Source organism: Lactuca serriola, chromosome 1 (assembly GCF_051521515.1).
Source record: "Lactuca serriola cultivar US96UC23 chromosome 1, Lser_US96UC23_V15, whole genome shotgun sequence".
NCBI classification, from domain to species: Eukaryota; Viridiplantae; Streptophyta; class Magnoliopsida; order Asterales; family Asteraceae; genus Lactuca; species Lactuca serriola.
In genome coordinates, this window is record NC_136408.1 from 7,649,682 (window position 1) to 7,793,860 (window position 144,179).

A 144,179-nucleotide genomic window follows, 5' to 3' on the forward strand; every position below is an offset into this window, starting at 1 on the left:
ATTAGTTATTTTATGCAAATAGTTTACTACATATAAACAAAATATTGATAATTTTTCGGTTCTTAGAATCCTCAAATGTTGATAAACCCATTTATGTGTCATTTCGTTGCAACTTGCAATTAATCACTCGTAATATTAACTCCAAATAACCGGAACCTCTTAACTCGTTATGAAACATTGGCCGGTTTGATGAGCTATGAGTTTGTAATATTCTACCCGTATTCTTATTTTCGGTCTATATAGAGTTGCTTTTTTGTGGTTTGTAACTCTCCTTTTCCGAGTGTTTTTGTTTACAATCTATATTGAACAAAAGGAAGACTCAAACTTTTTTTTTCAATTTTGAAGCTCACGTTACCATATGTGTAGGAGATAAAATAACTAACACACACACACACACACACACACACACACATATATATATATATATATATATATATATATATATATATATATATATGTTAAAAATTACAACATAAGACTTAGGAATCAAATGGTGAATCTTTTTCCAGTGAGTAGTGTCCTTCATTGATTAGTTATATTGTCGCCAAGGGAGTGAGGGGTAAACCACTAACAATGGATGAGTTCAAGAACTCCACAGGTAGAAGTTATTTTCATCATATTCTGTTTCATCAAAACTATTATAATTCTTTTTTCTCTATCGAATTGGTTGATCTAATAATCATTAATTTCATCAATTGTCTCAATTTTGGTGGATAATATTGTCCACAAAATTATAAAATCTAAATTAAATCTATTGAATTGTAAAGATGAAATTATTAAATCAATCAAATCTTATCAGTAGTAGTTTTTGTTTGGTGACCGTTTTTTATTGTACCGCTTTTAAGTTGATAGTTATAAATTGTAACATTAATTTAATATATTTAAAATACATACTTTACAGTTAACCACAATATTACTTTTTTACTTAAAGAGGTCTTTTAAGATTTATGATAATTTGTTTTAATGTGAAATTACATGTAATATATATGTCGAATTACTTTGTTCCTTAATGATTAGATTTCCTAATCATTACTTTTAAGTCAATTTATAATAATAATTTGTATTTTCAATTTGTATGAAAACGTTTATCCACATAAATGAAACTGAAATAGTAAAATAAAAACACTTTTTTTAATGAATTAACCCAATAATACAAAATTTGATGTTAATTAAATTGCACAACAAAATTAAACCTATCAGTTAGAAATATTAGTCGCATATTATAAGCACCATTTTGTTTAAATTGTTGTCATGATCATTCTTTTCAATAATTCCAATTTACAACTTCAAAAAGCTGTCAATATGAGCAATGTGTAACAAAAATTAAACTGAACACATTTGATTGGATTCAACGATTATTGAAGAAAAACAATGTTTAGGAATGTTATCAGTCCTCTCCTCTTAATAGGTGCAATATATGAGCAAGAGAAGAGTTTAATGAAGCTTCAATCCCCTTCTCTTTGGTAATTAGCAATATGATCACTCTCCATTTCGATGAGCATATGTTGACCAAAAATTCCATCATGAGTTTGCTACGAGTTGATAAAATCCTTAGTTGCTGACAAAGAGTCACAAACAATGCCCGAAACTAATTATCAAGAGGTCAAACAAACAAATTAAATGAGAAAATATCTTTGATTAGAAAGATTTGTTCTACAGAACATTAGGTAAATCTCATGATTATGCCACCTTAATATAATAGTAAACACAATATATTTAGTCATTTAAAGACCGAAATACCTTTATTATATATATTGAGATAAAAAAAATGATTATAATTGATAATTTCAAGCTTATACAGTACATATTTAAAACTCACATTGAAGTTATCATCCCAAGGAATAATACACTAAAAGATTAATGTCTTCAATCTATCGATATCTTCTACTAAATGCACCTCCAAGACTCGTTTAGGAGCTTCATCAACTCATCCCTTCCATTGAAACTCGTTGAAGCATAGACCAAACATACTTTATTAGAAAATAACACTAAATTATGTTTTTTTATAAAACACGTCCATCTAGTGGTTTTCTTTAGAACCGATAACTTAGTGGTTCTAGCTTAATGGATCGTGATATTCAACCATGAAAATGTTTCAAGGTTGATAAAGACAGCCACACTTGTTAGTGCAAATCTCGTCATCCATCCATCTAAATTAAAATTAAAATTAAAATTATCACCATATATGTGATAATGGATGAGAATGTTTTCTAATATATACTATATGTTATTGTGCATGTACATATGCAAATGAAAGTAATCATAAGCCTTACCAAAGAAATAGCATCAGACAAAGATTTAAAAGTTTGCAAAACTGAACTATATCCTTCCTGTCATATATGGTGGATCTATAGTTTCAATGGAATGTAAATTCCAAATTAGGCCTAACGTTTCTGTCTTTTTTTGTCTGAAGTGACATGTTGCTGATATCTCCTTGAAACTCCTTACGATGGTGTATTGTATGCGGTCGAGATAGTGGGTGTGGACCCCATATTTCTTAATCGATCCCTTCTACCCTGTAAATTTAATTATGCCATGTTTATTTCCTTGTCAATAATTGTTGTATGATATGTAAAAACTTATATAATTCACATAATAATGAGAAGGGATTCTGAACTATGATGCGTACGAACAAAAAAAAATCACAAAGAGATGGGGTAGGTAGGTCTATTACCTGAAGGAGAAAACGAAGATGATGGTGTGATTCCCAAATTTGCTCACAACATCTGGTCAACCAACAAAAACCCTAAAAAATGCCCGAACTCCGACATAATCAAAATCCCCTAAAACGGAAATATCAAACATCATATTTGTCAAGAAGCTTAGAGAATTGATTCAACAAAAACTTCTGACCATTACTTCATCTTTCAAAAATGGATCTATCAATGAAACTACTTCTTATAACTAACGAATATCATTTAGACAATGAAACTACTTCTTATAACTAAAACCGATAGATGGAGGTGGTTGTTGGGGGATACCACATACAGTAAGCAGATACAACCATCATAACCTTGATTATCATCTTCCCAATTTGCTAAGTCTCCCTAATCGATTTCTTAATTGTGTGATTTGGATCGTGCCTAAATATAAAAAAAAATAGATTAAAAAATTGAAAATGAATGTAAGAACAAAAAATACACACCAAAATAAACTGTAAAATTTGATTGATTATTCTTCATGTTTCCTATTTCATGGCCACAAATCTGGAATAGATCATTAGAAACAATACTTAGCGCCTTTGTGTGAGGTTGAAGGCAAAAGGGGGCGGAAGGAATAAGGTTTCCGAGAAGGGTGAAAAGAAGGGCGGCCTTAATGGCGGCGAATGCAGAGCATGGGTGCAACCATGTATAAAGGAGAAAATTTTAATATTTGTGTCGACAAAGAGGAAAGTAAGTGTAATAGGAGCGAGATAATGGGTAATATACGAGTTACCATTTAAATAATTCTGTGTTTTCTGAATGCATTTTATGATGGTATTTGATGCATTATTAGTTGTACCTCTTAAAATTTTCAAGAAACATTCAATATCATATATATATATATATATATATATATATATATATATATATATATATATATATAGGTTCATGTGAGACGGCCTAATTTTGTGAAACCGTGAGACGTATTTTTTTATTTTTTTAAAAATTTTTTTTTAGTTAATTCAAGTTCCGAAAATAATATTTAAAAAAAAATTTGGACTTTTCCATTTATTTTGCATTTTAAAAATATTTTTTAGAATATGTACAGTGTAATATTCTATAAGAATATTCACGTATTTTTCAAAAAAAATGGATTTTTTTTTATTTTCTTAGTTAATTAAAAGTTCCGAAAATAATATTTAAAAAAAGAATTTTTAGATTTTTCCATTTATTTTGCATTTTAAAATTATTTTTTTAGAATATATCAGTGTAATATTCTATTAGAATATTTCACGTATTTTTCAAAAAAAACGAATTTTTTTTTATTTTTTTTATTTTTTTAGTTAATTCAAGTTCCGAAAATAATATTTAAAAAGAGAATTTTTGGATTTTTCCATTTCACGATCTCACAAAATTAGAATGGTCTCAAATGAAACTGAATATATATATATATATATATATATATATATATATATATATATATATATATATATATATATATATATATAAAATCAACGTTTCTATATTTATTGGTGATTCCATGTATTCATTTGTGGAGAAATAATAAATTTTACGTCTTTAATTTCAATTGAAGAGGAAAAAACATATTCATGTTGATTGTGCGTAAAAAATTATCATTTCTCCACAAATGAATAAATGGAATCACAAATGAATATACTTGTTCTTGCGTTCTCAATCTTTTAAGTGTTCTCATTTGATTCTTTCCCTATATATATATATATATATATATATATATATATATATATATATATATATATATATATATATATATATATATATATATATATATATAATCAACGTTAGTGTTTGCCATCGCTCATCTAAACAATTAGGTTTTTTTAGTAGAATTCCAATCTAGATCAATTTCTCCCGTTTTTATTATTTTCCATTGACGCTAATCTTTTCTCATATGGTTATCGTATCATATTTGTTTTTTTTTAAGATTTGAATTGACATTATCTTTAGCAAATTGATATTCTATCTCACATCATCTCAATACTTAGGGCACATCCATTCTTGGCAATGAAGTTGATACACATGGCAAAAATAGTGGAGTAGTGTCTAATGTCATAACAAAATTGGTAAGACTATCCCTTAATAGCATGGTCTTTTTTAGGTCGCGCTCAATGAACCAAATGATATTTAAATGTTGTAATATCTAGGGAGATACAAATGGTGTATTAATTATTCATTTGATGATTAATTAATTAGAAACTAGTTCATAATTATTTGGACTTAATTGGAATTAAATTAGAATTAAATTATGTTAATTAAAAATGCATGGGCTAAATGTTAATTATTCACTAGTTGAAATGGTTGGAACATTCTGGAACCCTAGGGATAAGGTGGACGAAATTGCTAAAGTTCATCCCTAGAGATTTCGCACAATGCTAGATAAATTGAAAGATTTGAATTTGAATTAATCATGATTAATTAATTATTCAAATATGTTTTATCTGTAAGCAACTGGAATCTATAAATACCTCGGAAAAACTACAATAAAGTCTCTACATATTGGCCTAATAATTAATTTAATTCATATATTTTTTTTATTCAATTAAGTTCCAAATACCGGTAATTGTATTCAATTTAACACTTTGACCCGGTCAACATGTCAGTCAACTTTCAAAATTTACATTTTTGGCCCAGATTTCAAATTTTATTATAGATTTGGTCCAAATTTTACACTTTTGGCCCATATTTTAAATTTTCTTACAAATTTGGTCCAAACTTTACCCTTTTTGCCCAAATTTTAGAATTTTATTATGATTTCATCATAACTTTAGTTTTCTTTACAACCTTTTTTCTCAAAGAATTGTTTATAATATGTTTTTTCTTTATAAAATCATATTTATATAAAAAAAAACGTATTTTCACTTAAGAATCTTATATTTTCTATATAAAAACTTTTTTTTTAAGTTTTTTGTATATGAAATATCTAACTATAAAAACAAATATTTATTAAGTGTATAAATATATAAAAATCATTTTTTCTAAAAAATGTATAAAAAAATATATTTTACAAATATATATATATATATATATATATATATATATATATATATATATATATATATAAACACCTATTTTATCTATATTTTTTTTATAAAATCGTGTTTATTTATATATTTTTTATAAAAACATGTTTGAATAATTTTTTATATAATACGTGTTTGTATACATTTTATAAAATGTATACAAACACGATTTCATAAAATATATACAAACACGTATTATATAAAAAATTATTCAAACACGTTTTTATAAGATGTATACAAACAAGATTTTATAAAATGTATACAAACACGTATTATATAAAAAAATTATTCAAACACGTTTTTAAAATATATATATAAACAAACACGATTTTATAAAAAAAATATAGATACACACCTATTTGTGTGCATATATATATATATATATATATATATAATGGTGATAGGCGTTTGTATACTTTTTTTTTGTAAAATACATTTTTGTATACATTTTTTTATAAAACGGATTTGTATATATTTATATACTTAATAAATATATATATTTTTATAACTAGATATTTCATATACAAAAAGATTTTATATAGAAAATATAAGACTTTTAAGTGAAAATATGTTTTTTTTGTATAAATATGATTTTATAAAGAAAAAACATATTAGGAACAATTCTTTGAGAAAAAAAGTTGTAAAGAAAACTAAAGTTAGGATGAATTCATAATAAAATTCTAAAATTTGGGCAAAAAGGGTAAAGTTTGGACCAAATTTGTAACAAAATTTAAAATCTGTGCCAAAAGTGTAAAATTTGGACCAAATTTGTAATAAATTTTGAAATTTGGGCCAAAAATGTAATTTTTGAAAGTTGGATGACCTGTTGACCGAGTCAAGTGGTTAAATTGAATACGATTACCGGTATTTGAGACTTAATTGAATAAAAAAAATATAGGGACTAAATCGATTATGAGGCCAATATGTAGGGACTTTATTGCAGTTTTCCCTAAATACCCCTCCCTAGCCCTAATTATTTTCGTCCCACTCTAAGCTATCATTAGAGTTTCTCTTACCTCTTTAACTCCCTAGTCTATTGTTCCAAGGGTTATTTTATAACATCAAATAGTTTGACATTGTTGGGTGTGAAGCATTACAGGTAACTACTTTGGTTATTCTTCCTTGGCTTGTTGAACTCGATGTACATCAAAGGTCTACACGTAAATTGGTTTTGCTAAAGGTTAGTAAACTTCTATCCCTTTTATAGTTGTTAATGTTATTAATTTAAGATCCTTGTATGTTTTATAATTTGTTTGTCTTAGATTAAAATTGTTTGTTTCTGCTACCACATAATTAATCTATGAAGTATATAGAAAACCTATCAAAAAAATCAGTGATCCAAGTAGTAACTTCCCCATCAACCATATTATTTAGCATGTAGCAAACTGGATTTTTGAATTGGAATGAAATTAGTTAACATATATAAAATACCCTTATAACACAAAATACATATCATTCAATCTATATAATTAACTACTCGTAGGTTCAAGTCTCATCGTAGACATAAGTGGAATTAAGTGTTAGTTTAGGTGTAAATTATATATTTATATTTGACAGTTAAAAAACTACTCAAAATTTGTTTTTAACCATCTAACAAAAAAAAAACATATCAATTCTGTAATTGATTCATCACAGATTCCATAAATTTTAATCTACTTATAACTAAATGGGGTGTTATATCCTTATAAAACAAAAATAAAAATATAGAAACTTATTACGTTGCATCTCAAATTTGTTGTTTTAATTTATAATGAAAATCAAAGACACAAATCGTACAGAATGGATCATTATAGGATTGCTTTTGATTTTATAATTCATCATCACTCCAATAATTTTACTTGTAAATCATTATTGGTATCAGATATACACTACGTTATACATGTAGATATTAATATTACTATATTATGATTTTTCGAGGGTTAAAAGAGAACATGTGTCTATGTAAATAGGGTGTTAATGATGGCAAACCACCATGGATAAGAAAGATTTGAAGTTGAGCTAGCCTCGTATTTTGGATACACGAGTATGAATTCAAGATGATGGGTGTTAGGGTGCAAACGAGCCGAGTCGAACCCGAGCCTGGCCAGGCTCGGCTCGGGCTCGTTTAAGTACTAAGAGGCTCGAGCTCGAGCTCGGCTCAATTCAAGCTTTTTGTACTGAGCTCGGCTCGAGCTCGTAAATAATTATACAAGCTCGGTTCGGGCTCGGGCTCAGCTCGTTTTTTATCTGACTTGCCTAAATAAGCTTAAGCTCGGCTCGAGCTCGTTAAGAAGCTCGTTTACTAATACCCTAAATTCCTAATCCACAAATATGTTTTTATTTTAATATATATAAAAATAAGAAATTATATTATATAAAGGCTCGTTTAGGCTCGCGAGCATAATCGAGCTTAGTGACATAGACTCGAGCTCGAGCTCGTTTAATAAACAAGCTTAATATTAAGCTCGAGCTCAGCTCGGGCTCGTCTAAAATCGGTTTCAAGTTGAGCTTTTAGCGATCTGATCCCGAGTAGCTCATGAGTAGCTTGGATCGTTTGCACCCCTAATGGGTGTGGTTATCAGTGTTTGTGGCAACTTTTGCATGAAAACATAGTTACGAGTTGGTATTAGACATAATAAGTTTGCAAGGAATCCATATGTGTATGTATATGTGTGATCATGGAATGAAAAAAAAAGATGTTTGTGTATATATTTTTATGATCATGGAATGAAAAAGAAGATCAAGAATAAACTATGTAAGGGTTCTTGTGGGTAATGTAATTTAGATCTTACAACATTTAAATATCATTTGGCCCGAAGATCGGTTATCATCAGGCTTAGGGCCTTTGGGGAAAGAGAGATTTAGACCCATTTGGGTGTGGGTAATGTAATTTAGATGATCCAGGATTTCGGTTTGTGTTTTGGAGCCAAGGGGTATACCGGTGAAGTGTCGGTTCGGGCTTTTATGGAAATTGGTTTTAGTTTGGGAAGTTTTAAGGCAAGTATGGATTGATAGAAGCGTACAGATTCTCTTTACCTTTCCGTGTTTATAAAGATTGTCATAAATGGACTTTTAACGACGAAGTTATGGCCTTCAGAAGTTGGTAGGGTTTAAGGTTAATCCTAGTATGCGGGGCATACATAAGGAGTACACGGGGCGTACTATGGAAGAGGAACACGACACACTTGAAGAGTATGTTGAGCATAATGGGAGTACGTAAGGCATACTCTAGATTCATGCAAATCCTAATTTAGGGTCTTGGACCCTATTTAAGATCCTTATCTCATCACCAAACCCTAATATCTTCAGCCTTCATCCATTTTGAACCCTAGATTTGAACCCTAAGTGCTTTTGGTGATTATTTAAGTTTGAAATGTGATTTGTGGGTGTTTGTGGTGAAGAAGAAAAAGAAGAGGAACGCTTAGAGGAGTGGCTTGAGCTTGTAGATCCATGAGTATCTTCCCATTTGCAAGCTTTCTAAGGTAAAAAGCTTATACCTTGATGATCATTTTTGGTTGGGTCTACTTTATGGTGTTTCTTTGGTAATTTTGAGTCCTTTGAAATAAAGTTGAGCTTTTGACCTACTCCAGAAGTAGTGGATGTTAGATCTAAGCTCCAATAAGGTCCCTTTGTTCATAAAAATGGAAAGTTTATGGAAGATATTGGTATATGCAAGTATTAAGACTCTTATTAAATTCCTTTTTAAGTTTTGAGTCCCATTAAGGAATGTATGTGAGTAAAGTCGGCAACTTTATTAGTTAAGAGCTTGCCTAGGGATCAGATCTATGTTTTGGACATCTTGGCTTAACCCATTAAGGACTTAAAAGTTGGTTTTTGGCTCATAACGAGTACGATGGGTGTACGTAGAGGTACACTCAGCATAATGTTGGATCATGCATCGTCCGTTTGTACATCATGGTTCAAGGTCGAGTACCAGGGGCGTACGTCTTGAGTACGCAAGGAGTACTGTCCAGTTCAGCGGTTTTGGGCCTTTTGATTTTGGGCCATAAAGCTTTTGATTTTAGGTCATGGTTAGGCCGTGGGCTTTTTGGCTTTGGTCCCATTAGAGTTTTAGGCCCAATTAGGAAGTTTGGGCCATAATAGGCTTTGGGTTGTTATTTGGGATTCTTGTGCAATTAGGTTGGGCCAAGTAAGAAAAGGGTAAAATGGTCTTTTACCCGTTAGGAAGTTGGTTTATGAATGGGCCTCGGATTTTGGATTTCAGGATAATTATTGATTAAGTTTTGTATATATTGTTAGTTGGCGCGAGGTTATCCAATTCAGCTACCCGAGCTGTTATTTGATTATCAGTGGATTAAGGAGAGTCACCTCACTATACTCGTGGGTCGAAGGAACCAATGACGACCCACTAGGTTTTGTTATGTTAGATGTCTTTGTGACTCTTGCATGGTTAGGCTAGGCCAATTTGTATGATGACTAGGCCTATTTTATAACGGGCTAGGCCCATTTGTATGTTGGGCTAGGCCCATTGTATGTTATGTAGGTGCTAACAGTCTTTGTGACTTTTGCATTTGTATAATCGAGCTAGGCCCAATGGTTTGGCAAGGTTAAGCCTATTATGGTGGGTTGGGCATAATATTCGGGTTGGGCCCAATGTGAGGGATAGGCCCAATGATATGTGATATTTTGGGGAACTCACTAAGCTTTGTGCTTACAGTTTTTATGGTTATAGTTTCAGGAGCTTCCTGTTTGAAAGGGAAGGGTCCGACTTGATCACAACACATCCACCCATGTTTATGCATTATGATGATTTTGGGATTGTGCTCTGATAACTGTTTTCTTATAAAGTACATTTGAATATTTGGAAAAGGGATATTGAATGTTTACTTAAATATAATTAATGTTTTGTTTGAATTAAAAATGAAAATTTTACCTCATAATTTTCAGGTCGTTACAAGTTGGTATCAGAGCCTTGGTTTAGGGATTCAGACACACTCTCGGGTATGTTTGAACTCAAACTGAGGAATTGATAATCTTTTGAAAGAAAATGAGTTTCTAAAAAGATTTGTAAAAAATGAGTAAATTTCTAAAAGGATTTTATAAAGACAAAAAGGGGCGGTGTGTGCAATCGACCGAGCTCAAGTAAGTGATTCCCATAATACCCATACATGTTTTTTATGATTATATGTTATGAGAATTGCATGATAGGTTGAGGTTAGGGATACTTTCAGGAATTGCATGATAGATTGACCTGATATGTGATGCCTTGTAGCCTAGGAAGCATTGAATGCTATGCTAGATTAGGAATATATATTGGTATCAGTAATTATTAAGTGTATGTTATACAGTTAGGATCATATAGTCTTAGAATGATTGAATTAGGCGTATTTCATGTTCCTCATTTGGTTGTGGTCCTACGGTAGAGTCTTTTGTTCGACAGTCTATTTGATCATGTATTGCGTAAAATTTGCATGCATAAGGCAACCAGTAGTGAGTGTGGAAGTTCCTAACATGAGTTGTAGTATGTGAGTTTTAATATCCTTTGGTTATTCTATGTATTAGAGTGTTATTGCATAAATGTTGCTTGCTTTGTGCTTTGTGGAACTCTTAAGTGATGTGAGTTAGCTATTAAGTGAATATATTAAGTCACATGTGAAGAAGGTTGAATAATCTTAGAGTGATGGATTTGACCCTATTGTGCACTCTCGTTTGAGTTTAACTGTTGTAGGGATGAGTTTTTACTCGAAGTATTATCTAAGATTTGTTTCATTTGAATGTATCCATGAGGTGATTAACCGACATCATGTGGAGTTCTTCAGCAACCGATGGCATGGTGAGGTCGGAAACCTAGGAAAGCCTATGAAGTGCTTCAGTAGGTTTAGTCGCGTTGTTTATCAAGCATTTGGAGTATCAGTTGAAAAGGTGAGATAGAGGATTCAGGATGATTCTTGAGGGAAAGTATGGACAGGTGTGAAATGCAGTATTGTGCTCGTACTACTAAAAGCACAGGATCCATACTCGAATCGGGGAGAGAATTGGAGAATCTAGGAAGCCTGTGGAATGAGGATTCTTAGGTATGTTCTGATCTTTTGAATGTTGTTTTTCGGTATGGAGACGAGCACTCAGAAAGGAGGTCATAGTTTGGTTTCACGCTCAGGGGTAGGTATTGAGCCGATTGATGAGCGGATGGGGGAGTTCATCTCGTCGAAGATTACCCACGGTATTTTGGAGTAGACTCCTGTGATCTTTTGGTACGATTAAGGAGGATATTTTAGAGACTTTGGATGAGTGTCTGGGAACATTCCGTACCGAGGTTATGGTTATTGTTGGATCCCACACACTTTCTTTCCATGAGTTTCGTGCTTGTGGAGCTCCCAAGTTCTTTGGGGAGAAGGAACCCATTTCCAGTAGGAGATGGTTAGCGAATATGGCTAACGCTTTCAGGACGACTTTCTGCCCCAATGGGTCGAAGGTCATATTTTCCTCTTGCCTTCTGAAGGGCAGAGTTCGAGATTGGTGGGAGGAGATAGGCTTCGTTTTCGGAGGCAAATCCCTATAGACGATGACTTGGGATGAGTTTGTGACCCGATTTAGGACTGAGTTTGCACCCGCCATTGGGGTGAAACAGTTGGCGAAAGAGTTTTAGGACCTCCTCCAAAAGATTGAGACTGTGGCAAAGATCATTGCCAAGTTTCGGGAGAGAGCTTTGTTGGTTTTGCAATATGCAACAGACGAGGAGATGAAGAAAGTAAGATATCATGACATGCTAGGGGATGACATCAGGGAGTTTATGAGTCTGTCAGGGTACGAGACCCTTAATGATATGATTGCTAGATCCCAAGAGCATGAGATTGATTTGGAACACCTTTGGAAGAAGAAGCCAGAGCAGACTTGGATTTTAGTGGGCCAAGAGAAGAGGCCCAGGACTCAGGATTCACGTTCAAGAGGCCATCAGGGTTGGGGCCGTTGTGCCAAATACGAGAGGATCCATAATGGAGGATGTTGGGAGACAGGTCTAGGATATTTAATTTGTGGTCAGATGGATCATTTTAGTAGGGATTTCCCCAGTAGGTTGTCTCCGATGTGTTTTCACTACAACCAGGTGGACCATAAGAAGGCTGACTGTCCGATGTTGCGGGGTGGAGCAGTAAGTACACCTACTCTAGTTACTTTGAGGATCACTGATGGTCACGAGGGTAGGGTAGGAGCCCCAACAGCAAAGATCCGAGCATTACAGTGTCAGTTAGGGGAGGTCAGGGTTTCATCAGATACTATTGTGGATATGTTACCTTTTGCTTTCTTCTTGATTCTTATCAGTATTTATAATGCTTTGGAATCTTGTTTGCGTATAAGTAAGCATTATCTTTGGTTTAGTTCCTTGTTATTGCATGGGTTGTATCATCAGGAACTGTTATATGTCATTTTACATGCCAAGATTCATTAGTGGTTTGTATCTTGTTGAGCGGGATTCAGTTTGTTCGATTGTTGTTTTGGATCTTTGATGGGGTCAATTCAGGGGTATCGTTTGGAAGGTCTATGTTCGAATTAGTTGGCTAGTTATCCAATGAATTCAGAGTTTTGCCGTGTTAGCTTTTGTTCCGGTGGGATCAGAAGTCGTCTATGGAAGGACCTTTGGGTCCAATCACTGTCGTTTCTAGGGAAGGAGCGGTAGCAAGAAGATGGTGATGACAGTCACATGAGCTTATTTGGTCATTGGAAGTGTCAGGGGAATTTCATAATTGCAAGGGTTGAAGATGGTTAGAATTCAGAGATCCTTCTGAGCATGGGAAGTTGGAGTGAAGATTCGCTAGTTCGGAGCAAGGGTTATGGTATTTGTCACCAACATAAAGGACTTAAGGATTTGGTGTTGTATCATGGGAAGCGATTGGGGTTATCGGGCTTGCTGAGATTTCGGGGAGTATTCATCTGGATTTCAAGAGTTGTGCGATCATCGAGATTGGCTAGTAATGGAATGTTAGTATTGGTAAGCGCAGGTAGATGGAGGTTCGAGCTATAAGGAGGTAATATGGGTTGGGAATCCATCAAAATTTATGGGTTGGAAGAGCTTCGATGAATCCAAGTGGAGGAGAATCGTTCAGATTTCCGCAAGTCGAATCAGGTGTGAAACTAGGGTGAGTTTCACATCTCATTCGGGAGGGAAGACGACTCAAGTGACCGTCCAAATTGAAGTTGTGTAAGTTGGGAATTCATGAAACTTCCAACAGCTAGTTGGCGTCTTCTTTGTGATGTATATTAGGCATGTGGATGGATCAAGGTTGAGGGTTGTGTTGCAGCCTTGTTGCCTATTCTTGTTTGATGAAGGCTTTGGGGTTCGAAGCATGACTCGAACACTTGATTGGGATTCAGTTGGATGTGGGTTCAACTTGGGATGATTTGGGGTTGATATGGTAAAGGTGTGTTAAGACCATGGGCGATAACCATGGCAGGATAGATTTTTCGTAAGACTGCGGGATGGTCGTAGCATTCACTATATTGGCAGATAGTGTATAAGTGTTGTAAGACTGCGATGGGATCATAGCATTCACCATATTGAGGTAGACCATTGGTGGGGTCCGAGGCAAGGGTGGCTCTATGTAGCTCTCGATGGGGACCATCAGTGGGGTCCGAGGCGAGAGTGGCTTTGTGTAGCTCTTGATGGGGTGAGACCCGTGGGCATGGCCCGTTCGTTGGTATATACTGGGTGAGACCCATGAGCGAGGCCTGTGTGATTATGGCAATACATGCGAGGCCTGGTAGAGACCGGTTGGGTCAAGGAATTGAATTATGATTTCAGTAGGATGATTATGTGGCTAGGGAGTAGCGTAGTGTGGTGCAAAGGATAAGGTAGCCTTATCAGTTGCTTGTGAAGTTGAGACAAAGTAGTCTCATTGTTGTTCAAATGATAAGTCAAGATGAACTGATCATAACAACTTGGCAAGGAGTTCAATAGTATGTCGACAACCAACTCCTCATCAAAATTCACATTTAGATTGACAAGCTGGTCCATGTAGCATTCCATTCTTTGCATGTGGCTGCTAACAGATTCTCCCTCTTTCATCTTGCTTGCTATGAGGTACTTTACCACTTCATACTTTTTCTAACGATCTCGCTTATGGTACTTCTCCATAAGGTCCTTGTGATGGGCTGTGAGCATAACTACAACCTATGTGTTCATGCAACCTTAATTGCTTTGGATATAAGTTTTTCACTAGTTGAACATGAAATTTTAATACCAAAGCAAAACCCTAGATCTAGCATATATAAATCGAAATCTTCATATAATTAGGGTTTAGAAGTTTACCTTACTTGTTATGTAGCAATAACAAGAAACCATGTAGATCCTTGACTCTTGAAAGCTTAGTGCCTCAAATATGAAACCTCTAATGACTTACAGACACCACTAGCAAGAGGATGAGAGGAGAGATGAGGGAATACTTTAGAAATTCGGCTAGGGTTTACAAAAGCAATCATTGGTCAAAAATCATAGGTGGTGGGGTTCTTTATATAGTTGTGGGTCGCTAGGGTTTTCTAGAGGAAACCTTAATTTCCTACTTAAGGCTTAAGCAACCCATTGACTCCTCATCTAGAGGCCTTGGACGAAACCTATAGGACCTCCCTATAGTTTTCATCCACTCCCATCTAAGGAGTCCAATAGCCTAGTTTCACAACTATCAATGATTTGCAAAACAACCCTTGTTCCTTTAATCAGTTCCTTTAATCTAAAAATTGATTTCAAATTAATTTCTGATTAAATACTAATTAAATAACATGATTTCTAATTAATATATTATTTTCATAATACATTAATAAATCAACTTATTATTCCAAATAATAAATTCAACCTCCCTCTCCAAAACTCATCCCGTCAAGTTTCTAAAGTGAAGGCAACCCAAAAGGACCATGCTACTATCAAATCAACTACATACCAATTATAGCTATGGGCTTAGACACCTAATCCAACACCTTGTTTATCTCGTACGAGCAATAATCCTTGTAGTATTTCTGCAATTCAGGAGTCATCGGGGCCACCATGATGCAAACAATTTTTGTTGCATCATTGTAGTGTTTCTTGTAGACGACAATTTCTTTATGATTGACCTTATCTTCGTTAATCTCATCTAATGGTTTCTCAAGGATACACTCCCTGTCCTAAAAAAGAAGGACCATTTTTATGTTGCGCATCCGTCAGTGTAGTTGGTGCCATCCAATGTCACCTTGGAGTAGATGTTCAACAAGGAAAAGTTATGGTTGGAGGAGGAGTAAGAATCATAAGCATCAGTTGGAGTATACATTTTAAAAGAAAAGTAGTTTTAGTTAGATAAAAACAATCCTTAATATAACAACCCAAACAATGAAATATTAAAGCTGAGATCCAACTAAAAAATTCACAACTTAGAAAATGGATGTCGTAATCTAATTGTAAATTTTATAAAGGTAGGTAAATGATGATTTACCAATTTCACCATTGAAAAACGAAATTTCTAGGTCTTTTGAGACTCATTGAAACTATTCAATGACATGTTTAATCTCATATTATGCTCTTCCATTTGTGAGTGGGATACCAAGGATCACAAACAAAATGTGAATAACCATGCAAATTAGCTTGGCACTCTCGATGTCATTTATCATCACATTTTAATGTGTCGGTTAACCACACACGCTTCATTAATCAACGCCAATTTTCAAGATGCCCATTATTACTCTTTATAGTCACTAATAGTGTGTCGTTTAATCATACACGCTCCAATAACTACTATAAAGTATGATGTACAATTTCATGGGTTAGCATACAAATTCACATTTTTCCTAAAGTAACTAAGATTGGGATTTGAATAAAAATAGTTTAGTTCTTTTTAAATGCATTATACTTATTAATGAGAATTAATTGTCTTATCAAACTCGTTCAGCTAACGACCTTCCAGTAATCGAGGAAGCGGTGGGTTAGAGTGGACACTCATTCAGCTACCATTTTATAGATACTTTCCTTATACCCCTTTATAGATTAGCTTCATGAATGAGGCGTATCAGCGGTTCGAATGACTAATTCTTATATATATACATATATATATATACATATATATATATATATATATATATATATATATATACATATATATATATATATAGTAATAATTAAACTTTTAATTTTACATATAATATAAGGTGTATTTTAAAACCTTTTTCAAAATACTATGTTTATATTTAAATTTCTAAAATTAAATAATTAATTTAAATTTAAAAATAAACCAAATAACTATCTATTAATTAAAAATTTAATTAATCATGTAAGGATTATCAATTAAATTAATAAAATAATTTAATTTAATCCTCACCCCTAATTTTCGAAAAAAAATGAGTGTAGGATTTATCTAATTTTAATTAAGATAATTACTGAAATTAGGAAACCCTAACTATATCTACCATTTTAGAAAATGGCTTGCTTGGGGAGGAAGGTAAGGGTTTCAATCCTCACCTTAAAATCGAAAACTTAGGGATCAAGAAACCTTGCCCTAAAACCGATTACTTGGGAGGCAAGGTAAGGGTTACAGCCCTTACATAGTTTTCGAAACTTAGGGTCCAAGAAATCTTAATTTCAAAATTATTGGACTATAGGATTAATTGCCATAAACCCTAATTTGATCAATTCAACATTATAGCAAGTTCAATGGAAAAAAATCAATATTTGGTACCACTGATGGGTTTTATGCAAAATAAACAAACTTAAAATCTTAACTGTGCATGCAACCCTAATAAAGATATATGTTTTCACTATTGAATCTATAACTATGAACATCAAAAGGAAACCCTAAGAAACCTAGGCTATTTTTGAAAAATATCAAATTAGGGTTAATGATTACATGCCTTGATTGTTATTGTAGCAAATAACAACGAACAACTTCTTGTTGATCTATTGGACGCAAGTACCCCAATTGTCGTGCCCCTAATGGGATCACACCCAAGCTAGTAAGATGGTGAATATAGCGATAGGAGAAGGGATAGACAAGTTTTCGTCTAAGGATTATTAAAGGAATGAATGCATGAAAATGTGAAGGGATATGACCTTTATATAACTGAGGTGGCTTGGTGCCAAAGCTAGGGTTTAAGGAGGAAACCCTACATTCCCTTGCTTGAAAACCAAACCGCCCGTTCCCCTCATATAAGGGGTTTAGACGAAATCGCTTGGGCTTGCCCAAGTGATTTTCGTCCACCTCATCCAATGAGGTGCTTGGGCCTTTTTCCTTCAACTTTCAATAAATAACGAAACAATCCATGCACTTTTAATTAATCCAATTAATTTATGATTAATTTTTAATCAAACAATATGATTTCTAATTAATATATTATTTTCACAATATATTAATAAATCAATTATTTTTATTTATTATTCAAATAATAAATCAACATCTCTTTCTCCAAAATCATCCTATCTAGTTGCTAGGTTTAAAGGCAACCCAAAAGGACTATGCTACTATCATTTCAAGTATATACCAATTATAGTGATGGTCTTAGAAACCTAATCCAACAAAAAGTACATATTGATGTATCCTTACATGTACCAACATCATTATCACCAGCATACTTATATGTTTATGGAGAAACAAAACTCTAGAACCAAAAATACGAAAGAATTTTACGTTAGGCTTTCTATTTTCAAAATTTCATAAGGAGTAATCAAAAAACATTTATTGATATATGAATGATTTTGAGTAAAGCAAGCAGTTGTGATGACATCAACCCAAAAATATAACAACAATTTTTGTGAAAGATAACATGGTTCTCGCAACTTCATATAAAAACGATTTCATCTTTCAGCTACACCATTTTGTTGTGGAGTGTGCGGAGAAGAAAAGTTGCGAGTGATTCATTTGTTTGTTAAGAATTCATCAAAAACATGATTCTTGAACTCCGTTCCATTGCCACTTCGTATCTTTCAAACATGCTTTCGCAATTGAAGTTCAATTTGCTTGATAAAATCAATCATCTTCTTTATGGTTTCTGATTTCTATTTAAGAAATAATACCCAATTGAAATAAGAAAATCATCAATAATAACTGAAATGTATTTGTTTCCACCAATGCTTTCAATTGAAGATGGACCACAAAGATCTATATTTATTAATTCCAGTTGTTCGATTATCTTGGTATTCATGATCGAAGAATGACTTTTTTCTGCTTTGCTTTCCTAGTTCGCAATCAACGCACACATGTTCTTTGTCTCCTCTAAGAAGAGGCATGCCTCTAACCAAATCTCTAAAAACGAGTTTATTAATATCTTTGAAGTTGAGATGTGAAAGTCTCCTATGCCACAACCAACTATCATTTGATGATGCTTTCGCAAGCATACACAAAAGGTTTTCCTTGATTAGGATTCAAGTTGAGTGGATACATTTCACCTTTTCTTTTTTACTTTAAAATTGTTCTATTTGATTCTTTATCTATGAGTTATGTGATGGGTTTTAGTCCTAAGAACATCCTATGTGCTCATACATACCCTAATGCTTGGATCTAGGTTTCTCTATTGTACATGCAAGTTATCCAAGACTATAAACCCTAATTCTAGCATACAAGTAATCATATTAACATAAGAATGGGTTTAAGATATTACCTTGATTGTTATGTAGCAATAACAATCCCGATTCCTCCTTGTATTGACTTTAGAAAGCTTAAAGTCACAGATGTCACTCCTCTAATGGTTCACAAGCACCATAAGCAAGAGGATGAAGAGGAGAGAGGATGGAGGCTGCCCAAAACGTGTTCTAACCCTAGAAGAGAAGTTCCCCACGTTTTTGAGCCTTAAGGGTTCTATATATAGTGAGGCTATTAGGGTTATATAACAAGGAAACCCTAATTTGGATGCTTAAGCCCTAAGCAACCCATGGATCCCTTTCCTTAAGGCCTTGGACGATTTCCTTATGGGCTTCCCCACAGAATTCGTCCATTCCTTAATATAAGGCAATCCATAGCCCAAATTGCAATTATCTTATAATTACAATTCCAGTCCCTTAAGTTTAATTAATCTCTTTTAGTCACAAAACTAATTACCAATTAATTATGGACTAATATTAATTAAACAATATGATTTCTCCTTTAATATATTATTCTCATAATATATTAATAAATCATATTTAATCCTTTCTCTCCATAATTCATCGTAACAAGTTGTTTTGGTGAAGGTAACCCAAAAGGACCATGCACCATCGGGTCAAGTACATACCAAAACAGTTATGGACTTAGACACTAATCCAACAGTCTCCCACTTGGATAAGTCTAATAACTATTATGTGTATGACTTCAGATCCTGATCTGCAATCGTAGCTTTCTAAAGCCGCTATCAACTCTGATCCTATCAGATACGTGTGTCCTTAAGATAAGGGATCATATATTCCTCCATTCTAGATATCGTATGAGACATGATTTCTAATCATTCTCTTTGTACTATTTCTCGATTTCTGATTCATGACGACTGACTAATTGAACAAATTAAATTAGCCCTAGCCCGGCCGAGCATTTACGTTTGTCATCACTAAATCATCGAGGGGCCCAAAGATATTGTTTTTATCCTACTTTGGATAAAAGGAACGGATAAACTTTGATACAATGCTTGCTTGCACTCACTCACCGAATCACACACGACAATATGTTTTATAACACCAAGTTACTAGTGCGTTTACATATTATCAATGTGCAACCGATTTGGAAGATACAACTCACACATCTCGGTTTCAAGAATATAAGATGTTATCGTCTCACTAATCACTCGTGACACAATCCATGGAGTGATTCAAGTGAGCATGGGTTTAATCCAATGCTCAAATTCATATTCATAAGCACTCATGAACGTTACAACAAACATTTGCTTATGTCTAATACTCTTTTAGACATTCCACACACCAATTCATGACAGTCTTCATTCATACCTACTTCCAACATATGAACGACTGTGGCCCGTTCGAATAATTTGACTGTTCTTAACCAATTAAATTATTCAGGAAGTCAAAACATGCAAAGTGAAACACAAGAATAATCTTAATCCCATATGGCCTCAACCCTTTGAGCATAAATAAAACTCCTTTTATTTATCACCATATCGATTACTCATTATTTGTCGTTTCGGGTAATCAACTTCTTACTTGAATTACAACACTTGTCCCATGCTTCTTAGCATGCACACAATGTTTACCTATGGTTCTTACTTTTGTGAAATAGATCAAATTGAACACATTTCCAACCATTCTCATTTCACAACTCCAAACCCTTTTTCATAAGTGTAAGAATATCAAATACTTGCCACTTATAGAATATGCTAGATTCTAACACTTTATGCAATGATCCTTTTGTAATGTCACTGCACCAACGTAAAAAAGACTATTGCCATTGATATTACAATGTTCTCTATTGGAGATTGTTACAAGACAACTCCTTAGATATGATGTCTCTCACTCAAAGTACATTCCTTTGAATATCCTTTTGCATAAAAGTTTCTAATCTAGACATAGATTTTTCAATATTCAATTCCCAATATGGACACATTTCCATATTTTCCATATGACAACTCATTCTTAATAGAATCTTATCTATAATAAGTCGATATGGTCCATTCAATACCATGCTTCCAACTACTCACAAGCAACCAATCCTCGTCGAACTTTGGATTGTTCTTTGATAGTTGTTTAATTATTTTAGTCAAAACCGATTCTAGTCCCTTTTCCCTCTAAATGTGCTAGACATTTGGAAAATTTTAGAATGGTCAAATATTAAAGCATTTGCAATCGATCCTATACCCGAAGCGTATGAGACAAGATGCATAATGTTTTATTTGCTATGTTCTCAAAAATCGAATTGTGAAGAGGAATGTCGTAATCATAATCGAAATTTTAAGAACACACTATGTACCTTTGACTAAATTTATTAACATTTCTCAACCTAAGCCTTTAGATTTGAAATGAAGCATAATATTCTCTCTCTTAATTATATCAAAACAACTTTACAACCCTTACGACTTTGCAAGGTATAACTCTTGTTTTCTATAATTAATATTGCCAACTTGCAATATGTGCCTTAATAATCATACAATCATAACATTTATGCTCCCACTATCATGATGATTATTATAAAACATAACACTTATTCTCCCACTAGCTTCGACGTGTATTCATAAACATCTTAACTTCCAGAAAGACAATACCTATTGAATTTCTTAAGTCCATGTTTCTAATACTTAATGCTTTGATAATCTTTTATCAAGGCCTCTTAAACTTATACACCTTTGCCTTAGATAGTTCATATGTATGTCTAAACAATTAAGACTAATTGCCAAACCTCACAATTCAAATCATGGAAAGGGATACCGTAACCATAATCGAATTCGAGAATGCAATTTTACAATCACTATCTTCTTAAAATCTTTCTTAGTGAAAGCATTTCCTCACAATCATTTTCATGAAAGAGGAAATCTCATGACACTTAGATTTAAACGGTGTATGTGTTCCTATCCATGTGAATTTGTCAAAACCAAGGTTTACGACAAATTCAAACTCATATGGACCGAACTTCCTTAATCTTGATTTCTTGCCTTATGGTAGCACAGCTGCCCACCATGTCTTCCAAGTAGTTAAGCAGCTCACCTTTTCCTATCAATGTACTTTTCATTGATCAAGGTACCTGCCTTTTATGCGTTCAAATGAGAACTCATAGGACTCACACGCATAATTAACTCAATTGGAATAGCACGGAAACAAAATAATGTCAACACGATAGGTTGTAAACCTCAACTCGTGTGCTAGTGATGATTGATAAGGTTTATTTGATTTGTTCTTGAAACCTTTCAAGACCATTAAGACTCCCACTGATTCCTTGACATATAAGATTCTCTTGTCAAAACATTTCTTGACAAACAAATATTCAAGAGTTAGTGTAGCTTTTATCAAAACTCTTCATAAATTGGTCCTAGTTGGTCTTTGTCTTATCCAAGACATCACAACTTTCCACATTTGATGAATGTTACAAACCTTCTTAATACTTTTCACTCAATGTCACAATCTTAACTTTAAGACTTGTTTTGGAACGAAGTATGATTGACTTCTTGATTTAACCATTTCTTCAATTCTTGATTCCTCGTCTTAGACATACAATTGTACTAAGACTCACTTAGAGGATCAATTGAGATATGGTTCTTAATCATTAAGACCTATCATAAAGCATAAAAGGTACTCTCCCTTCTTCTTAGAATGGAGAAACTTTTATCTTTCTGCCTACTTGATTCTTCTTATTCGTTCTGCTATTGATTTAAACTTTTTCAATCAATTCATAATTACACTTAATCTTGTAAGTATAATCATATTTACTAAACCTTTAGTAAATCATGACAAATATCTTTGTTACTCTTATGGTGGACTTGATCAACACACAACTTTGTGTATTCGATCTCCTAGTCCTTCACTTGACACTTTGTCAATGAATTAGTCTAATTTCCAAATATGAAATTTCTCATTCATCGTGCAACCAAGTTGCATGATTCCAAGTTTCTGTCCAATTGAAACTTGGGCGATGAGAAACTCTCCTTATTTGGTAAATTCTCGACTTTCCATAAATAACATAATAAGAACCAAATCCATTATTTCTAATATTCAAACATCAATTTTTCATATACGCCATTGCAAGGATAAATAAATCAAAATTTATTTAGTGCGGAAATTTTTTTCCTTACAATGCAATTCATTGAAAAACTATGCTAATACATCTTTCTTAGCAATCTAATTCTAACTCTAAGTAGTAGCTCAAATCTAATCTTCGATAAATGCGATCGAAATCCATTCCTTCACGGTTAGATTCTGCTCACTTCTTCCTTTAAGCTTCCTTTCTTTTCTTCGATCTTACAAAACATCAATTGTAATCTTATCACATTATGTATTAAGAATCTAGAATAGAACCTTAAAAGAGTTAGTTAGTGGATTTTACCTATATTAGAGCCATACGTTTCGACTCTCCCATCTCTTAGATCTCTTAGGTAAATGGGGCAGCTTCGTCTCCAATGCCCTTTCTCTTGGCAATAAAAGCAAATTGACTATTTTGGAACATGACATGGAACTACTTCAGACATTGCCTTTCTCTTATGATCAAACTTTTCGATCATAGCATGTCTTTCGTTGCCATTGTCTATATCCATAGGGGTCTCGAAGGCAGATTCACCAATCAACTTTGCTTTTCTATTACGCCAAACCATTGCTGATTCAGCAGCAATAAGCATATAGGTGAGATCTATAAGGGGCACGTCGCGGTTCATCATATAGTACTCTCTTACGAACTCACTATATGAGTTAGGAAGTGACTGAAGAACCCAATCAACAACCATTTCCTCACAGACAACGGATCCCGACATTCTTAACCTATCAATGTGTGACTTCATCCCTAGGACGTGTGCACACACCGACTTTCCTTCTTTATGTTTACTTGCCAAAAGGGCTTGAGCGACCTTGAACTTTTCAAGCCTTCGAACTTGTGGGTCAGGGAGAATAATTGGAGGAGGTGGAGGAAGTGAAGCATGATTTCTTGTTCCTCGATCGAATCGTGGAATATCATCTTCGTGTGGAAAGCTTGTTCCACGGGATTTGGGAAGACCATAGTTGTCGAACTTTGACATCAACAAAACAGGAGAAAACGAATTCAAGTTAGTTGATTGATTGAGTCCTTAGTAAATCACCCAAATAAGATACTAAGGCTAGGACCCAACACAATATTCTACAACTCGGGAGAGGGATGCCGTAACCCAAATTGCAGAACATTTGAAGGTAAGTGAATGACGATTCACTAATTTCCACCATGAAAAACGAAAAAGAAATTTAAGTTTTAAATCTATGAAAACTCCTAGATCCTTTGAGATTCATTGAACATTTCAATGGCATGTTTAAATCTCGATATGCCCCTCTAGTTTGTGACTGCGATGCCGAGGATCACAAAGCAGGTGTGAATAACCATGCAAACTTACATGATGCCCTCACATGTTACAGTCACCTATTCGATGTGCCGGTAAACCACACATGCTCCACCGAACTATGAAAAACATCGAGTCACCCTTTGCTACCTTTGCTTAGAACCATTTAGTGTGCCGGTAAACCACACACGCTCCACTAATGTCTTCGCAAGGGCACAAAGTGTAATTTCATGGAATTGCATCAATTCACTTTTGCCTAAGTAACTAAGATTGAGAATTTGAAAAATATTTAGTTACTTTAATAATTCATTATACTTATAATGGAAGGTTTTGTCCTATCCTATCCGTTTGGCTAACGACCCTCCACTAGTCAAGAGTGCGGTGGGTAAGAGTGGATACCCATTCAATCGCCATTTTATAGGCAATTTCCTTAAACACCCCTTATAGATCAGCTTCGTGAATGAGGCCTACTAACGGTAAGACTAACTTTTACTCATACATATATATAATGTTAGACTTTTAATGTTATATATAGTATAGGGTATATTTTACTCTTTTAAAATACTAGGTGCTCAAATTTAATAATTATACTTTTAATTCAATTAAATTTTAAACCTAAACTTTTATGGATTTAGTAAACCTCTTTTAATTATACACCTTAATTAATTAATAAAACCATAAGGGTGTGATTTGAACTTTTCAAAACAATACTAAGGTTTTAGAATTTAACATTCCTAATTAAACTTTTAATCAACTTTTAAATTCCAAAACTTGAGGGCAAGTTTTGAAACATTCCAAAACATTAGGGTTTAGAATTTAAATATACATCAAAATTAAACAATTAATCAAAATTTAAATTCCAAAACTTGAGGGCAAGTTTTGAAACCTTTTTCAAAACATTAGGGTTTTAACTATTTAAATTTCAAAACAACAAAACTTTTGGGTTTAAATTTGAACTATAAAACCTAAAGGGGAAAAATATGAAACTTTTCATAACACAAGGATCAAATAACAAATAATCTAAATTAACAAGTAATCACATAATTATCCATATTTGATTTATTTAATGATTTCTTGCAAGACAATTTACCAATTTAATCAAAATAATTAATCAATTATCACATAAGGAAACAAATATTTTATTAATTGATAAATATGTTCAATTAGATCAAGAATATAGTCAAATATATCATAAAATCGGATTTATATTGATCTAATATGATAAGGCAATTATCCTTAAGCAAAAATAGCAAGAAATCCCGAAGTTTGTTCCATCTGACGAGTTGACTCGTCGAGTCAAGCATGGACTCGTCGAGACTCGTCGAGTCAGCATGGACTCGGTGAGTTCAGCTATGGACTCGGCGAGTCCAGCCTCCAGAAACCAAAAAAATTGAATTTTTTAAACATATAATGCATCAATACAATAGAAACCAGTATAGGCTCTGATACCACTGATGGGTTTTAGTCCTAAGAACATCCTATGTGCTCATACATACCCTAATGCTTGGATCTAGGTTTCTCTATTGTACATGCAAGTTATCCAAGACTATAAACCCTAATTCTAGCATACAAGTAATCATATTAACATAAGAATGGGTTTAAGATATTACCTTGATTGTTATGTAGCAATAACAATCCCGATTCCTCCTTGTATTGACTTTAGAAAGCTTAAAGTCACAGATGTCACTCCTCTAATGGTTCACAAGCACCATAAGCAAGAGGATGAAGAGGAGAGAGGATGGAGGCTGCCCAAAACGTGTTCTAACCCTAGAAGAGAAGTTCCCCACGTTTTTGAGCCTTAAGGGTTCTATATATAGTGAGGCTATTAGGGTTATATAACAAGGAAACCCTAATTTGGATGCTTAAGCCCTAAGCAACCCATGGATCCCTTTCCTTAAGGCCTTGGACGATTTCCTTATGGGCTTCCCCACAGAATTCGTCCATTCCTTAATATAAGGCAATCCATAGCCCAAATTGCAATTATCTTATAATTACAATTCCAGTCCCTTAAGTTTAATTAATCTCTTTTAGTCACAAAACTAATTACCAATTAATTATGGACTAATATTAATTAAACAATATGATTTCTCCTTTAATATATTATTCTCATAATATACTAATAAATCATATTTAATCCTTTCTCTCCATATTTCATCGTAACAAGTTGTTTTGGTGAAGACAACCCAAAAGGACCATGCACCATCGGGTCAAGTACATACCAAAACAGTTATGGACTTAGACACTAGTCCAACATTATGAACCTTCTTCATCAAAAGAAACTATAAGACATTTACCTACAAGAGGTTGTGAAAACACTAATTAGATTATTCTATAAACCTTCTACATAAGCTACCATACGAATTGTGAATTCGCCATTTGTTATCATTATGTATCCTTTGATTTCTCCAGTTGCATTATTCCCATATTTCACTCTTCCACCATCTTTCAAAGTACGATACTCTCTCATTTTGTGATTTCCTTCCATTTATATGACGAGAACAACCATTATCAGTGTACCATTTGGAATCGAATTGCTCGTCACGGATCACTTACAAAATTAAAAAGATTTAGGAACCTAGGCCATATTGGGCCCTGATGAGAACTTTGATTTAGAAGAAAAAGCAGGAAAAATCTTTATTTTATCAATCCAAAATGATTTTTCGATCAAAGTATTATTCACCCCTTTTTCAATTTTAAAAACTTGAGTATCTGTATCACAAAGATTTATTTCAACAAAATATGTTTTTCAATTATAATTTGTTTTTTTTACTATATTTTCCAAAAAAATCATTGTTTTCTTTTAATTTTGCTTGTATGCTTTAACATTAGCATCATGTTTGTTCAAATCTTTCATTTGAATGTTCTTTGTTTTTGTTAATGACTTTGTTTTATATTTCTAAAAAGTGGATGAACAGACATTTTGATTAGAAGATCTTTTCGTACCAACAAACTTTTGATTTTTGATTTTAGAATGAGAATCATTATTATCAAATTCCATTTTCTTCGACAATTGTTTTCTTTTAATCATTTCATTTTATATCTTGCATTCATTGCTCATCTTCTTGCTTTTAGTTCCTCAACAGATTTTTTGAGATTTCACATTTTTGCAATTGCTTTTCATTCCATTCTCCTTTTGAATCTCAGTCGGAACATCTTTTGTTCCACTTGGTCCAACTTCATTTTGTGAAAATTTCACATTATTCACTTGTTCTGAAACATATTTCCCTTTGACTTTCCATAAAGTCAATTTAGAGAAGTCTTTTGTTTCAGCATCGTTGTTGATTGGTTTGGACCAAAATAATTCTTCACAACCTTTTGCATTGTCAAGGTTAACTACTGATGTTAAATATGATGTTTGGTTTTTGTCTAGACCCACTTTCACAAAAACTTGATTTGGGGTTTTCTGAATTTTTGGAAAAAACAATTGCTTGGACTTTTAAAATTTTCATTCTATCATTTTGAACAAACTGTTCGAACTCAATTGAGTATTCAAGAATCAAATTTCATTTTAATTGCTCATTGTTATTTGCAAAATATGAGCAATCAACTTCATATTCAACTGATATTTCACTCATACCTCTTTCCTCAAATTCATACATATTCTCAAAATTTAGATTTTCTTCTTAATTCAATTTATTGCACAATAAGTAAAATTTCTCAATTGAATTGATTTTGATTTGCTGCTTGTCATTTTCACTTAAAATATCATTTAACATCTTTTTATCTTCTTTGGACTTAATGTATTCTTCAATTTTCTTAGGTCCAACCTTGTAATAATCACTAACAGATTCATTTGATGATACCATCGATTCACACCTATAACATTCAACATCAATATCATCTTTATTTAATTCTAAGAAATGTAGAATCATTTTATGCAAACCTTTTCATATTTCACAATCAAGATGTAACTGTGTGATGTTAGTGTAAAGATTTTTCGCAATAAGACAAAAAATATTTCTCTATTTTAGTACAATTCTATTGTCATTCTTAAGATTTATTACATCATCTTTAGACCTAACAATATCTAATTCCAAGGCTTTTATTCACATATGTCTTTCTTCATTCTTATATGATATACTGCTAAGAGTGTCATCAAGATTAGAATTTCTTATTCGATTTCTCTTTAAAATATCACTAAGATCATAAACAATATCACTTAAATCGGTTAATTCATAATCAAAACGATAAACAAGAATATCAAGATTTTTAAGAATCGAGTGTACCTTATCGATTACCTTTTCTCACTCAGTGACATGCTCCTTCACCGTCTTCGCAAAAAAAAAAAAAACATGCATCTGAAACAACTCATTCGTATGTGAAGTAGCCTTGATTTTTTGAACTAACGCTTTTGACCATGAAACATCTGTTTCCTTTCTTCTTCTTATCCTCCACCATCAACCAATCTCAATGAGTTGGTTTACAAACTTCTTTGTCATGCGAATCAGTTGACCAAACTTCCACATTACCATCATCACTGTTGTCTTCAATCACCACCAGAGTGGGTTTGTTAGAATTCTTGCGAAGTTCTTCGATTTTCTTCCTGTAATAGGCTTCATCCTTATCTTTCTCTTTCTTCTTATTTTGCTTTTGCAACATGCATTCCTTTGCGAAATGATTCTTTCCATGACAAGTATTGCAATCAAAGCATGAGTCACCAAAAAGCTTATTCTCCTTTTCACTATCTCTTTTAAAGTTTTTGAAACTTTCATTCTTGGATTTTTCTGAATTTGAACTTTCTTGCTTGTGATTGTTTCCAACATATTCGTTTTTGTTCTTTCTAAAGCGAGAAAAATTATTTATGAAGAATTTCTTTGGATTTGTCACCATCATAACTTTGTCTTCTTTTGTAAGTTCCTCATATGAGATATCAGATTCAAAATCTTCCACGACAATCTTTGTCTTCTTTTGCTTTGAACTTTCACTTTTTGTCACTAATACCAATGAATCAACACTTGTAACCAGATTTGCGTCCTTCATTACTTCATCTTAATGAGACTTCAATATATCAACAGTTTGTGCAAGAGAGTAATTATTGAATTGTTCATGTGCTTTGACAATAGAAACAACTGATTTCCATTACGACCTCAAACTAATCATGAATCTGACATTTTGTTCAATGACTTATCTACTCAAATTATAATTTAGCATACGACTTAAAAAGATGATTAAATCGATTGACAGTTTGTTCGATAATTTCATTAGACTTTTGCTCAAAAGATCTGGGTTTAGACAAAAGTGACATTTGCAAAAAATGAGTGAGATCAACATCTCCATAATATAATTCTTTCAATCTATCCCATATTTCTTTTGAGTTTGATAAGAACTAAGGGCATCCACAATCCATTGAACTTTATCGAGTTCAACAGATTGCCACATCATCCATTAGACATCTATACAACACCACCCACAACCCATTAAACACATATTCAATCCTAATCACTATTTTGTTCCTTATATTGAACCACTCAATGATTATTCAACTCAACTCCATGTCATCACCCACATTCCATTCAACTCCTATTCAATCATAGTCATCACACTATTCAACTCTTATACTTCTTGTATTGTGGATGCTCTAACCAAATGAAAAGTGACAGGAGGAAGAACAAACTTTATGATTTTGAAAGCTTTCAGGTTGCTCATCAAATTGTCTTTATCCACAAAATCAGTTTGAGTATCATCAACAATGATAAATTCAAAATATTCCTGAGTTTTGACTTCCTTCTTCGTATTGGAATACTTGTACATTCCTTTTTGTGATTGTTTTCCAGATGATAGATCCATAAGTTTCAATCCCTGTGACATAATTTTCAAAGTGAAGAACCCAAACTTCATAGTCTTCAGGAAACAAAATAGGATGTGATTGAGTGTGAATCCTCTCTTGACACATTGAATGAAATAAAATGTGAATCATATCAATGAACTTGAAAAAGAGTAAATCAAACGATCCAAACAATGAATTAAAGATCAATTTGCAAAATGCGAAATAGATCTAGAATTCAATGAACAAATCTGGAAAAACACGATGAACACGACATAATCAAAATATGAAAAAGCTCAAATGATCAACCGCTCTGATACCAATTGAAGGAATATTTAGATTCACAATTCAAACAAAGATAAGACTCATAAGAACACACGAAGTAAATAAGATTTGTCTTTGATTGATGAAAAAGTCAGAACAATTCGATACAACAGTAAAGAACTATTATATGCGTAAAACTCTTACCTGTTTTTCTAACGAATATTCCTTTATATATGTTTCACATGAATATAAAAAAGACATCTCAAGTTAACAGCTAAGCTGCGAACTTAAGGTAACAAAAAGTGCGAGATCACAACATGGCTCACACTAAATAAAAACATTACATAATACGAACAAGTACATTACAAGTCGACATAACAAAAATTATGAACATTACATTACCACCTAACCTCAAGATTTGTCAAATATCCAGATTTAACTATTCTATGATCATGAACAACTAAATATCAAGTTCATGCCATTGGAATAGTCATCTAACCACACATAACTTGTAGATAAATGATAAAAATCATAACTTTAATATGCCAGGTAGTTGATCTATCAAACACGAGTAAAAACCAACATAAATAAATCCATATAAATCGAAATTAATGCATAATATAAATGTACATCTATGCTAAACGGAAGCACAAGGTATTAGCCCATAACCAAGTCAGAAAAATGAAATAGCATTGAGAAAACTAGAGTAAACATGTTAAAATCAAGCAAACTAAATGAATCATCATCTATTTTCTTTGGATCTATTTGAATCTTGTTCTTCAATCAATCTTTGGCCTTTTTAGGGTTACTAAGAGGTTTTTGGTCGTCTAAAGTTGCAGACAATAGCAACTCTCCTTTGGATTTTGACATAATGATTAAATATATAAGTTTCCAAAATCACGTCACCACGTCGTGGTAAATGGTTCACCATGTCGTGGTGAACAATCCTTCACGTAGCCGCCAAGTTTTCAAACAAGCACCCGAAAATCTTATATGTCTGACACGTCACCACGTCGTGGCAAGATGTTGACCACAACGTGACAACCATTGTTTGCACATTTTCTTCTTCTTGATGAATGCTTCCAATGCCTCTACCTCTAGCTTAGCAATTTGCTCTTTTTTCCAGCTTCAAAATCAAAATATAAACAAATTAAATATCATTTATAGTAAATAATGATTGAATGCAACTAAAAATACTTAAATATTGCATAAAATATGTGATTATATATATATATATATATATATATATATATATATATATATATAATGATTTTGGTCAGGATCGGTCTATTATTTTCAATGTCCTGGGCAAAATGATAAAATAATGCCCTATTTTTTACCGGACGAGACACATTTATAAAAACTTAAATAACAATAGCGCAATAAACTTTACAATTAATAAAAAAATTATTAATACAACAAAAAAACCTAAAAAAACTTCCTAAAATATTGTTTGATTTGTGATCCTAATAGTTTCTTGAAGGATTTGAAAAAAATTCGATTAATTATTGAAAACTTCCCAACATCTTTGGTTTACAACTATTGTGGAAGAAGCTCTTGTGCAAGAAGCTCGTAAAAAGTCATGATAAGAAAAATTTCGATTAGTTAGTGAAAAAAGACCTAACTAATATACAAATTATAGTTTAGTGACCATATATTTACTATATACATGTCATTGTGAGTTGTGACTATATATTTACCAGATACATGTATTGTGACCATATATTATATTTGAGAGATACATGTATTGTGACCATATATTATATTTGAGAGATACATGCCATTTCAATAATGTTTATCCATTTATGTTTATAAAAACATGTTAATGATTTTATCAGTAATTTAAAAAAAAAAAAAAAATCTGTTTGTAGTAATGATTTAGAAAAAAATAAGAGTAATGTATTATTATTATTATTATTTTAATTTCTTTTATTTAAAAAAAGGATATATATATTTTTTTATATTTGTCATAATCTATTTTATGATTTGATTTCGACTTGTAGAAATACGTTCCATACTTCCATCTATTTTTAATTTGCCGTAATCAACACTCAATTACTTGAGCCAAAATGGATAACACCGTTTGAAAATAGAAAAAGCTTACAGCCCGGTCAACAAACAGCGCGTGTCCGTTACCATGACGGTAGAAATACCCCACGCGCTCCTCTCTGGTTAAAAAACCGATGAACGCATACAACAATCACTACCAACACATCTGAAAATAAATTCTCCCCCCTTTCCTTTCTCAAGAGCGGGAACCCTAAATTTAGTTTTTTCAAAATTTCAATTTACAGATCTATTTTTTTCTATCGTCTAAATCTATGCGTCTTCCGGGTTTAGAGTTAATTAATTGAAACAATACTCAATCTCCAACTCAGGTACTATTTGTTGTTTGTTATATAGATTCGTTTACCGCAATAAGTCGCTTTTTTGTGTTTTTGGTTTGATTTGATGCATTTTTGTGGTTAATTGTTTTGTTTTTTGCACTTGAACTTGTTTTTGTTGGATACCGACTTAGTTATTATTATTTTTTTTACAGAGATGGATTTTCATAATATGAAAAGGACGGAACTTCAAGCGCTATGCAAGGAACACAAAATTCCTGCGAATTCTGCCAACTCCGTGTTGATTGATAAGCTTTCTCAGCTTCTCAATGTAAATTTTCATTTCCTTGTGCTATCTTTTTTCATGTTTTGGTGGGTGTTCACACGGTTTACGTAACGAGATTTAAACTTGAATTTGTGCCCTAAAATATTGGCTCTTCAATTTGGTTTCTTCACTAAATTAATCTTCAAAGTAGAGGTTAATAACTACGTTGAACTTTGAGATCAATTCTAAAAGATGTTTATTTTTTTACACTACAAATTCCTTGGCTTTATGACGATTGGGAAGGTGAGTATTCCATCATTTCTCCAAACATTGCTATTTCTAAAATAAATGCTAATAATAGAAGTTTATAGCATGTAGTTGGCACTTTGAGGAAAGAGTAGGGCTACAATTATATGAGAATGATAAGTATTGTGAGAATGTGATAAAGATTATGGAACATAAATTAAAGGGATATTTATATATATATATATATATATATATATATATATATATATATATATATAAGGTTTGATTGGAGTATTCTTGTCAAAACTTTTGATTATTTTTGTCTGATGTTCCAACATCGTTTTCACATTATCACAATACTTATCATTTAGTATGGTCCTAGCTCAGAAAGAGTATTTTGCTAAGTTTGCTCAGGAGAGTAATTAAACATAGAAAATAAAGGTGTCATATTATTAAATGGATGTAGGTAATAATAGTTGCCATCTAGGTGGCCTAGTGGTGATCATTTGGTATGAAACTTTCCAAATTGGAGTTGATCCAAGTTGGAATCTCACAGGCTTCAACCTTGGGATTGCTGTTTATATGTGTATATTCAAGCTTATGTTACTGTGTACCAAATTGTCATTGTTACATGTTAATAGTTACTCTTTCTGATATTTCACTCAACAATATTGTATTCAGGTAAAGCAGGAAAAACAGAAACCCGGAACACGACAACGTGCTTGTATAAAGAGTTCAGTTGAAGCCATAGATGAGAGTGAATCTGCAGTGTCAAGAAGGCAAGCAAAGAAAGTTAGGTTTAGTCAAGAAGTTGAGTATGAACAATCTGGCAAAAAACAGAAGGCTATAGAGCCTGTGGTTACTGGGATCAAAGGTAGAACTAGATCTGTGGCGAAGAAGGTCGATGAACCTGCTGTTGATGATGTACAAATTCCTGTTAAGGTTACTAGGTCTAGGGCTCATATATTGGAAAAGGTTGATGTCGTATCAGCTGATGGAAGGAAGCAAGGTAGAAGGGCTGTAAAAGATGTACAAAAGGAAAGTGAGGAAGTTAAAGAAACTGAAGGCAATCTTGGCAAAGTCACCAGATCAAAGGCGAACACAGTGGGAAAAGGCAATGCTCAACCTGAAAAAAGTAAGCCAAGCAAAAAAGAAGCTAAAGATGTTGAAAAGGAAAGTGAACCAGTTAAAGAAACCGTTGTTGTTCGTGCTAGAGTTACACGGTCAAAGGCACAAACTGTGACAGAAGACATTAAGGAACCTGAATTGAGTCCTCAATTTAAGAAAAAACATGGTAGACAAACAGAAAAAGATGAGGCAGAAGTTGAGCTCTCTAAGGAGGTTAAGGATGTTCCAGTTAGAGCTACAAGGTCTAGAGGACAAACTTTAAACACTGATAGTGTGGTTGCTAATCCTCCAGCTGAAAAGAAAAGAACTAGAAGGGATGATAGTGAGGCTGCTAATCCTCCAGTAGAGAAGAAAAGAACTAGAAGGGATGATAGTGAGGCTGCTAATCCTCCAGTAGAGAAGAAAAGAACTAGAAGGGACACCATTGTTGTTGATCTGAGCCATAACACAGGCAATGAAGATAAAGGTGAGAAATTGGGGCGTGGGAGATCAAAGAAAATAAGTGAAGAGAGAATTGCTGAAGTTCCTGAAACTCAAAATAATGCTGATAAGGGCACAAGGCAGTCAAGGAGAAACAAGGCAACAGTTGAAGCGCCCACAGTTGTGGATCAAGATGTAAGCAAAGTGGAATCTATTAATGAAAAGAAAGTTACAAGGTCCAAAGCTCCTCTTGCAAAGAAATCTTCTGGAAGCAAAGCTGAGGTTCAACAGCTTGAGGAACCATCAGAGCCTGCAGGTAGAAGGAATGTAAATCGAAGAAAATCTGTCATGCAGCCTAAAGTAACTGAAGTGGTTCTTCCTCTTAAAGAACCTGTGAACATTCCTAAAAAGGACACCAGGCGAAAATCTGTTGTGCAAAAAGCTCAGGGGAAAGGAAACAAGAAACCTCCTGTTGGAAAGAAAGAAATAGTAAAAGAAACCGAGAAGCGTGAATCTCCTATTTGTAAGACTGTTGCAAAAAAGCAATCAAAAGATGCTTCTGAAAAAGGAATGAAAGCAGTTGCTAGTGGTTATGAGAGTAAAAATTCTAGGAAACGAAGTGGAGACCCTATTGTTGAAGATCAGATTGTTAAGCCTGAGCCTGCGTCTACACGTAAAGAATCTGTTGCAAAAAAAGAGCAAGAGAGTGTTGAAAAGACACCTGCATCTAAAAAAGTTGCAATGAGCGAAGGTAATAGGTCTAAAAAGAAGGCAAAATTGAGTGAAATAAAACAAAGCGATTCAGAGGACCATGTTGAAAAATCCATTTCAATGGAGACACCAATTTTAAAGATGGCGAATCTTGGATTAGATGATAAAGTTATGGAGACGGAGCAAACTCCCGCTATTGTTGAATCTGGTAGGCGGTTTACACGTGGTGTAATAAGAAGTGATAGAAAGGAGCCAAGTCAGTCAGCCATTATAGAGCAAAATACTGGAGTAGCTCGTTTCTCCTCGCGTAACACTCCAGGACGATTTACACGCAGTGGAATCAAGGTTGATGAAAAGGAGCAGCCAAGTGAGTCGGCTCATCAGAGTCTAACTTTTGATGATGCTCTTAATGCCTCACCTGAAGATGCAGTAGCTGAGCCTAGTCCAGAGGATTCTATAGCAGTTCCAACTGAAGTTTCTAACGAAACTCATGCTCATATAGTAGACAGAACAAGCAATTTATCAGCTTTAGAATCGTTGGAGTTGCCAACCATTGATGTACTTTCAGATGGATCTCATGTATTTAATCAGAATCAGGAAGTTCATGTCAGTTCAGAGATAGTTGTGGAAGCTGAAGTTCAGGTAGCAGTAAATTCAGAAAACTCTGTGGTTCCAGAAGTTTCTGAAAAAGAAACGGAATTGACAATATCAGAATCCACATCAGAGGGGCTGGAAAATGATGCGAGGGTTGAAGAACCATCTGTTTCTGCTGTGAAGACTGTTGAAGTACAAGAGAGTGATAATATTTCCCTAGAAGAGTCTGACTTTAATGGTAAACAAATACCGTTGTCTTTGTTTTATTAGTCTGTAATGTGAGTGATTTGAATATAATTTTATTTTATTAACTTGCATGCAATTCAAAAGAGGTTGAAGCTTTGGCAGAGCCATCAATGGTCGAAGGTGTGAATCAGTTTATTGCAGATGATCAAGCTTGTGCTAAAAAAGATGAGGATGACCCTGATAATGAAGAAGGTGAGAAGGCTAGCAATCAGAAACATGAAGATGTTGAAAATATAGTTGATGCCCAGGAGATGGATCTTGTAGTGGAAGGAGATGTTCTTGAACCTAACAGAGATTCTATTCAGGAATCAACATTGGGTGAGGATAAGCTTCAGGGTCTTGGCATGGATGAAAATGATCCTAAAGATGAAAAAGCTACTGTTCCAGAAAGTTTGACCACACACAGTGAGCCTGAAAAGGAGTTTGATGTGGTCGAAGCTGAATACGAGCCTACAACTGCAACTGCAACTGTTACAGAAAGTGTAATTGCACACAATGAGCCTGCAAAGGAGTTGGAATCTGATATAGTGTCATCTGCTGGTAATGATGTTCAAGGGATCCCTATTTTGGGCCAATCTGATGATGAAGATGAAGGTGTTGACAATGTCAGGAAACATGAATCAAACACAAATGACCAGGATGGAGAATCTGAACAATCTGAACAGGAACAACTAACAAGTCATTATAGTTTTGGCATGGAAGACCAGGGAATTGGGAAAGATGAACCAGAGCCTGCTCTGAATGAAAAAGAGCCCATTCTGCATGAAGTTTTTACCAGTTCATCTGACCAAGGACCAAGGCCATCTCATAATGAAGATGTGCCCGAGTTGCTCGAAGACTTAACCAAGTCTCCTGACCAAAAACCAGAGCCATCCTTGAGTCTTGCTGTTGATGAAATTACATGTGATACTGTTGATGCGTCAACAAGCAAAGAGGCACCAGAAAACCCCACATTAGTTGATGAAGAAAAACAGATGGATGGTCACAAGTTGAGGGAAGATTTTTCAGCTCAAGAGAACCCAGCCATTGAAGAAAGCTTGCCAGCTGTGTATACAAAAGAAGAATGTGCGACCATAAAACATTTCATGTGTTCTTTACATGATTTTAATCCTTTATTGATTTCATTTTTAATTATTCTTTTTGCAGCTACTATTGATGGGTTGGCCACAAATCAACTTCCTGGAGATATTGGATCTTATAAAAGTCCGATTACAGAAGAAGAATGTAAGACCTTTCACACGTTGATGGTTTGTCAACCTTTTGTTCTTTATGCTATCATTGACTCGGTTAACATTTTTTTTTTTTTTGTCAGCTCCTGTTGATGATATGGTATCGTATCCAGTAACTTCCTCTAAGGAAGAAGAAAGAAACGAGCAAGGTAGTTTGTTTATATTGTTTTTCAATTATGATAGATTTAGAATCCTTCAATGTTTTCTTAGCAAATGAAGTAAAAACTTTTGCAGAAGATTTGGGGAATTATAGTCATGGAACAGATGACTTTCAGAAACCAGCTTCAACAAACCAAAGTGATGATGTAGCAGGTCAAAGCATGAAAGGTGGATTCTTGTGATTTTACTCTTGTTGTGATATCAGATATTTGTATAAAATATTAATTTGTTTCTTTATGATCACTTTATGCTTGTTGATCCACAGATGACCAAGTTCCAGAATTCCAAACTTCTGCCATAGACGAAGCTTCTACTCCTGCAATTGGAGGTGCAACTGTTGGGTTTTTCAACTGGTCCGGTTAGTTCAGTTACTAAACTGTCAGCCAAGATTGTTATGTGCCTATTTTTCAAAATCTTCAGAAAAGAAAGCTGATTGCTGTATTTTGTGCAAGTGTAGATTCGTCCCTAAAAGAGTTATTAAAAACACCAGTCACAACTCAAGTCAGTCATGCAGAAGAGTGTCAGCAAAGTGTGGTCAGATCTGCCCTTCCTGCTGAAGGTGGTGCAAATTCATCTATTGATCCAATTTTGAAGTTTAAAGATTTTTGACTCATTCTTTTCTTTGACAATTTTATAGATGGCATAGAAGGCAAAGCAACACCATATCCAGATCTTTCTCTGAAATCTTTATTTACAACACCAGCCACATTGCGAGAAAACCGTCAGCAGAGTACAGTTAGATTTGACCTCACTGAGGAAGGTAGTGCAGTGCCAAGTTCTTCAACTATTGATTAAATAATTTTATGCCAAAAGATTCTTGACACTGAATTCGTTTTATACGATATCATTTAGTAGATGACACAGAAAATAATGCAACAAACATTCCATGTTCATCTCTGAAAGCATCGCTTACAACTCCAACCACAACTCGTGTCAATTATGAAAAAGAACCTGAGGAGAATACAGTCAGATTTGCTGTTCCCATTGAAGGTAGTGCAAGTTCTTCACCAGATAGTTTTACTTTTAAAGACTTTGGAGTCCCACTTTCTTATGATATCCATTTATAGATGACACGGAGCATAATGCAAATCAAAATCCTGATTCGTCTCTAAAAGCATTATTTAAAACACCAGCTACAACTAAAATCAGTCATGTACAAGGTACTTCATCTATTGATCAAATAATTGGAATTTAAAAAACCCTTTTGACTCATTCTTTCTTTTGATATCATTTACAGATGTTTCCTCTTTGAAAACGTTATTTGCAACACCTGCTACCACTCGAATCAATCGTGTGAATGACCCTCAGGAAAATTCTGTCAGTGTTGCCTTGCCTGATAAAGGTAGCGGGAGTTTTTCATTTTTTTGATTGAATAATTTGAATTTAACAGACTGTTGTTGACTTGTTTTTTAATCATGATATCATTTTATAGATGACACAGAGCACAATGCAACACAAAATCCAGATTCGACTCTGAGAGCTTTATTTAAAACACCAGCCACAACTCAAATCAGTAATGTACAAGGTGGGATGAGCACTTTATTTATTTGATAAAATAATTAGAGTTTTAAAAACCCTTTGGCTCATTCTTTCTTTTGATATAATTTGTAGATTATTCTTCGCTGAAAACGTTATTTGCAACACCAGCCACTACTGGAATCAGTCGTGTGAATGACCCTCAGGAAAATTCTGTCAGTCTTGCTGTGGCTGATAAAGGTAGTGGGAGAACTTCGTTTTTTTGATTGATTATTTGAATTCTACAGAATGTTGACTCTTTATTTTTTTATTATGATATCATTTTACAGATGAGAATGCAACACCAAATCCAGCATTGTCTCTGAATGCGTTTCTTAAAACACCTGCCACAACCCGAGTCAGTCATGTAGAAGAACATCAGGAAAGTCTTCCAGATGAAGGTAATGCAAGTTCTTCACCTATTTGATCAGATAATTTGAATATTTATGATTCTTTTTTATGTTGCTGTTTTATAGATGACACAGAAAGTAATGCAACACAAAATTCAGACCTGTCTCTGAAAGCCTTTTTTGCAACACCTGCCATAACTCGAGTCAGTCATGTTGAAGACAATCAACAGAGTGTCAATGAATACACCAATACAACACAAGGTCCAGGTTCATCTCTCAAAGTGTCAATGAATACACCTGCTACAACTCAAATCAGTCATGGCAAACATCTTCATGAGAATACAATTAAATTTTCCTTTCCTGATGATCTTCAGGAGAAAACAGTCGAATATGCCCTTCCCATTGAAGGTAGTCAAAGTTAAATTCCTATTTTGTTTGATTTTAGAATTTTTTTTTGACTCATTTCTTTCTTTTTATATATAGATGACATGGAAGGCAATGCACCACAAAATCCAGATTTGTCTGTGAAAACATTTGCAACACCAGCCACAACTTGGGCCAGTCATGTAGAAAACTATCAGCAGAGTACTTTAAAATTTACCCTTCCTTCTGAAGGTAGTGCATTTTGTTCACCTGCTGATCGAGTAAATTGCATTAAAGAAACTTTTGGCTTATTCTTTTCTTTTGATCCTGTTCTATAGATGACACAAAAGGCAATGCAACACAAAGTCAAGGTTCTTCTCTGAAATTGTCATCTGCAACAACACAAAATCAAGATTTGTCTCTGAGAACGTTGTTTGCAACACAATCCACAACCCGAGTCAGCCATGTAAAAGAGCATGAGCAGAGTACAGTCAGATTTGAGCTTCCCATTGAAGGTAGTGCAAGTTCCTCACCTTTTAGCTTGATTTTAAAAAACTTCGGGTTCCTAATTTCATGTCATCATTTTATAGATGACATGGAACACAATGCAACTGAAAATCCAGACTCGTCTCATAAAGTGTTTCCTAAAACACCAGCCACAACTCAAAGATTTACCCTTCTCGATGAAGGTAGTGCAGGTTCTTCACTTTTTGATCAATTAGTTTGGTTTTAAGAGACTTTTGGCTCATTCATTCTTTCTTGTGATATTGTTTTAAAGGGAATGCGACACAAAATCCTGATTTATCTTTGAGAACTTTGTTTGCAACGCCTTCCACAACTCAAGTCAGTTATGTACAACACAGTCACCAGACTACAATTACATTTCATGAAGGTATGATCTCTTTTGTTCAATTTGATTTTTGAAATACTTGACTCAATTCTTTCTTGCAACTTTTTAATAGATGAAAAGCAAGGCACTGCTGCAACACAGGACCAAGGTCACGATGAGGATAAAAAAAGTGATATGAACTTTCAAGATTTTGCTCATAAGTATTTTGATGATGATGAAGTAGATTATTATCATGGTGAGCATTCGAGTAACGACCAAGTGGATGAAATTAAACAACATAACCTGCCGAGTGAAGTAGCAGGAACAAGTCACCATGATGCTTCTGGCTTAAAAGATAGGTCCTTTTTTACTGGTGAAGGTATATATATATATATACACACCCTTTTTTTATGTCTTTAGTAAATAAAATGACTTTGATTATAAAAGACTTATGGAAACATTCTTTCTTATGATTGTAATGGTTGACATTATGCAAGGTACAACACAATCTCCCAGTCCTAGTGAGAATTTTGGAGGCCCAAATTTTGACATTGCACGTAAGTTTTTTGAAGATAAAGAAGTAGATTTTGGTTCCAGTGATAACTCGGGTGATGAAATGAAGCAACAAGATACAGGTACGTGATTTCTGCTATTATTATTATTATTCTTTTGTTTGGACATATACTTTGAATGATCTATATATCTGGATGGCATAGCTACATATAGGTTGATTTTTAAAAAATTTTGTAAAAGAAAAAAAGTAAGATGCTATATAATAAACAATTCAATAGTAGTAATAGTAATATAGCATATTGCTTTTTATAAAATACCATCTGCTAAGCTATATTTGATTTTGAGCGCAGGGAGAAGAGAAATGTAACAGTAAGTTACAAAGGAGCAAAGACTCAGTTTTCTAACAAGTGAGCATATAGCAAAGTCTTTGGGTAAAAATAATTTTTATGTTACATTTAGATAAAGGGGATTTGTGTGTAGTCGAACTGTTATTTTTATATTTGAATACCTCGTACTTTGGAAAGGAAAACTTAGACTAGTTACTTGTGATATAGTATTTTGTTTAAGTTTCTATAACATTGCTTGACCACCTTACTTGTAATTTTGAGTAGAGGACATTGCAAAGTTCTTAGATTACTTGTTTTGGGCCTTATTATCTCTTATACAAATATCTTACTTGTACCACTTGGATGGGATGGGGTGGGGTGGTAGTAGGGACAACATTTAATAATTATTTATTTAAATTTAGTTAAAGAAGCTAAGTACCGTTTAGTCATTTTATAAGGTTAGAGACGATTTATTTTACAAAATAGAACTTGTGGTTGTCATAGTTAAAAAAAAAGTGGGCTTGAAGTGAAATAATTATGCAAATATGAATACCATTTATGTAATTTACTTAAAAGTTTATAGCTTTTGTATGAATTAGTCAACTATTGGATCTCCCTTGCTTTGTTTTATGTATTTGTATTTAAAATGAGATAAAAACAAAGATATAATTTTATTTTATTTAAACATTTTTAATTTTATTTTCCAAATAAAATTAATTTTGAAGGAAGAAATAAAAGTAATTTTGTTAAATAAATAATCTCAAAAGATATGTAAATTTTGAATGAAAAAGACAGGAATATTTTTCATTTTTTTGGACAATAGGGACCACATTTAATAATTATTTAATTATGTTTAGTGAAAAAAACCAATGATAGTATAGTCATTTTTTATGGTTAGACAATCTATTTTACAAAAAAGAACTGCATGGTTAAAAAAAAATTAGACTGGAAGTGAATTAATCATAAAAGTATAAAAAAACTAATTATATAAATTTACTTTAAAGTATAAAGACTATTTTCGTTTGATCCATATCTTTTCTTTTGTATTCAGATCATCCCTATAGTTTCTTTTTGTTGTGATTTTCATCCCTAATAAAGATAAAAATACATTAATATCTTTACTTATTTCTTTTTGGGTAAGTTACACCAATTGTCCTTCGTGTATATGTCAAAAAACACATTTAGTTCCTATTTTCAAATGTTAACTAGGACCGTTTCTTGTTTGGTTAATAGTTGCACACTTCATCCCTTGTTAATTTAAATTTGCGCGTTTCAATCCATGCTTCATCTCTTGTTAGTTTAAATTTGCAGCTTCAATCCATTACGAGACATCATTGGAAATGAAATTTAACCATCCATTGATTAGTTATATTTGAGAGCATCACAAACATAAGAATCAACTAAACACTAAATGATCCTTAAACTTAGATTAGAGAAAGCTAGGGTTTGGAAAACCCCAAAATCTTCACCAAAACTCAAAATAAGAGGAAATAGAATGAATGAATGCAGAATCATCTAGGAAGAGAATCATTAAACAAAATTCAACAGATTACAAATTTCCTACATGGAAATCGGATTTGGAAAATCCACACCTGAACCCTAACCATCTAGGGTTTTGGAGAATCAAATCGCTGTCGAGAGTGGGAAAAGGGTTGGAACACATTCACATGAATGAGAAAAATAGGGGAACACATTAATATTAATATCTTTGGAGACGGGGACCTGCAAAAATTATGGCTATTAAAGCCATTTTTTTGATTTTCTCTATTTTGTGGAAAAAACCTTGAAAAATTGATTTTTTTTTCTTCTTTATATATTTATTTTATAATTTTTATATAAATTTATTATTTAATAAATATTTATTAAGCATAAAGAATATAATATATCAAATTCTATGTTTACATGTGGCATGGTTGGATGGTGGCTTTTTTTCCTACTACTTTTGGTTATTAATAAAATTGTGAATGTTAAATAAAATGTTAGGTCATCTACATCATTGCAATATTACTATCTTTCAATTATGTTATATTAATTTTGCATGTATCTCAGACACTAAAACAATAACAACCTTCATTTAAAAATGGTCCATAGTGACACCTCCACAATCTTCTCTAACAAATGAGGGTTTTTTTTTTTTTTTTTTTTTTTTTTTTTTTTTTTTTTTTTTTAATCACTTGTCATATTGTCATTCAATTTGTCAAATGTCACTTTTTGGTTATTTTGAATTATTTTTTTCCACGAGTCATTTATGAGTTTTTTCTATTTTTCTAAATTTCATATAATGTTTTAATGTAATAATTGCAATAAATATAATAATAAATGGATATCGATTTTATTAATGAACTTACTTTTTAATTTCAAAATTTTCAAAATTAAATCCCATTATTTTCTTTTATTTATTTAAATTATCTGTTTAAATTTAAAAGATAAAAAACACGTCGATTAGTAATAATTTATTATTTTTCTTATTTTCCTATAAATTCAAAGTTCTTACATATTTTGATCTTTATATTTAACTTTTTTTTAATTAACTGATGTAATACATGAGTTCCACAACTAATACTATTATATATAATATTAATCATTAATCATTTAAACTTATAAAAACATTATATATACTAGCAATCAACAGCAAGTTTATTTTTCAATAAAGTTTCATTTATGTTTTAATTAAAAGCTTGAAATATGTAATAATTGGATTAATATGTTATTAAATCTCTACTATTTATTTTATTACGTAAAATATGATAAAATAAAAATAATAATATATTTTGATACGTAAATATATTCACTTAATAATATTACACTCTTTGGTCAAATGCTAGCTTTCTCAAACCCACAGATCGAGATCACAGGCTCGCAGCTCCATTTTCGACCTGAACCAAAGCTTCTATACTTCACTTATCTACCCCCGCACTCACCCCATGACAAACTTTCCCCATCGCACCACCGATTGCTCCCTATCTTTCGACGCACACATACAAACCAGTAGCACTATTTAGACAATTGCTACAGACGCACCACCGCTGCTCTTCCACCTTCATATCTCTCTTACCACCATCGCTGCTCTTCCACCTTCGTATCTCTCTTACCGCTACCGCTGCTCTTTGTAACATTCGGACTCCCAAGTATATTAGTTATATATTTATTTTGGGGGTTTATTGAGTAATGTGACGATTTGGTGCCTCAACTCGTTGAGTAGTGTCGAGATTGGCCACATGGGTTTAGTGACCAACTCGACGAGTCAGAGAGCCGACTCACCGAGTTGGCGCTGTGGGATGTAACCCTAAATCCCCAAGTTTGTAACCTATTTAAGGGGCCTTAAGCCCCCACTTCCGCCTCACCAACAACCTTACAACCTTGAGAGAAACCCTAAACGCCCACTTAAGTTAGAGAGTGAAAGAGGAGTTAATCTTGAGATTTTTAGAGCATCAATTGAGGAGAGGAGAGGGACATCAAACAATCAGAACTCCAAAAACACCATCTGCTTTATATAAAATACCATCTGCTATGCTATATAATAAATTATTCAATGGTAGTAATAGTAATATAGTATATTGCTTTATATAAAATACCATCTGCTAAGCTACATTTGATTTTGAGCGTAGGGAGAAGATAAATGTAACAGTAAGGTTACAAAGGAGCAAAGACTCAATTGTCTAACAAGTGACCTGTGAGCTGCTGAGCATATAGCAAGGTCTAACAAGTGACTTGACACCGTATAGCAAGCTTTTTGGGTAAAAAGCATGTTTATGTTTGTTTTATTTAGATAAAAGGGATTTGTGTGTAGTCGAAATGTTATTTTTATATTTGACTACCTCGTACTTTGGAAAGAAAAACGTAGACTAATTACTTGTGATGTATTTTGTTTAAGTTTCTATAACATTGCTTGACCAGGTGGTTTGTATTAAAAAAATATATATCTTGTACCACTTGGATGGGATGGGGTGGTAGTAAGGACAACATTTAATAATTATTTAATTAAATTTACTTAAAAAGCTAGGTTATGTTTAGTCATTTCAGGAGGAATTACTAATTTAGTCAAATTAAGGAAGTCATTAGCAATTTATAATCAAAAATTAGTAAATGTCCAAATATAGCCCATGAAACCGTAGGTTTCGATATTCGTCTACTGTTTCGTGTTTTGTATTAAAAAAATTCATTTTTAGGATACAAAACCATAGGTTTTTTAAAACCTACGGTTTCCCAAACCGTAGCTATGATTTTGGGTGAAAAAATACGTTTTTTATTTTTATTTTTTTATTTTTTATTTTTTATTTTTTTTATTTTTATATCTACTGTTTTGGGGGTTTTAACTACACAAAAAAGGGAACCGTAGGTTTTAAAAAACCTACGGTTTTGTATCCTAAAAATGATTTTTTTTTATACAAAACACAAAACAGTGGTTTTTTTTTGGCTATTTTTGATAAGTAATTAAGGATTTTGGTTAGATTTGTATTTTCCCCATCATTTTATGTGGTTAGAGATAATTTATTTTACAAAATAGAACTCGAGGCTCTCATGATTAAAAAAAAAAAAAAAAAGTGGGCCTGATGTGAAATAGTTATACAATCATAAAGAATATTTATGTTATTTACTTTAAAGTTTATAGCTTTTGTGTGAAATAATCAACTATTGGTTCTTCCTTATTTTGTTTTATGAATGTTTATTTAAAAAGATGAGATGAAAATACATTCATTTTTTTATAAAAACTTTTTTAATGTAATTCTCCAAATAAAATAAATTTTAAGGGAAGAATTAAAAGAAATCTTGTTAAATAAATAATCTCTAAAATAATGTTTATAGAAAATGAGAAAAAAACTGAGGAATATTGTTAATTTTTTTTGGACCAAAATGATAATGAAGATTAAAACATGAACCAAATAAGTACAAAAAAATTGAGAAGGGTGGATTTTTGTTGGATCTAGGTGGACTTTTAGGTATCTAGAGATGACTCAAGTTTAAGAAAAATTACATGTAAATAAGCTTTATTTTATTATCATGATATCATATATAAATTTTATGATTTTTTAATTCAGAACAATAAATTTGCATGTAAGGATATAGACGGTAAAAAATATGCAATATAAGGAACAAATGGAGCGGAAGTCAAAGGATAAATGACTTAGTTAATGTCTGAAAAACTCTCCATAGGTATCAAACTGCACTATAGTCGTACCATGTTGAACAACATTTACTCAACATGATCTCAATCAAACCTAATTGCACAAAAGAAAGTCATAATATAGTTTTGTAACGAACTCGAATGATCTCGATTAAAACTTGAATCAAATATGTACCAAAAACCAGGATGTGCGGATTTTTGTTAGGTTTGGGGGGACTCTTACTAGTATCTAGGTGGAATTGAATCATAGATGACCATAGTTTAAAAAAATGATATAAGTAAATCAACTTTATTTTAATATATATGATCGGGCAATAAACCTAACCATGGCAATAATAATATTGTTTTTTTATCATGATTTCATATATAAAATTTATGCTTGAACAATAAATTTCCATGTGAGGAGATAGACGATCAGAAATGTGTAATAAGCAACAAACGAAATGGAAGTAAAAGGATAAACAATTGAATTTATATATGAAAAGCTCTCAATAGACTTTAAACTACACTATTAACCGTACCATATCAGACAATATTTTTTTTGAACGACAAATCTAATCTACTTCTTAATTTCATCTATGTCCACGACTTGAACCCTCAACCACAAGGAGAGAAGGTAACATCTGATACCACTAGGCTAGAAGCCCTTTAGTTGTTGGACAATACCTACTCAACAAGATCTCAATCACACCAAATCACACTAACGAAAGTTATGATTCGATTTTGTAACAAACGAGTATAACTGACTTTTGGTTTAGACTTTTATTACACAATCGAAAACACAAAACACGATTAAATAACAATCTTATAAACAATCACAACCTTTCTATTTTTAATGGGAGGGGATAAAATGTAATCGTTCAGTAAATAGATGAAATAATAAAATTATAATTTTGCAACCAAAAGACATGAAATAGCAGTATGATAAATTGTTTTCTTAAAACAAAATATATCACAACCTATCATTTACATATACAAATGAAAATAGAATCCGTTGTCACTTTAAGACTACTTTCATTCACAACCAAAACCAACCCAACTATCCATTAAAAAATAATTTTCATATCTTCCACATACACAACCCAACTAAATCTAAATTTTTACACCCATTAGCAACCCAACCCAAACTAAACATCTATATTATTTATAATTAAATTATTATATTATACAAACTAAATATTATGTTTTTTTTTTCAATTTATGACTCATTTTCTTTACTTTTTTAAGATTATATAGACAATATAAAAAAATATTAAAAAAACTCTTAAAAAATATCAAAATTGGTCTCTATTTATAGACAAAAGTATTATATGTATTTTAGTGTATTTATTTATTTTTTTAATAAAAATAAAACGAAATTAATTACAAAATGATGTTTATCTAAAAAGAATTACAAAATGATGTCATGGGTTTCGAAGACATTCTTCATTTCTTTTAGTTCAAGTATGGCAACCGACCAAAAGTTTAGTTGTCAATGGGTCAGTCTAATAAATATAAACTTTCTTTTCGGTCTGTATGAGATTTTGATCAAAATGTTAAACTCTCATAATACTTATTTATTATATAATACATTTTATCCACCATTTACATGTACAAGCAAAAATAATCATAATTTATTTTTTTCTTTAAAAGAATATTTTTCTATTATTTACATATATAATCAACCAAATTCATTTTTTTTTACTATTTATCAACAACCTATCACAACTATTGGTTGTTCGTCTTTGCTATGTGTATTTAAAAAGAGATAGAAACGAAGATATAATATTTTTTTCAATTTTTTAAAGTAATTTTCCAAATAAAATTAGTTTTAAAGGAATAATTATAAGCAATTTTGTTAAATAAATAATCACTTGGATGGGGTGGGGTGGTAGCAGGGACAACATTTAATAATTGTTTAATTAAATTTACTTAAAGAAGCTAAGTACTGTTTAATCATTTTATATGATTAGAGACAATCTATTTTAAAAAATAGAACCCGAGGTTGTCATAGGTAAAAAAAAAGCTAGGCTGGAAGTGAAATAATCATACACATATAAAGACCATTTATGTAATTTACTTTAAAGTTTATAACTTTTGTATGAAATAATCAACTATTGGTTCTCTTTTGCTTGTTTTATGTGTAATTAAAAAGAGATAAAAACAAATACATAAAATATTTGTTTTTTTGTTTTTTGTTTTTTGTTTTTTTTTTGTTTGCTTTTGTTTTCTTTTTATGTAATTTTCCAAATAAAATTAATTTTAAAGGAAGAATTATAAGCAATTTTGTTAAATAAATAATCTCTAAAAACATGTATATAGAAAATGTGAAAACGACTAAGGAATATTTTCAGTTTTTTTGGAACAAAATGGCAATGAAGATTAAAATATGAACCAAATAAGTACAAAAAACTTAGAAGGGTGGATTTTTGTTGGATTTGGATGTACTTTTATCGGTATTTGAATGGGACAAGTGACTCGAGTTTAAAAAAAAAAGGACATACACGAATCAAATTTTATTTTATTTTATGACATGACAATAAACCTAACAATGACATTAATAGTATTGTTTATTATCATTATTATATGATCGCACAATAAACCTAACGCTGATGATAATGTATTGTTTATTATCATGATTTCATATATAAAATTTATGTCTTTTTCTAATTTAGAACAATAAATTTCCATGTGAAAAGATAAAAGGTTAGAAGTATGCAATATAAGTAACAAATGGAGCAAAAGTCAAAGGATAAACAACTGAATTTATGTATGAAAACCCCTCCATATGCATCAAACTACACTATAATCCTACCATATTGAACAATATCTACTCAACATGATCTCAATCAAACCAAATCACACAAAAGAAAGTCATAATATAATTTTGTAACAAACTCGCATGACCTCAATTAAAACTTAAACCAAATATTTACAAAAAAAACTGGGATGGGCGGATTTTTGTTGGGTTTGGGGGGACTTTTATTAGTATCCGGGTAAAATAGAATCATAGATGACCGGAGTTTAAAAAAGAGATACAAGCAAATCAACTTTATTTAATATATGATTCGGCAATAAACCTAACCATGGCGATGAACGATGATGAACGATGAACAAATAATAATATTGTTTTTTTTTATCATGATTTCATATATAAAATTTATGCTTTTTGTGATTTTGAAGAATAAATTTCCATGTGAAGAGATAGATGATCAGAAATGTGTAATAAGCATCAAACGGAATGGAAGTCAAAGGATAAACAATTGAATTTATGTATGAAAAGCTCTCCATATGCTTCAAACTACACTATTAACCATACTATGTTGGACAATATCTTTTTTTTTTTGAAACAACAAGTCTAATGTACTCCTTAATTCCACCTATGTCAACGACGAGACTTGAACCCTCAACCCCAAAGAGGGAAGACAACACAAAATCAAGTTCATGATGAGTATAATATCCCGATTCCCATGTATGAATTTTTAAGCATTTTATGCATTTTGGTATAGAACCCGATGAGTTGGGAGGCTCCAACTCGTCGTGTAGAGAACAAGAGGACCGCGCATTTTCATGGACCTACTCGACGAGTTGAGGAGCCTCAACTTGACGAGTTGGTGGCAGAATGAGAAACCCTAAATTTTAGGGTTTGCACCCTATATAATCCCCTTAAGCCTTAGAGGCCGACCCTTTATCAGCCTCCAAACCCTAATTTCGACCTTGAAGACCCTAATCTTCGTTTCCTTGCATAGTGTGAGCTATTGTGGCACTGTAGAGCAAAAGAAAGAGAAGTTGGTGAGAAAGAGGCAAGGATCTAGCAAGCAAAGCAGTAATCTTCGGTTTGACACTATCGTGGACTGTGGTGAGTATCCAAAACCCGATTTTTATATAAATGTATAGTAAGATCTTGTGTTTTGTCCCTTCTTCCCTCCTTATTCTTAGTTGTGCATGCATGGACTTCATAAAGTTTGCAACTTTATGAATCTCCAGGGCAAGACGACCTCATAGTGGGTTGGATTTGACTTTTCATCGAGTTTTGAAACCATGCATGGATTTTAGGGTATATTTCTCCTCTTTGGCCATTTTGGCTTCAAGAAATGCATTGGACATGCATGTCTCTAAAGCATCCATCTTTGGGACGTTTTTGAAGTTAGAACCTCTTCTGGAAAAGGATAGGTTCCAGAACTCTAAGGTTTTGGGCTTATTGGTTAAGCCTTTAGGTTTCCAAGCTTGAATTAGGACTTTTGAACATTTGGGATGGTCCCAAAGGATAAAGTTGGAAACTTTATCCTTTTAGACACCTTTGGAGTTCAGATCTAAGCATTAGAGTCCCTGGAATCGAACGATCATCCGAATGTGTGCAACAGGGAGAAAACTCGACGAGTTGCCTTACCAACTCGGCGAGTTGGATCGAGGTTTCCTTGACCTTTTGGACACTGTGTGAACTCGACGAGTTGTTGTGATAACTCGACGAGTTAACTAGGGTTTCTCCTGGTTTTCTGAACACTGAAGGAACTCGAAGAGTTGATAGATGCACTTGATGAGTTGGGTCAACATGGACTGTTGACCTTGACTGTTTACTTTAACTTTGACTTTGGTTGACCAAGTTTGACTTCTGAGGGTATTTTGGGTATTTCAGGGTTTCGATGGATTGATCACTTGGTGAATGTAGGCATTGAGTAGAGAGCTGAGATCGGAGTCGGACCTTATTAATTCTGTTCAGCTTGTGAGGTGAGTTCTCCTCACTAAACTAACAGTGTCTAAGGCACCAAGGCCAACCTTTTGTATTGTATCCTGGTTTATCGTATGATGATATGTTTAGTGATTTGTTAGATCTATATCCTGGTATATAGGGTGGTGCTATGTTTAGTGATCTGTTAGATCTATATCCTTGTACATATGATGATTCTATAATTAGTGATCTATTAGATCTGTATAACTGTCTGTACATGCTAGCTAGTGTTGGATATGATATATGTTGGTGTTTGATGGTGGGTGGGTTGAGGCGGTCCTACTTTGTGTTGAAGGCGAACAGACCTAGGGTGTTCCGAATAGATTGAAGGCCCAGTGGGGAGTACCATCAGGTCGAAGGCCCGGAGAACGGTCCAGACAAGCTGAAGGCCCGGTAGGGCGGTCCAGACACGCTGAAGGTTCTGAGAGTGGTCCAGATAAGCTGAAGGCTCGGTGAGGCGGTCCAGTCATGCTGAGGACTCTATATGCATACGGTTTGTTATGATATTGTTCTGGTTTGTATGGTGTTGGTATTTTGGGGGAACTCGCTAAGCTTCGGGCTTACAATTGTGGATTTTATTTAAGGTGTTTCAGATGATCGCGGGAAGGCTAAGGCTTGATCGTGCACCTCCTCACATTTTATGTTATGATTTTTTTGGGACTACTCTAATGTTAAACTATTTTGAAAACAGTTTGTAATAAATGGTGGTTTTTGGATATTTGAAAAGTTTAAAATTTTCATGAATTTTTCGGTTGTTACAACAAGGATTAAAAATGAGAATTTTAGAGATATGGACTTTCAAGATTTTGGCCAAAAGTACTTTGATGATGAAGTAGATTATTATCCTGGTGACAAGTCGAGTAAGGACCAAGTGGATGAAATTAAACAACATGACTTGCTGCGTGAAGTAGCGGGAGAAGTCACCATGATGCTTCTGGCTTAAAAGACAGGTCTTTTTTTTTACCGGTGAAGGTATATGAATACCCTTTTTTATGTCCTTAGTAAATACATTTTTTGTACTATCTTTCTTATGATTGTAATCGTAGACAATATACAAGGTACTACAACACGATCTCCAGGTTCAATGAGAATCCAAAAAGTGAGATTTTTGGAGGCCCAAACACTGACTTTGTGTGTAAATTTTTTGATGATGATAAAGTAGATTTTGGTTCCAGTGTGGCTTGGGTGATGAAAAGATGCAACAAGATACACACATATGATTTATGCTTTCATTTTTTTTATTTGGACATATACTTTGAATGATCTATATCCGGTGGCACAGATGCTTTATATTTGGATGACATTGCTATAATTAGATTGATTTAGAAAAAATTGTAAAAGGAAAAAAAAGTAGGATGTTATATAATAAGCAATTTAATGGTAGTAATATTAATATAGCAAAATACCACCTGGTAAGCTATATTTGATTTTGGGCATAGGGGGAAGAGAAATGTAACAGCGATGATGTAAGGCTATAAAGGAACAAATACTTAGTTTTCTAACAAGTGACTTGAGAACGTATAACAACCTCTTTGGGTAAAAATCATGTTTATGCTAGTTTTATTTAGATAAAGGGGATTTGTGTGTAGTCGAAATGTTATTTTTATATTTGACTACCTCATACTTTGGAAATAAAAACTTAGACTAGTTACTTGTAATGTATTTTGTTTAAGTTTTTATAACACTACTTGTGTAACACTCGAAATTCAGGTTTGTTACCTTTTAACCCTTAAGTTTAAATTACTTTTGCAAAGGGGTCCCTCCGTACATTGGGTGTACATATGCGTACGCGTAGCGTACTCGGGTGTTCTGGACGCAGACATGCACCACGTACGTTGGGCGTACTAAGGCGTACGCGGCCTGAGACAAAACCCTAATCTTAGGGCATGAGCCCTATTTAAGATCTCTTTTGGCATTTGGACCTCACTGTAACGTCCGTAGATCCAGGCTAGTCAATTTAGAGGCAATAGGGGTCGAAAACGACTTTTCGACAAAAGATTATTAAGAATAAATAATCTCAACCAAGTCTTATTATATGTTACAAGGTTTCCGTACATATAAAGAGCGTCGAAATCCGAGTTATAACGAAGAAGTTATGACCCGTCGAAGTTTCGCGACGAAACCGACACGATACCGAGAAGCGTACATAGTGAATTTACGATAGAGCGAGATTTAGCCTTAGCGATCTAAATGAAAGTATGTTAAACCAATAGTGTGCATAAAAAGAACATCCAAATCTGACTTCGTATGAGGAAGTTATGATTTTTCTAAGATTTAGCATAGTAGTGCACAGCCCGAAATCTGAATTTTAGATCGGTCGATTTTTAGCCAAAATAATCTAAACGATAAATGAAGATATCGTTAATAGGAGTTAAACGATAAAAAGACAGTCGAAAACGGAGCTCGTATGCGAAAGTTATGGACGAAGCTTAGTCTCTACTTTTCGAGCGCGGCGAATTCGATACAGTTTTGTAAATCCGAGATAGAATGAGAATTAGCCAACGAGGTCTAAATGAGAGTTGAAGATCTCATTCATAGGAACTCAATGGTAAAAAGACAGACAAAAATAGAGCTCGTATGCGAAAGTTATGGACGAAGCTTAGTCTCTACTTTTCGAGCGCGGCGAATTCGATACAGTTTTGTAAATCCGAGATAGAATGAGAATTAGCCAACGAGGTCTAAATGAGAGTTGAAGATCTCATTAATAGGAACTCAACGGTAAAAAGACAGACAAAAACGGAGCTCGTATGCAAAAGTTACGGACGAAGCTTGGAGACTACTTTACTATACAATTCCTATAAATAAGAGATGAACTCTTCATAATTTCCTCACACCTTCAAATCTTTCTTTCTCTCTCTAACTTCTCTCTAACATCCCTAAACCCCTCCCAAGTCTAGGGAACCTCCCTATCACGAGAAGAAAGCCCCGGAGCGCCCGACGACTCCGAGAAGAAAAGCTTTCGGCTCGGAAACACTGCTCCAGCGAAGCCCGATTTTTAATAAAAACCCGCTGTAAGTGAGTTACGCCTATACTATATTTAATATAACTTTTATTTAATTATAATAACATTATTAGGACCTTAAAATAATTATTTGGGTTATTATTATGAGTTATATTGAGTGTTATTTAACGCTTATATAATAGTAATAATAGCTAGACTATTAATTAGTCGCGATTAACGTTAAAACTAAACTCTAGTGGTATTAATACTAGGTTTTGGTCAAGGAAAAATTGTTTTGAGATAACGAAGTGTTGTTCAAGTACCGAGTCACCACCTAATCAAGTGAGTGCATAGTTACTTTCAGCTTACACATAAATATGAAGTATTTTATATAAATTACGTGTTATGTGTGCATATTATCTGAATACTTGCTATCTATGTTGGATGAATGTTTTATACATGTTTTCAATGATTTAAACTGTATATGTATTTAATATCTACAAAATGTGTTGGGTAAAACATGGGTAGATGTAATAGTTGTTGTGTGGCAAAATAAAATAATGAGAGGCCTTGTTATAGATGTTATTGATGATCCAGTTGTGACATCCCCAAAATCTCGGCCAGAAAAGACCGATTTTCATTTATGCTTTTAAATATTTTCAGAGTAAATCCTTTTGATTTGAAAGAATTGCGGAATTTGTTCCCAAAAACAAAACATGATAAAACATTGTTTACCGAAGCATTTCATAAAAGAAATGTATTTTCATTATAATCAAAACTCGGGGTGTCATGTTCCGATACAGACCAATAAGCATAAACGAATACATTACAAGTCATATAACAAATATAAACATATGCAGACTTGTAAACAAAACAACTTGATGGTTCATCCATCTCATGCCCTTCCGCCACTACCTGTAATACAATTTAAAACTGAGTGGGTCAGGCTTGGGAGCCTGGTGAGCATATAGGGTTTTCAACCCACAATAAATATCATATTTAATTTTCACCAACCAACAATAACCCAATTACCCATTCCCGTTATTCTCACTTTAATGTCCCTAAAACAACTAACATAAGGGACCTAGTCTAAGAATATTTCATCGGGGCGACAACACATGCTTCGGGGGTACCTCAGCAATATAAGTCAAATAAGGCAACCATGAGGGGGATGGAGTACAGCGAATGAACACCCAAGTTCATTAACACCTACAGGTGGCGAACCTGCTAATGTTTCCACAAGACTGTCTAGAATAGCCAGTGGTCGTCATCTAAACTCCGCTAGATGACTCAATCAAACAACAACGAGGCCTCTCATCTGTTTATTACACACCAACTGTCTACCCATGTTCTACCCAACATATTAGTAGATAAAAATATACATTTGTATACATAGTTTAAAGAAAACCTGTATAGCATGCTTTAATCAACACATATATCACAAAACAGATGAGGCACACACACACATAACTCATATTTCATAAAGAAATAAGCAGATCTGTAAGATAGAAGAGAGTGAATACTCATTCACACATAACACAACCAAATATATATACATAGAACGTATTTTATATATAATACTTCGTATTATTGTATTTGGAAAGAAAATAACTACACACTCACACTTATAAACAACAATACACTTAATACACTTAGACCAAACTTGTATTATTATCGTGTTTATGAAAGTTAGTATACACTCACTTGATCAGAAGATGATCGGACAGCACTACGGCTTATAAAAGTAGTATTCCTCAGCAGATCTGGAAGATCTCTTCGAAAATCGAACTTCTCGCGGGCAGAGCTTCGACTCGGGAACCGCGCTTCTCGGGATCTTCGGGATCTCGGGACTTGCCTCGGGGCTAGAGTATGATACCGGGGCTTCGGGGTAGCTTCGGGGGTTTTTGCGCAGAGCTTCGACACGAAAACGAGAGGGAATTGGCAAAAATACCCGGAACCCTCGCATCCTATTTATAGGAGGCTGGAGCCTCGGAGTACGCGGGGCGTACTGCGTTACGCGGGGCGTACTGCGTTACGCGGGGCGTACTGCCCAAAACGTCATTGCTTACGTATCCGAAGTGCTCGAGTGCGAGTGTCGACATCCCTCGGAGTACGCGGGGCGTACTCGAGTACGCGGGGCGTACCTCGGATCAGATCGGTGACTCCTTCGGATAATGCTTCCGAATTTTGAATTAAAAATAAATACAAAATGATTAATAAACTTCGGAAATTCATAACTTCATCATACGAACTCCGTTTTCGACGTTCTTTATATCCACGCGAAGGTGAGACCATGCTCTACGACTTTCGTTTAGACTCCGTCGGCTAATTTTGACTTTATTTTTATTAATTATTTTTAATAGGCCGGGACAGAAACTTTCGTTATAAATTCATAACTTCTTCGTTTGACGTCCGTTCTCGCCTAACTTTTTATCGTTTCAATACCAACAATGAGATCTTCGATTCTCATTTAGATTGCTTCGGCTAACAACCGCTCGATCTCAAATCGAGTAAAACAGGCTGTATACCGCTAAGCCGGAACTTCGATAAATCATAACTTCCTCATACGAAGTCAGATTTGGGCGTTCTAAATATATTCGGAAACCTCGTTTCAACTACTACAACATTAACCAAATATATTAAGTTTATTTTACACTTAAATTTTGACGCTTATTTTTATTCTTAATTAATCAAACCACATAATTAAGCAATTAAGCACAAAACACATAATACTCAAATAATACACTTTTATTATTTCAAAACGGGTTACAAAGGTTAACCTAGACTATTACATTGCTAAAAATGGCAAGCCCGGAAACACAGGCGTTACACCAGTCATCTAGCGGAGTATAGATGACGACCACGGACTATTCTAGATAGTCCAGTGGAGCACTAGTAGGCTCACACCCTGTAGGTGTTTATTTGAACTATGTGTTTATTTGAACTGTGTGCTCACCAGATGTACTCCATCCCCCACATGGTTGCCTTAAGGCCATTTATTGTTGAGGAATCCCCTTAGCAGTAGTTTCCATCCCGATGATAGTTCTTAGACTAGGCCCCTTGTATTAGATGTTTTAGGGACGTAAAGTGAGGATAACGGGAACGGGTAATTGGGTTTGTTTGGTTTGATAAAGTTAATAACTTATTAATTGTGGGTTGAAAACCCTATGTGCTCACCAGGCTCCCAAGCCTGACCCACTCAGTTTCTTGTATTACAGGTAGTGGCGCATGAGCATAGATGTGATGTATTGGGATGAGAGATTAATGGATTTTAGGCCTGTAAATACGTAATAATGTAGTAAGGCCTATGTTGTATTGTTTATGCTTATGATCTGTATCGAACATGACATCCCGAGTCTTTTTAAATGAAATACATTTCTACGGAAATGCTTTTGATAAATCTTTATCATATTTTGTTTTGGGACAAATTCCGCAACACCTTTATTTAAAATATTACTTTGATTTTTAAACAAAGCATAAACAAAATCGGTCTTTTCTGGCCGTAAAAATGGGGATGTCACACTCACTCTTAACAGTCTCCACTGCCCCTAACAACAAAACAACGTCCACCTTTTTTTCTTTTCCTTCATAGAGATCGAGCTTTCCTCCATCATTCTCCATCTTCTTCAAGCGTTGACAGCTTCCAACTCCGACTTCGTTGTCGCCTTCGACAACACTCCTCCTTCCCCGCCACCCCCTCGCCGTTAAGTTTTCAGATTTCGTTTTGTTGCTTAAATCTAGTGCTTCAATCGTGTTCTTGCTGCTCGATTTTGTTTGAAATTGGTGTCAATTAAAAGCAAAATAGAAAAGAGAAATGATATGCAACCTAATCTCGCTGGAAACCTTTTTTGAAGAAACTCACACAAAACTTCAAATTTATATTCTAATTACATGATCCTAACATCTGATATTATACTAAACATAACACATTAGCATAAGAGTAGGAAACTACAATGGACAAACTGAACTTTCCATATAAACCATCCTTATTGCTCAAGGATTCTAGAACTTGGTCAACACACCAAGGAATCTTGGACAACACTCCAAGAAATAAATGAACTGGGACAGAACACATATTCATACCACACCTATCTAAGTAAATTCCCCAACAATCACCCCCTGGATTTATGAGTCGAGGATAATTTTGCACGCCAAGCAACGCTCTCATCTCTCCAAACCTTATTCGAGCTAAGGCCTTCTTAAGTGGATATGCTCGTTGTTTATCTCCCGAAACATGCTCAACAATCTCTTGCTCGTTTTCTACACGATCTTGAATAAAGTGGAATCGAGTGTGAATGTGTTTGCTTCTTTTATGAAAGACATAATTATTTGACAATGATATTGCTGATTTGTTATCTATGCAAATCAACACCTTTTGTTTCTTCATTCCTGTCAACTTTGCCAATAACTCCCTTAACCAAACTACCTGACACACAACTGTGGTAGCTACCATGAACTCCGCTTCACACGAGGACAAAGCTACTATATCTTGCTTCTGGGAGAAAAAGTGATAGGAGAGTTACCAAGGTAGAAGACATGCCCTTTTGTACTTCTGCCATCATTAACATCCACATTGTGACTGCCATCACTATAACCTATCAAGCTAATATTTTTACTTCGTTTATATACTATCCCAAAAGATAAAGTACCACGCAAGTAACGAAAAATTTGCTTAATAGCGCGTGCGTGAGATTTTATTGGACTTTGCATATAACGGCTAACTACTCCAACCAAATATGCTAAATCTGGACGAGTGTCTTAAAGATATCGTAAACAACCCACTAATTTTTGATAATGGGTAGCTTCAACTTTTGGTCCATCTTCAACTTTTGACAACTTTAGTCCTGGCTCCATCGGACACTGAGTTGCATTACACTCTTGCATGCCTGCCTCTTTTAGAATCTTCATAGCATAACTCTCTTGCTTCACCTTTACACAACCATTTTCTTGCAATACTTCAATACCCAAGTAGCAAGTTAGTTCACCAAGATCCGACATTTCAAACTGTAACGCCATTAGTCTTTTGAATTGGTTTATAAACTCTAAACTTGTTCCAGTCACGAACAAATCATCTACATAAACCGCAATCATGATGAATTCTCCATTTGCAGCCTTTCTATAAACTGCATTTTATTGCCTGTATCATTGGAAACCCATATTTTTCAACGTGTTATTAAGCTTCAAATTCCATGCTCTCGGAGATTGTCGAAGACCGTATAAAGCTTTTTCCAATTTCTAGACTTTTGTTTCTTCACCTTGCTTTACAAAACCTTCTGGTTGGCACATGTACACTTCTTTTTTTAAATCTCCATATAAAAATGCAATTTTTACGTCTAAGTGATAAATCTTCCATCCGTTCCCGGCCACGAGATAGATCAATAATCTTATTGTCTCGAGTTGAGCTACTGGTGCGAATACTTCATCAAAGCCAATGCCTTGCTCTTGTACATAGCCTTTTGCTACTAGACACACTTTTTACCTTGTAATCGATCCATTTGCATTTCTTTTAATTTTATACAACCATCTTAACCCGATAGGTTTAGCATCTTTACGTGGAGGAACTAATTTCCAAGTATTATTCTTCTCGATGGAGTCAATTTTGGCCTTCATTGCATCGAGCCAATTCTTGTTCACGTTGGCTTCTTTAAAATTCTTTGGTACTTCATCAAATGACAACATTAAATGGTCCACGTCTAACTCGTAGTCATTTAATCTTCTTGGCAACACTGAAGTTCGAGTGGACCGTCGAAGTAGGACAAAACTTGCATCGTTATTTTGATCATCAATAGGTTGCGATGTGCTGCTATCATCGTTATAAGTGTCATTGGTTTGGTAGTTATGGATAGGATCAGTGAATTGTTCGGTTTCTATTGCAGTTGGGATCGTACCACCATTATCTTGGGTTGCTTGAACATTACTCCATATGACCGTAAATGTACCCGATCCATTTCCATCTTGATTTTTGGGTTCATTATTACATTGCCATGTCTTATTTTCATCACAAACTGCATGGGCACTAATAATAATTTTATTTTCCTACATATTATATAATTGAAATCCTCCCGAATTGGGTTCCTTTTCAAAATATATCAATGGTCGTGACCTATCATCAAGCTTCTTCAAATGTTTTGAGACTACTCTTTCATATGCAACACAACCAAATACTTTCAAGTCTTCAAGATTTGGTTTTTCACCATAAAATTTCTCGAATGGTGTAGCACCTATTAATGCTCGAGTAGGTGTACGATTTATGATGAACGTTGCATGTCGTACCGCTTCACTCCAATAGTGGTTTGGAATATTTTTTTCTTTCATTAGGCACCATGTCATCTCGAGTAGAGTCTGATTTCTCTGTTCGACTATACCGTTCTGTTGAGGTGCATAAGGAACCGTCAACATACGTGAAATCCCTTCTTCGTCACAAAAACAATTCAACTCATTCGGTGTGAATTCTCCACCTCTATCTGTGTGGAAAGTCTTTATCTCTTTAGCGGTTCGTTTTTCAATTGATATCTTGAATTTTTTAATAATTTCGGATGCATCACTTTTGTGCTTCAAAAGAAAAGACCACATATATCTAGAATAATCATCAATAAGAACTAAAATATAAATATTACCCGCTTGGGTGGGGGGATCAACCGGTTCATAAATATCTCCATGTACCATCTCGAGAATATTTGTAGCTCTATAATTAGCTTTCTTTGCAAATGACCACTTTGTTTGTTTTCTAACCATGCAAGATTCACAAAGTTGGTATTGATGTTGGATTGTCGGTACCCCTTTAGCTAGCTTGTTCATCAAGTTTACCGCGCTAAAATTAATGTGGCCAAGTCGCGGGTGCCATAACCAAGCTTCCTCATTAAACTTGGATTGTAAGCAATGTGGTTTTCCAACTTTTAACTTTATTTTGTAGAGTCGGTTTTCACTTCTCCAGACATTCATAAGCAAATCTTCCATCTCCATCTCGTATGGTTGGAAAATCACCTCGCATTCGAATATCACAACCGGCTATTGTAGACTGGCGAAGCCTAGTAACATTGCTACGAAGTGATGGGATATAATAAATATCCTTCATTTATTTTTGCTCACCGCTTTTCCCTTTAAACAAAATTGACCATTTTCCTTTAATTTTAACACACGATCCATCTTAAAATCTCACTCTACCCGTTATGTTTTTATTTAATTCAGAAAAAATAAGAATAGTTGTCGGTCTTGTGGTTGCTCACACCGCTATCTAAGTACCAAATTCCATCTTCATCGACATTTGCTTCAACTTTTGGAGGGATGTATTTGTCTTCATTCAAGAACATCATTTCTTGAATTGTATTCATCATAAAGAACATCCTTTCTTCATGATTTGTATATCTCCTTCATGTGTCTGATTAATGTTAGCCTCATGATTTTTTCGGTTCGGGGATCTTGAAGCAAAGTGGCCATACTTGTCACACCGGTAACACTGAATATTTGAGAGATCTCTTTGTTCACGTTATTTTCCTTTTTTGCTTTTGATCTTCACGGTTTTTAGAGGATTCCGAGTGACCGTGATTTTGGGTGTTACCCCGACCATGTCCACCACTATTTCCTCTTCCGCGATTATTTGAACCCCAACCTCTAACTCTTGATGAATTAGTGTTTCTGTTGGACGATTCAGTTTTGGAATAAAGTAATTTATTTTGAGTCTCGATTACTTTGTCTTCGCCCTTGATTCTTTCTTCATAAGCTTTTAAGCGACCAACCACGTCTTCATAGCCTATCTGTAGTGGTGTTGATTATGATGACATGTGCGGACGTAGAATAGATCTAGTGAATCATCATATAAACTCAAGAACACACAAGGAGTAAATAAATATGTGTAAGCTCATATTAGATCTAGAAAGGATATACAAATGGGTTTGTACAAATTTCTCTCTCTAGTCTAACACTCCAAATATGACTCTTTACATAATGGGAGTCAATCATTTCCTATTTATAGGAAAGACTCAACCCATTTACACATACAAAGGGGTAAAACCTAAGACTCCACATCTAAGCATGACTTTGTACCCTAACATTCTCCCCCTCAAAGTTAGGATTGGATGTCCTGACTTCAGTCTCCAACGAGCCAGCGCGATCAAGACCAAACTCCCCCTCGAAGTAACACCGATCTTCAAATCCGCAAAGAATACCCGAAAAAGTCGCTTCGAATACCCATCATTCTCCCCCTTTTTATAATCAAAAAATGATTATACAACCCATTAAGGATGAGAAGCGCCCGAGGAATGAACGATACAATACTCCCCCTTGATGTGTACCAAAAATGAATCACCAAAAATCTTGCACGGAAAAACAATCACGAAAAAGCCTCAAAAAAATTCCAATTTATAGATTTTTTTGACTTTTTGGGTGAGAGTTGCAAGATTTTTCAAAATTCGGGTAAAAATCGTTAATAACAAAATTCTGCAGGGACTCGTTGCGCCAAAAACAGCTTAAGATGCGAAACACTCCCCCATTTTAATATCATTCTTCTCATTCGTCTTCTTCTCATCTCCTCCTGCTTTTGCCACAAATTTTCCTTTTCCCTCACCAATTTTCGACTTTGAACTAAAAGGTTTCTTGAAAAACTTCTTTACCTTATTATTCGAATAAAATGCAACAACTTCATCATTCGAATTAACCAAAAATCCTTCATCATCAAAATCATCCTTTTCAACTGACTCCTTCTCATTAACTTTTGACATCAAAGCTAATGGTCCTCCAATACTCATTTTCGACTCATCAACAATTTCATTAACTTCTCCTTCATGTGTTTTTAGCAATTGTACAAGTCATTGAGCATCGAAGTATCGAAACTCTGCTGAGTTTTCACCATCAATGTCACATTCCTCCATTCTTTGCGTAAACCCATGATGAATGTCATATTGAATTCCATGGTTGTTCGAGTAATTCCATGGCGATTACACTTGTAGATTAATTCGTTCAACCGATCATAGTAATCTTCAATCGATTCACTATCCTTCTGTTTGAAATCTTTCAATTCAATCAAACAGTGTTTCACAGAATTGATCTTAGTCTTTTCACTTTCATTGAAACTTTTCTTTGAGATTGTTCCAGATGTCTTTTGCAGTTGTACAACTTCTGACATGGTTGTAAACAACAGGAGGCAATGCACCACATAATTCTCTCATACATCTTTTCTCAAGCTTCTTCAGTTTATCAGATTGATCAACAACACTTGAAGTACCAGACGAAGATCCAATTGCTTGAACATTTGATGGAGGAGTACCGTTTCCAGTAATACATGACCAAAGCTCCTCATCCAGCCCATTCAAGTAGTCTTGCATGCGATTTTCCCGCTGATCATAGTATTGTGGAATGAGCATAGGAATCTTAGTTGAAGATCCTAGCAGATGAGAATAAGAAGTCATTAAGTTCAAGTCGAAATTAGCCATGAACGTACGGATGAATTTTTTAGAAACACTTAAGAGATTTTGGAAACAATTAGCTGAAACGATCAGAGATTACAAACAAAACACTCGATTCAACAAATCAGTTACAGAATCGAATCACAACTGTAGATCAATAACGATTTTCAAAACAAAAGGTGTGGAAATTTTTGAATCCAGAATTGGTGTAACACCCATAAAATTCAAGCCAATTTAACTCTTTAAACCACTTAAAACCATTAAGTTATTACAGTTTGTTTTCAAAATAGTTTAAACATTAGAGTATCCTAGAAACATAGACATAAAATATGAGGAGCTATACGATCACGCCTTTGCCTTCCCGCAATCATCAGATGCACCTGAAACAATAATCGATAAATGTAAACTCAAAGGCTTAGTTAGTTACCCCCAATATACCGGTACACGTACAGTCCACATAATAATAAAAACAATATTATAACATAACGAAACAAAACAACATGCAATGGGTCCACATCTTTACAGACTGGATTACCCCTGGGCCCACAGTGTGAGTCTGGATTGCCTTCCAGACCCACAACTCACATTTGGATTGCCACCGAGCCCATAGTACGAGTCTCCTTAGCTCGTATCTAGAATGCTCCACATAATGGATTACCCCTGGGCCCACAGTGTGAGTCTGGATTGCCTTTCGGGCCCACAGCTCACATCTGGATTGCCATCGAGCCCACAATACGAGTTCCCCTCAGCTCGTATGTGGAATGCTCCTGGGTTTGTTGGTTACCGCATGGAGCAGTGCCTCATCAACCCATCCCACATAGCATATCAACATATAACATAACCATTGAGCATGCAAATAATCATATAACAACACAGGTAGTCCTACAGATCTACCTAACTGGCATAACCACTAGCATGCAACACTAACTCATGCTCCACATTCTAACACTACTAGGATAACATATCCAATGGGCCGACCTTGGTGCCTTAGACCCCTTAGTATAGTTAGGATAACTCACCTGGCACTGCTGAAGTCCTGCGGATAAAACTCCCGCTGCTGGTTGACAAGTTCCCGAACTATCAACATCAAACAATACCCAACTAATAATTGGGTTACAAGCCCAAGGTCCAACTCACACTACACAAGGACCAATAGTCAAGTAATGGGACAAAGCCCAACATATGGCCCAAACTTCCAAATTGGCCCCAAACCTCTACATGGTATTTCCTTAAGGCCCATTCAATTATTCTAGTCCAAGCTCTTGGTATTCCCATGTCTCAATATCACATAATCATAAAGGCCCAGTTATGGCCCATCTATGGCCCAACTTTCCAAATTGGGCCCAAGTCCTTCACATGGGCCTTATCCTAAGGCCCATCCTATTATTTTAGTCCATTCAATTATTCTTTGAAAGCCCATTAATAGTCCAATCACCAAAGCCCAATAGAAAGGCCTAACTCAAGGCCCGAGTGAGATTAGGGCTTTCACATGAAATGATGATTAGGGTTAAGTGTTTCTTACTTAACCCATTAAGGACTTAATCCATTAAGTCCATTATTGCCTTAAGTTAGTTTGCCAATGATTATTAATTATTATTTTTAGGTTTAATAATTAATTCTCGTGTGTGACCCAAACAATTCCCACAATTAGGGTTAGGGTTTTCCAACCCAATACTAGCCCATTAGTCCATTGGTTAGGCTTTTATGTCACATTGGCCCTTATTGGGCCCGTTAGGGTTTCATTGGGCCCACTAGGGTTTCATTGGGCCCATTCTTGTCCAATCATCCCAAACAAGGTCCAAACGCAATCAAAGCACACCGCCACTCGACACGGCGACCGATGGCGGCAGGAGGCGGCAACCACCACCGGCACCATTTACAAGTTACAACACCATCAAACACACACACACTGATATAACCACATACATTAATAAACACACACATAAAACCGCCTTATGGCGGCAGGCGGTGGTCGGAGGTGGCAATAGGCGACGATTGGCGGTGTTCCACAACAGCAATGACACCACATTCGCTCTTCCGACAGCCTGACGTCGCATCTTTGGCTTCAACTTCGACTTCATCGGCGAGAGGAGCACTGAGGCGTATCAGACTGCAGGAGCCACGGCGGTGGCCTCTTGGCGGCGGGGTACCGACGAACAGAAGAAGGAGAATGATGAAAGGAGGCGGTTTAGAATAGCACGACCGCCGCAACATCAGTCTTACCCGTTCGTCAGAGTCACAGCAGCGAGGTAGCACCAGGATGCAAATGGAGAAGCAGGTGGGATCGCTCTTCTCTAACCACGAACAACGGAAGCAACAGTCACGCTTCGTTGGTTTCCCGACAACCCTCGAAGTCTAGTCGCAGGAAACGCCGCTAGTGGCCTTGCTGATCGGGAAAACAGAATGAGATGGAGGTGGCGATAGAGCAGCGACGGGGGAGTGGGAGTGAAGTATATGACAGCTGCACACATGGTCACTAGGCTTAGGGTTTCGAAACCCTTAAATACCCTCTTCCAATTACAAGTTTTCCATAATGGCAACTATAGTTCCTCCCCATAATATTCCTTTCAATCATAGCCCATAATTTACACTTTCAACTATAGCTGCTGAAGCTCGACAGCCGGCGCAAACTCTGCCCTGAACCTGGTCACAAAGTCCGACCAGGTCATAGCCTCGATAGCTGAGGCTCCCAATGAGTCACCCATTGACTCCCACCAATCGCGGGCTCGGTCTCGTAAGCACCCTGCTGCATACCTCACCTTCGACCCCTCGGGGCAGAAGCTAGTCAACTGTGCAGACTCGATGTCTGCGATCCATCGCCTGACAGCAATGGGGTCTTTCACCCCGTGGAAATCCGGCGCACCACTGCCCCTGAAGTCCTTAAAGGACAGTGTGCGAGATCTTGACTGGCCAGATGCCATGTCGCTCCTGAACGCCCTGAGGCGATCCTCCATCAACTCGATGATCCATTCCTTGATTGACCCGAAGATAATGGGAGTCGACTCAAGGATACCCCTGGCGATCTCTGACGCGATGAACTCGCATAGTCCCTCATCTACCGGCTCGGAACCTGATCCCGAACCTGACCCCTCTCCTGAACCGCCATCTACCGGCCTCGATCGAAGTACCACCATTCTGCAATACATAATAACACACATTAGTGATACTGATATTTCCTGAGGGATCACAACTACTTACAAGTTCCCTGGTCTTATCTTGGCCTTCCTTGGTTCGGGTACGGATCCTCTGCTTTCAGTAGTACGGGCCCATACTACCTTCCACATCTATCCGTACCTTCTTCAAGGACTGCCTCGACTCCACCAGGTCCCTTCCACTGCGGCTGATCACTACTATACTCATCCTAGGCTTGGCCTAGGGAAATCTCAGACTCCACCCTACCAGGTCCTCAGCTGCTGAAGGCCTCTTAGTAGTACTAATTAACCATTACCTAAACACCATCACATGCGGTGAGGCTCGGATAATCCTTCGAGTAATAGGTTCACCCCTACAACGGTTAGACTCAAACGAGAGCTGCGCAATAGGGCCAAATCCAACACTCTAAGATTATTCAACCCTGATCACATGTGACGTGACGTATTCACCTAATGGCTAACTCCCACCACTCAGAGTCCCACAAAGCACAAAGCAAGCAGCATTCGAACTAAGGGAACAATCTCATTCAACTCTATCGGCTTACAGGAACTGTACTAGCATATAATTCTAAGCTCATACCATCAGGCATAACCTAATCAGGCTATCCTACTTGCTGTCTACTTAATACTAGCATGCAATTCTCATACAGCTGAAACACATAAGGCAGGCACATAAGGCATCACTCCTAGATCCTTAGTCCTACTCTAGCATGCTGTTCTACAAAAGCTGATAAACATAACATAAACTTGTATGGGTACTTTGGGGAATACTTACTGGAGCTCGGCCGGTCGCGCACATCACACACTTCGTTCTTTCTCAAAACTCTTTTCTCAATTTTTGAAAACATTTTCTTTTAGAAAATCTTTTAATCCCTCGATTTGAGTTCAGACACCCCCGAAGGTGTGTCCGAATCCCTCAAACCAGGGCTCTGATACCAACTTGTAACGACCCAAAATTTCACGTCTAAAAATTTCGTTTATAAAACATTACATAGAAAACGTTAACAATTAAAACATTGTTTAGTTGAACCACTTCACATCGAAACCCAAATTGAAAACCACTACATTCGATCGATCAAAATATCAGAGTATCAATCCCAGAATAAACTCGTAACTGCGGAACCAAGAGAGTGTGTGTGACATGCTGCTACCGCGCCGGCTCCTTTCCCCTAGCTGAGGAGGTACCTGAAACCAAAACTGAAAACCGTAAGCATGAAGCTTAGTGAGTCCCCCCATAATACCTCATACCATGCAAGCATATAACAAACAACGTTCAGCTAGGAGTTACGGGCCCCGCCCACACTCGGGAAGATACGGGCCCTGCCCACACTTCGCTAGCCGGGAGATACGGGCCTCGCCTACACTTGTGAAGATACGGGCCCTACCCACACTTCGTTAGCCGGGAGATACGGGCCTCGCCCACACTCTACTATCTGGGAGATACGGGCCTAGCCCACACTCCAACCTCGGAGAGATACGGGCCCTGCCCACACTCAACCGCTAACCCATAATACACAAGTATCACACAGACAACAAGTATAAGCAACTCTATCATATTGACACATATATCATACTCGACTAAACCCAGAGATACGGGCTCGGCCCACACTCTCGTACTAACATCTCGTCTACACGGGTCGGCCTTGGTGCCTTAGACCCGTTTCTACTGAATAGGAAACTCACCTCGAAATAGTTGCTAATCTGGTCGAGAACTGACTGCCTATTGCTGCTCCGGAAATCCTCCGGCTGCAAATCCCACAACATACTTAGTCAATCACTGCTAACTGCCCATTGGGTAAAATGACCATTTTACCCCTGATCATGTCATAAGTCAAAGTCAGAGTCAACTTTCAGTTGACCCGACTCGCCGAGTTGGCTCTCCAACTCGCCGAGTCCCTAACCAAACGACTGTCCTGGATCCCGACCCTACTCGTCGAGTTAGGCGTTGCCTCGACGAGTTCTTCTTCTTAACTGAGGTTCAAGCCCTTCATCCTACTCGCCGAGTTGTATGAACAACTCGCCGAGTTCATCTTCATCCGAAGAACACTTTATGCTGTGACTCGCCGAGTTGTATGAACAACTCGCCGAGTCTGTTCTTGATCTAAGGAGATTGCCTTGAACTCGCCGAGTCAGGGCATGGACTCGCCGAGTTCCTCCATGGATGAGTTTGGCTTCCAACTCACTGAGTCACACCCCGTGACTCACTACACCCACTCGGCACAACAAAAAGGGGACAACTCGGAGACTCGCGAGCAGACTCGCCGAGTCTGATGAACGACTCACCTAGTCGTCGCCATGCATTCACTATATATGCGATTTTGCTCGATTCCAGTCCATGCCATTTACAGATCTGGGTTCCTAGAGCATGAATGACACGTAAAGTTTCCAACTCTACGTGTAGATACTCACTAATCAGGGATTTAGGGCTCAAAATGCCTCAAAAGGGTAGATCTAGGGTGCACAAGCAACATGGGTCCATAAAGGTAACAGATTTGAGCTCCTGGAGCTCAATCTTGCCTATATCTAAAGGCCAATCAACTTATTACGACTTATTTTGCACATACAAGCTTGGGGATTGGCTCAAGAATGACTTAAATGAAGTAATAAGCATAGAAACAGGGGGAAAACAGGTTATACCTCAAAGGAACTGCTGAGAGAGCACAAAGATGCTTGGATTCCTTCCCTTCCTCTTGATCTACTCCCCTTTTGCTTCAAAACCTTCAAGAACACACAACAATTTCTTCAAACTCTTAATGAACAAGCTTAGAACGAGGGTTGGGAGCTTTGAGGGTGAATGGGGGCTGGCCTGGGGCGGATAAGACGTTTAAATAGGGTGCAAACCCCTGAAACTTAGGGTTTCATCCAACAGCGGTGACTCGCCGATGACTCGCCGAGTCCAAGGCTACAAAAAAAAAAAGAATACTCAAATAAGATTTACGTACCAGGAATCAGGTGCTACATCTTCAAAAGAACCACCAACACTTTTGGGTTTTGACTTCAAATTCAATGCAACCTATGGATATTGTTGCTTTGGAACCCAAATTTGCTTCATGGATTTCGGCTTCACAACATTTGACGATTTTTGTGCGTAAACCCGCTTGTTTTTGCGATTAATCTTCTTCTTCTTTTTCTTTCTCATCTTTTTGCATATTGAAGACTTGATTTCATGAACAAACCCACTTTCCACAACTTCAATTTTGTGAGTTTGAATCAAATCTTTTGGAGTTTGACACTTGTGAATTTCTTGAATCACCGACTTTCGATAATGAATCATTCCTTCAAACGAATCACAAGAACAAAAAATATCATCGGTTTGAACTCCAATCGAGCAAAAAACCTTATCATCATGAGAATCAACTTGAATCTTCTTATCATGAATTTAAAGAACATCAAGAACATCATATTGAACTCCATAGTCTTGAACTTCAACCAATTTAAGAGCACGAAGATCATTTGAGTCTTCAATAAGAGAAACATATTTATTTTTAAACAAATCTCTTTCTTGTTCCTTCATTTTATCACAACTACGTGTTGTTATGCACAAGGTAATTTCAGCTGATCATTTAATCTCACAAAGTGGTTGAAATATCAAGCTTCCATGATCATCTTTCAATCCCCCATAAGAAACCATAGTTTCCCATTTAATCAAATTGTTTAACAACAACCCATAATATTGATCTTTATTGACTTTGTATTTGATATCTTCAACGATCACAATCCAAGAATTGTACGGTAAATTCACCATGATCACAAGAACTTGAAAATTTCTAGAGAGAGAAAGTGATTTTGAATGAGTTTTCTAGAGAGAGAAAGTGAAAATCACTTGAATTCTAGTGAAGAAAATCTGAATACAATCAAAGATGAATTCGATTTCTAGAATCGAAAAACTCTCTAAATCACAAAGATCAACAAGAACATGAAGAATCACCAGATTAGAAAGCCATCAAGGATCAATTCTTGACCCAATCAAGAACACCCGCTTTGACACCAATTGAAGACGTATTGAATATGATGACATGTGCGGAATTAGAAAATATCTAGTGAATTATTATACAAACTCAAGAACACAAGGAGTAAATAATTCTGTGTAAGCTCATATTAGATCTAGAAAAGATATACAAATGGGTTTGTACAAAATTTTCTCTCTAGTCTAACACTCCAAATGGTTCCTTACATAATGGGAGTCACTCACTTCCTATTTATAGGAAAGACTCAACCTATTTACACATACAAAGAGGTAAAACCTAAGACTCCACATCCAAGCATGATTTTGTACCATAACACTATCGTCTTAAAGTCCAAAACTTGTTTAAGGGCTGCAATTATGTGGACAAATCACTTATGGAGTCTCGTAAAAAACTTCTTTGCAAGCTTCTGTTCGGTCATGACCTCTCTTAGTGAAGCGGATTTCGAAGCAATTCCAGATAGTTTTGCAGCGAACTCATTTATTGTACTAGTATCACCCATCTTTAGATTTTCAAATTCCGTAATTAGAGTTTGGAGTCGGGCTTCCTTTACACGATCAACTCCTAGGTTACGAGTTTTAATCACTTCCCACATATATCTTCCGGTTTTCAAATTACCGATTTGAAGGATTAAATCCTCCGGAATCGATTGAAACAACAATCCTTTCACAATGTTGTTTTTCTTCACGTCATCTAGTCCGGGATCAATCACATCACAAACGCCATGAATCTCGAGTAGCACCTCCATGCGCATCCTCCAATTGTGTAGTGCGTCGATGTCAAAGTCGGATATTGGAACGTGAACGACGTGTGTTCCTTAGCCGGTGGTTGTGACAATCCTCCTCCCGACATCACGGTTGATATCCTTTGACGGTTGATTTCTTATTGCTCCACACGAGTCAACAATTTTATTGAATTGATTTAAAGCTTTTACTAATAGAGATCCAAATTTTTTTTTTTTTGAAAAACACGATTTGTGTATCTAGAAACGCAAATCATTTTTTTAGGGTCCAAACATTAAACCCACCAAGGAAACACGTTTTTGATTTGGGATTTGAACATGGGCTCAAAAAAAAAAAAACGATTACAGCAAACAAATACGTTTTCTTCTTCTATTTTTTTAGGGTTTCGATCTCCACAAGCAGTAAGAGGTAGCCGCAAATAAACGATTTCACAGCGAGAACACCGAGTAGTCGTCGATCACTCTTTCTCCTGTCACGATCGAGTTCAGATTCCGGGTTGACCAGGACCATGCGAACAGGAACCAACAATTCACTGTTCCGAACAGGTTTACTGCTTTATGTCTCCACACGGGGTCTCTCTCCACAGCAGGTATACAATAGAAGAACCAGAGTTCTAAAGGTTCTGCACACGAACTCCTTCTCTGAAATCAGATCCTCTTCTCCTGATGTTACCTTGTCTGTCACAGGCTCAGGCTCACGAAAACAGCAAAGCTTTTACACTCGTAACTCTCCACACGAACAGAACTGCTTCAAACTCAAGCAGAAAAATTCGTAGATGGTGTTCACCACAGCAGAAATTCACAACACAGGTTCCTTCTATCCCTTTGCTCCGATACCAATTAAAAGCAAAACAGAAAAGAGAAAAGATATGCAGCCTAATCTCGCTGGAAACCTTTATTGAAGAAACTCACACAAAACTTCAATCTATATTCTAATTACAGGATCCCAACATCCGATTTTATACTAAACATAAACATATTACAATAAGAGTAGGAAACTATAATGGACAAACTAAACTTTCCATATAAGCCATCCTTATTGCTCAAGGATTCAACACACCAAGGAATCTTGGACAACACTCCAAGAAATAAATGAACTGGGACAGAACACGTATTCATACCACATCTCTCAGTAATTTCCCCAACATCAATCGTGTTCTAGCTGCCGGATTTTGTATGAAATCGGTGTCAATCGTGTTCGCCTGATTTTGTATGAAATTGATTTTTGTGCTTTGCTCTTCTTGCTCTATGTGTTCAGTTGATGCTGTTTTTGACATCTGGAAATCTGATAATAACATTCTTTTGTGCTTGCTTGAAAATATGTGTCTGTGATTGCTTGGAAATCTTGAAATATTCTTTATGAAAATATGTGTTTGATCATTTTTTTCAACTTGTTTAGTTGATATGTGATCCAGCTGAAGATGAAGTTGTATGATGTTTATTTTGTATCTAGAAAATAATTTAGAGGGTTAAAATGCTCATTTTCCTCATTAAAAGGCGGATATTCAGATGCCTAACCAAATATCAATTTATCGTTCAAATACAGATTCCTAAAGAGCCTTTGCATCATCTAGGGATCTATATCATTTAGATATGATTCATTAAAATGCTACCGAACAGCCCCTTAGAGGTTCTTTTTTTGTAATGAATCCAGCGATAAGGTTGAGTAAGTCATAGCTTTAACTTTTTTTACTTTTTAAGGCTTGATAGAGATTTGTTTTAATTTTGATTTTCTGATTCTTCGAATACAAAATCATTCTGGTTTATGTATAATTATCCAACTCTTGATCTGACCAACTCATTGAATCATTAAGAGGGTGTTTGGATACTCATTTTGTTATCTAAAATAAAGGTTTTATAAACTGTATAGATCAATAATCAAGAGCTGTTATAAAAGAAAGGTTTTTCTAAGAGGGTGTTTGGAATTGGATGCTCACTTTGTACTTTTTATAAGAGTGTTTTAATGGATTCGAAGAGCTGTTATAATCTCAAAGGTTCTCTTTTGTAATGATTGCAATATGTTTTGCATAAGTGATTTTTGTACAAAATATGGAAACCTGTCAACCATTTGAACTACTAAGAGGGTGTTTGTATGCTTATTTTCTGAGTGAGTATTGTGAAAATCTTATTATTTTTATTTAGTTTTTTTAAACATATTTTTAAGTAACCAGTTTCATACAACTATATATTATGGGTATGAAAATCTTATTATTTTTGTAGCCTTAATGATACAAAATTTAAGATCAAAATCTGATTTCTGAAACATTTAAACTTTGATTGTTCTGACTTCATATCACCATAATCACTTTAGATATACTTCTGAACACCCATTAAGGAACATAAATACAAATCTCTTCAAAAATTTATTTAAAAGTAGAATGTTAGTAATTTCTTGGACAAATCAACGTGGAAAGTGTTGCATTTTAGAAGACAGAGGGAGATCTTTTGGTTTGAGGGTTAAATGTGTCAAAATGGATGCTTCCTTATTGGATCTAAATCATTAATCATAAGATTATAAGTGTGCTACTTTCTATTTTTTGCCTTTTATAGCAACATACTAATTTTACTTTTTTATAGCATTGTACTTTTAATATTGGCGAATAGGAAATTGTCTGTACACAAACACCCCCCCCCCCCCCCCCACACACACACACACACACCCACAAACACAAATGCCCACCCACCCACCTACACGCACACCAACCCACACACCTACCCACCCCCACAAACACACACCTACCCACCCTACCCCCCACCAAAACACACACGCCCACTAACCCCTATACCCACACACATACCCCCACCCCACACCCACAAAAACACCAACACAACCACCCAACACTACTACCACAATCACCAACCTACCATCACCACCACCGCCGCCATCACCAACACTGCCACAATTGCCGCCGCCACCACCACCATCTTCGTTGCCCCCACCCCTACCCTACCACCGCTACCATTTTTCTAAAAATGAAAACAGATAGAAAAAAACACGTCTAAACACGTTTTCTAATTTTCTAAAACTGAAAATGAAAAATGAATAAGTTTTAACCAAACACGTTTTCTAAATTTTCCAATAAAAACGGAAAACGAAAACTGACAAGGGAAAACGAAAAACGGAAAATGAAAACTGTTTTTCCTTACTAATGCAACCTTAGTATTCTAAGAATTAGAAAACCGGATTTAAATAAACATAAAATGTACCATGAAAAAAACATTATTATTAATCTTTTACATCTCATTTAATCATTTTATCCACATGTTTTTTTTTTTGGGAAAATTGCAAAAATGTCTTTATATACCGTCTTAATAATCGATTTAGTCACTATATATATATTTTTTATTCAATTAAGTCTAAAAAACCGGTAACCGTATTCAATCTAACCTTTTTAACCGGTCAATAGGTTATTCAACTTTCCAAAATTACACTTTTGGCATAGATTTCAATGTTTATTACAAATTCGGTCCAACATTTACACTATTGGCCCATATTTTAATTTTTATTACAAATTTGGTCTAAAGTTTACCTTTTTGGCCCAAATTTCAAAATTTTATCATGAATTCATCCTAACCTTAGTATTTTCTTACAACCTTTTTTCTCAAAAAAAAAAATGTTGAATATGTTTTTTCTTTGTAAAAACATATTTACACAAAAAAAACATATTTTCACATAAAAAATCTATATTTTCTATATGATTTTTTTAAAAAAAACTTATTTGTATACAAAATACCTATTTATAAAAATAGGTATTTATTAAGTACATAAATATATACAAATCCATTATTATTAAAAAAATATACAAACATGTATTTTACAAAAAATCTATACAAACATCTATTTTATTATAAATATATTTTGTAAAAACATATTTATACGCACCCAAATAAGTGTTTGTATACTTTTCTCTTGTAAAAACACATACACACACACACACACACATATATATATATATATATATATATATATATATATATATATATATATATAATAAACACATTTGTATTCAAAACACGTTTATATATAAAATTTATACAAACTTGTATTTTTTAAAAATATATTCAAACTCATTTTATAAACAAATGTATACAACATGCTTATATAAAAAGTATATATATAAACATGTTTTTGACAAAAAACATTACTTGAGAAGTAAATTATCGACAATTAAAATATCCTTCTAAATGTATACTCTAAATAATAGATATATAATCAATACTATAAAATAATAACTCATTCAGAATTCATTTTGAATTTTGATCATAGATAAAAAAATGTGCGTCTTCAAATAAAAAACAAAATTTATTGTCATACATTTTAAAATTTTTTTTTTACAATTGACACAACGTTATATTTTCGTTTTAAACCCAAAATAATCTATCAAAATGGGTTAGTTTCCAAGTTATAAGTTAGCATCTTCCAATGCAAATTAGATTTCACAGTTAGAGGTTTACTTTTTCATTACCTTTGTGTCAAAGTTGGGTGTCCAATTATACTTGTTATCGAATAGAAATAATACCGAAAGAAACTATTCACACCCATCGTTTAACTTGGGTAAAATGCTAGTGTGTGTGTGTGTGTGTGTATATATATATATATATATATATATATATATATATATATATATATATATATGCACACATACACACATTCGATTTTTTTTTTGAGAAAAAATGTTCTAAGAAAACTAAAGTTATGATCAATTCATAACAAAATTCTGAAATCTAGGCCAAAAGGGTTAATTTTAGACCAAATTTGTAATAAAATTTAAAATCTAGGCAAAAATGTAAAATTTGGACCAAATTTGTAGTAAAATTTGAAATTTGGATAAAAAGTGTAATTATTGAATGTTGGATAAACCTTTGACATGGTAAAAAGGTTAAATTAAATACGATTACCGATTTTCAGGACTTAATTGAATAAAAAAAGACATAAAGACTAAATCGATTATGAGACCAATATGTAAGGATTTTTTGTAGAGTTTTCATTTTTTTTAGTTTCATTAAATTGTTCATGATTTAAGCTTAATTAATCATAATTAATACATTGATGCTAGTGGTTAATTTGTTCTTGAAGGCTTAAATGCTGGCACCATGTTGAAAGTAACAACAATTTCTTAAAAGGGGATATGTTTTGTTATTTGAAATTGTATGTAAAATGGAATAATATAAAACAGAAACCGGTAGACAGTTTCATTCGTTCTTCATGATCATCTGCCTTTAAAACTTTGTTATTTACTACATTTTCAACTATAATATTATATATTCATTTTTTTTAAAGAATCATATTTTAAAAAATTGTACCCATTTACAATAACAGATTTACCTAAAGTTTTGGACCAATGTAGGCTATTATATGCTGTGCTAAGCACAATCATTGGAGAACAATAATGTAACAACTGACAATGTAACCCATAGGAATAATAATGTCACTAAGAAACATTCAAATGTAACTAACGATATAAGGTCACTAATAAGAATCGTAATGCCAATCACAATGTTGATGAGGTAACAAATGAAAATGACAATCCAACTAATGCGTATAATCTAAATTTTGGTAGTTTGTTAGAACTTTGGTAATTTAAAGGGGGCCGTTTTCTTGTTTTTGCCCCGGGCCTCTAAGTATTTTTGGATCGAATATATATATATATATATATATATATATATATATATATATATATACTGTATTAATTTAGTAATCAACCGTAATGGCAGCCTCAATCTCATCAACTGTAATGGCAACTTCAATCACTATCTATTTGTATAATTGTTTCTATTGATGTATTACCATTGTCTGCTATTTGTTTACAAATTTCTTTAATTGATTATGTAATTATGTTGTTCAACGAAAAAAAATATAAACAAATATCTCAATTAGATAGATTGTAGAGCACATGGTACTACCTTTGCAACTCCAATGCTGAATTTGTTCTCCAAATGTTTCAACTGCGTACCAATAATATAAAATAGTATAAAATAGATTGATATTTATTATTACAAGGAAATATGTACCAAATCATAGTAATATCATCCAGATAAAAAACAGATTTACACTTACTATGGTTGGATAGACTTTTCAAAGTATATTATCCTAATAAAAAAAATATAATTTGAAAATATAATCTACAGAATTCATTGATTAGAAAAAAATGTAATCCGCAAAGTAATGTAATAGAAAGAATTATCTGGTCGGATGTCGTTCCTTGAGTTCCTAATCAACCAAGTTAATAGAACACTTACAGATTCCAGTGAGACCTTTTGTTCAACAACAATTATTTGGTCGGATGTCGTTGGTCAAATTCCCTTAAATTAATTTAGAGCATAAAACATTAGTTGAAGAAGAATCGTTTGTAATTTAGACAATTTTTTCAATGATAACATGTGAAAATCACCTTAAAATGCTCTCGGTCGTTTTTGGTTTTCAAATTAGAAACATAGTTCAATTTAGCATGTCATAAATTGAAATCATTATGAGAAAGCAAGAGCAAAATTAAGATAACTTCAACTTACTTGTCGCATTGTTTCAGTAATTCTAGATATTTATGGTATAACAAGCTCTGCAGAATGATTTCAACTTGAAATATAAAATTTTGAAAATTTTAAAACTTAAGAAAAAGACTAAAACTTTCATGATAAATCTTTAAATACTTAATGTGTATTTGTTACAAAGAACATGATTCGATAGAGGACTACTCTCTAAAGCTATTTACAAAAACAAGGATGAGGAGAGCATTTCTGTCCTTTGCAAACATGACATGAAGAACAAATTTTGTCCCCACCTTTTTGTGTGGCATAAACATTTGTAATTTTTTGTTCAATTGGCATCAGTCTAATAGATACGAGGCCTTCTGTTATTTCTTACATGTCTTACATAACAAATCACAAATCTGACCCAAAAGAACTAAACATGTATGTCATACCCGCATCTCATAAACTTTTGTTTGATATATAGTTGGTTGGATTTCTCTCGTTTGACCCAAAATTGAGAGCTCAACTATCCTTTTAGAAATATTGGTGGTCGATTTTGAAATTATCTTGTACTGTGCAAAATATAAGTTATTAATCAGATTGGAGACAATTGAGTTTAGAATTATAAAACACATGGGAGTATGGGCCTACTCTCTCAATTGTAAGTTCGGATCCCATCTATTCCTCAAACTGCACATCAATATAAAATTTCAATCATCATAACCATAATCAATGACACTATTAATTATGATACCATCTTGTTGCCATGGTTTATTAATGTTATATTCATGTTAATATAAACTTGTATAATCTTGATTGATATTAATATAATGGTTAAATGCATGAAATATCAACACTATTTTGTTATTTTTTTGTTATAGAATTATGTTTTTGTATCTGCCTATCAAAACATTGTACATTGAAATATGTATCTAATTATAGCAATATCATCCACGGAAAAAATTAATTTCCATCGTTATAACTAAATGGACTTTTAAAGTATTGTGTTCTTGTAAAAAACAAATGAAAGTATTATGCTATAGTTATGTAGAATACTTACAGGTTCCGCCGAGCTTTTATTTTTAATAGCAAGTATCATGTTTGCTCGCTGATATGTAACTCTCTGAAATAAATTATAATATAAAGTATTAGTTGAAGGAGAATCGTATGTCTTTGGATAATTCTTAGAACTTAATTTTTACATGTTATTATTGTAAAAATTATCCAATGACATTCGATTCTACTTTAACTAATATTTTATGTTGTATTTTATTTCAGAGAGTTGCATCTCGGCGAGTCAACATGATACTTGCTATTAAAAATAGAAGTTCAGTTGAATCTGTAAGTATTGTACCTAACTATAGCATAATACTTTTATTTGTTTCTTATTAGAACACTATACTTTAAAAGTCTATTTAGTTATAGCGATGAAAATTAATTTTTCGTGGATGATAGTTATGATTAGGTACATATTTCAATGTATAATGTTTTGATTGACAAATATAAAAACATAATGCTATAACAAAATGGTGCTGCTATTTCATGCATTTAACCCTTGTATTAATATCATTCAAGATTATACAAGTTTATATTAATATGAATATAACATTAATAAACCATGGCAACAATATGGTATCATGGTTAATGGTGTCATTGAATATGGTTATAATGACTGGAACATTATATTGATGTGCAGTTTGAGGATTTTGTAGGATTCGAACTTACAATTGAGATTGTAGGCCCATACTCCCATGTGTTTTATAATTCTAAACTTAATTGTCTCCAATCTGAATAATAGTTCTTTATATTTTGTGCAGTACAACGAGATAATTTCAAAATCGACCACCAATATTTCTAAAAGGATTGTTGGGCTCTTAATTTTGGGTTAAACGAGAGAAATCCAACCGACTATACATCAAACAAAAGTTTATGAGATGCGGGAATGACATACATGTTTAGTTATTTTGGGTAGATTTGTGATTTGTTTTTTAGGACATGTTAGAACATAACAGAAGGCCTCATATCTACTGGACTTATGTGAATTGGACAAAAAATTGCAAATGTTTATGCCACCCAAAAAGGTAGGGACAAAACTTGATCTTCACCTCATATTTGCAAATGACAAAAATACCCTCATAATCATTGTTTTTGAAAATAGTCTTAGATTGTAGTAATCTAATTAATCATGTTTTTTATAACAAATGCAACTTTAGTATTGAAAGATTTATCATGAAAGCTTTAGTCTTTTGCTTAAGTTTTTAAAATTTCAAAAATTTATATTTTAAGATGGAATTATTCTGCAGAGCTTGTTATACCATAAATATCTGGAATTACTGAAAACAGGCGACAAGTAAGTTGAAGTTATCTTAATTTTGCTCTTGTTTTCTCATAATGATTTCACTTTATAACATGCTAAATTGAACTATATTTTAATTTCAAAACCAGGTACCTGGAGCATGTTAAGGTAATTTTCAAATGTTATCGGTATAAAAATTGTCTAAATTAGACCAACGACATCCGACCAAATACTTGCTATGAAATATAGGATCTCATTGAAATATGTAAATGCCACCTTAACTTGGTTGATTAGGAACTCAAGGAACAACTTATTTTCAACTGTTTTTGTATTACAACATTCTACTTCCGTTTCTTTCTATTATATTGTTACGACTTAAATTTTTTCTTATTAGGACAATATATTTTGAAAAATCTATCGAATTATATCAAGTTGAAATCTGTTTTTTTTATCCGGATGATATTACTATGATTCGGTACATATTTCACAGTATGGGTTTGCACGAATTTAACTTTTGTAATAATATATCAATCAATTTTATACTATTTTATTACTGGTGCTCAGTTGAAGGATTTTGAGAAGAAATCAAGTATTGGAGTTGCAAAGGTAGTACCATGCGCTCTATGATTTTAAACTTGATCATTTTTAATCTAATTGAGAGATTTGTTTATATTTTTTCAGTTGAACATGATCATTTCACAATCAATTGAAGAAATTTGTAAACAGATAGCGGGCAAGGGTAATACATCAATAGAAATGACTCAGGATCAAACATCAATGGAAACAATTGTACCAATACATAGTAATTAAAGTTGCCGTTACAGTTGAAGAGATTAAGGTTGTCATTACGGTTGATTAGTGAATTAATACAGTATATAGGACCATCTATAAATCTTATTTAGGATTACGGTCGATTCAAAAGTATTTGAGGCTCGGAGCAAAAACAAGAAAAGGGCCCTTTTTAGATTACCAAAGTTTTAACAAACTAACAAAATTTAGATCATACATATTAGTTGGATTGTCATTTTTGTTTGTTAATTGATATTGTGATTGATATTACGATTCTTATTAGTGACGTCATCCTTGTTAGTTACATTTGCATGTTCCTTAGTGACATTATCATTGCCATGAGTTACATTGTCATTTGTTACATTATTGTTCTCTAATGGTTGTGCTTAACACAGCCCACGATAGCCTTGGTCCAAAACTTTAGGTAAAGTTATTGTAAATGGGTACAATTTTTTTAAGTATGATTTTTAACAAGAAAAGAAAATGAATATACAATATTGTAGTTGAAAAAATGTAGTAAATAACAAAGTTTCAAAGACAGATAAATATGAAGAACGAATGAAACTATCTATCGGCTTCTGTTTTATATCAATCCATTTTACATACTATTTCAGATAATCAAACATACCTCCTTGCAAGAAATTGTTGTTACTTTCAATATGGTGCCAGCATTTGAGCGTTCAAGAATAAATTGAGAACTAGCAACAATGTATGAATTATGATTAATTAAGCCTAAATAATGAACAATTTAATTAAACTAAAAAAAACCATGTAGATAAAATGATTTAAAAGCATTCAGCGATGTAAGAATTTGTTTGCGAATTATAAACTTCAGTGAGAAATTGGGGCGTACAAGGCAATCAAAGAGAAACAAGACACCAGTTGAAGCGTCTACAGTTGTGAATCAAAAAGTAAGCAAAGTGGAATCTGTTAATGAAAAGAAAGTTACAAGGTCTAAGACTCTTATGGCAAAGAAATCTTCTGAAGGAAAGGGTAAAGGCAAAGCTGAGGCTCAACAGCTTGAGGAACCATAGAGCCTGCAGGTAGAAGAAATGTGAATGGAAGAAAATCTGTCATGCTACTTAAAGTAACTGAAGTGGTTCTTCCTCTTGAAGAACCTGTGAACATTCATAAAAGGTTCATAAAAGGACACAAGGCAAAAATCTGTCGTGCAAAAAGCTAGGGGAAAGAAAGCAAGAAACCTTCTGTTGAAAAGAAAGAAATAGTAAAAGAAACTAAGATCCCTGGATCTCCTACTTGTAAGACTGTTGCGAAAAAGCAAACAAAAGTTGCTTCTAAAAATGAAACCAATTAATGCGTATGATCTAAATTTTGGTAGTTTATTAGAACTTTGGTAGTCTAAATGGGGAGAGTTTTCTTGTTTTTGCCACGGGTCTAGAGTATTTTTGAATCGGCCCTAATTATAAGTAAAGATTTAATGATGGTCCTATATATACTGCATTAATTCACTAATTAACCGTAATGGCAACCTTAATCTCTTCAACTGTAATGACAACTTCTATCACTATCTATATGTACAATTGTTTCCATTGATGTATGACCGTCCGTCACTTCTATTGATGTATTACCCCTGTTTGCTATCTGTTTACAAATTTCTTCAATTGATTATGAAATTATCATGTTCAACTGAAAAATATAAACAAATCTCTCGATTAGATTAAAAATGATGAAATTTAAAATTGTAGAGCACATGGTACTACCTTTGCAACTCCAATGTTGAATTTCTTCTCCAAATCTTTCAACTGCGCACCAGTAATATAAAATAATATAAAATTGATTGATATTTAATATATTATTACAAGGGTTAAATGCATGAAAACCCATGCTGTGAAATATATACCGAATCATAGTAATATCATCCAGATAAAAAACATATTTACACTAACTATAATTGGATAGACTTTTCAAAGTATAGTATCTTAATAAGGAAAAAAATAATTTGAAAATATAATGCTACATAATTCCTTGATTAGAAAAAATGTAAGTCACAATAATGTAATAGAAAGAAACAGAAGTAGGATGCTGTAATACAAAAACAATTGCAAATAAGTTGTTCATTGAGTTCCTAATCAACCAAGTTAAGGCATCACTTACAGATTTTAGTGAGTTTCTATATTTAATAGCATGTATCTGGTCGGATGTCGTTGGTCCAATTCCCTTAAATTAATTTAGAGCATAAAACATTAGTTGAAGGATAATCGTTTGCCATTTAGATAATTTTTACAATGATAACATGTGAAAATTACCTTAACATGCTCCAGGTCTTTTCTGGTTTTGAAATTAGAAACATAGCTCAATTTAGCATGTCATAAATTGAAATCATTATGAGAAAACAAGAGTAAAATTAAGATAACTTGAACTTACTTGTCGCATGCTTTCAGTAATTTCAGATATTTTCGACATCTGGGCAGTTAATAGCGCCGAGATCGCGGTGTGATAACGTTTCTCGGGTGTTTGCAAAATCCCTGTTTCAAATAGCGTTCTGAAATATCGGAGCCGAAATTATCACCTATATCGGCCGTTATTTCACCGATATTTCAATACCTGTATCCCGATTTTTTCCCGCTGTTTGATTTTTTTGGTCTGTTTATACATATTTATAAAAAAAGTACTTTGATATAGATTAGCCGACAACTTGTAATGTTATAATGCCAATCACCTTTCGTCAGAACTCGGAAGAAACCGGATGGAAAGAAGTTGAAACAAATAAAGATATAAAGACTCGGTTAATTTGTAATTAAACCTCGGTTAATGTATCTAATTTGTAATTGTAATCAAACCTCCGTTATGCATTTAATTTGTAAATCTTTTTGTGTACCGGGTTATTGTTTTAACTTGTAAACAGGTTAGTTTTTGTGATATATATATATATATATATATATATATATATATATATATATATATATATATATATATATATATATATATATACTCGGTTAATTTGTAATCAAACCTTGGTTAATGCATCTAATTTGTAATTGTAATCAAACCTCCGTTATGCATTTAATTTGTAAATCTTTTTGTGTACCGGGTTATAGTTTTAACTTGTAAACAGGTTAGTTTTTGTGATATTATATATATATATATATATATATATATATATATATATATATATATATATAAAACCGCAATCCCACCACAAGAACTGTTATTTTAAATAACTGCAAGTGACCGCAATAAGATTTTAGACTGCGATAACTGCATAGTCCGACATAACAAGCTCTGCAGAAAGATTCTAACTTCAAACATAAATTTTTGAAATTTTAAAAACTTAAAGAAAAAGACTAAAGCTTTCATGATAGATCTTTCAATTCTAAAGTTGTATTTGTTACAAAGAACATGATTAGATAGAGGACTACCCTCTAAGGCTATTTTCAAAAACATCAGTCCAACAGATACGAGACCTTCTGTTATTTTTAACAATGTCCTACATAACAAATCACAAATCTGACCCAAAAGAACTAAACATGTATGTCATACCCGCATCTCATAAACTTTTGTTTGATATATAGTTTGTTGGATTTCTTTCGTTTGACCCAAAATTGAGAGCTCAACTATCCTTTTAAAAATATTGGTGGTCAATTTTAAAATTATCTCGTTGTACTGTGCAAAATATAAAGAACTATTAATCAGATTTGAGACAATTGAGTTTAGAATTATAAAACACATGGGAGTATGGGCCTACTCTCTCAATTGTAAGTTCGGATCCCATCAATACCTCAAACTGCACATCAATATAAAATTTCAATCATCATCCACGGAAAAAATTAATTTCCATCGTTATAACTAAATGGACTTTTAAAGTATTGTGTTCTTGTAAAAAACAAATGAAAGTATTATGCTATAGTTATGTAGAATACTTACAGGTTCCGCTGAGCTTTTATTTTTAATAGCAAGTATCATGTTTGCTCGCCGATATGTAACTCTCTGAAATAAATTATAATATAAAGTATTAGTTGAAGGAGAATCGTATGTCTTTGGATAATTCTTACGATAATAATATCTGAAAATAACTTTAATTGCTTCATGGTATTCCTGCTTTTGAAATTAGAAACATACTACAGTTTAACATGTCATACATTGAAACCATTATAAAAAATCAATAGCAAAATGAAGACAACTTCAACTTGTTCCCGGTTTTCAGTAAATCCAGGTATATTTTGCATAGTGAGTTCTGCAAAAGGATTTCATTTTAAGTAACTTGAAATATGAAATTTTAAGAAAAATATGTAAACTTGTCATGATAAATAAATATCAAGGTTTCATTTGGTACAAGGAACATGATTGGACCATGAACTACATCGGAAAGGACCGGACAAGATCTCTAGGGACTACATCCGCAAATTGTTTTTTTTATGACTGTGGGAAAGAGTAATGAATGATGATACAAAATTGTGCAACACATTCCATTCTTTATTGTATTTTTTTCAAAATTGGCGAGGGCTTGCTACTTCCTTGTCCCATGTCATCTTCATCGTAGTCATCAAGTTCCACTACCTTAGAAGGTTCGGGTGTACCATATCTCCTACCCGGATCCATTGCATCATCAATGCCTGCAATAGCTTTGTTGATGACTACAATGAAGATAACATGGGACAAGGAAGTAGCAAGCCCTCGCCAATTTTGAAAAAATACAAGAAAAAATGGAATCTGTTGCACAATTTTGCAACATCATTCATTACTCTTTCTCAAATTCATAAAAAAAACAATTTGGGGATGATGGTACGTCTCCGGAATGGAACAATACCAAGTAGTCAAAGGATGTTGCAGGGAAGAGGCTAACATCAACTTTTTTGCAAGAAAGGTTTTGGAGAAATATAGTGTATACTTTAAAGTTGACTTGGGTGTGCAGAACTCGCTAACATTACACAATATTTATCCCTCCCAAAAAGTGGGACAAAACTCGCTCTTGATCTTGGGTGTGCAAAGGACATAAATGTCCTCTTCGTCCTCATTTTTTTTAAATATCCCTAGAGATCTTGCCCGATTCTTTCCGATATGGTCCATTGTCCAATCATGTTCCTTGTAACAAACGAAACCTTGACATGTATTTATCATGACAGTTTTTGTCTTTTTCTCAAGATTTCATATTTCAAGTTAATTAAAATGGAATCCTTTTGCAAAACTTGCTACACAATTTATACTTGGACTTACTGAAAACCGGGAACAAGTGGAAGTTGTCTTAATTTTGCTATTGATTTTTTATAATGGTTTCAATGTATGACATGCTAAGCTGTAATATGTTTCTAATTTCAAAACCAGGAATAACCTGAAGCAATTGAAGATAATTCACATGTTATTATTGTAAGAATTATCCAAAGAAATATGATTCTCCATTAACTAATACTTTATGTTGTAATTTATTTCAGAAAGTTGCATCTCGGCGAACCAACAAGATATTTGCTATTAAAAATAGAAGTTTAGCGGAATCTGTAAGTATTGTAGCTAACTATAGCATAATACTTTCATTTGTTTTTTTTAGAACAGTATTCTTTAAAAGTCCATTTAATTATAGCGATGGAAATTAATTTTTTCCGTTGATGATATTGCTATAATTAGGTACATATTTCAATGTACAATGTTTTGATAGACAGATACAAAAACATAATGTTATAACAAAAAAATTAACAAAAGGGTGCTGTTATTTTATGCCTTTAACCCTTATATTAATATAAGTCAAAATTATACTTGTTTATATTAACAAAAATATAACATTAATAAACCATGGCAACAAGATGATATCGTGGTTAATGGTGTCAATGATTATTGTTATAATGACTGAAATTTTATATTGATGTGCAGTTTGAGGATTTGGTGGGATCCGAACTTACAATTGAGAGAGTAGGCTCATACTCCCATGTGTTTTATAATTCTAAACTCAATTGTCTCCAATCTGATTAATACTTCTTTATATTTTGTGCAATACACCGAGATAATTTCAAAATCGACTACCAATATTTTCAAAAGGATAGTTGAGTTCTCAATTTTGGGTCAAACGAGAGAAATCTAACCTACTATATATCAAACAAAAAGTTTTTGAGATACAAGTATGACATACATGTTTAGTTCTTTTGGGTAGATTTGTGATTTGTTATATAGGACATAATAGAAGGCCTCGTATCTATTGGACTGATGTCAACTGGACAAAAAATTGCAAATGTTTATGCCACCCAAAAAGGTGGGGACAAAACTTGATCTTCATCTCATATTTGCAACGATAGAAATGCCCTCCTCATCTTTGTTTTTGAAAAATAGCCTTAGACAGTAGTCCTTTATTTAATCATGTTCTTTGTAACAAATGCAACTTTAGTATTGAAAGATTTATCATGAAAGTTTTAGTCTTTTGCTTAAGCTTTCAAAAATTCATATTTTAAGTTGGAATCATTTTGTAGAGCTTGTTATACCGGAAATAATTGGAATTACTGAAAACAGGCGATTAGTAAGTTGAAGTTATCTTAATTTTGCTATTCCTTTCTCATAATGATTTCAATTTATAACATGTTGTATTGAACCATGATTCTAATTTCAAAACCAGGCATGACCTGGAGCAGTTTAAGGTAATTTTCAAATGTTATCATTGTAAAAATTGTCTAAATTGCAAACGATTATCCTTCAACTAATGTTTTATGCTCTAAATTAATTTAAGGGAATTGGACCAACGACATCCGACCAGATAAATGCTGTTGAACATAGAAACTCATTGAAATCTGTAAGTGGTGTCTTAACTTGGTTTATTAGGAACTCAAGGAACAACTTATTTTCAACTGTTTTTGTATTACAGCATCCTACTTCCGTTTCTATTACATTACTGTGAATTACATTTTTTCTAATCAAGGAATTCTGTAGAATTATATTTTCAAATTTTTTTTCTTATTAGGACAATATACTTTGAAAAGTCTATCTAATTATATCAAGTGTAAATCTGTTTTTTATCTGGATTGTCATTTTTATTTGTTACTTTATCAACATTGTGATTGATATTACGATTTGTATTAGTGACCACATCCTCGTTTGCATGTCCCTTAGTGACATTATCATTCCCATGAGTTACATTGTCACTTGTTAAATTATTGTTCTCCAATGGTTGTGCTTAGCATAGCCCACGATAGCCCAGATTGGTCCAAAACTATAGGTGAAGTTGTTATTATAAATGGATATAATTTTTTCAAGTATGATTCTTTAACAAGAAAAGAAAATGAATATACAATATTATAGTTGAAAAAATGTAGTAAATAATAAAGTTTCAAAGACAGATAATCATGAACAACGAATGAAACTATCTATCGGGATCTGTTTTATATCAATCCATTTTACATACTATTTCAGATAATCAAACATATCTCCTTGCAAGAAATTGTTGTTACTTTCAATTTAGTGCCAGCATTTAAGCGTTCAAGAATAAATTGAGAACTAGCAACAGTGTATGAATTATGATTAATTAAGCTTAAATAATGAACAATTTAATTAAACTAAAAAAAACCATGTAGATAGAATGATTTAAAAGCATTCAGTGATGTAAGAATTTGCTTGCTAATTATAAACCTCAATGAGAAATTGGGGCGTGGGAGATCAAAGAAAATAAGTGAAGAGAAAATTGCTGAAGTTCCTGAAACTCAAGATAATGCTAACAAGGGTACAAGGCAATCAAAGAGAAACAAGACACCAGTTGAAGCGTCTACAGTTGTGAATCAAAAAGTAAGCAAAGTGGAATCTGTTAATGAAAAGAAAGTTACAAGGTCCAAGACTCCTATTGCAAAGAAATCTTCTGGAGGAAAGGGTAAAAGCAAAGCTCAGGCTCAACAGCTTGAGGAACCATCTGAGCCTGCAGGTAGAAGAAATGTAAATGGAAGAAAATCCGTCATGCAGTCTAAAGTAACTGAAGTGGTTCTTCCGTTTGAAGAACCTATGAACATTCCTAAAAGGACACAAGGCGAAAATCTGTCGTGCAAAAAGCTCAGGGGAAAGAAAGCAAGAAACCTTCTGTTGAAAAGAAAGAAATAGTAAAATAAACTGAGATGCCTAGATCTCCTACTTGTAAGACTGTTGCGAAAAAGCAAACAAAAGATGCTTCTGAAAAAGAAATCAAAGCAGTTGCCTGGATCTCCCTTTGACTCGTTCTTTCTTTTGATATCATTAGAGATGTTTCCTCTTTGAAAACGTTATTTGCATCACCAGCCAAAACTAGAATAAGTCGTGTGAATGACCCTTGGGAAAATTCTTTCAGTGTTGCCTTGCCTGATAAAGGTAGTGGGAGTTCTTCATTAATTGATTGAATAATTTGAATTTAACAGACTGTTGGCTTGTTTTTTTTATTATGATATCATTCTATAGATGACACAGAGCACAAAATCCAGATTCAACTCTGAGAGCTTTATTTAAAACACTAGTCACAACTCACAACTCAAATCAGTAATGTACAAGGAGGGATGAGCACTTACCTATTTGATCAAATAATTAGAGTTTTAAAAACCCTTTGGCTCATTCTTTCTTTTGATATTATTTGTAGATTATTCTTCTCTGAAAATGTTATTTGCAACACCTGCCACTACTCAAATCAGTCGTGTGAATGACCCCCAGGAAAATTCTGTTAGTCTTGCCCTGCCTGATGAAGGTAGTGGGAGTTCTTCATTTTTTTGATTGAATAATTTGAATTCTACAGAATGTTGACTCGTTTTTTTTTTCTTTTTATTATGATATGATTTTATAGATGAGAATGCAACACCAAATGCAACATTTTCTCTGAATGCGTTATTTACAACACCTGCCACAACCCGAGTCAGATATGTAGAAGATCATCAGGAAGAAGGTAATGCAAGTTCTTCACCTCTTTGATCAGATAACTTGAATATTTATGATTCTGACTTAATTCTTTTTTATGTTGCTGTTTTATAGATGACACAGAAAGTAATGCAACACAAAATTCAGACCTGTCTCTGAAAGCCTTTTTTGCAACACCTGTCATAACTCGAGTCAATCATGTTGAAGACAATCAACAGAGTATAGATGACACCATTACAACACAAGGTCCAATTTCATCTATCAAAGTGTCAATGAATACACCTGCTACAACTCAAATCAGTCATGGCAAACATCTTTAGGAGAATACAATCAAATTTGCCTTTCCTGACGATCTTCAGGAGAAAACAGTCGAATATGCCCTTCCCATTGAAGGTAGTCAAAGTTAAATTCCTACTTTGTTTGATTTTAGAATTTTTTTGACTCATTCTTTCTTTTTATATATAGATGACACGGAAGGCAATGCACCACAAAATCCAGATTTGTCTGTGAAAACATTTGCAACACCAGCCACAACTTGGGCCAGTCATGTAGAAAACTATTAGCAGAATACAGTAAAATTTACCCTTCCTTCTGAAGGTAGTGCATTTTGTTCACCTGCTGATTGAGTAAATTGCATTAAAGAGACTTTTGGCTTCTTTTTTTTTTTCTTTTGATCCTGTTCTGTAGATGACACAAAAGGCAATGCAACACTAAGTCAAGAATCATCTCTGAAATTGTCATCTGCAACACCTGCAACAACACAAAATCAAGATTTGTCTATGAGAACGTTGTTTGCAACACAATCCATAACTCGAGTCAGCCATGTAAAAGAACATGAGCAGAGTACAGTCAGATTTGATCTTCCCATAGAAGGTAGTGCAAGTTCCTCACCTATTAGTTCGATTTTAAAAGACTTCGGGTTCCTAATTTCATATGTTATCATTTTGTAGATGACATGGAACACAATGCAACTGAATATATATATATATATATATATATATATATATATATATATATATATATATATATATATATATATATATATATATATATATATATATATATATATGGACCAAAATGACAATGAAGATTAAAACATGAACCAAATAAGTACAAAAAATTAAGAAGGTTAGATTTTTGCTGGATTTTGGTGGGACTTACATCGGTATCTGGATGAGACTGATGGCTTGAGTTTATGAAAAAGGACATGCAAATCAACTTTATTTTATTATATGATCGGGCAATAAACCTAACAATGACGATAATATTATTGTTTATTATCATGATTTCACATATAAAATTTATGCTTATTCTAAATTAGAACAATAAATTTTCATGTGAGGAGATAGACGGTCAGAAGTATGCAACATAAGCAACAAATGGAGTGGAAGTCAAAGGATAAACAAATTGGGGTGGCCCACTTGGCTAACATGAATGATTCTAATCTAACAACTAACTAGGTAAGCCCAGACATAAGATATTTAATTATTTGTCGTTTAAAAAAAAGGATAAACAGCTGAATTAATGTATGAAAACCTCTCCATAGGCATCAAATTTACACTATAATCGTACCATGTTGAACAATATCTAATCAACATGATCTCATTCAAACCAAATCACACAAAAGAAAGTCATAATATAGTTTTGTAACAAACTCGCATGATCTCAATTAAAACTTGAACCAAATATGTAGAAAAAAAATTGGGATGAATGGATTTTTGTTGGATTTGGGGAGACTTTTATTAGTATCCGGGCGGAATAGAATCATAGATGACTAACTAGAGTTTAAAAAAAAGATATAAACAAATCAACTTTATTTTAATATATGATCGGGCAATAAACCTAACCACAACATTAATAAAACAACTAATTTAAAGAAAATATTTTTCCTAGCATTTTTAAATAAGTTGATTTTTTTTCTCTCTATATGTACGATATATTCTAGGAATTTTGGGCCACCTTAGAGACATGGGTCCTGGGCGACCTCCCGGGTTGCCCACTGTTTGGACTGGGCCTGATTTCATATATAAAATGTAACGACCCAAAAATTAAGGGTAAAATTTTCATTTTTCATATAGCTAAAACATTGATACCATTTATTTCAAACACTTCAAATCATCATTAAGTAAAATATTTATCAGAGTTTATCCCAAAATCATTTATTGCGGAAATCATAGGTGTGTGCGCTGCGATCAATCCGAACCCTTCTTTTCCAAATCGATGATACCTGAAACCATAAACAAAATTGTAAACACGAAGCTTAATGAGTTCCCCAGAGCATACCCCACACAATCCACATAACTACATAATCCATATCGGCTATAAAAGCTACATAAACCATAACAATCGCATAAGCATGCTTATACACATATAAAGATACCATGGAAACCCCCAAGGTCTTATTCACATACTCACATAAATCATATCAACTACACAAGCCATGCATATAAACATATAAGGAAGCCATGGAAACCCTCCAAGGTCTTACACCGGGTGCCACTGGAACCCCCACGTGGTCTTAGCCCACTGCCATAGGAACCCCCAAATGGTCTTAACCATGAAAGCCATGGGAACCCCCACATGGTCTTATATCCAACTGCCTCGAGAACCCCGGGGTCTTCCATACCAATATCATATCAACATAACACATAATCAATTAACACATATACAAACCCTATAAGCCATATATACAACATATAAAGGTGTCATGGAAACCCTCCATGGTCTTACACCGGGTGCCATGGGCACCCCTACATGGTCTTAGCCTGGAATGCCATGGGAACCCACACATGGTCTTCCATGCAAGCAACACAGAGTGAACTAGCACATCGCATATCACAAAAATATCTATCATACCACATATCACATAATAGCTAGCATACCACATAACACATATAACTAATTGCCATGGGAACCCCCACATGGTCTTAGTCTACTGCCTTGGAAAACCCCCCGAGGTCTTCCACATAATCAGCTAGCATATCGCATATCATAAAATGGGCCGGCCTTGGTGCCTTAAACCCATTAGTATGGTGAGGAGACTCACCTCGCACTGCTGAAGTCCCGCAGACAAAACTCTAGCTGCTGGATGACAGATTCCCGAACTGTCAATCATCAAAATAACACCAAATTAGTAATTAGTTCTAATGCATAACCATAACTCCATACTTGGGGTAAAATACTACTTTACCCTAACTTATCTTTATTCAATCCAAGGCCCAATCCAAAGGCCCAAAAATTAAACCATGGACCAAAGCCCAACATATGCCCAAACCTCTATATGGGCTTACCTTAAGGCCTAACCATGTAGTCCAGTCCAACCACTGGGCATTCTGATGGCCCAATAGCTAATAGTCCTCAAAGCCTCCAAATTGGTCTCAAGCCTCTCTAATGGGTCTCTTATCCTAAGGCCCAATAATTTCCTTAATCCATAATATGTTCCCAATTGGCCCACAAAGGCCCACAACAACCCAGTCTTATATTCAACTGCCTCGGGAACCCCCCGAGGTCTTCCATGCCAGCAACACAGAGTCAACTAGCACATCGCATATCACAGAAATATCTAACATACCACATATCACATAATAGCTAGCATACCACATAACACATATAACTAATTGCCATTGGAACCCCCACATGGTCTTAGTCTACTGCTTCGGGAACCCCCCGAGGTCTTCCACATAATCAGCTAGCATATCGCATATCATAAAATGGGTCGGCATTGGTGCCTTAGACCCATTGGTATGGTGAGGAGACTCACCTCGCACTGCTGAAGTCCCGCAGACAAAACTCTAGCTGCTGGATGATAAATTCTCGAACTGTCAATAATCAAAATCACACCCAATCAGTAATTGGGTTCCAATGCATAACCACAACTCCATACTTGGGGTAAAATACTACTTTACCCTAACTTAGCTTTATTCATTCCAAGGCCCAATCCAAAGGCCCAAAAGTTAAACCATGGACCAAAGCCCAACATATGGCCAAATTTTCCAAATTTTAAGGTCCAACCATGTAGTCCAGTCCAACCACTGGGCATTCTGATGACCCAATAGCTAATAGTCCTCAAGGCCCAATTATGGCCCACTTGTGGCCCAATTTTCCAAATTGGTCTTAAGCCTCTCTAATGGGTCTTATCCTAAGGCCCAATAATTTCCTTAGTCCACAATATGTTCCCAATTGGCCTACAAAGTCCCACAACAGCTTATTCCAATAAATGGCCAAATAAGAACCCAAACCCAATTAGGGTTTTTCACATAAAATGACGATTAGGTTTAAGTGTTCCTACTTAACCCATTAAGGACTTAATCCATTAAGTCCAAACATATAATGAAATCGGGCTTGAGTCACAACTTCACTCCAATGGTCCAAAATGCGGGTCCCAATAAGTCCAAACCAAATAATTCCAATATTAGGGTTTTCTAAACCCTAATTAGGGTTTCCAACCCAATCATAGCCCAATAGGCCCAAAACTAAGTCCTTAGATCAATTAGGATTTTATTAGGCCCATTAGGGTTTCATTAGTTGGGCAACACCCACTACCACCTCGGGTAGTGGTGGTCAACGGCGGCTCACGGCGGCGGCTACCACCTCACGGTGGTGGTTACGAGTTTCTTTTATTATTCTAGCATCAGTTACAATATTACAAAGCAAAAACCCAATTAACTCACACATACACTAACACAAACACACACACGCACACGCCACGTGCCTCATCGGCGGTCTTCAACAGTATGAAAGCAGTGGCGGTCCTCAACTTCGAGTCGACGATGCAGCAGCGGAGGCGATGGCTGCCGGGCTTGATGATGCAAACGGCGGCTGAGGAGGGCTCATATGGTGGCGGTAGCGACCGGAGGTGAAGAAGGAGGTGGCGGCTAATGGTGTTCCAATTAGGGTTAGGGTTTGTATGGGTTATATACCCAGCCATAGGAAACTTTACCCTATAATGATAGATATGTCCCCTCCCCCATAAGAATCTTTCCAAATGAGTCCTTAATTTACCGTTTTAGCCCTCAACATTAAAATCCATTACAATTTAGGTACAATATTTACCAATTACACCCCTGATTCCATAATTCCTCTCAAATTCGATCCCTAATTTACCAAACAACCCATGTCTTCTAAAAATCTTTACAAAATAAATCCAAAAATTTCACTGTAACCCCCGAATAATCCAATTTGTAACATTTGGCTCCCCAAAACCAACACCCCACTAAATAATATGGATTTAGGGCGACGATTCGTTCATCAATTTTTATCTATCTATTTATTTAATAAACAGGATGTTACATAAAATTTATGCTTTTTCTAATTTAGAACAATAAATTTCCATGTAAGGAGATAGACAATCAATAGACAATCAGAAATATGTAATATGCAACAAACGGAATGGAAGTCAAATGTATAAAAAGCTCTCCATTGGCTTCAAACTACGCTATTAACCATACCATGTAGTATGATAAATACTTCTGTGATATGATATGCTAAGTTGATTATATATGTTATTGCATGGAAGACCCTGGGGCGAGCCCGTGACAGTTAGATATAAGACCATGAGGGGGAGCCCATGGCATTCCTAGGTAAAGACCATGGGGGGAGCCTATGACATGAAGGTATAAGACCTTGGGGGAGCCCACGACATCCTTATATGTTAGTATGCATGGCTTATGTGGTATATGTAGCTTTTATAGCTAATATGATATGTGTTATGTGGATTGTGTGTGGGGTATGCTCTGGGGGACTCACTAAGCATTAGCTTACAGTTTGTGGATTTGTTTCAGGTACATCGGAGCCCAAGGGCAAGGGAAAGGCTTGATGGCGCGGCGTGCACTCTCTCAGGCATTTTATGGGACACTCTGATGTTTTGAAATAAAAGTTGTAATTGATATGAGTTTTGAAAACAATTATATTTGGATTTCGTGTTTTATGGAGATGTGTTTGGTTAATCAAAAATGAAAAATTTCTTTGAAAAATTGCGTCGTTACAAGTTGGTATCAGAGCCTTGGTTTGAGGGATTCGGGCACACTCTCGGGTGTGTCAGGACTCAAACTAAGGAAGTGGTAAAATTGTTTTCAAAAAAATAAAATAAAAGTTAAAGCTTTTAAAGAATGGAAAAGATGAGAGTGCAACACGCGTGATCAGCCGAGCCAAGTAAGTAGTTCCCCAATATGTTAGCCATGTTATACTGATATTTGAGCTTTGCTAATCGTATGAAACTTGCTATGTGTATGCTTTTAAAATTATATACTGATAGGAGCTTATAGCCTTAGAATGATTGATTTGGCCTTATTTCCTGTTCCTTGTCTGGTTGTGGTCCTAGGGTAGAATCTTTTATTTGAAAGTCTATTTGATCATTTTCTGTGTATAATTTGCATGCATAAAGGCAATTGGATATGATTGGTATGGGTAGAGAAAATCTTAAGACAACCTAGGATTTGAGCTATGTGGTAGTCTGTGGGATATGATTTATTTTGGGTCGAATTGAAGTTATCAGGTAGAGCATTGGGAAAGGTACAGGTAGGTGTGGAAGGTAGCATTGAGCCCGTACTGCTGAAAGCACATGACCTGTACCCGAACCAATGTTAAATTTGACAACTCCATGGAGGACCGGTGTGGGAATATCCCAAATATGGACATCCTAATCGTTATGATTTATGACATTTCAGTTCAGCATGGTGGTGACACGATCTGGAGCAGGGGGATCAGGATCGGGATCTAGATCTGGGGCTGGATCAGGCGACACTACCGAGGTAATTGACGAGAGGTTGTGTGAGCTTATTGCAGCCGAGGTTACGAGGGGCATCCTTGATGCTACTCCAGTTATCTTTGGGACGGTCAAGGAGGGTATGATGGAGATTATGGAGGAAAGGCTCAGGTCATTCAGAGTCGAGATTGATGCAGGCCAGGTTAGGGCCCGAACTCCCTCGTTCCGGGAGTTCAATGCATGTGGGGAGCCAGAGTTCTTCGGGGTCAGGGACCCCATTGTTAGCCGACGTTGGGTGGTGGATATCGAGAACGCCCAACGCACGAGTTCTTCCCCGGATGCGATAAAGGTGGGTTTTGCTTGGTGCATGCTGAGAGAGAGAGAGAGAGCCCAAGACTGGTGGGGCGAGGTGACTAGTCAGGTGGGAGCAGCCGATGTGGCTGAGATGACATGGGCCGAGTTTGTCCGATGATTTGACTTAGATTTTGCACCAGCTGTTGAGGTGCAACAGATGGTGAGGGAGTTCCAGGAGCTCCAGCAGACCACCAAGACTGTGGCGGAGATCACCGCCAAGTTTCGGGAGCGAGCATTGTTGATCCCACAGTATGCTATCAATGAGGACATGCGGATGACGAGATATCATTCCATGCTGAGGGATGATATCCGGGAGTTTGTGAGCTTTACAGGGTGCAAAACCCTGAATGAGATGGTAGATAAGGCCCGGGAACGGGAGATGGAGTTGGACTTCCGCACCAAGCGGAATTCGGAGCAGGCACAGGCAGCGATGGGTCAGGCTAAGAAGCCGAAGACATCAGACACTTCCAGCAGGGGCTAGCAGGGTCGGGGCCGGTGTGCCAGGTGCGGTAAATCGCATAATGGGGCTTATCGGAAAGCAGGCTTTGGATGTTACTCTTGTGGCCAGCAGGGTCATTTGAGCATGGATTGCCCCAATAAGAGTTTGATATGTTTCTACTGCAACCAGAATGGCCATAAAAAGGCCGATTGTCCAAGGTTGCAGGGAGGGGGTGGAGCAGTGGCGGCGCCCGCTCCTGCCACGATGAAGATTATTGATAGCCGCCCTGCTAAGGCGGATGCTCCAGTGGTGAAGAGCCGTGTATTTCAGTTGAGTACCGAGGAGGCTCGGGTAGCGCCAGACGTTGTGGCTGGTACGTGTTTATTCTACTCAGCTCTATGTTTATTTGTAGTGCTTATGTATACATTGTACTTGTATAGGGACCTTTTTGGTCAATGGTATGTCGACGCATGTTTTGTTTGACTCGGATGCTACCCGGTCGTTTGTGTCTCTTGCGCTTATCAAGAAGTTCTGGGACGCGCCAGGAACTTTGGATTCCCCGCTCGAGGTAGAGATTGCAGATGACCGCACTATGAGTGTTGCGAGGGTGTATCAGGATTGTGTCCTGAATGTGCTTGGCAAGAGGTTTCGCGTTTATCTAGTCCCGATACCATTGCAAGGGTTGAAGGTGATTGTCGGGATGGACTGGTTGGGGCCAATGGGGCCATGATTGATTGCGAGCGCCAGTTGGTGAAGGTTTGAACCCAAGTGGGGGAGAACTGGTTATACATGGTGAGGGGGCCTCGCAGGGGCCAACTCTCTGTTCGGCTGCGAGGGCTAGGAGATTTCTACAGAAGGGATGTACGGGATTTCTGGCTTATATCTCAGATACGAGGGTTGAGACAACGACGGATGTGGGCAGTGTGTCGGTTGTACATGAATTTCGGGATGTCTTTCTCGAAGAATTACCTGGAGTGCCTCCGAAGAGGCAGGTGCAGTTTTGCATTGATTTGGTGTCGGGTGCCGCACCGATAGCGAAGGCACCATACCGGTTAGCGCCGCCCGAGATGCAGGAGTTATCTATGCAACTTCAGGAGCTGCTAAACTGAGGGTTCATCCACCCGAGCAGTTCCTCGTGGGGAGCACCGATCCTGTTTGTAAAAAAGAAGGATGGATCACACAGGATGTGCATCGATTACCGAGAGCTGAACAAACTAATGGTGAGGAACTGCTATCCGTTGCCGAGGATCGATGATTTGTTCGATCAGTTGCAGGGTGCATATTGGTTTTCCAAGATTGACCTTCGGTCGGGGTACCATCAGATGGGGATTCAGGATGAGGACATACCGGAGACAACTTTCAGGACTTGGTATGGGCATTACGAGTTTGTAATGATGTCGTTTGGGCTCACCAATTCCCCAGCAACGTTCATGAATCTCATGAACAGGGTGTGTAGACCGATGCTGGATTGGTCGGTGATCAATTTTGTTGATGATATCCTGGTCTATTCTAAGACCAAGGAGCAGCATGAGCAGCATCTGAGAGAGGTATTAGAGACCCTGAGGGCGGAGAGGTTTTATGCCAAGTTCTCCAAGTGTGATTTTTGGCTGCGAGAGGTACAGTTTTTGGGGCACATCATCAACTAGGAGGGCATTTCGGTTGATCCAGCCAAGGTTGAGACAGTGATGCGGTGGGAAGTACCGAAGAATGCATATGAGGTCCGTAGCTTCTTGGGTTTAGCGGGCTATTATCGGAGATTTATCCAGGATTTCTCCAAGATTGTTGTGCCCTTGACCCGCTTGACCACGAAGAATGTGACATTTCGTTGGGGCACGTATCAGCAACTTTTGAGACCCTGAGACGGAGGTTATGCGAGGCTCCGATCCTAGTACTACCCGAGGGGTTAGATGACTTGGTGGTGTATTGTGACACATCGATTTCAGGGTTAGGCGCGGTACTGATGCAGAGGGGGCACGTGATAGCTTACCCCTTGAGGCAGTTGAAGCCTCATGAGGCAAATTACCCCACTCACGACCTAGAATTGGGGGCAGTGGTGTTCGCCCTTAAGATTTGGAGGCACTACTTGTAAGGAGTGCGGTGCACCATCTATACTGATCACAAGAGTTTGAAGTATTTGATGGATCAACATAACCTCAACATTCGACAGAGGAGCTGGTTGGACGTGCTGAAGGATTATGATTGTGAGATCCTATACCATCCAGGGAAGGCGAACGTAGTGGCCGATGCTTTGAGCCGCAAGACGGCAAGGTCCTCTATTGGGAACATTTGTATGAGGATGACGGTGATCTCTCCATTGTTGGATATGATCAAGGAGGCCCAGGTCGAGGGAGTGAAGAAAGAGAATTGGAAGATAGAGCGGATTTGGGGACAATATCCTTTGTTTGTTAAGGATAACCGTGGCCTATTGACACAATGTGGCCGAGTGTGGGTACCAGTGACTAGAGGAGTGAGATAGAGGATATTAGAGGAGGCACACAAGTCCAAGTTTTCTATACATCTAGGGGCTACATAAATGTATAGAGACTTGAGACTGAGTTATTGGTGGCCCTGCATGAAGCGGGAGATCGCCTGGTTTGTGGAGTGGTGCTTGACCTGCAGGAAGGTCGAGGCTGAGCATCAGTGGCCTCATGACAAGGTACAATCGCTGCCCATTCCCATGTGGAAATGGGAAGATATCACTATGGACTTCATCACGAAGTTACCGAGGATGGCGAAAGGTGTGGACGCCATATGGGTGATCGTGGACAGATTGACGAAGAGTGCCCACTTCATTCCAATTTCTGAGAGTATATCCGCTGAGAAGTTGGCGGATATTTATGTGCAAGAAGTGGTGGCTAGGCATGGGGTGCCAGTGTCGATAGTCTTTGACAGGGATGTTCGGTTTACATCTAGGTTCTAGAATAAGTTCTATGAGGAACTGGGCACTTAACTGCATTTTAGCATGGCGTACCACCCCAGACAGATGGCCAAAGTGAGAGGACGATTCAGACACTTGAGGATATATTACGAGCTTGTGTGTTGGATTTTGGAGGGAGTTGGGATACGTATCTCCCATTGGCATAGTTTTCGTACAATAACAATTACCATGCTAGTATCGATCGAGCTCCATTCGAGATGTTGTATGGTAGGAGATGCAGGACCCCGGTTTGTTGAAGCGAGGTTGGATACCGGGTCATGGGAAGCACTGAGGTAGTGCTCTAGACTACCAGACTGACGAGTCTGCAGTCGTTTCGTTGGACGACATTCAGGTGGATGAGATCCTGAACTACATCGAGAGGCTGGTTTCCATCTTAGATAGGAAGACTAAGGTTCTTCGGAATAAGGAAGTGAAGTTGGTGAAGGTGCAATGGCAGCACCGCAGGGCTCCAAGTGGACTTGGGAGACAGAGGACGAGATGCGAGATCACTACCCGGATTTGTTTGGATCAGCAGACTTCGAGGACGAAGTCTAGTTCAAGTGGGGGAGATTTGTAACACCTGTTCCAGGTATTACTTGAATTATTTAATTTTAGGGTTTTGGTGCGTGGACTCGGTGAGTTGGTAGCCCAACTCGATGAGTAGAGGACATTTCGAGGATGCGGGTTCTAGGCCCTACTCGTCGAGTTGAAAGGCCAACTGGCGAGTAGGCACTGTAAAGATAAAACCCTAATTTTAGGGTTTGCACCCTATATAATCTTCTTAAGAGCTTTGAGGCTGGCCTTCCATCAGCCTCCAAACCCTAAGAATGTCTGTGCTAAACCCTAATCCCCATCCTCTTTCATTTTGTGAGATAGAGTGCCTTTTGAAGCTTAAGAAGAAGGAGATAGTGAGAAGAAGGAGAAGATCCAACAAACCAAGCCCTCACTCTTGAGCTTGACCATCTTGTGGACAGCTGTAAGTCTTCAAGATTCGATTTTTATCTTAGAATATTGCTAGATCTTGAGTTTACTCTTCATTTCCTATCCTTCTTGTTGATTGCATGCATGGGGCTCATAAAGTTTGCTACTTTATGGATCTCTAGGGAAAAATAGTCCCAAGGTGGGCTAGATCTAGCCTTTGGTCAAGCAAGGACGCCATGCAAGGGTATTTAGGGCATATTTCCCTCTTTTTGGCCATTTTGACCTAAGGACATGCATGTCCATAAAGCCACCATCTTTGGAACGTTTTGAGGACTAGAAACTCTCCTGGAAAGGAGGGACTCCAGATCCCTAGAGTTTTGGACCATATGGCAAAGCTTTGGAGCTTTACAACCTTTGATAAGGGACTTAGAGCAATTAGAACGATTCTAGAGGGTAAAGTTGGAAACTTTATCCTTCTAGACACCTTAGGGCTTCAGATTCAAGTCCTAGAGTCCCTACATTCGGTGTATCATCACAACAAGCAAACATGAAGGGGGTTTCGACGAGTTGCCCTAGAAACTCGACGAGTCGGATTGAGTTTCCCCGCCTTCTAGATACCAAGTGAACTCGTCAAGTTGATGAAACAACTCGAAGAGTTGGCTAGGGTTTGATCAGGTTTTATGGACTCGGTAGGAACTCGATGAGTTGATAGTTGCACTCGATGAGTTGATGTCAACATGGACTGTTGACTTTGACTATTGACCTTGACTTTGACCAAGGTTGACCAGGGTTGACTTTGAGGGTAATTTTTGGATTATGACAAGTCTACCTTATGATGCTTACATGCAGTTGAGTTGGAGCAGCACGTGGTACATATCTGATTCTAGCTTGTCAGTTCAGCATTCGTGAGAGGTGAGTCTTCTCACCATACCAATGGGTCTAAGGCACCAAGGCCGACCCATTTGATGATATGTCATACACTAGCTGTAGTATAGATATGTGGTATGATAGTTTGCTCTATGCTAAGTGGTATGCTAGTGATGATGTGATATTTGCATGGAAGACCTCGGGAGGAGCCCATGACAGTTGGATATAAGACCATGTGGGGGAGCCCAACGCATGATGGTATAAGACCATGGGGAGAGCCCACGACATCCTTATAGGTTTAAGACCCATGGCATTCCTAGGTAAAGACCATGGGGGGAGCCCATAGGATGAAGGTATAAGACCCTGGGGGGAGCCCACAACATCCTTATATGTTAGTATGCATGGATTATGTGGTATATGTAGCTTTTATAGCTAATATGATATGTGTTATGTGGATTGTGTGTGGGGTATGCTCTGGGGGACTCACTAAGCATTAGCTTACAGTTTGTGGATTTGTTTCAGGTACATCGGGGCCCAAGGGCAAGGGCAAGGCTTGATGGCACGTCGTGCACTCTCTCAGGCATTTTATGGGACACTATGATGTTTTGAAATAAAAGTTGTAATTGATATGAGTTTTGAAAACAATTATATTTGGATTTCGTGTTTTATGGAGATGTGTTTGGTTAATCAAAAATAAAATTTTTCTTTGGAAAATTGGGTCGTTACAGAAGACAACACCTCATACGCTAGGATAGAAGCCATTTGGTTGTAGGACAATATCTACTCAACAAGATCTCAATTAAACCAAATTAGACTAAAGAAAGTTATAATTAGGTTTTGTAACAAACTGGTATAACTGACTTTTGGATTGGACTTCTATTACAAAACCAAAAACACAATTAAATAACAATCATATAAAAAAATCACCTCCTTTCTATTAATGGGAGGGGATAAAATATAATCGTTTGGTAAAATAGATGAAATGATAAAATTATAATTCTACAACCAAAACGCACTGAAATAGCGGTATGATCAGTGTTGTAAAACTCACCGAGGTGGCCGATTACTCCTCCAAGTACTCGCTACTCAGCCCCTTAAGTACTCACTACTTGCCCCCTTACTGGGGTGAGTTACATAATACCAAGTACTCACTGATCGACCCTTTACTGAACTGAGCATTGTTGTAAAACTCGGTCGACTCGGTGAATAATATGTATAATATACTTAATGATTTGTTATTTAACACACACATGTGATTACTACAACATATATATCTTAAGTTTTCAGTAATTATTCACAAAGTGAGACCATTATGTGTTTATTATGTGTTTTTCAGTTGCTGTGTATTCACATGTATCTAATTTTGTTATACATTTCAATCAACTTATAATTTTGACATATATAATTTCCCTAAAAATATTTCTATATGAATTATCGGATCCGAGTACTTCACTCCTGAGTACTCGCTACTCAGTAGTCGGCCGAACAACTACCGACTAACGAGTTCTACAACCTTGGGTATGATGAATTGTCTTCTTTCAACAAAATATATCACAACCTATCATTTACATATTCAACTAAAAATAGAATCTGTTATCACATAAACAAATATAGACTTTCTTTTCGGTCCATATTAGATTTTGATCAAGATGTTAAACTCTCATAATAATTATTTATATGATAATATATTTTATTAATCATTTACATGTACAAAAAAATAGATTGTTTATTAGCAACTAATCATCATTTATTTTTTCTTTAAAAGAATATTTATCTATTATTTACATATACAATCAACCAAATTCATTTTTTTTTACTATTTATCAACAACCAATCACAACTAGATATATATTATATGCAAAGGTCTCAAATAAATATAAAACTTATATCAATATTATAGTCTATTTATATAAAAAAATGAATTTTGATATATATATATATATATATATATATATATATATATATATATATATATATATATATATATATCCAAATCTTTGTTGTCATGTGGCAAGGTTGGGTGGTGATATATATATATATATATATATATATATATATATATATATATACACACACACACACAACAAAATTGCAAAAATGGTCTCTGTGGTATGCATTTTTTTGGGGTTTTAATCCAAACCGATGACTTTTTTTTGATTGGTGGTCCTTTTGAGCTAGTTTCGTTGCGTTTTTGGTCCTCAGAAAACTGAAAAGACTAAAATGCCCTTCTGATGTATATATATTTTTTTAATGGTTTTTTCTATTTAATTTAAAGTTTTATTAATAAAAATTATGGGTCCCACATTCTCTCTCTCTCTCTCTCTCTCTCTCTCTCTTATTTACGACACCCATTTCTCCCTTTTTCTTTTACTCCGTCCTTCAACACCTTGCATTCAACAAATCCATAGATTCCATTCACTTGAAGTCTTGGATATGAGCTTAAATCCACTACTAGAAAACAAGCCTTTAATGACATGCAATTTATGACACGCACAGATTTACGATACGCAAAAGTGTGTGAAGTAAAAATAATGTCATCTCTCCTAAAATTTAAAGGTTTTAGGACACATATTTGTGCGTGCCCTAAAATTAGTGTAAAAAAAACACAGAGGGCACCAGCCTAACATAAAATGTGTGTCATGTGAGTGTGTCGCTTTATAATTTTTTTTAATGAAACACGCGTTTTAAGGGGGAAAATGAAATCACCAAAAATTAACCCCCGCCTATTCGATCCCAAAAATTAAACCCCCACCTCTTCTAATTAGCAAGAAAAGACCTAGGGACTTCGTCCTCACCCGCATCTTCCTCAATTCCCCGATCCATCACCTCTACCAAAAACCTAATCCTCAGTTCCAAAAAGTTCTTAGACTCTTAATCAAAATCAATATAGATCTCCCCACTTCACCTCCCCACTACCCTAATCCATTTTGAGCCAGCGACTCCTCATTTTCTCTCAGATTTGAGACTCCTCTTTCATCAGAAATAGGAGGTAGCAAGGTCAATTTGCTGAGATTCGAAACTATATGACTCGAATTAGAGGTTGAAGATTAGAAATCGAAGGTTGCAAGTTAGATTTCGGATCGAAAGTCAGAGGTTCAAGATACGATTAGAAGCATCATAATTTGGAAAACAAAAACGGAGGAGGCATCATGTTTGAAGGTTGTTCTCTTTTTCTTCATGTATGTGCCCTAGATTTCTTTCTCTTACATTCAATTTTTAAAGATTATTTTATTCCCTAAATCAGGTACGAAGATTGATCTCTTCTTCTCCATCTGTTTTTGGAATGACGACCTCTCTTGTTAACCTAAAGGGTATTTTCGAAAATTTGGGCCCTAGCCGAGTCACAAAAAAAAGGTAGAAAGCAGGGCACATTTTGTTCCATTTGTTCCATGGAGATCTAGACGTCTATGAGTCAAATGATCGATTGAACTATTCTACATCAACATATGTCACCAATTTTTGCATCTTAGCTCTCATATCTGCATGATCCTGCCTATAAACGTAAGTATTTCTAGTCTTTCTACTTCACTTACGATGTATTTGCATTCTCGTTCTAGGTTTCTTCCCTCAACTGTTCATCCTTTTCTGTGATCGTGGACATCTTATGTAAATGAAATATTATATGTTCACTTATTCAACGCTACACAATATGCATAAAGATTGATTAAACAACAAAAGTTGGATATTGATCGATGTCTGCAATTTACATATCAAGTCAAAATTGTTGTTGAAATCAAAATTATTACGACTTTGATAACTGAAATCATTACCCTGTCACTGTTAACACGTTTCTAAGGATTTGAATTCATTTTGGCATCAAACAGAGTAAGATTGTGCATCGATCAACTTATAGAACAAAATTGAGCAATTATGTGTATAATTTGGGTCCAAGGAAAATTAATTTCACCAGAAGTTCGTGATCAAGAGAAGTAAAATCATCAACAAAAAGTGTAATCAGTTTAGATTTTTATTCCGTTTGATGCTTGAAAATCTACTTGTATGTCACTTCTAAATAGTGTAATACTGTAATTTCAACTCTTTTATTGTGGCAACTTATGAACTCCATTATGTTTGACATATGATTAGAATGGCTATAGGGGCGAGCTGGAGGCAAAGTAAAATTGGTGATTTGGGTTCCAATACAACATTAAAGGAATATCATTTGTCATTACTATTTAAGTGTGATGGATTTGATAAAGCATCATCAAGAAGAATCAACTGGCCATTGCAAATAAGTATGAACAAAATGTCTAAATTTTGTTCTTCACTTTGTGATCCAATCACATCGACCTTGCAGATGAAGAACAATGAACCATTGAGTATGGAAAGTGAGTGACAAGTTATTTGATAAATATTGGATGATATGGATTCTACCATATCTATTCATTGGCATCCCAATGATGATATTTCATTGAATTGTTTTTTTGGCTTAAAAAAGATTGTTCTTAAAACTGCTCTGTGTATTATTCTGCAAGATAGATGAATCAACTCTGATCATAATTCGACATGGTGAATCAATGTGGAATGAAAAGAATCTGTTTACTGGATGTGTTGATGTGCCCTTAACAAGAAAAGGAATAGAAGAAGCAATTGAAGCTGGAAAGAGAATCAATACAACGCAATCAACTATTTTGGAGATGAGTATATATTCAATCTAGAGACACAGAGGTAATAATCAAGTACTCTAGCTAGTATATGTGTATGTATGATGTTTGTAGGGCTAATCTGATGTAATTTTGTTTGTCTGTTTGAGCAGGCAACACTGGTTCATTCCAAAAGGTTAATTTTTTTTTCATTCCCTAAATCTATTTTTAAACTGTAAATACTTTATAATGAAATGTTGTATAATGTTTGTCTAGATAAAATCCTATTTTATTACAAGAATGTACCATGGTTGCTGCTTCAGGTATGTTCACAGATCATTATTTTGAAATATTTGGTGGCAGTTTATTTAAATATTTGTTGTTGACACAGAAAAGAGTTGAAGACATGGAAATTGAGTTATCGGATAATAAGGGCATAAGATTGTCCCATTGTTCAAATACATTGAGAAAATGAGAACAACGACCATACAAATAAACAAGGAAATCAAGGTATGATTCATCTTTTTTATGTATATAAATAATAATACCATGAATAGACATTAAATTAAAAAAGGTCAATGTTGAGTGTTTTTAGCCAGCTGGCAGTTGCAATACTGTTGGGCCCTGAAAAAGAGAGAGAAATCAACTGGTACTTACAGCCTGGACATATGCTTAAATCTTAACAACTATCATGACAACCTTCAACAGTAGTTTTGGATCGACACCTTCTAGCAGAAGATATCATGTTCGTGTTCTTGTGTTGCTATTGTGGATTCAGGAACATCCTTGCTTACTGGTCTAACTGTATGTATCTCACGTGAAGCTTCTCTTAGAACCATTAATTTCAAGGATTTCAAGTTTTTCATATTTCATGTTTCTAATTAGTTTTTAAATTTTTGTTACAACTTCTATTGATTTGTTTTGTCTTTCCATGGGACGATTATTTGTATGACATTAAATTTTATGCAATGGATTGCATTTTTTGTATATGATGTTTTATTTTCTATTATGAGACATTAATTGCAAATTTAATTTGAATATTAGTAAATCTATAAATAATATTTTTTTTAACATTTAAAATTACAATACGCAAAAATGTGTGTCATCTTCATTTATGACATGACCTTTCTTGACAGGGGCTTCCTTGATACACATTGCGTGTCATAAACACGCGCGTTGTAAGATTACGACACGCAAATGCATGTCGTCTTCCTTTATGACAGGGCCTTCCTTGGTACGCATTGTGTGTCATAACTGCGCTTCGTAAACGCGTGTCATAAATACACGTCGTAAATAGACGATGCACAAAAGCGTGTCGTCTCTCGTTATGACAGTGCCTTCCTTGACACGCATTTGCGCGTCGTCTGAGCGTTTTACGACACGCATTGTGCGTTGTAAAAGGCTGTTTTTCTAGTAGTATATGTTTGGTTCTGTCCCAAATGACATTTCAAGATTAGAAAAGCTTCATACTTTGACATTAGATGGAAATTTCTTCAATGAATCTCTCCCTGACTGGTTTCCTTATCAAATCTTACCATTTTGAGCTTAAAGAACAACAAACTAACGTGTCATTTTCCTTCTTCAATTACCAATATCACAACAACTCTGAACTTCCATTGTTGCCTAAAGGAGTGATTACAGTTCTTCTCAGCAATAACTCGTTTTCGGGTAACATTCCTGAATATTTTGGAAAACTTAACCAGCTTCATCATCTCGACCTGTCATCCAACTCACTGATCGGAACACCCCCATATGCTTTATTCGTTCTGCCACACATCACATGTATCAATCTAGCATCCAATATGTTAAGTGGGTCTTTTCCGAATTCAATCAAATGTGGAAAAAACTTGGGTTTGTTGATATTTCCAGTAATTTAATCGCTCCCTTCTTTTGTTCTTCACTCTGGAAACAGACTAAATTATTCCGCACAAAGGGTGGATGAACCCATTTAATAGAAAATCTCCATCGATTGATTACAAATAATAAGAACAAAACCTGATTTTGAGGAAGGAAACGATTTGGAGCCTTCTTGAAATCTAGATACCTACTAAAAAGGTGAGCAACATTCCAGATCTATAATGAAACATCCTGACTCCCAGTTATACAGTTTAAAGTTTTAGTCAAGTTCTTAGACGTACTCGACGAGTTGGATGCCGCAACTCGTCGTGTAGAAACGATTCAGACCGCATGCATTTAAGGTGTCTACTCAACGAGTTGGAGGACCCCAACTCGACAAGTAGGAGTTGGACAATGAAACCCTAATTTCCAGGGTTTTGCACCCTATTTAAAGGGTCATTAGCCTCCCTCAGCCTCCCTTACCATCCCTCTTGAGCTTAGAAAACCCTAATCTTGCATACTCTCCATTTTTGTGTGTAAAGAAGCTTGGAAAGTGGTTTTGAGAAGAAGGATTTAAGTCTAAGGAGCTTGGAGCAAAGAGAAGCTTGTGGATCTTACTCTAGTTCATCTTGGCATTATTTTGAAGGTAACAAGTCGTTAACTTGACTTATCTTTGGCTAGATCTCTTCATAAAAATGCTCAGGGCCATTTTCTAGTGGGTTGAGGGTTATTTCGGGTATTGGGCATGATCTGAAGTTGCAACTTCAGATCTGGACTCCTCTAAGTCCCTGTAGCCATAAAGTTACCAGATTTAGCAAGCTTGGGCCCTTCTCTTTGGGTTAAACCTTTCCTTTAAGTTGGTTTTAGCATCTAGGACCATGCATATACGTAAAGTTTGCAACTTTACATGGAAATCATGCCCTAGGAGGTTAGATATGCATTTTGCGGCTTTGGGTAGCTTAAAAACGTCTGAATGAGAAATGGAATGAAGGGACTCGATGAGTTGCATGGTCAAATCGACGAGTCGGATGAAGATTGGCCGTGGTGGGTTTCTGCATGGACTCGACGAGTCAGTTAGGGTTTTCCCGACATTTGGACACACATGGGCTCGACGAGTTGTCTGGAAACTCGGCGAGTCCACTAAGGTTTTCACGATTTCTCAAGTTCTGGAATGAATCATGAATTCATATTTTTGCTGTTGGCACAGATTTTCGCATTTTATTATCTACAAAAACATAAATTTTCGCTGTGAACTGTGTAAATCTTTAAATTAAATCACGAGATACGTAGATTTTTGCAGTCGGTGCCTTGCAAAATTATGGATCTTTGGATAAATTTTTTTTCTTCAAAAAATGGTTGGGGTTGGTGCGTTAAACCAAATTTGTTATTTTCTCTTATTATCTCATGTTCTTATCTGTTCTACAATAATCTTGATAAAAAATGTGTAGCTAATTTATTCCCCAACAAGAGGGCAAAATGAGAAATTTCATAATTCTAAAATTGCATCCAAAGGTATTCTTTTTGGGAGTTCTGGACAAAGACAATAAAATATGAGCCCTAAAAATAATTTACTAGAGTTGAATAGCAATGAGCTATTAATAACTTAATACAGTTTGTTTTGTTTTTTTATTTTATGATTACTAGGGGTGTTGTTATTTACATCCGATTTTCAGAAGACAAAAACACTTTACTCGTTCTTATCAAAGTCACAAATTAACCGGGTTTCAAACAAATTTATATTTAAGGTGCCTCATGTTAAACAAATTCTATATTTAAGGTCCCTCGTTTATACATTACTTTCGATTTTAATTTTTTATATTTTTAGATATAAACAAATCCATCATATTTAATAGGTTTCACATGTATCGTCTTTTATTTTATATATCACTTTATATTTTAATTTTTTATATTATTTAATATAAATAACTTTCATATACAATCCTTATTATGATTAATATATATTTTATTATATATTATAGAGACGGACCATATCTTAAAAAAATTATAGAATTAATTGTACCTAAAAGGAAATTTGTAAATTACTCCCACCACACTCCCGTAATATATTGTCATGTTTCGTTTTTATACTTTTTTTGTTTTTACACTTTGGTAACATTAGTTTTTATATATTTGCATATTTGCACCCTAAACTTTCGTAGTTACACACGCAAAACCTCACTTGCGTCCTGTATAGAGTATAGACAACGCAATTTCTAGCTATTTCTAATATAAATTACATATTGATACTTATATAAATAATATAATTATATTTTAATATTAAGAGTAAATTACATGATTCGTCCCTCGTATAAGTGTCAAAAGGCACGTTCAATTCATATTTTTAAATATTAATTTGGATCTTCTCTTATATTGTAAAAAGAAAAAGATGCACATTTTGGCCCTTGTAAAATAAAATGACTACATTGACATTCTTTATTTATTTTTGATTTTATTTTAATGTTTGTAATATTTTTAATTATTTAAAAACATTTTAATTAATTGTTGGTCCCACCTTCACCCCACACCACCCACCTACTTTATCTTAACATTTCCCTTCAGAATCTATAATTAATTATCTGACCACCAGCGGACTGACGTCAATGACCTTGACCACCATCGAACTGCCGTTGACGACCTGGAAACACGATTGGATTGCCGTTGACATAGGAAATATGAAAATATAAAAAAGTTAAATTCGAAAGGGAAATATGATAACATGTGGGTTCCTACATAATGTCAAAAGAGTATGGTAAAAAGAGCAACCAAGAGAGAGATTCAAATTTGATTCTTAGAAAAAACACAGAAAAGGAAGATTCACATATCAAGAATTGAACTTTACATGGGTGGTTTCGGTCTTCGTAGTACATCACGAACAAAAACAAATACAAGATCACGTGGCTTATGGGCTTTTAAAGCCTCAACCGAAAACATGAAATGAAAAAAGCAAAAGTTATTAGAGCATTTCGTGTCACAACTAGTAATTTTTGGGTCGAGGTGGTATCCCTATGCAAACAATTTCTCTATGTAACCTAGTTGAAATAAATTATGATAATTCAAAAATGACAATGTTATATGAGTTCATAAATGCATACACTAAGAATCGAGTTGTAATAACCTCTTATAAGCTCACGTTTGACCTAATAGCTAAACAAAAATCAATTTTTAGGCCTTTGCTTAGAAGTTCTCGGCCAAAATAACCCTAGGCCGAAAACCCTTTTGTTGGGCCATGTCAAACCCGAAAAATCATACCCACCTAAAAACCAAAAACCCTTTGAGGATGGAGGTTGTTTTCGGCCACACTAAAACCGAAAATCCATCTCCTAAGCTAGTGAAATCGGTTTTAAGAGCATGACCCAAAGATTGACTTGTAGTGACACCTCACTACTTTACTTCCCTTTGTCCATCTAACAACAATGCATGACAATCAATTATCCTCTAAATTTCGACACCATGCAAGCCTTTATACATCATACTTCCATATACAACCTCCAAGTGACCAACAAGTAACAACCAAAGCCATTTCCCAATCCATTTAAGGGTTTCGGCCGAAGGTAACACACACACACATGAAAAATTCCCCACTCATTTTTCTCTCAAGTTTCTCTCATCTTGCCTCTTCCAAAAACGTGTGGCATCTTCAAGGGGTGACATTTCTTCAAGTGGTTCATAGAAATTGGTAAGCATTCTTGTAAATCCCAAGTGTTTTATGCATCTTTAAGATAAAAAACTCCATGTTTACACATATTTTCGTGTGTTAGATCCTTAGAACACTTGCATTTTCGAGAATTTCTTCAAGCTTGTGCACAAGGCTAGGCTCGAAACCACTCATCTTTTCATTCCTACAACCCATGAAAATCATCAAGGTGAGCTTCATACCCCTATTATTTTCGAGTTTTACAAGCTTTTAGGGGGGATGCAATTCAAAAACACGTTTACCCAATGGATATTTGCATGCATCAACTTGTTTTATGGAATAATATGTGCATGAAATGTTGAAATCATCATATATTTACACTTGAAAATTGTCATTTGCAAGGTGTTATAAGTCCAAAAATGTGTTTGTCCTTTGGACATTTGCATGCACTATGTTTAGTTGTTTGAATATGGAACAATTTCTTGTATAACAAGTAGTTATCACATGCTAAAAATTGTGATTTATGTGGATATTATCATCTTAATTCACAAAGGTCGTGTTTATGGGTCGGTACTCGGACTTTGAGTCTTACTCAACTTGGCATTGCTTTGGATCGGTAACTCCCTTTTCTTGGAATTCTCCATACTAAAACGCTTTAGTACCTTGTCCAAGTAAGTATCCTGACTAAGTCCTATTAGTCTTTTACTCCTGTTTCTCACTATCCTTATTCCCAGAATATAGGCAGCCTCTCCGAGGTCCTTCATAGCGAACCACTTCCCAATCCAGGACTTGACTTCCTGCAGCGTTGGGATGTCGTTTCCTATGAGTAGTATGTCATCGATATACAATACGAGGAAGCTTACTATACTCCCACTGGCTTTGACATATACACCTAATTCATCCTCGCTTCACAGAAAACCAAACTCTTTGACTTTCTCATCAAAACAAAGATTCCATCTGCGAGATGCTTGTTTCAGTCCATAAATGGACTTGTCAAGCTTACACACCCTATTAGGATGCTTCACATCGATCATATCGAACTATCTTGATTTTCCTGCCCAACTGATTCTCCACTTCTTGTTTGAACTCTTGGAATTTCTCAAAAGTTTCTGACTTGTGCTTGATTAAGTAGATATACCCATATCTACTGTAATCATCGGTGAAAGTCACATAGAAGCAGTTCGCATCCCTTCTGGTAGATCTAAAGGGCCCACACACATTGGTGTGTATGAGATCCAATAAACCCTCACCCCTCTCACAAGTACCAGTGAAGGGTGACTTGGTCATCTTTCCAAGTAAACAAGATTCTCACACATCATCGTCCATAAGGTTGAATGACTCCAACACTCCATCCTTTTAGAGTTGGTTTATGCGTTTCTTGTTGACATGTCCAAGACGACAATGCCACAAGCATGCTTTATCCAAACTATTGGAAGAATCAATACACAACACATCATTTCCTAAATTTTCTACAACCATCACAGTTTCATATATTCCATTACAAGGCAATGCTTCAAAATAGAAAACACCATTAAGATAAGCATTAATAGAACCCTTTTCATTTTCAAATGAATATCTAAATCCTTGTCTATAATAACCATGAAATGAAATGATGTTTTTTGCCATATCTGGTGAATAACAACAATTATTTAAATATAATCCTAATCCATTAATAAGCACTAAAGATTAAACTCCAATCTTGGTGACAGACGACGATCTTCTTTTCCCCGTGATCAAGTTTATCTTCCCATGCTTCACATCCCTATTTCTTCTTAGGCCCTGCAAATCGAAACAAGTGTGAAAACCACATCCTGTATCAAGAACCCAATAAATAGCATGTGATGAATCATTAGATTTAATAGTGTAAATACCTGCGAAGGAAGGATTGATCTTTCCATCCTTGATATCTTGCATATACTTCGGGCAACTTTGTTTCCAATGCCCTATTTCGTGGCAGTAATGGCACTCTGCCTCCTTGGGGTTGGAGTTGGGTTTAGCAGAACCAGTCTTGGTTCCACTAGAAGAGGTACCATCATGGGACTTTCCCTTATGGTGGCCCTTTGAGGGAGCCTTCCTCTTCTTACCCTTCCCCTGCCCAATAGACAAGACGAGGGCAGCAATAGTAGGAGTCTATGCAACAAATTTTTCCTTGAGGTTGCTCTCACCAGTCCTAAACAGACCTTGAAGCTTTCTCAACGTGACCTCCTCCTTGTTCATGTGGTAGGGCATGCGGAACTGGTTGTAGCAAGGTGGCAGTGAGTGAAGGATGATATCAATTGCCAGCTCCTCCTTGAAGTCGACATTCAACTTCTGCAGATGGTCGACATATCTCTGCATTTTCTGAAGACGAGCAGTGATAGACTCTCTGTCTCTCATCTTGGTAGTGATCATCAAAGTGATGATCTCGTACCTCTCCTGCTTCGCACTTTGATGGTACCTATCCATCAAATCTTGATGCATCTCGTAGGGGTATTAGTCCTCGTAGGACTTTTGGAGTTCTGCGATCATGGTTGCGAGCATGATGCAATGGACTTTCGTAGCATCTCGCTCGTGGGCCACGAAGGCGGCAATCTCCTCGGGAGTAGCAGTGTTGACGTTCACCTCCTTCAGTTCCTTGTCGAGGATATATTCCTTGTCCTCGTAGCGGGTAACCATTCAGATGTTCCTGATCCAATCATTGAAATTGGATCCATCAAAGATCACCCTCCCACACAAGTTCATGAGTGAGAATGAGCCTGAAGAGGTTTAGCCTGAAGCGTTGTTGTTGTTTGAGTTCGACATATGAAAAGGAAAAGAGACAAAGTTGATTAGATAAGAATCCCTAATTAAACACCCAAAATGAGAAATTAGGGCTAGGATTCAACAACATTATTTGCAATTTAGAAGAGGGATGTCATAGTCTAAACCATAAATAATTTGAAGGTAAGTGAATGACGATTCACTAATTTCCACCATAAAAAACGAAAGAGAATTAGGTTTTAAATGTATTGAAAACTCCTAGATATTTTGAGATTCATTGAACTTTTCAATGGCATGTTTAAATCTCGATATGCCCCTCGATTTGTGACTAGGATGCTGAGGATCACAAAACAGGGTGTGTATAACCATGCAAATATACATGGTGTCCTCAATGTTACAGTCACCTAATCGACGTGTCGGTTAACTACACACGCTCCATCGATCTATGACAAACATCGAGTCACCCTTTGCTACCTTTTCTTAGAGCTTAATTAGTGTGTCGGTTAACCACACACACTCCACTAACGTCTTAGCAAGGGTACAAAGTGTAATTTCATGGAATTGCATCAAATTCACTTTTGCCTAAAGTAACTAAGATTGAGAATTTTTTTTCTAAAACATTTAGTTACTTTATCATTCATTATACTTTTAATGAGGAAAGGGTTTGCCCTATCCTACCTGTTCGGCTAACGACCCTCCACCAATCAAGGAAGCGGTGGGTGAAAGTGGACACCCATTAAACGACCATTTTATAGGCCATAACCTTATACCCCCTTATACATCGACTTCGTGAATGAGGCCTACTAACGGTAAGACTAGCAGTTTATGTTATACATATATAATAATTATTCTTATAATATTATAATAGTATAGGGTGAACTTTAAACTTGTAAAATTCTAGGGTTTGGAATTTAATAATCTCAAAATTAAACTTTTAATCCAAAAAATTAAATTTCAAAACTTGAGGGCAAGTTTTGAAACATTTCAAAACACATAGGATCAAATAGCAAATAATTTAAATTAAACATTTAATTTAATGATTATCTAAGTTTGACCTCTCTTCAATTATATTCACAAGATAATTCATCAAATAATTCAATTAATCAAATTTTATCAAATAATGAATTTATTACTCAGTTAATTGATAATTATCTTATCACACCCCCGGCCAAGGCGGAACATGCCGGGATTGGGAATAAGTTCATGGATCACAGATAAACTGAATATATAGCACAAGTACAACGATAAACAAAACAACATTTATATTCCATCATTAAGTTTGAATACAGGGTTCTTACAGATAATAATAGTATAGTAGTTGCCTTAAACAGGTAAGTAGATAACAGAAACAAGCTAGCTAATTCGTCTGTAATCCACGACTAATCTCTTGTCTGAAAGCCTGTCTAATGATCCCCTGAGAATACATGTAAGTTTGAAAGTCAACACAAAGGTTGGTGAGTGTCACAGGTTTTCTGCTAACCGCATTAATAATTTTAAAAAGTACAAAAAATATTTTCTTTGTATGTATAACAACAGTTAAAACAATGTTTGCAATGAGTCTTTAAAAGCCAAAATGTCTAGTTTGTATAACTAAAACCATATGTGAAACTGTGTTTGTAATGTATCTTTGAAAGCCAAAACGTTATGTTCCATAAGTAATTCCATACTTAAAAACCGTTTTGAAAGCAACCAAGTCTATGGTTGTACGGGTAACAAATAAAGTTTTCTGCCAAGGTTGTACTTAACAACCGCAGATACAGATAAACAGACATACAGATATACGGATAAAGTTATCTGCCAATTTTGATCTTAACAACCACAGATACGGATAAACAGATAAACAACAAGTATATTTGGTAAGTGTACACATAAAAATGTGCGATACTTGTTTAAACAGTTAACAAAACTTAGTATGGTGTACATAAGCACATGTATGAGCCTATGATACAAGTTCTATAACTTGTATAAATGTATAAACCTATATATTTATGTGATAAATAGACATGCAGATATACGGATAAAGTTATCTGCCAAAGTTGAACTTAACAACCGCAGATACGGATAAATAGATAAACAACAAGTATATTTGATAAGCATACACGTAAAGTGTACGATACTTGTTTCAACAGTTGATAAAACTTTGAGTAGAAGCACATAAACGAGCCTAAGATACGAGATCATTAACTCGTATAAATATATAAACTTATATAGTTTTGTGTAAGTATGAGGTATAATTAGATTACCAAGTTGATAACCGGCAATACAGTCATAACACAAATTTTGTCGGATTGTATATGTTGTTTTTATCAGTTGTATTATCTTAACAACATAACATAAGAAGCTAATGAGGTTTAAAACGATTTTGTTTACTTAACATATAAGCTTTTAAACAAATATTTCTAAAACTGGTAAAGTATTTACACAAAACAACGATTTTTTGTTTGTGTATTTTGTATTATAAATATTACTTAGTACACGTACTACCATGCACAGACGAGGGCCAGACATGAAACACCGAGGGCAGGATCATTTTGGCAATTAAGCTGTTCTGAAATCCAACAACCCATGCGGCCCTTTAAACCAATTCCCCATACCGTAAGTAGTAGCGTAATAAAATACTATTTTCGTGTGATTTATATTGCATAAAAAAACGGTGGTGTTGTTTGTTTAAACAAAGTATTTAGAAAATAGATATATACTAGATATACAAGTACTACATCTATTCCCCCCCCCCCCCCCCCCCCCCCCGCGGAAATATGTAAAAGTGGGGCCGTAACACTCACCTTAATGTGTGCTCGATTGGTTTTGAAAATTGAAGCGAGAAACTGAAACGTTTTGTCGCGAACACGAATCTTCGAGATCAAATTAATTGCGGTGGAGGGAGCAACAACAGGAGGTGGTGGTGTCTTGAAGCGGTAAGAGAGGTGGTGGGTGGTGGTTGTGAATCGGTGGTGACAACAGATGGTTCCAGGGGTTGTTCTACCTCCAGTTCTTCCTCCTTTTGAGATGACTTTCGTCAGAGAGATGCCTGGGGTGATGTAGGTGTTTAATGGAGTTATAAGGGTGGCATAACGGTGGGCTTAAGTGGTCAAATGGTGTTGTGTTGTGGGGTGAAGTTTGAAACCGGGAACAGAGAGAGAGAGAGAGAGAGAGAGTTTAGGGAGAAGATCGAGATTGAGAGAGAGGAAGGGAAGATGGCTGACGAATTGATGAATGGAAGAGGGTCTTGAGCCTTCTATTTATAGCTTGAAGGGTCTCACACATCCTCTGGAGAGCCATGCCTTGTACTAGGTTAGTGAGGTGTGCAAGCAACCAAGGAGGAAGAAAGAAGGGCAAGGTCACGTGGGGAGTACAAGGAGAAGTGAGCTGTGAATTTTTGCTTCTTATAAGCCTAGTGGCCCCCACATGTGGTTACACCCCCATTAACTACTTAAAAACACTCTAAATCGGGTGTATCGAGATCCGAAAGTCGATAATTTTTTTGAAAGTACCATTGGATAGAGTTTAATTTAAGGATTCTAGATCATCAAACGGATTAATTTTTGGAGTTACGGAACTCCGGGAAATTGCGTTTGAAGGTTTTGCGTCTAAACAGCTCGCGGTGTCTGTTTTCGCGACTTTTGTAAATATCTTTATTAAAAATATTTTGAGTGTGAAATTAAATAATAGACTATAGCCTGAGTCTGAAAACGCTCTCGGAAATCTCGTCGGCAAAGCGTAAGTGCCTCAACGGATCGATTCAGTTTTACGCGATTAAAGAAAAACAGTGTTTTACTGGCTGTTTTCTTAAAACTGTCGTATCTTTTGCATACGAACTCCGTTTTGGACGTTCTTTATATTTTCGGAAACAAGGAAACATGTACTATAATATTTTAATGTTTGTTTTGCTTAAAACTACTTAATGTAAATTTTCAGTTTTTCTAATGCATTAATTAGCGTTGTTGTTTAAGCGGTTTGATTCGATTGACAATTTACACATTTGGAAGTAAGGTATCATCTGACATCATGTCATAATTGAAACAAAATTATTTGTTTTACTTTAGGTGCATTAAAAATCAGTAATTCATATAAACAAGAGATTCACGGATAGATTGACGGTTAATATAGTAGCCATAAATTTCAGGTTGTCACATATCTTTTGTTTTGGTAAGGATAATCACACAATAATAATTAAATTTGGATTTTATTAGTCAAAAACAGTTTTGGCAATTATCCTTCAGCAAAACAGCAAGAAATCCCGAGTTTCCCTCTGTCTGACTTCCTGAATCGCCGAGTCACTAACTGGACTCGCCGAGTTAAGCAAGTGACTCGCCGAGTGAGGTCAGGCAGAGGGAAGAAAAACGATTTTCAGTGAGATGAACATACAAGTCATCAATACAATAGAAACCAATCAAGGATCTGATACCACTGATGGGTTTTACACAAAAGAACATCCTATGTGCTCATGCAAACCCTAAAGCTTGGATCTAGGTGTCTCTGTTGTACATGCAATTCATCTAAGACTTATGAACCCTAGATCTAGCATACATATTTCGAAATTATTATATAAGAATAGATCTAGATGATTACCTCTTCAAGAATAGATTGAATCTTCTTGTCTTCGAGCTTAGAGTCGCAAATGTCACTCCTCTAATGGCTTACAAACACCACAAACAAGAGGATGATTTTGGAGAGAGGGGAGGAGGCAAAATTTTGGCAATGAACTCTTCTAGGGTTTCAAGTGGCCGAAAAATGATGCCCCAGGAGTCTATTTATACTTGTGCTGCTAGGGTTTCAGTCAAAACCCTAATGGACAGCTTAGACCATAAGCAGTCCAAGGAACCTTCTGGAATAAGGCCTCCTTGGACGAATTCAAGATGGACTCCACCCTAAAATTTATCCATGCCCTAATCCTTATGGATTCTCAGCCCAAAATCAACTATCACACAATTGACAGTTTCAGTCCCCTTTAATTAATCTCTTTTAGCCATAAAATTAATTCCTAATTAATTCTTGACTAATAATAATAAAACTAATATGATTTCTCTTTTAATATATTATTCTTATAATATATTAATAAACCATAATATCCTTTCTCTTCATAAATCATCCTATCTAGTTGCTTTGGTGAAGGCAACCCAAAAAGGACCATGCACAACCGGGTCAAGTACTTACCAAATATAGTTACGGGCTTAGACACTAATCCAACACACACATACACACACACACACACACACATATATATATATATATATATATATATATATATATATATATATATATATATATGTTTTATGTAAATATCTATTTGTAAGGTTGTTAAATTATAATGTTCTTGGGTTTTAAACCATCAAAAACAGTGAGGAGTAAGATACCACCATTTTTAGTAGAAAAACTATATTCTTTAGTAAAAATTTCCAAAATATATTGTTTTGTATTTCTCATATTTTTACCGGTTGATTACTTGTATCGCGAAATAGTTTATGTACGTCAATATTTACCATTTAAACTCATAGGGTACAACTTCTATAAAAAAAATAAAAACCATATGGTGACTTCAGCATTTTTATACCTATAAAATTTTTAATTTGTAAAAGTGATACATGTAAGTATCCAAAGATCAAACATATATATATATATATATATATATATATATATTGATGCGTGCAATTTGCTACACCTAATTTTAATATTTATAACCTAACTATTTACTAACTAAATTACACCTAGGCAGTGTACCTAGCCAAAATTATAGAATAGTTGGGTAAGTCGGGTGTCGATCACAAGGAACGGTTTTGACTTATTAATTTATCTACTACTAAATTAATCTAATTACTAACAGATGAAGGGTTTTTATCTGATTTTGAAAGATTAGACGAACTTAACTCAAATTCAATCAATTACTAAAAACACTCTTGTTTAGTTCGAATCCACTTCTTCTTTATGGTTAGCTAACAATTATGGATTATCAAGTTGGTTGTTATTGTATTAGTAATTTAAGTCTAAGTTTACTAATATTCAACTAATTCATGTAAACTATGTATGGTCACACACAATCAAACACAGAATAAGTTGTAGATGATGAATTTACTATGTAAGATTAGGCAAACACAATTATGGTCATAATTTATGTTCTCTAACACAGCTAAATTTATTTACTTTAATTACTATATAAGATTTTGGTCGATCCTATCTCTAGCAATTTAATGTTCACTAAATCACTAGGTTTCAAGTTCATGTAATTTAATAATCACTAAGCTTACTTTAATTACTATATAAGATTTTGGTCGATCCTAGCTCTAGCAATTTAATGTTCACTAAATCACTAGGTTTCAAGTTCATGTAATTTAATAATCACTAAGCTACACAGAACATGAATTTAAGCAACTAAAGAAACAAATATTAACATGCTAGGTAGTACAAATCAAATACAAGCAAATTACCAGCTACGCAAATCCATTATCATTAAACTAAACCATAAGTTAGAAGCTTCATCTAGCTAAACAAGAGTAGCTAGATTTAGCTGCTCATAGCAACTAGCAAACTAAAACAAAACATAAAAGAAGTCATCATGAATGTACCAAACAAATAAACGATTGATGTACTTTTCACTCCTTAGGTGATAAAAACCTTTTCCAGAACTTCTTCCCCCCCTTAAAATCGTCTCTAGGTCTTCCTTCTATCCGTCAAAAGGTCCTCAATTCATAACGGCCAAGAGTTTATATAGTTTTCCCAAAAATCGTTATCCACGTCGTGACAGGAAGCTTCACGTTGTGGTTTGAGAGTTATCCGTATCGGGAAAGGATTCTTGCTTCGTGTGTACTTATCTTCTGGAATATACATGCCACGTCGTGGGCTTATGGTTCACGTCGTGACATCGGTTAAATCTGTGAGTTTCTTCAACTTTTGTACTCCAAGTCTCCAATGTTACAAATATTGTCAATTCTGGTCCCTTTCTTCGAAAATGCTCTACTTTGACTGCAAATAACAATTTATCCTTATAAGTACAATAATTCCATGCAAATAACCAAAATATCAATAAAAATGCAAATAAATATTGCCTAAAAATATGTATAAATATGGCAATATCAAAATACCCAACACTTATGCTTTGCTTGCCCTCAAGCAAATCAGATAATTTTTAAATTAAACCTTTATCACCAACATCACATAGAACGATCCAACTCAAACTCACCCATTATGCCAAGACCTCAACGCGTGCATTTGTGTCTAAAATGTTTCCTAAGTAACCCCCTCAATTCTAAATACTCACAATCCTCATAAACACTCGCCCACTTCTTTTGAACAATGCTCATTTTATGCATCCCTCCGAATCCATCCGTAGAAAATCTTTTTAACCTCAAGGTATTTTTGTAAAGCCGCCCAAGCATACATAAACTAGAGAATTACAACTTTAAGATACCACACCGGAGCTCTTGAATTCTTCTTTCAATGACATTTGATCTTCAATTTGTACTTCGAATTCATCACCTTTTTGTATGATTTTTGGTATCTTCAACTTTTGATTTTTCTTCAGAATTTTTGATCTTTGATCTTCATACTTTGATACTTCTATAGCTCCAAAAATTCTTCAACTTTTTAACTTTTTGGTAGTTTCTCTCTTTTTTTTTTATATAAATATCTCACTTTTTTCACTCAAAACCTACATGCTTAAGCAGGGGCGCTTAACTTCAACCTTTATTGGTTAAGGTATTAGTTTTCCTAGATACATTTCAAGTACAGGCTGCTAAACATATTATATCCCTCAAACTAAGCGGGGTTGTGTTTTCGTCCTATGATTTCACTAGAATAAAGGAGACCACAAATGCACTATAACGTATATTGGCTCAATTAAACATTTGAGCCCTTATCGGATCATCCCACACAACACTAGCAACTTAAGTTTTTAGATTATCATTATTACTAGAATTTTTATTATTACTAGAATTTTTATTTAGATTATTATTTCAAATCTATATCCAAATTTTCTAATTTTACTAAATTCTAGCAATTTACTTTTAGCAATCTAAGCAATTACTTTTTCGACCTCCTACCCCACACTTATTACACACAATGCCCTCATTGTATGCATAAACTAAATAAAAGCAATAAAAGGGAGAAAAAGGAACAGACTCCCTTGGGATATTGGAAAGACCGAACTCCAATCGTGTGGATGAAATGTGCATCTCGAATATGGACTTCTTCTAAATCGGAACTTGGACATTGAACTCGCGAAATATGTGAATGAGACAACAAACAACTAATCGAAACTTTGATCTTCAATAAAAGTGGTGCAAATCTTCAAGGTGTAAATAATAATGTGGGAAAGCATACGCCACATTGTACAGCAAGGGAAACGAGCTATAATTGTCTTCATAATGATCCCAAGAAGAACCATGGCAAGACAAAAAGTAAAATGCATCAATGGATTTGAAGTCTTTGAAAAATTGGAAATCACGTCGTGGGTGGAATTGCCACGTCGTGGTTTCGCATAACAACGTGTACTGCATATATCCACAATACCGGTTAAGGACGTGAAATGATAACCACGTCAGCACCCAGAAAATAAAACTTCCCACATCTTCATTCAACTTGGAATTTTAACTAATGTCTTAATTTGTTAAGACTCTTCTCATTCAGTATTCTAAAGACCCTTTCGGACTCTATCCTCTCTTTTTGACGCATCCCACACTTATTTCCAATTGTGGGTCTCGACTTGTGACTCTAGACTCTAACCCGACTCTTGGCTAGACGTAAACGCTTTTGACTCGACCTTCCTTACCGATACTCCATTGCAAATCTGAAATAAAACAACCAAAGGACAAATAAAAGTAACATAATAGTTTAATAAGTCTTACAAACCATAACAAGTTTAAAAACCAAAAAAAAAAACTAAAAAACCAAATAAAAACTAAAATAAAGAGATCAGTCATCATCTTCACGTCCTTGAGCTCCACTCGGTCCATCTCCATCTCCCCTCGGTATCCAAAGATCCTCCCATGTAGGTATATACAGGCATTGCGGTGGCACGGAAGGTGGTCGAACCACACTCATGTGAGAAAACATGGTTTCAAGAAGTTGGGTGTTATATGTCATTCCACCGTGAGGATTATCCAAATAAGAACCAACCCGACTTTGAAATGGGTCGGTGGGTACTCCACCCTCATATTATGGTGCTGCTTGACGTTCTCTCTCCACGTCTCCTTGGGCTCTAACATTTCTTCGTCGTCTCAGCGGAGGTTGTTGCTCGGGTTGCTCCATCTCTTGCTCTCCATCTTCCGGGGGTATAACATACCCTCCCCCGACATTTACCACTACTCTCATAACCCCCAACACTTGAATTGTCAAATCATTATCTGGGAATCGGGTAAGGTTCTGAAAAAAATTAGGTGATAAAATCCCATAAGACCGGGCAAGATGAGTGACCAAATGTCTACTCGTGATCAGACTCCCTTGCCGTGAACCAGCGGCCTTCTTTCCATAACCACAAAGTCAACTGGAAAAACGAATTTCCCAATTTTAACTAGGATGTATTCCACAATACCCCTTGGATGAGTAACCGAACGATTAGCCATGTGAATGGTCATCTTTGTTGCCTTCATTTTCTGAATATTTAGCTTTTGATAAAATGAATATGATATCAAATTTATCCTAGCCCCAGAATCGGCTAAAGCATAAGTCTTCAAGTTATTTCCAAACTCACATGGAAGAGTGAGGCGTCCTGGATCTCCCATCTTCTTAGGTATGTCTCCCAATACCACTCTTGAACTTTGGTCACTAAGAACTGTTGGATTAGTGTCTAAGTCCATAACTATTTTGGTATGTACTTGACCCGATGGTGCATGGTCCTTTTGGGTTGCCTTCACCAAAGCAACTTGATAGGATGAATTATGGAGAGAAAGGATTAAATATGATTTATTAATATATTATGAGAATAATATATTAAAGGAGAAATCATATTGTTTAATTAATATTAGTCAATAATTAATTGGTAATTAGTTTTGTGACTAAAAGAGATTAATTAAACTTAAGGGACTGGAATTGTAATTATAAGATAATTGCAATTTGGGCCATGGATTGTCTTAAATCAAGAGGTGGACAAATTCTTATGGGAAGCCCATAAGGAAATCGTCCAAGGGCTTGATTAAAGGAGTCTATGGGTTGCTTAGGGCTTAAGCAACCAAATTAGGGTTTCCTTGTTAGATAACCCTAATAGCCTCACTATATATAGAACCCTTAAGGCTCAAAAATGTGGACAAGCAACCTTCTAGGGTTTTCACACGTTTTTCATATGCTAGAATTAGGGTTTATAGTCTTGGATTCAAAGCATGTACAATAGAGAAACCTAGATCCAAGCATTGGAGTTTGTATGAGCACATAGGATGTCTTATGACCAAAACCCATTAGTGGTATCAGAGCCTAGCTTGGTTTCAATTGTATTGATGCATTGTATAACTGGAAAATTCATTTTTTTGGGTTTCTGGAGGCTGGACTCGCCGAGTCCATAGCTGAACCCGCCGAGTCCATGCTGACTCGACGAGTCAACTCGTCAGATGGAGGGTTTCTCGGGTTTTCTTGCTGTTTTTGCTTATGGATTGTTACCTTATCATGTTAGATCAATATTAATTTGATTATATGATATATTTGACTATATTTTTGATCTAATTGAAGATATTTATCAATTAATAAGATAATTGTTTCCTTATATGATAATTGATTAATTATTTTGACTAAATTGATAAATTGTTTTGCAAGAAATCATTAAATAAATCAAATATGGATAATTATGTGATTAATTGTTAATTTAGATTATTTGTTATTTGATCCTTGTTGTTATGAAAAGTTTCATATTTTCCCCTTAGGTTTTATAGTTTAAATTTAAACCCAAAATTTTTTGTTGTTTTGAAATTTAAATAGTTAAACCCAAATGTTTTGAAAAAGGTTTCAAAATTTGCCCTCAAGTTTTGGAATTTAAATTTTGATTAAATAGGTTTAATTTTGATGTATATTTAAATTCTAAACCCTAATGTGTTGAAATGTTTCAAAACTTGCCCTCAAGTTTTGTAATTTAAAAGTTGATTAAAAGTTTAATTAGGAATGTTAAATTCTAAAACTCTAGTATAGTTTTGAAAAAGTTCAAATCACACCCTTATGGTTTTATTAATTAATTAAGGTGTATAATTAAAAGAGGTTTAATAAATCCATAAAAGTTTAGGTTTACAATTTAATTGAATTAAAAGTATAATTGTTAAATTGAACCACCTAATATTTTAAAAGTGTAAAATATACCCTATACTATATATATAACATTAAAGGTCTAACATTATATATATGTATGAGTAAAAGTCAGTCTTACCGTTAGTAGGCCTCATTCACGAAGCTGGTCTATAAGGGGTGTTTAAGGAAATTGCCTATAAAATGGCGATTGAATGGGTATCCACTCTTACCCACCGCACTCTTGACTAGTGGAGGGTCGTTAGTCGAACGGGTAGGATAGGACGAAACCTTCCATTATAAGTATAATGAAGTATAAAAGTAACTAAATGTTTTCATAAAATTCCCAATCTTAGTTACTTAGGCAAAAGTGAATTGATGCAATTCCATGAAATTACACTTTGTGCCCTTGCGAAGACGTTAGTGGAGCGTGTGTGGTTTACCGGCACACTAAATGGTTCTAAGCAAAGGTAGCAAAGGGTGACTCAATGTTGGTCATAGTTCGGTGGAGCGTGTGTGGTTTACCGGCACATCGAATAGGTGACTGTAACATGTGAGGGCACCATGTAAATTTGCATGGTTATTCACACCCGCTTTGTGATCCTCAGCATCCCAGTCACAAACAAGTGGGGCATATCGAGATTAAAACATGCCATTGAAATGTTCAATTAATCTCAAAGGATCTAGGATTTTTCATAGATTTAAAACTTAAATTTATTTTTCGTTTTTCATGGTGGAAATTAGTGAATCGTCATTCACTTACATTCAAATATTCTGCAACTAGATTACGGCATCCCTTTTCTAGGTTGTAGCGTATTGTGTTGGGTCCTAGCCTTGGAATTTCATTTGGGTGATCTACCAAGGACTCAATCTATCAACTAACTTGAATTTCGTTTTCTCCCGTTTTGTAGATGTCAAAGTTCGACAACTATGGTCTTCCCGAATCCCGTGGAACAAGCATTCCACATGAAGATGATATTCCACGATTCGATCGAGGAAATCATGCTTCACTTCCTCTTCCTCCTCCAATTATTCTCCCTAACCCACAAGATTGTAAAATTGAAAGGTTCAATATCACTCAAGCCCTTTTGGCAAGTAAACATAAAGAAGGAAAGTCGGTGTGTGCACACGTCCTAGGGATGAAGTCGCACATTGATAGACTAAGAATGATAGGATCTGTTGTCGGTGAGGAGATGGCTGTTGATTGGGTTCTTCAGTCACTTCCTAACTCGTATAGTGAGTTCGTAAGAGAGTACTATATGATGAACCATGACGTGACCCTTATAGATCTCACTTATATGCTTATTGCTGCTGAATCAGCAATGGTTTGGCGCAATAGAAAAGCAAAGTTGATTGGTGAATCTGCCTTCAAGACCTCTATGGAAATAGACAATGGCAACGAAAGACATGCTATGATCGAAAAGTCTGATCATAAGAGAAAGGCAATGTCTGAAGTAGTTCCATGTCCTGTTCCAAGAAAGTCAATTTGCTTTTATTGCCAAGAGAAGGGGCATTGGAGACGAAGCTGCCCTGTTTACCTAAGAGATCTAAGAGATGGGAGAGTCAAAAAGTATGACTGCGCTTCAGGTAAAATCCACTATCTAACTTTGTTGAGTTCCTATTCATTGATTCTTAATACATGATGTGATAAGATTGCATTTGAATGTTTTGCAGGATCGGTGAAAAGAAAGGAAGCTTGGTGAGAGAGCAAGATGAATCTAATCACAAGAGATGGATCTCGATCGCATGGACTTGAAGATTAGATTTTGAGCTTAGATAGTTGTTAGAAATTTTCCTTTTTCATAGTTTTCAATGGATTTTGCATTGTAAGGACATATTTTTACGCTGCTTTTATAAATAAAATAAATTTTGTTTGACTCATTTATTTATTTGTTCATTTCCTTGCAATGAAATCGTTATGAAAATCGATGTTTGAATATTTCTACAACGAATGGATATGATTCTTATTTATGTTATTTATGGAAATGTTGAGAATTTACCAAATAGGGAGAGTTTCTCATCGCCAAAGTTTCAATTGGAATGAAATTTGGAATCACGCAACTTGGTTGCATGATGAATGAGAAATCTCATATTTGATAATTAGACAAACTCATTGACAAAGTGTCGAGTGAAGGACTAGGAGATCGAGTACACAAAGTTGTGTGTTGATCAAGTTCACCATAAGAGTAACAAAGATATTCGTCATGATTTACTAAAGGTTTAGTAAATATGATTATACTTACAAGATTAGGTGTAATTCTGAATTGATTAAAGGGTTTAGATCAATAGCAGAACGAATAAGAAGAATCAAGTAGGCAGAAAGATAAAAGTTTCTCCATTCTAAGAAGAAGGGAGAGTAGCTTTTATGCTTTATGATAGGTCTTAATGATAAGAACCATATTTCAATTGATCCTCTAAGTGAGTCTTAGTACAATTGTATGTTTAAGAAGAGGAATCAAGGATTGAAGAAATGGTTAAATCAAGAAATCCATCATACTTCGTTCCAATAACAAGTCTTAAAGTTAAGATTGTGACAATGAGTGAAAAGTATTAAAGGTTTATAACATTCATCAAATGTGGAAAGTTGTGATGTCTTGAATAAGACAAAGACCGACTAGGACCAATTTATGAAGTGTTTTGATAAAAGCTACACTAACTCTTGAATATTTGTTTGTCAAGAAATGTTTATTGACAAAAGAATCTTATATGTCAAGGAGTCAGTGGGAGCCTTAATGGTCTTGAAAGGTTTCAAGAACATATCAAATAAACCTTAATGATCATCACTAGCACACGAGTTGAGGTTTACAACTTATCGTGTTGACAATATTTTGATTTTGTGCTGTTCCAACTAAGTTAATTATGCATGTGAATCCTATGAGTACTCATTTTGAATGCATAAATGGCAAGGCACCTTGATCAATGAAAGGTACATTGATAGGAAAAGGTGAGCTGCTTAACTACTTGGAAGACATGGTGGGCAGCTGTGCTACCATAAGGCAAGAAATCGAGATTAAGAAAGTTCGATCCATATGAGTTTAAATTTGTCGTAAACTTTGGTTTTAACAAATTCACATGGATAGGAACACATACACCGTTTAAATCTAAGTGTCATAAGATTTCCTCCTTCATGAAAATGATTGTGAGGAAATGCTTTCACTAAGAAAGATTTTAAGAAGATAGTGATTGTAAAATTGCATTCTCGAATTCAATCATGGTTACGGTATCCCTTTCCATAATTTGAATTGTGAGGTTTGGCAATTAGTCTTAATTGTTTAGACACACATATGAACTATCGAAGGAAAAGGTGTATAAGTTCAAGAAGCATTGATAAAGGATTATCAAAGCACTAAGTATTAGAAACATGAACTTAAGAAATTCAATAAGTATTGTTTTCTGAAAGTTAAGATGTTTATGAATACATGTCGAAGCTAGTGGGAGCATAAGAGTTATGTTTTATAATAATCATCATGATAGTGGGAGCATAAATGTTATGATTTTATGATTATTAAGGAAAGTATTGCAAGGTTAGCAATATTAATTATAGAAAACAAGAGTCATACTTTGCAAAGTTGTAAGAGTTGAAAGGTTGTTTTGCTATAATTAAGGGAGAGAATATTATGCTTCATTTCAAATCTAAAGGATTAGGTTGAGAAATGTTAATAAATTTAGTCAAGGGTACATAGTGTGTTCTTAAAATTTCGATTATGATTACGGCATTCCTCTTCACAATTCGAATTTTGAGAACATAGAAAATAAAACATTATGCGTCGTGTCCCATATGCTTCGGGTATAGGATCGATTGCAAATGCTTTAATGTTTGACCATTCTAAAATTTTCCAAATGTCAAGTGTATTTAGAGGGAAAAGGGACTAGAATTGTTTTTGACTAAAATAATTAAACTACTATCAAAGGACAATCCAAAGTTTTACGAGGATTGGTCGCTTGTGAGTAGTTGGAAGCATGGTATTGGATGGACCATATTGAAATTATTATGAATAGAAAAGATTCTATTAAGAATGAGTTGTCATATGGAAATTATGGAAATGTTTCCATATTGGATGGACTATATCGACATCATTACGAATAGATAAGATTCTATTAAGAATGAGTTGTCATATGGAAAATATGGAAGCGTGTCCATATTGGGAATTGAATATTGAAAATCTATGTCTAGATTAGAAACTTTTATGCAAAAGGATGTTCAAAGGAATGTACTTTGAGTGAGAGACATCATAGGAATTGTATTGTAACAATCTCCGATAGAAGACTTTGTAATATCATTGGCAATAGTCTTTGTGACCTTGATGCAGTGACATTACGAAAGGATAATTGCATAAAATGTTAGAATCTAGCATATTCTATAAGTAGAAAGAATTTGATATTCTTTAACTTATAAAAAACGGATTTGGATTTGTGAAATGAGAATGATTGAAAATGTGTTCAATGTGATATATTTCACAAAGTAAGAACCATAGGTAAACATTGTGTGCATGCTAGGAGCATGGGACAAGTGTTGTGATTCAAGTAAGGAGTTGATTACCCGAAACGACAAATAATGAGTAATCGATATGGTGATAAATAAAAGGTGTTTTATTCATACTCAAAGGTTTGAGGCCATATGGGATTAGTATTATTTTTGTGTTTCACCTTGCATGTTTTGACTTCCAGAATAATTAAGTTTATTAAGAATAATCGAATTATTCGAACGGGCCACAGTCGTTCATATGTTGGAAGTAGATATGAATGAAGACTGTCGTGAATTGGTGTATGGATTGTCTAGAAAAGTATTAGACATAAGCAAATGTTTGCTGCAACGTTCACGAGTGCTTACGAATATGATTTGAGCATTGGATTAAACCCACGCTCACTTGGATTACTCCATGGATTGTATCACGAGTGATTGGTGAGACGATAACATCTTATATTCTTGAAACCGAGATGTGTGAGTTTTATCTTGCGAATCGGTTGCACATTGATAATATGTAAACGCACTAGTAACTTGGTGTTATAAAACATATTATTGTGTGTAATTTGGTGAGTAAGTGCAAGCGAACATTGTATCAAAGTTTATCCGTTCCTTTTATCCAAAGTAGGATAAAAGCGATATCTTTGGGCCCCTCGATGGTTTAGTGATGACAAACGTAAATGCTCGGCCGGGATAGGGCTAATTTGATTTATTCAATTAGTCTGTCGTCATAAATCAGAAATCGAGAAGTAGTACAAAGAGAATGATTTGAAATCATATCTCATATGATATCTAGAATGGAGGAATATATGATCCCTTATCTAAGGACACGCGTATTTGATATGATCAGAGTTGACAACGGCTTTGGAAAGCTACGATTGCAGATCAGGATCTGAAGTCATACGCAGAATAGTTGTTAGACTTATCCAAGTGGGAGACTGTTGGATTAGTGTCTAAGTCCATAACTATTTTGGTATGTACTTGACCCGATGGTGCATGGTCCTTTTGGGTTGCCTTCACCAAAGCAACTTGATAGGATGAATTATGGAGAGAAAGGATTAAATATGATTTATTAATATATTATGAGAATAATATATTAAAGGAGAAATCATATTGTTTAATTAATATTAGTCAATAATTAATTGGTAATTAGTTTTGTGACTAAAAGAGATTAATTAAACTTAAGGGACTGGAATTGTAATTATAAGATAATTGTAATTTGGGCCATGGATTGTCTTAAATCAAGAGGTGGACGAATTCTTATGGGAAGCCCATAAGGAAATCGTCCAAGGGCTTGATTAAAGGAGTCTATGGGTTGCTTAGGGCTTAAGCAACCAAATTAGGGTTTCCTTGTTAGATAACCCTAATAGCCTCACTATATATAGAACCCTTAAGGCTCAAAAACGTGGGGAACTTCTTTTCTAGGGTTAGAACACGTTTTGGGCAGCCTCTAACCTCTCTCCTCTTCATCCTCTTGCTTATGGTGTTTGTGAGCCATTAGAGGAGTGACACTTGTCAATTCAAGGAGGAATTGGGATTGTTATTGCTACATAACAATCAAGGTAATATCTTAAACCTAATTATATGTTAATATTGATTTTCATATGCTAGAATTAGGGTTTATAGTCTTGGATTCAAAGCATGTACAATAGAGAAACCTAGATCCAAGCATTAGGGTTTGTATGAGCACATAGGATGTCTTATGACCAAAACCCATTAACAACTTTAGAGTTCTTCTTTAATTGTTGACGAGTGTCTATAAGATCTTGTAGGAACTTTGCGTATTCTGGAATTCATGAAAGTGAATCGATAAAAAGGGTATTAATGGGAATACCCTTTATTTGCTGAATAAACTCCAGATGTTCCCTTTCCAGTGGACTGAGATGTGCTCAAGATGGGAATGACAAAAGCGGTCGGTAAACCAAGACAAATTCTGAATTTTGTTGTTCAGATTGAGGCCACGTCGTGAACAGAGGAGGTTCACGACGTGAATTCGGTAGTTCAGCAACATTGTCATTTTCATTCTTCGACTTCTTTGGCTTTGGTCTGGATGGCTTTGGTTCCACTTCTAGTGCTTCTAGGAACTCAGAGATGGCCTCTTCTACAGTATCAATCATCATTACATGGGATTGAGCATTCTTTTCGAGAAATTGTGAGGATAATTTGTTGCTCACCAAAGTAGTTAATTGACTAACTTGGACTTCTAAATTATGGATCGATGCTTGATGATTTCTTAAAGAGGCTTGCTGGTCAATCATCATTATGTGCTATTCTTTCATCATTTTCATGTGTTCCTTTAGCACTACATCGGTGTCATCATGCCTTTTCTCGAAAGCTTCCATAAATTTGGTCAAAATGTTTTCCAAGTCTACTTTCTTTTCGGCTGGTGGTTGCTCTTTTTGGTAGATGTCTCGGTCTATCTGCTTATATTTTTCTTCCTTTTGCCTCTTGTATTCATCATATGGCAGCCACTCTTTCTTTGGTTTTCTCCAGTCCTCATCATACTTATCCCCACTCGAGTAGAAAACTTGAGCTTTTTTGTACCCGTTATCATCTAAGCTGCAATCCTTGGTCTAGTGTGGACAATTGCACCTTTCACATCAAACTCTTACTGCATGAAGTGATTGGTCCATTTGGGTCAATATCCAGTCCATAGTATTGAGCATCGCGATCATAGCAGCCATGTCTTCAGAATGTGCACCCCCACTGCCTTTTGCTCCATCTTGTCTTGGGTTGTGGTACTCATGAGAGTGTCATGTGAATTCTTCAACTAAATCCTTGACCTCCCTTGGATTCTTCTTTGTCAATGGCCCTTGAGAATAAAGGAGTTGTCTTGTCATAACATTGACCCCATCATAGAAAATAGACATCTCTTGTTGAACATTTAGATCATGTTGAGGATAATTCCTCAACAACCCCTTGTAGTGCTCCCAAGCTTCATATAGCGACTCCCCCGGTTGTTGCTCAAAGTTGGCTATTGCCTTCTTGAGTTTAGCTATCTTGGAAGGTGGGCAAAATTGATCTAGAAATTCCTCACGCATTTGAGCCAAAGTAGTGATTGTACCAGGAGGAAGTGCTTTCAACCGGTCTTTTGCAGCTCCTTTGAAAGTGATGATGGGTTTTAGGCATAAGAACAATCCTATGTGCTCATACAAACCCTAATTCTTGGATCTAGGTTTCTCTATTGTACATGATTTGAATCCAAGACTAATAAACATAGATCTAACATATTATAAACTGAATTAGGGTTTACAGAATTACCTTTGATTGTTATATAGCAATAACAATCAATTCCTTGCTTGGATTGGCTTCAAAAGCTTAGTGCCTCAAGTGTTGCACCTCTAATGGAGTCACAAACACCTTATGCAACTTGGATGAAGAGGAGAAGAAGAAAGGCTACCCAAAAACGACTAGAAACCCTAGAGAATTAGTTGTCCACGTTTTTGGGGCCTAAGGGGTCCTTTATATACTTGTGTGGGCTGCTAGGGTTTTAGTCAAAACCCTAATGGACAGCTTAAACTCTAAGCAACCCATGAAACCTTCTGGATAAGGCCATGGACGAAAATATGATGGGCTTCCATCATAATTTCGTTCACCCCTTATTCCTTTAGCAATCCTTAGCCAAATAACTCAATTATCCAATAATTGCAGTCCAGTCCCCTAAATTTAATTAATCTCTTTTAGCCACAAAATTAATTATCAATTAATTCTTGACTAATACTAATTAAACAATATGATTTCTCCTTTAATATATTATTCTCATAATATATTAATAAATCATATTTAAACCTTTCTCTCCTTAAATCATCCTACATATTGCTATGGTGAAGGCAACCCAAAAGGACCATGCTCATAATCGGGTCAAGTACATACCAAAATAGTTATGGACTTAGACACTAATCCAACAGTCTCCCACTGGGATAAGTCTAATAACTATTTTCCATATGACTTCCGAACCTGATCAGCAATCGTAGCTTTCAAAAGCCGCTGTCAACTCTGATCTTATCAGATAGCGTGTCCTCTAGATAAGGGATCATATATTCCTCCATTCTCAAGATATCGTATAGACATAAGACATGAATTTTAATCATTCTCTCTATACTGTTTCCCGACTTCTGATTTATGACGACTGATAACAGACTACAATTGAACACATCAACTTAGTCCCGGCTTGGCCAAGCGCTTAGGTATCATCACTAAATCATCTAGAGGCCCACATATATTGCTTTTATCCCACTTTGGGTAAAAGGAATGGATAAACTTCGACTCAAATGCTCGCTTGCATTTATTGATCAAATCACACACAACAATAAGTTTTATAACACCAAGTTATTGGTGCGTTTACTTATTATCAATGTGCAACCGACCAACAAATAACAACTCACACGTCTCGGTTTCAAGAATATACAATATTATCGTCTCACTAATCACTCGTGATAAAACCATGAAGTGATCCAAGTGAGCGTGGGTTTAGTCCAATACTCTAATCTTATCAAAGCACTCATTAACTCTGCAGCAAACTTGTGCTATGTCTAAACCTTTTAGACAGTCTACAGACTCTTCATGACAATCTTCCTTCATACTTACTTCCAACGTATGACCGACTGTGGATGTTTTAATAACCTAGTTATTCTGGAAGTCAAAACATGCAAACTGAAACATAACAATAATGCTTAATCCTATATGGCCCCAAACTTGTGAGAGTAAATAAAACACTTCTATTTATCCACCATATTGATTACTCATTATTTATCATTTAATGTTTCGGATAATCAACTCATTACTTGAATTACAACAACAATTTGTCCCATGCTCTAAGCATGCACACTTTGTTTCCTATGGTCCATGCTTTGTGAAATAAACCTTTTCAATGATGCTCATTTCACAATTCCTCAATCCCCATTGTTAGTGTAAGAACACAAGGTTCTTGCCACTACTAGAATATGCTAGATTCTAACATTTTACGCAACGATCCTTTCGCAAAGTCATAGCACAAAAGTCACCAAGACTTGGCCAATGAAATTACAAGGTACTCTATCGCAAATTGTTACAAGACAATTCTATAGACGTGAAGTCTCACATTCAAAGTATATTCCTTTGAACATCCTTCTTGCATAAAAGTTTCTAATCTAGACATAGATTCTTAATATGCAACCCCCAATATGGAAACATTTCCACATTTGCCATATTACAACTCATTCTTAATAGAATCTTATCTATTCATAATAATGTTGATATGGTCCATCCAATACCATACTTCCAACTACTTACAAGCGACCAATCCTCAGCGAACTTTGGATCGTCCTTTGATAGTTGTTCAATTATTTTAGTCAAAACCAATTCTAGTCCTTTTTCCCTCTTAATGCGCTAGACATTTGGAAAAAAAATTTAGAATGGTAAAATATTATAGCATTTGCAATCGATCCTATACCCGAAGCGTATGGGACACGATGCATAATGTCTTACATAAAGATATGATACTTTACCAATCTTTTGCCATAATATTTTATGTGTCATGTTCTCACAATTCGAACTATGAAGAGGGATGCCGTAATCATAATCGAAATTTAAGAACACACAATGTATCCTTTGACTGAAGATATAAAAATTTCTCAATCTAAGCTTTAGATTTTGAAACGAAGTAAAATATTCTCTCCCTTAATTATATCAAAACAACTTTTCAACCCATGCAACTTTGCAAATTGAATATTTGTTTTTCTATAATTAATATTGCTAACTTGCAATACTCGCTATGATAATCATACAATCATAACACTTATGCTCCCACTATCATGATGATTATTATCATATAAGCATAACACTTATGCTCCCACTAGCTTTGACATGTGTTTAAAAAACAAATGAACTTCCAGAAAAACAATGCCTATTGAATTTCTGAAATTCATATTTTTAATACTAGATGCTTCGATAAGCCTTTATCTAAGCTTCTTAAAATTATACACCTTTGCCTTAGATAGCTCATATGTGTGCTTAAACAATTTAGAACTTATGTTACTAAGTTCCAAATGTTCAAACTAATTGTCAAATCTCACAATTCGAACTATGGAAAGGGATGCCGTAACCATAATCGAATTTGAGAATACAATTTTCACAATTGCTATTTTCTTAAGATCTCTCTTAGTGAAAGCATTTCCTCACAGTCATTTTCATGAAGTAGGGAATCTTATGACACTTAGATTTTACGGTGTATGAGTTCCTATCCATGTGAATTTGCCAAAACCAAAGTTTGTGACAAATTCAACCTCATATGGACTGAACTTTCTTAATCTTGATTTCTTGCCTTATGGTAACACGAGTGCCCACCATGTCTTCCAAGTAGTTTAGTAATTTTTCCTTACATATCAATGTACTTTCCATCGACTAAGGCTCTAGTATGCATTCAAATGAGAACTCATAGAACTCACATACACAATTAACTCAATTGGAATGGCATAGAAACAAAATAATGTCAGCACGACAGGTTGTAAACCTCAAGTCGTGTGCTAGTGATGATCTATAAGGTTTATTCTTGATTTGTTCTTGAAACCCTTCAAGACCATTAAGACTCCCACTGACTCCTTGATATATAAGATTCTCTTGTCAAGAAACATTTCTTGACAAAGCAAATATTCAAGAGTTAGTGTAGTTCTTATCAAGACAAAACACTTCACATAATTGGTCCTAGTTGGTCTCTATCTTATCCAAGACAGCACAACTTACCAATTTCAAATGTGCAAGAATAAGAAAACTTTTCCAAGTTCCACATTTGATGAGTGTTATAAACCTACTTAAGACTTTTCACTCAATGTCACAATCTTGACTCTAAGACTTGATATTGGAACGAAGTATGATTGACTTATTGATTTAACCATTTCTACAATACTCGATTCCTCTTCTTAGACATGCAATTGCACTAAGACTCACTTAGAGGATCTATTGAGACATGGTTCTTAATCTTTAAGACTTATCATAAAACACAATAAAAGGTACTCTCCCTTCTTTTTAGAAAAGAGAAACTTTTATCTTTCTGCCTACTTGATTCTTCTTTATTCGTTCTACTATTCATTGAAACTCTTTCAATCAACTCAGAATTACACTTAATCTTATAAGTATAATCATATTTACTAAACTTTAGTAAATCATGACGAATATCTTTGTCACTCTTGTGGTGGACTTGATCAACGCACAACCTTGTGTACTTGATCTCCTTGTCCTTCAATTGACACTTTGCCAAAGAATTAGTCTAAGTTTCCCAAATGTGAAAGTTTTTCATTCATCATACAATACACATTGCATGATTCCAAGTTTCTGTCCAATTGAAACTTGGGCGATGAGAAACTCTCCCTATTTGGTAAACTTTTGATATTTCCACAAATAACATAATTAAGAATCAAATCCATTTTGCTAACAATAGAAGTACACAAACATCAATTTTTCATATATTTCATTCCAAGGATAAACAAATAAGATAAAAACCAAAATTTATTTTATTCATAAAAACAGCGGAAAACATATCCTTACAATGCAAAATTCAAATGAAAAACTATGCAATCATATACTCCTAACAATTCTATCATAACTTCCTAAGCTCATAATCTGATCTTCAAATTCATGCGATCAAAATCCATTTCTTCGTGATCAGACTCATCTTGCTCTTCCATCAAACTTCCTCTATTTTCTCTAATCCTGCAAAACATGCCAATGTAATCTTATCACATTATGAATAAAGAATAGGAATTTAAATGGAGTTAGATAGTGGATTTTATACCTGAATTAGAGCCATACTTATCGACTCTCCTATCTATTAGATTCTTCAGGTCCTTCGGGCAGCTTCGTATCCATTGCCCCTTCCCTTAGCAGCAGGAACAGGTGGTGTCCATGGAAGCATGGTTGGTTGAGTTATCAGACAAATATGCTCCATTACTTCGCCAAATCATTTCTGATTCAACAACAATAAGCATGTAAGTCAAGTTAATGAGGGTTGTGTCAAGTTTCATCATATGATACTCTCTTATGAACTTATCATATGATTCAGGGAGTGACTGAAGAACCCAGTCCATAGCCAACTTATTTGAGATACACGCACCCAACATAATCAACCTATCAATGTGTGATTTCATCCCTAGGATGTGAGCACACACGGGTTTGCCATCTTGATGTTCCATTTCCAATAGGGATTCGGTGATCTTGAACCTTTCAAATCTTCGATCATTAGGGTTAGGGAGAACAACGGGAGGAAGAGGAGGAAGTGAAATAAAGCTAGTCCACAGTGATCCTTCACTTTGAATCAAGCTTTCACTTTCATTAGGAACACTTTTTCCTTGGGATTCGGGAATACCACAGTTAGAGTCAGACATCTACAAAATGGGATAAAATTCAAGGTAAGTTGATTGAGTCCTTAATAAAACACTCAAATGAGTTATTAAGGCTAGGATCCAACACAATATTCTACAACCTAGAAAAGGGATGCTGTAATCTAGTTGCAAAATATTTGAAGGTAGGTAAATGACGATTTACCAATTTCCACCATGAAAAACGAAAAGGAAGATTAAGTTTTAAATGAATTGAAACTCCTAGATCTTTTGAGATCCATTGAACTTTTCAATGGCATGTTTAATCTTGATTATGCCCTACTATTTGTGACTGGGATGCCGAGGATCACAAATAAGGTGTGAATAACCATACGAATCACGTGGTGCACCCAATGCTACAATCACCTAATCAATGTTCCGGTTAGCCACACACGCTCTATTGATCTATGACAAACATAGAGTCACCCTTCGCTACCAATGTCATCCCCAAATTAGCGTGCCGGTTAACCACACACGCTCCACTAACGTTTGATAGGGGTACGAAGTGTAACTCTATGGATTAGCATACAATTTCACATTTTTCCTAAAGTAACTATGATTAGGGAATTTGAAAAAGCATTTAGTTACTTTGTACTTCATTATACTTATAATGGAAGGTTTCTGTCATATCCTACCCGTTCGGCTAACGACCCTCCACTAGTCAAGAGTGCGGTGGGTAAGAGTGGATACCCATTCAATCGCCATTTTATAGGCAATTTCCTTAAACACCCCTTATAGACCAGCTTCGTGAATGAGGCCTACTAACGGTAAGACTGACTGTTTACTCATACATATATAATACTAGACTTTTAATGTTATATATAGTATATGGTGTATTTTACACTTTTAAAATACTAGGTGGTTTAACTTAGTAAATTATACTTTTAATTTAATTAAATGTAAACCAAAAACTTTATGGGTTTATTAAATCACTTTTTAATTATGCACTTTAATTTATTAATAAAACCATAAGGGTGTGATTTGAACTTTTCAAATTACTAGGGTTTTAGTATTTAACATTTCAAAATTAAACTTTTAGTCAAATTTTAAATTCCAAAACTTGAGGGAAAGTTTTGAAACATTTCAAAACATTATTGATCAAATAACAAATAATTCAAATTAAACAATTAATTTCATAATTATCTATATTTGACCTAATCTTATCTTAGTCACTAGATAATTACCAAATAATTTGAAATAATCCATATTTATCATATAAACAACCAATATTTAAAAGATTTGAAATTATCTATTGTTTTGGCAAGGATAATCATTAATTTAAGATAAAAATCGGATTTTAACTTCAAAAAATGAATTATGCATCAAATCCAAGTCAAAGCAGCAGCTAAATCCCGAAATACCCTCTGCCTGACGCACTGGCTCGCCGAGTCAGACCTGGACTCGCCGAGTAGGGCCAACTCGCCGAGTCCAGATACTGACTTGCCGAGTTGTGTCGGGCAGAGGCAAAAAACTCGATTTTAAGCAAACAAAACAGTTAGGCATCACATACAACTGAAACCAATCAAGGCTCTGATACCATTGATGGGTTTTAGACATAAGAACAATCCTATGTGCTCATACAAACCCTAATGCTTGGATCTAGGTTTCTCTATTGTACATGCTTTGAATCCAATACTAATAAACATAGATCTAACATATTATAAACTGAATTAGGGTTTAGAGAATTACCTTTGATTGTTATATAGCAATAACAATCAATTCCTTGCTTGGATTGGCTTCAAAAGCTTAGTGCCTCAAGTGTTGCACCTCTAATGGAGTCACAAACACCTTATGCAACTTGGATGAAGAGGAGAAGAAGAAAGGCTGCCCAAAAACGACTAGAAACCCTAGAGAATTAGTTGTCCACGTTTTTGGGGCCTAAGGGGTCCTTTATATACTTGTGTGGGCTGCTAGGGTTTCAGTCGAAACCCTAATGGACAGCTTAAACTCTAAGCAGCCCATGGAACCTTCTGGATAAGGCCATGGACGAAAATATGATGGGCTTCCATCATAATTTCGTTCACCCCTTATTCCTTTAGCATTCCTTTGCCCAATAACTCAATTATCCAATAATTGCAGTCCAGTCCCCTAAATTTAATTAATCTCTTTTAGCCACAAAATTAATTATCAATTAATTCTTGACTAATACTAATTAAACAATATGATTTCTCCTTTAATATATTATTCTCATAATATATTAATAAATCATATTTAAACCTTTCTCTCCTTAAATCATCCTACATATTGATATGGTGAAGGCAACCCAAAAGGACCATGCTCATAATTGGGTCAAGTACATACCAAAATAGTTATGGACTTAGACACTAATCCAACAAGTGACTGGTAGCATCCTTAGTAAGATGGCATCTCTATTGACATTCGGGACACTGAAGTAGTCAGCAATGTCGTTGACCTCATCTAGATGCTTAAATGCATCCTCATGATCCTTCCCATAAAATGGTATATCCTTAAGTGCAGTGAGGATATGTCCTTTCAACTCGAATGTGGCAGCGGCAGGTATCCGTGGTTGTACTAATCCCTGACCAACATCTTCTTGAATACGCTCTTTGTAAGCTCCCATTGACATTTCTTCAATGTTAGCCATTTCGTTGTTTGGATCGTCTTCGGGTTCGCTCGTTTATAGTTCAAACTCGTTCTCGGACTCGTATTCAGACTCGTTTTGGATAGGTATTTGATCTAAACTTCCAACCTTGCTCTTGTCCTTTGTAGATGAGCTTGATTCTCCCATTTTCTTCCCCGACTTATTTGAGAACACTGACTTGACTTCTTGTAAGGGTGTCTTCTTTGGTGTTTGATCTTCTTTCACGTTCTTATCTTTCTTTTTGTGAAGGGCAGACTCTGGATCTTCAAGAGGTGGCACCAAAGGTGTGTTGGACCCTCTGGTCATGTACTCCTGCAAAATAAACAAATATAAAAACATAAAACTGAAGAAAAACTAAATAAAAATTGTCTGCTGACTGGCCACCACGACGTGGTAAAGGTCAACACCTCGTGTTGTCGCAGAAAAACTAATAGAAAAGAAAAACGAAGAAAAATGAAAAACTACTGGATTCACGTCGTGAGCTTAAGGCTCACGTCGTGAATCTGGTACCGAAACAAAAACCTAAGCTAAAAAAAACTTTTTGCATGTTTTACCCCACAAAAAAGATCGATCAATATAAAGCAAATAAATAAACAATCAAATAAGCCGTTCCCCGGCAACGGCGCCAAAAACTTGATGCGTGCAATTAGCTACACCTAATTTTAATATTTATAGCCTAACTACCTTACTAACTAAATTGCACCTAGGCAGTGTACCTAGTCAAAATTATAGAATAGTTGGGTAAGTCAGGTGTCGATCACAGGGACAGTTTTGACTTATTAATTTATCTACTACTAAATTAACCTAATTACTAACAAATGAAGGGTTTTTATATGATTTTGCACGATCAGACGAACTTAACTCAAATTCAATCAATTACTAAAAACACTCTTGTTTAGTTCGAATCCACTTCTTCTTTATGGTTAGCTAACAATTATGGATTATCAAGTTGGTTGTTATTGTATTAGTAATTTAAGTCTAAATTTACTAATATTCAACTAATTCATGCAAACTATGTATGGTCACACACAATCAAACACAAAATAAGTTGTAGATTATGAATTTACTATGTAAGATTAGGCAAACAAAATTATGGTCATAATTTATGTTCTCTAGCACAGCTAAATTTATTTACTTTAATTACTATCTAAGATTTTGGTCGATCCTAGCTCTAGCAATTTAATGTTCACTAAATCACTAGGTTTCAAGTTCATGTAATTTAATAATCACAAAGCTACACAAAACATGAATCTAAGCAACTAAAGAAACAAATATTAACATGCTAGGTAGTACAAATCAAACACAAGCAAATTACCATGTAACATCCGGATTTCTTGGTATCATAAATTGAGTATTTATTTTGAGCCAAGGAGAGGGACTCGATGAGTTGACGCCTAGACTCGTCGAGTAGGATCGCAACTACTGACTAGGATTAATGAACGGACTCGACGAGTCCGCGCTGTGGACAGAAACCCTAAATCTTTGGGTCTAAGCCCTATTTAAGGGACCTTATGGCCTTCGTTGCGGCCACTTATTCCCCCTTGAGAAACACTAGTGAGCCAGAAAGCTGAGAGAGAGAGAGAGAAGGCTAATTTCACCACCATAGTGAATTCTTGCAAGGAAGGAAGGAGGATTCAATCTAGGCTGCTTAGAGGAGGGCTCATAACTTCTTCTACTTCTCCAAGGGCTTCTGTTCAGGTATGAATCCATGCCTATTTCGTGTATAAAGTATATTTATGGAATCTAGGGTTTCTTTACCCTTTATTTTGTTGGAATATAGAGCTTGTGAAGTCCCATTGAGGAATAGACTTTAGATCTGGACTTTGAGAGGTCCAGAGAGTCCCAACAACCAAGCTTTATGTTGTTACATGAGGATGATGAGCTTAGGACTCCATTTTTAGGGCTATTTCTTCAAATAGAGCTATATGTGTGATGCATGAACGTAAAGTTCATACCTTTATGTGACTTTTGGGTGTTAGAAGGTCAGATCTATAGGTTAGAGAAACAGATCTAACCTCATAAGGTCATTTGAGTATCATCATGGAAGAAACTCGTCAAGTCCATGAGCAGACTCGACAAGTCGGATCGTGTTGCACCACGGTTCGTTATCAGGGGTGACCCGTCGAGAGGAAGGTTAACTCGATGAGTCGAGTGAGGCTTAGGAGGATTCAGAGGACACGCATGGACTCGCCGAGTCACCCGAGTGCACTCGACGAGTCTGGTCAAAGTTGGACCGTTGACTGGAAGTGACTTTTAGGGTTTGGTCAACATTTGGACATTGGACCCTTGGAGGGGTAAAATGGTCTTTTTCCCTTTTGAGAGAATATAGGGAGGGACTAGTCTAGCCTTTGAGAGCCGTATTAATTAGAGAT

The 144,179-nt window shown here is 35.1% G+C and overlaps 2 protein-coding genes and 1 non-coding gene across 7 annotated transcripts; all 3 read left to right on the forward strand.

The window, feature by feature from the left end:
• The first annotated feature begins 32,776 nt into the window (after positions 1–32,776).
• Positions 32,777–90,538, forward strand: LOC145093263 (uncharacterized). Of its 5 annotated transcripts, none has more exons than XM_079031516.1 (24): positions 32,793–32,977; positions 33,139–33,254; positions 34,116–36,525; positions 36,618–37,598; positions 37,680–37,757; positions 37,846–37,911; positions 38,000–38,089; positions 38,187–38,279; positions 38,379–38,480; positions 38,559–38,681; positions 38,774–38,911; positions 38,989–39,081; positions 39,159–39,263; positions 39,354–39,446; positions 39,533–39,637; positions 39,727–39,837; positions 39,913–40,194; positions 40,270–40,401; positions 40,488–40,664; positions 40,740–40,847; positions 40,928–41,041; positions 41,112–41,357; positions 41,476–41,613; positions 41,842–42,127. In XM_079031516.1, the coding sequence occupies exons 2-24, from the start codon at positions 33,141–33,143 to the stop codon at positions 41,856–41,858; spliced, it is 5,916 nt and encodes a 1,971-aa protein (XP_078887642.1). In that variant the 5' UTR covers positions 32,793–32,977; positions 33,139–33,140; the 3' UTR covers positions 41,859–42,127. The 5 variants fall into 5 exon arrangements, with proteins under 5 accessions (XP_078887781.1, XP_078887642.1, XP_078887504.1 ...); XM_079031378.1 differs by having other exon boundaries at positions 32,794–32,977; positions 37,997–38,089; XM_079031585.1 differs by having other exon boundaries at positions 32,794–32,977; positions 37,997–38,089; positions 40,740–40,838.
• On the forward strand, positions 72,178–81,690 carry LOC145093171 (uncharacterized). Its single transcript, XM_079031274.1, has 7 exons — positions 72,178–72,441; positions 72,539–72,661; positions 79,598–79,660; positions 80,623–80,669; positions 80,765–80,783; positions 81,180–81,221; positions 81,297–81,690. The coding sequence occupies exons 1-7, from the start codon at positions 72,361–72,363 to the stop codon at positions 81,423–81,425; spliced, it is 504 nt and encodes a 167-aa protein (XP_078887400.1). The 5' UTR covers positions 72,178–72,360; the 3' UTR covers positions 81,426–81,690.
• Positions 90,539–133,740: 43,202 nt separating the features above from the next.
• Positions 133,741–133,847, forward strand: LOC145080697 (small nucleolar RNA R71). The gene has a single exon (XR_013695287.1). It is a non-coding gene; the product is annotated as a small nucleolar RNA R71 (small nucleolar RNA).
• Positions 133,848–144,179: the final 10,332 nt, after the last annotated feature.

What these genes read in the sequence shown, in the direction of transcription:
- LOC145093263 (XM_079031378.1), top strand. Translation starts at nt 33,141, where the DNA reads ATGGATTTTCATAATATGAAAAGGACGGAACTTCAAGCGCTATGCAAG. An exon ending in TCCGATTACAGAAGAAGAAT is followed by an intron (nt 37,758 to 37,845) that starts GTAAGACCTTTC and finishes TTTTTTTGTCAG; the next exon opens with CTCCTGTTGATGATATGGTA. An exon ending in TACAATTACATTTCATGAAG is followed by an intron (nt 41,042 to 41,111) that starts GTATGATCTCTT and finishes ACTTTTTAATAG; the next exon opens with ATGAAAAGCAAGGCACTGCT.
- LOC145093171 (XM_079031274.1), top strand. Translation starts at nt 72,361, where the DNA reads ATGCGAACAGGAACCAACAATTCACTGTTCCGAACAGGTTTACTGCTT. An exon ending in AGCAGAAATTCACAACACAG is followed by an intron (nt 72,662 to 79,597) that starts GTTCCTTCTATC and finishes ATTTTATTTCAG; the next exon opens with AGAGTTGCATCTCGGCGAGT. An exon ending in ATAGAAGTTCAGTTGAATCT is followed by an intron (nt 79,661 to 80,622) that starts GTAAGTATTGTA and finishes ATTATTCTGCAG; the next exon opens with AGCTTGTTATACCATAAATA.